Source organism: Chamaea fasciata, unplaced genomic scaffold, assembly GCF_029207755.1.
Source record: "Chamaea fasciata isolate MVZ Bird 193981 ecotype frontalis unplaced genomic scaffold, bChaFas1.0.hap1 SCAF_5, whole genome shotgun sequence".
Taxonomy (NCBI): Eukaryota; Metazoa; Chordata; class Aves; order Passeriformes; family Sylviidae; genus Chamaea; species Chamaea fasciata.
The window spans coordinates 36,489,039-36,633,217 of NW_027094090.1; positions in this window are offsets into that span (position 1 = coordinate 36,489,039).

Genomic DNA, 144,179 nt, shown 5'->3' on the forward strand with positions numbered 1-144,179 from the left:
GAACTGGTTTCCATTTGAACAAAAAATCAGTCTTTCTGAAAAGGAAAAAATCTAAACACTCCACCTGTTCTAAAACCCAAACCAACAACAATGCCTCCCTTAGTCTATACAAAGCAAATTTTGGAAGTTGTGATATGATGCAGACTACAAGTTCTCATTTATTTCCTTGATGAAATTGAGTTACATTTTATTATTGCTCCATGTGCTACTAGTATGAATTCAATATACGATACATTTTTTAATTAGCAGGAAATGAAATACGGTGGCATTAGCAAACAAAACTCTAAAATCAGCTCTAAAAATCTGTAGCATATTTTTGTTCTCAGAAGAAAGTTGGATCAAGCATGTTTTCTTTTTTACAAGCCTACTGCTTTATTTGGTGACTCTTTCTAAGAAAAAAAGCCTTCTCCTGCAGTTTATGCACTTATTTCTCATATATTTTACCCTGTTTTAAAACTATTGTACTTTAATCACTGATTTAGGCCTCTGAGCTGCAGAATTACATCTCTCAATCTCCTTACCTTTTATTTCAATTCAGGAAAGCAAATATGATCTATTAGAAATATCTTTAAAAACCACAAACAAACAAACAAACAAACAAACCCCTCAGGTTTTAAAACCACTATTATTCTTGAAAATAGTGGTTGTGAAAGAAAAGCAGAAAGAAAGGAGATATTTAATAAAGGAGAAACAGTTTAGACTGAAAGAATGGACACAAAAAGCCTTCTACATTGCATTTGTACAGTGTCTGTTTCAAGGAAAGAAGGAAGGTTATCAGGACTGTTCTTGCAGTCTGTAGTGTAATAGTTACTGTCTTAAGAAACCCAGACCGAGACCATCAGCTGTGTTAAATCGTAGTAAGTAATCACAGTGCTAACAAAACCCACAAACAGCATGTGTCTCTCTTTTGGCTGTATTCATGGCTCTTATTTCACAGATTCAGCAGTGCTAGGAAAAATAAAAAGATACTGGGTATTAATTGTTAGAATTCCAGAGAAAATATCACAAAACATTAGGCAAAGAGATTTCCACAGGCCAAGAAAATGCCATTCACTGTTCTCTGCCAGATCCAAGACCCCTGTGGATGTTACCCAACCAAATGCAAATGTGTGATTTGTGCACAGCCTGTTAAGATCCTCTCTACGTTTTTTTCAAGTTCATGCAATTGAATATGAGGTCAATTTTAGTTTAGTTTTTACAAATTTGGAATTTGAGGTCTCATCTTGCATGGAGAGAGCCTCAGGAAAGGCCTGTGTCTCTCTGGCAGCCTTGAGTAAGAGCTGCTCCCCTGGACCTGCTTCCTCCTGTGCATTCCAAATGGTGCAACACTGGAGGATCCACCAGATGAGGATGCCCTAAAACAAGCATGTTCTTCAAATGTCCTATGAGCAGATGCACATCCATGTAGCACCAATACACATCTAGTTTTGGGGATAGTTTGTGAGAGTAACAGGAAATAAGTGATAACCCAAGGCCCCTCTGTGGTCCTCTTCATCGGGAGGATCAATCTGTACCATCCCAGAAAAGGAAGCCAGCAACAAAATCAGTTGGCCAGAGAAGAGGCAGTAGGGTAATTTTATGATGTAAAGTAATGAGTAAAATAAAGATTTTAAAAATACTTCTCTCTCTTTTTTCTCACTATTTAATATATTTCCTTTTTTCACTTATTTCAATTATCCTCTTTTCTCTATTATTAAAATTAATTCAGCCATGCATATATAAAAAAACTCCCATTGACCTGGAGTGTACTACTTCAAATCTCACCTGATTAAAGGTTTTGTCTTAACCTGCTCTTTGTCTTTACATGCTATGTATTTCTCATGAAAACCTACCCATTTCTCCTGAAGCATTGCAATATTTAAATTCTTTTGTTTGCTTGTTTTTTTGTTCGGACATAAAGAGAAGAAGAAAGAAGAGATGTAATTGTCCTCCATATTTCACAGATAATTATTGTACTTAGGAAATCTAAAGTTTTGATATGGAAATTTAGCCTTACACTTCCAAATAAAACCATGGCAGGAGATTAATCTCTACAATTTAAGCAATATGATTAACTAATCCACTATTTCTGTCTATGTTGGGTATTTTAGCCTAACCATTTGTAATGTACTCTATAATGATAATCACTAAAATGGGTGTAGTTTGCATAACACTTTAATAAGTGTGTTTGTGCACAAAATAAAACTTTAATTGCTGGTTTGAGAAGGTCAATTTTAGCAGTCCTCTGTCAGCCTTATTTTGATGAATCAAAGTAATTTATACATGTAGCATACTTTTATATCTGAATTTATCTTGCGTATTCACTGGCTTTCATTGAAGGAAATCACAAGACAGTTTTCTAAGGCTGGAGTACGTGGTAGGCAGCAGGTGGTAAACAGCCACAACCTTCTTCCGCGTGGGAATGGGGCAGAGGGGGATGTGGCTGCAGATGGTAAGCACAGAGCCCAGATTTTGTGTGGTGGGTCAGAACATTAAAAAAATTACTCTCCAGGAGTGTTTTCTTGAGAATTTCAGCGGCAGGGGGAAGTGTGTTGTGCCTTTTTGAGAACAACAATGAAAACACCATTTCATTCCCCTATGTAGGAATCTTACTTTTGTGATCAGGACTTTTCTAGGCAAGGAGAGGTGGGTTGAACTTTTCTTCTTTGCTTTAGAGAATCCAAAGCCATGACCATAAATGTGGGTCCAATCTGGCAAGCTCTGATACATTCCTGTATACTCCTCCACAGGAAAAGTTGTTCCTGGAATGGTCCCACTAAAGCTACTTGGGACTACTCTGTGAGTAAGCATATGTATAATTTATCTGTGGCATGTCTGTGATGGCTGGTGAAGCACAATATAGAACCGAGAACTGATTAAAAATGTAAGTTTTCTTTGTTAATGAATAATTCTCGAGAAAAAAGAGAGGGATCACTTAGTACACATATCTGTACCTTTTTTCAGGATTTGTTCTGCATTCTGTTATCTCCAAGAGTAATTTTCCTCTTTACTGCCTAAAACCAGAACAATTAATTAATAGTGATTTTAATAACCATTTCCCATGATGACTAGATTTAAAACACAGTATCAGGTCAGTATATACACTAGATAAATGGGTATTTTCTTTGAGTCTCCATTGTATTCAGACAGCTGCAGGTTCATAAGGGAAATTTGAAAGGAAAAGACCCCACAAACAGAAAACAAAATGGTAAAATGAAACTATACAATATTTATCTTGTTTTTGGGTGATAGCTACTCTTAATTTTCTAGTCTACTAAGCCTTTCAATTCTGTTGCAGTGCAATTCCATTGTATTTTGTAAGATTTAACAATAACTGTGAAATACTGTAGGATAAAATCACTAGGAGAGACTGGAGCTATATAACCTGTAGCAGTTTCTCCAATATGTAGACATCAGGTCAGAGAGCCAAAATGTAGGTCTCAGCTGCAGCTGCTTACCTCAAGTTATAATGCTATTCTGAGGAGATGATAAGGATCTTCTTGAAATAAAATCAATTGAATAATTCCCTGACTTTATTATGTCTCCCCAAAGACATAAAAAGCCCTGAAAGAAAGACCTCTTGCAGAGATATTCACAGTTCTCACACTGAGGAAATAGATGGCTTTCTGGTGACAGATCAGGCATAGCTTATAGTGAGGAGAAAGCATAGAGAGCCTGCTTGGCTGTGGAGCATCCAGACCTACGCAGAAACTTTGAAGAACTTTGGGGAATGAAAGCACCACGAAAATCTCTGGGAGAGAGAGCACCATTCATTTTGGGAAGGCAATGAGATGATCTCAGTTTCATCATGTCCCAGTGGACAAGTCCAGTGTGTGGATGTGAACACAGTGACCCAATAGGACCCTTCAGAGGAAAGGCACAGGGGAATTATAAACGTCTTTCATTTTGGTCTTTTCATACAGCCTCAGGCCTGGGCTGTATATGGCTACAAACATACAGGCACTGTGAGGTCCTTACAATTACGAGCTTCATTAGCTGAAATCCAAGGAGCTAAGATCCATAGGTGCACCACCATGAACAGCAGGAACTCTACTTATGGCTGTATAAATATAGAATTAAGTTATTATGGCAGAGCTGATCCTAAAATTGATAATAATTTTACAAAGGCTTCAATATAGCGAAGTCAAACATGACTATTATTTTTTATTTGCAAGGATGCCTTTGGCATTAAGGCGCTAAAACTCGGTGGAATTTAAAAAGTAATGAGTTTAAAGCAGGGTCCTTTTGAAAAATGATTAAAATCATTCTGTAGCAAACCTTGCAGTTTCCCTTCTCTTTTTTTGTAATGGAAAAACCACTATCCATCCTTAACATCCCCATAATTTACCAAGTTTCATAACATGGGCGTAGACATTGGCTCTGAGGCTGAATTTATGCCAGATAACTTCTGAGCCTGGAAACAATTTGGGCTTTGGCATGTGAAATAGAGATACCCCAGGGACTTTACTCTTACTCTGAAAAAGCTTTTTTAAGTTTCCTGAAATGTCATGTAGGAAACTCATGTATTTAGGGACCAGATTATGACCCAATTATCACCTGTGCAAATCCAGAGTGATTACACTGAGTTCAGTGGAGATGCTCAGAATTTGAAATTACATCAGCTAGGATCAGAATTTAGCTTGTTGTCTCCTGTGCTAACTTCAGATCTAAATATTCCACCAGAAGCATTGAAAGTTTAATTATATGGCCTTTTTTTCCCTCTTAAACTCAGGCATTAGGAAAGTAAATCTTCCTTTTTTATGTATTGCTATTTCATAGTGGGTTTTTTTCCTAACAGAAGTGATAGTGTGGAATATAATTTTCTGTTGGCAATTTGTTTTTAATAAGCTCTTTAACATTCCAGCTATTCAAAGCTCCATGAAGCAAAGCTACTGCTGGTTGCACTTTATTCTAAAAGGTAATGATGATTATCAGCTAGGCAGAGTGCTGTAAGATAATTCAGGTAAACTGAAATGGCTAATGTAGATTACAATGAATTAATTATTTGGAGATGTTCGGCAAAGGATTGTTAAAACTGTACTGTAAGCCCTCTGGGCCAAGAGCCAGCTTTTATTCTGTGTTCATATCCCAGGACAACTGGACCCGTGACTGTGACACCTAGGCACACAGAGTGCCAATTATGAAAACATAACATCCCCAAGCAAATCAATAATGGGTGAATCTGATCTCAGAGTGGTGAAATTGTGTTGTCTTAACAGCGGCATACCCTATTTACTGCAGTGTTCCTGTGCCCCACTATAGGTATTCCCCTACCCAGCACTTCAGTTTTATTACAGCAATAATGAGTATAGAACAGGACATTTTCAGTGGGTCTTTATTCTACTCTGTCACAGTTTCAGGGCTGCTGTGGGAGATGCAGTAGCATTTCTTTCAAGTATCAGATCCAACTCTCTTTTTTCTGGCACAGAGGGAAGCATCTGATAATGTGTCCTACCTTTGGACACATCATGCTAAGCAGCATTCAAGGGGTTAAATGAGCAAGTGTGTTTAACAGCCTCTGGTTTCACCTCAGGCCATCAGTTTCGTTCCAGCTGGCCATTAATCCTCAGGAAATGCCCTACAGACAGAGGGCTATTACTTACATACACAGTTAGGGATTTACAGTATGCTGCTGTCTGCTGGAAAGTAACAGGGAAGGAGGTAAGAGTTAAAATGTAAGTTAGCTGTAGCAGTGTCTTGGGCTCCCGTGTGCAAAAGGATACAACTCCCTGACCAGTGCTATGTTAACATGGGCAGGAGCCTCCCACAAGCTCCCTTCACTTTCTGCCTTTCGTGCCCCTTTGCTGCACAGATAAATTTCCCATCACTTTCCAGATGTCATTTGCCATTCTCCCCAGTACTCAGCCATTGTCTGTGCTCTGGACAAGACATACCCACAAGTTGTCCATGGCTGATACTGGCCCAGACTCATGGTGCAGCTGCTGGTGGAGCTGCATTTCCACCACCTCCACACAACTTTCAGTCTTTGGTGCTAGGATGTCTCTTTCACAGAGTTTTTTTCTTTACATGGGAATAGTAATTTCCCTCCGCAAAAGCTTTGGCCCCATGTTTTTCCATCTGCAAATTGCAAATGAAGATTTCTAATCCAGATTGTCTTTGTCTTTTGAGACACCAGATTGCATGGAAATTTGCTCTAATGCCACAGGACAAAGTGATATGAGCAAGTGATAAAGGACAGAAGGGAGCTATGGGCGTAGCAAGTTCTAACAGTGTGATGGGGATTGGCATAGTAGGGGCAGCTTCTGACTGTTCTCACTCAAACTCCATAATATTTTCTGCTAAACAAAGCTTGGGGTTTGGGTTCTCACAGTGGGGCTTTTGATCACCTGGTGAAAAGAAGATGCTGACTCCCAAGGCTGCAGGCAGCCACAGTGTGCCTGGAAGCATGTCTGTTTTCGGGGATGTGCATGGCCCCATAAGAGCCTAGGACCCTCCCAGATGTGAATGATGCTTTGCTGGCAAGTTTTTGCCTGGCACAGGAAGCAGGGCAAAATGTATTATATTATTCACATGGACCCAAACTTCAGGATTGGTAATGCCATTGGTAATATTTCAGACTTGCTGCCAATTGCATGGGAAGTGTAAGGTTTGAACATCCTGGGAAAATTTTTCAGCAGGTATTTCTTTGTTTGATTCCTCAGACCAAAGAAGATTCCAGATATCCTCTCTCCTGTCTGCTGTACACAGGAGGGAATTCTGTCCCAGGCCAGAAAATTTACAGAACACCACACACACAAAAATTCAGGGCTTCTCAGGTAAGTTTATTTTGTGCGATTACCATTCTGTTCATCCTTGAAGTTGATTTGGCCCCTTCTAAGGGCTATTCACATGGAAGCACATCAAGAAACAACATTCCTGGACTTCATGTCATTTGCTACTGTTTTTTTACTCTCTTTAAAGTGCTGTGAATATTTAAGGTGCCATAACAGATGTTTAAATAATACTGCTTTGGCATTTGACCAAAACTGAGTTGTATTTACTGGGAAGATCAAAAACATCTCAGATTTCTCACATTTAATGAAAGACGAAAGAGATAAGATTTTTTTTTCAGTTAAATGTACTTAAAAGTCAGAAGGGAAGAACACCTAAATTACTGCCACATACTGCAGGACCTACCAATCTCAAATGAGTGAATACAAATAAGTTGTGGCTTAAATTCTCAATGAAAAGACTGAATATGGACAGAATAAGTTATAACACTTGACTGTAATGTATATTTTTTTCTCTTAAAGCAAGGACACACAGATGTTCTTGAACAAGTATTTAGAAAATTTAAATACCTCTAAAACTGCAATCCAGTCTTCTGCTTGAATGTTGCTTTATGAAGACATTTGGGTGCTTTAGTTTTTGACATGAAAGTACCAATGGACTTTTACTTGTATCTGGCAGGACTAAGTCTTCTGTGTAGATCACACAGAAGACTTAGTTTATGTATGCTTTCCACAAATGGTCCAGTGATTTAGATTTAGATTTTTTTAGATGAAGTGCATCTTTCAAAACAAGGCCTTTTTATACAGAACAATTGTGTTTTTGCAATATTAAATGCTTTTCTTATCATCAAGGAGAGAAGAGATAGGGTCAGTCCTTCTCCTCCTAATGGGTCATAGCCTTCTCCAGGGAGGGGCTAACCAGTATCTTGGATGCTATTAACTGTTTAGAGATGCCCACTTCTTTTCTAGTCTGTTCACTTTTCAGGAGGTAGGGGTTATCTAGGTCACTGAAACAGAAGATGAAGCTTCTGAAGTACCCGAAGGAATGGGGCTTTTATATAGGAGCTGGGAGACCTAACCTCAGTCCCTAGCCCAAGAACAGTATACACAGTTTAAAACAAATAATCCTTAGATAAAGTTGTTAGAGGCTCAAGTCCTCCCAAAGGATGCTGCTTAACAGATCAGAAACAGTGAATCTCTGAGGTCAGCACAAGGTGCAAGTGCTGCTGGGGAATTCAAATGAGCAGGAAGCACTGGAATGGTGTTGGCACAATATTTAAGATGTTCTCCTCAGAGATTTTTAAATTCTTCAGGCAGTAAAGTGAACAACCAAGCACAAGGCTACTATGTTCTGAGTGAGGGCACTGACAATTGCTTAACGCAAAGCAAGATTTGCTTCCTTCTGCACTGTGCTTTTCACACTCTTCATGTTTTGAAAGGAAGAGCTTTATCCTTCAGTCTCAAGTGGTCAGAAGAATGTGAATTAGTTCCCTAAGTTGCCCCGGGGTGTACCTGAGAAAAGTACATGTATTTAATGGACTGGAGGAATGTTTTGTGTTTTAGGGATTTGGTACCTCTCAAAATGCTGTTTAGCCTGCTATCTTCATGGACACATTTCTCAGGTGACTCTGCACATTCATGAAGCTGGACGTAAGAGATCTTATTCATTCAGAGTCTGAAATGTGGATCAGATGCGCAAAAATTAAGGAATAGCCATATTCACAGTGATTGCACCCATTTGAAGATGTGAGACAGAAAAATATGGTCTATTCCTCTGGTATCAAGCTTCTTTGGATGAACAGTTTTGCATGTTGGTAAATAGATTGGTGTTGTGCTAACAAAAGTATTAGCAATAGTTAACACTTATGTTTCTTTAGAGAGGGAAAATGTCCAAAACCTGAACAAAACAAATTTTCCGATAAAATAAGATTGCAAAAATCTTTGGCTTTACACAATATGTTTCAGAAATGTTTAAACAGTTTAATTCAGAAACTAAATCATGAAGTACGTCTGTATTTTTAATGTTCTTTTACATAAAACCAGCTTGATTTCCCAAGAGTAATTTTGAAGCAAAAGGTGACAAACTACATTTAACAAAGGTAGACATTATTAAAAGGTTTTACTAAGGTTTTACTTTGATTTTTTTTTTTTAACAAAAAGGTTTTCAGAGTTGATATTTTATTAAAATGTGAATTTCAGGAAAGGTGGTGTAGATTTTTCCCACTGAAAATCTGTATTGACATGGGAGTTCAAATAGAACTTAATGTTCAGAATTTTATATGACAATCTGGGTCTTTTTGAAAGTGGAATTGAATTTGAATGCATAAGAAATAAATTGTAAGAAACTCTTTTCCATGTTTCTGCTGAAATTTCATGACTCCAGTAACAGTCACACAAAGAAAATTTGGACCAAATAAATCTTGAAAGCAGAAACAAAGAGAACAGAAAGAAAAAGAAGTAACATTGCCAATCTGTAGAATAACAGTTATTTCCTTAGAACACTTTTCAGAGAAGTCTCATTTTTTAAATCTTCTGCATCAAAACTCAGCGAGTGAATGGCTTTGCAGCTACTGTCCCAGCTGAGACAGCTGTAGGGTTAGACAAGCAATGCAGTGCACACAGTAGAGTCCACATGGGGCCCAAAAGGGGTAAGCCCTACCTAAACCTCCCTGTGGGTGAACATGGCCTGAGGTCTTAACCCACATACCTAGATAACTGCCACATCATTTTCTAGTGTTATTAGACTCATAGTGTGTGATTTTCTGTGATCATGTCTGAGTGCCCTGAACTGCACCAAACACTTGTATGTGACAGGGCATTAAATCGTCAAGAGACCACAAATCTTGAGTAGGCAGGAGTTGTCCTATACTTGGGATTTCTGCTGAAATATTGAAATACCACACCTAAATGAGAGTCTCTCAGTGTGCACTCAAGGCAGTTCTGACAGTAGTGGCTGACATCTCCAGAGGTCAACAGTGATGTATTTAGTTGTCAAGAATTAATATTTTAAAGGTTTCCTAAGAATAATTCAAATATACAAAGTGCAGACGTATAGGTCAATAGATATGTTTGAAGCAGTTCATAAGCATGCGAGATCTATTAGAGTTTAAAAGATCAATAATTCTCTTCAGAGCCCATACATATGCATTGACAAGACAGGGAGGACTGTTATTATAGTCTCTCAAATCAATAGTCCACACTTAAGAACTGCATTAAAGGTAGTTTTAAAATATCAGTTCAGGTTGTTAGAGATCCAGGTATCAAGAAGTGGGTTGTAGCCAACTCCAAGGTGAGAAAAATCCAGAAAAGGATCTTATGGGCTCCTCTAAACATTTTGGGACCAAATTTTAGATTATATGACCAGCTTTATTGCAGCAGCACTGATGACATTTTTCTGACAGTCCCAAGTGGGTTTTGAGCGCTACCATGTCCTCATTCACATCAACACTATGTGTTTTCTTAGCTCTGAAATACCAGGAAATTAATATGCAATTAATAAATTAGTTTATAGTTGTCAACATTTTCTTGTCAACAAGGTATATCTTATCTTTGAAAAAAACAGACAATGCAAAGCAAAACAACCTTCCACCAAAGCTCCAGATAAATTAAATATTATTTGCACCACATTGCTCTAGCTGAGAAACCTGCTGAATTATCCTGATTCCAATGGATTTCAGCTACAGAACTGTGAATGTCAGATAGAGGTCCAGCCCTGCTATATTTAATTATAAATATTTTCCCCTGAGAAATCGGATTATTCTAGGCAATGCTCCCCAAGAAAGTTATTATCTTGATTTGATCTATTTAAGAAAGGATTTAATCTGTTCAAGAATGAGGTTATGATGAGGCAAGTAGAGGAGGGTATTGCTCCTTTTGTTGAAGCCTGATGTGTTGCTAATTAATTTGCAGAATACCAGATACTGTGGACATGCACATAATGATACAATTACTGGAAATTCAATCATAATGGTGCCAACTGACACTCCCACCAGGGCTCCTCTCTGGAGACTGAGTCCAGGGAAAAGAAGACTCCATGTTCCTCCTGTTCAGTTTAACATTAACAGGACACATGATTACAGGGGTTGAAATGGCTTCACAATGGCTTAAAATGTGTGTTAAGCGTGTAGGAGACTGAAGAATGTATGTTGTCCAAGGAGAAGACATCTGGGAAGCAGGAAAAAGAGCAGGAAAAGGTGGAGAGAAATCTGTGGCTTGGTAATGAATGACCCACAGAAATAATCCTGGTCCAGTTCCTGCTTTCCAGGCAGTTACAGACATTAGTTCACATCTTCCCAAGGTGATGGTGTCTAACTTATGTCCAGAGGTGACAGACATGTGCTCTTGTATTTAAAATATTTCATGGCAGTACATCATGTCCTCAGAAAGATAGTCAATGTATAAGCTGTACTACTTGTATTGGCAAATCCAGCCTGGCCAACAGTAAACCTGCTTGACTTTGGAATCTGTCATGTAGAATGAAAGCCATGAACTCCGTTCTGGTGAAGAGGATGTTCCACTTTCATGAAGAAACTGCTCAGTTTTTTACTGTACTGATAAATATTTAAACTATAAACATTCAGGTCCATCCTCATTACAGCAAAGAAGCTCGAAGTTTGTGGATATCTATCTTGTAATGCCAGAATTGCTCATGAATGCTGACTGACTTCTTTTGCATAGGAAGATCTTCAGTGTAAGTATGACCAGAGTCAAATTTTTGATTACTCATTACTGGGAGTTAGCCGTCAACTCTAAAATGCAAGGAAAATCAGAGCACAACCTGATTTTCGAAGATACTGGTACATCCCAGAATGAGACAAAAATACTAAAATAAAACAAGCTAAAAGGAAATTTCTCATCTTAAAATTCAAGCATGCTTCAGGTGATAAAAATGAATAGGTTAAGTATGAAGCAATAAGATTTTTCTAAAATCTTTTCTTCTCTTTCTGAGTCTCCTTCTATTTCATTTAGAACTTATATTTACGCAGTATATTCTGACATATTGAAATAACAGTGGAAAAAATGTCATTCAACATTTCAATCTCACATGGAATTTTATTTACCTGGAATAAATAGCAATCTTCATTTCTCAATGGCAATTCACCAGAAAGAGTATGTAAAACCTTGCCACTGATAAGGTGAACAGATCAGAAAAATAATCTTAGCATCATAAAACTTTAAAAAGCATAAATGAGGGGATAATACAAGGGGTAGGATTTGCTAGTTGAAAGGTAGGGGCAGAACATAATAAGAGTGGTCTACTTTCATTCTTATTAAGTTACTGGTAAAAATGCAAAGATAATAATTTTAATAAAGAAGATGTTGGCTGCAGTCAACCTTTTTTGTCTCAGAGGTGAAATATTAAACAAATGAGCATGAGAATAATATGGCCCCTATTAAAGTGATTTTAAATTTAAGCATAATTTTTGCTAATACCACTGAGCAATGGGAATAATTAGAATGGTTTCAGTAATGCTGAGGATTTTAATAATTAAAGATGCAAGATTAATTTGAGAAGAGGCATCATTAACCTAAATCAAATATTAGATTTGTTGTAAAGGAGAGGGGGTTTAGCCGTAACCACATTTTTCAGATGGGGAATCTCATTAAATACCATGGTTTGCCTTTTACTCTGCACCCACAGGATTTACTTGCATGAATATTAAGTCTCTGTGTATTGAATATAAGCATTAAAATCCCATGATATGGACCAACATTTTTTGTACTATATAAAGTATTAATTGAATAATCTTGTTTTTACTTTGGATGACAATAGCCAGTTACCTGAAGGTTATGGCTTTTTTTTTTTTATAGAAAAAAAGAGTAAAAAGTTCAAGCCTAATCTGGTCAAAACCTTTTTTCTGCCTGAAAATATATCTCTCTAGGCTCCCTTTAATAATGTCACAATTTCTTTTTTTAGGATAAACTAAAAAGTATTTTCATGAAAACCAAAGCAAATAGGGAGTACAGGACAGAATGTATACGTGATGCACTGGAAACTGCAGTTATCTAACAAGGAAGTGAATTCCTGAGAGAAATAATGAGTAAAGTTCTTTTGTTACTTGGTTGTTAACAAACATTGTGCATTTGTATTGATTAAAATGAAGAAGTTGATAATTAAACAGAGAACACACAATAATAAACAAAGTTTTTCTCCATTTATAGGAAAACAGTCCTTCATAAATATTGATTTGGGGTTTTTTCCACAATGCGGTGGTTTTCTATAAATATCAGTATCTGATAATGAGCACTTCCACCACTCATTATTTCTCTACTTGCAGAATTTAATGAATAGAAATGCGTTCATTATATGGAAACCTATCTACCTGTTATGCCTTTGAAGAAGCCAGCCTCTGAGTTGAAATTTTGTGCACCATTAATGATATGCAAAGAACTCTGTCTTATCTTTAATGATACGCCTGCAGAATTTATCAATGGAATTTATTAGATGTTAATTCATCTTCCATGCATTACTTAGGCAGTGGCATCTCACTTCTCTATCACTTTTTGGAATATTGTTCCTCTGATGTTTTTGTTCCTTTGCCCTTCCCAAAAATGATGGAAACGTAACCTGTTTCTAAAACAGGTGTGAGTTCATTGACTCATAAGAACATGTTCCTTGTCTTGAAAGCTCCTGGGAAATATTGGCTGATTGTGATGAATTTCCCAAGCATGTAGGAGAGCCAGCTCTAATTTTGACTCAATCAAAATTTTTGATTGAATTTGTTTATTCATTGTTGCATTAGAAAATCAGCTTCTTCCACGTTCACTGCCACAAAGTCAAAGCTTACATTGAACCAGGCTGGCCTGCACAAGTGGTCACTCTGTACTGAGGCAGCACATAGTGCCACATGCCAAGTTGGGCACTTTTGATCCCTAAGCACCTCTGTCTTCACTGGGGTTGTTTTAGTGGCTGCAGTTCTTCCACCACTGTACTCTCTGTAGTCTGAACACTGATTGCTCAGTGAAGCTGGAGGTTTGTGTCACTGCTGATTGACTTGTGGTAAACAAAATGCCTAGAGTGCTTTTGCCTGACTGCAAACTAGTCTTTGCAGTTCTCTACAGTCCTGTTGGACTTGCTAAATGGCCCTGCTCCTCTAATACCTGGAGTATTGAGGGATACTTAATGGAGGATGAGCCCTCAAGAGGTCCAGGTAGAAAGAGCACAAGATGATTGTCTGCTTATATACTATAGACACTTAGATACTATACACATTCTATCTGATTATGTATTCCTTGTGCTTTCTTTCTGCTTTTCTCAAGTATGGCTGTTCTGCCTGAACTGCCTTGACTGCCATGTCACTAGCATGTCAAGCCATGTCAGAAGAGAAGCTTATTACAAGCATGAAAAGGACTACTCTGAAGAAGAACAAAAGAATCCATTTAATTTAAATTTGGTACAAAAAGTTTCCTGTTCATGTGTAGCTGGATAAAAAATACTTTCCTTAGATTGTAGCTAGGATATTCAGATTAGATATTAATAATGGCCTGATCTGCTCCAAGAGTAGTGAAGTATCGAAATGTGCAGGTAAATAAAATCTCCATCTACAAGATTTTTTTAAAGGATGTAAATTCCTGTTGGAAATTGATTCTGCCTTAGCAAATGAGCCCCTAGCTTGTTTTCTGTTGAGCAGAAGGGCAAATGAACATTAAATTAGGGTGTTGCATTGTTAGCTGCCTTATTCCTTGATAAGGCAGCTAACATCTAGCACCTCTCATCTGGAAATGCCTCTTCAGATTTGGTCCTTTTCCATATTGTCTGCCTGCATGGGTACCTCCATCTGTAGACTCACACTGGGAGAACACAGTGCCTTTTCCTTCTCTCCTAAGAAAGTGAAAGTTCTATCTTCCAAAAAAAGGGAAATTGGTATATGGACCTACCCTGCACATACAATCTGGCTGGCAAGTCTCTGCCCCTGCAGCACATTTCTGTACTTTAGCTGGTGAGGAACTGTGTCCAAAGCTGTGTCTCCACCTTTCCTCCCTCTTTCCCCAACCCATATTTTCGCTTCTATCAGGATCCCGGCCCCTGAAGCAAATACATGCTTTACACCCAAAACAAAGGTTAAACTGTTTTTGACAGACTCTGACTGGATATTTTGCCTCACCCTGTGCAGCTCTCAATCTCATTCACTTCCAGTGTGAGTGTTTGGGTCAATTAGCACTGATGTTAGCTTCCCCGGAGCGACAGGCAAAGCAAATACTTAGCATGTTCCCCTCGGCATTCTTATTTTTAGCCCCTCCTCAGTCACCTTCACTGTTACCAGCAACCACAAGTCAGGCATCTGAAATAGCCTCAGCAGCACCTTTTTGGAAGAGACTGCATGAAATAAGGCTAGAAAGCATCTTCCCTCCTGCTGTGTTTTGTCCCTGTCTATGACTGAAGAGCAGGCTGATCAAGTGCTGCAGCACTTTTTTTTCTGAAGTTTTTTGTTTCGTTTTTTTTTTTTTTTTTTTTTTTTTTTTTTTTTTTTTAAACATGTGGAAGTTGACACAGTTTCAGAGATTGTTTCTTCCAAAATTATTCAGGACAGCTCTCAGCTTTAAATCAGATCTGTCAAGTGAAGCCCTCTGTTAAGTTCCCTATATGTATGCTAGATTTGGTTTGCTTGACTGACATGCACATGGCTTGGCTTGTTCCTCATGCAACTATAAGTTTTGTGAAAAATCATAGAATCACAGAATCATTACGGTTGGAAGAGACCTTTAAGATCATCAAATCCAACCATAAATTTAAAACTGCCAAGTCCAAAACTAGGCCATGTTGCTAATGACATTGCAACGAGTTTTGAAAAGGTTAAATTTCTAGAATCAGAAGTAAGTTACTATGAATCAGGATTGCACCACTGAAGTGAAAACTGAAGGAAGATATGGGCTAAGTATTTGGCTTAAAGGACTCACTTTCCCAAAGACTTCATAATTGCTCCAAATTTGTGGGGAGATGGTTTTATTTAAGCCCTACTGTTTCTTCTCCAAGGATCCAGTAGATACATTTTCCCAGGAATAAGATCCCATAATTTTCCAGTTAGCTCCTCAGGTTGCCAATCCTTTAGGGTATCTACATAAATTATAGTGGCCTGGTCCTGGACTGTGAAGACTCCAGATGCAAATCAGAGCAGAGCTTCAGTACTGCTTTTATAGGTCTCACTTGCACATATGCCTGTAAAAGTTCACCATGGAATGAAGGGTGTTCTGTGGACATTCCAGCTGGCAGGTCAGTGATGACTGAACTCGTGGCAGTGAGCCTTAGGGCAGCTGCTCTGGCTCTGTCAGCTGGCTACAATCAACATGGGTTCATGCCCAGTGTCCCTGCAGATGCCACTGTCTACCCCATGCCAGCTGGGAGAACTCCACACCATGCTATGACTGGGGCTGGATGTCTCCTACAGCCTCGCCTGCAAGCTCAAGAAGCCAGGAAACTCTAGAGAGTGGAAAATCTAGAGCAGAAACTCTCCATCAACATCTTTTACTCAAGATCTCAGTTTTACTACCACCTGTGAGATCAGCTGCAAGCAGGGAAATTGTGATGATGTGAATTGCTTACAAATTTGCTTTCTCATGAAAACTCAACCAGTTTTTCCAGCCCAAGGAATGTAGAAGACATTTCAGAAATCACAAAGGTTTCTGCTGTGGAATGAAGTATGTTTCAGGGATTGGTGTCACCAGCCCTCTTACAGAGCTGTCTGATTAGGCTCTCAGATATACATGTCAGGGTCCAGCTCCTAAATGTGTATTGGGATCCAAACAGGTAAGTGCATGTAGTGTCTGCTCTTCCCTACTCTGTTAACTAGATGCTTCAGGAAGAATTTTCAAAAGTATGTTGATGAATGGCTTAGGAGATAAGGTCTAGCACTACAAGTTATTTAGACTTCTAGCCCCTATCAGGCTTAAATTAGGCTTGTAATTATCTCTGTGGGCCTAAGAGCGCATCTTTTGAGTATTATATTTGAGCACTTCATTAAATTCTGTGGCACCTTTATATCTGTTTATGCCTTTACACACAATTCCATTAGGATTTATGTGTAGTACAATTGGAAAGATGATATAATATTTCACTTTATCAAAGAGGCAGACAACCTCTAAAACTATGACTCTACTAGTGGACTAAACATTGCACTGTGACTATATATTTTCTGTGCCCAGCCTGATTTTGGCCCATGTTTGGTAACTAATTCTCAAACACTTCCTGAGGGTTCCTGAAGCCATTTCTGACTGTGTGACTATTACATGTTGGCACCTTGATCTAAATCTGAGGAAACCTGCAGGTACAGACACAGCTTATTCTGTGTGGGTGGGCCTCAAAGGCAGGGAAAATTTTATTTTCCAGTGGAAAACTATTGCCCTATTTCCCAGTGGTTACCATTTCAGAAAAGCCTGACACCAACATGTTGTACATACGTGTCACAAACTTCTGGCAGTATTAAGGTATAAACGGTATGCATTTTCCCCTAACATCTAATAAAAATGCCAGAAAATTTCACAATCCCATAGAGGCTTAGTTTTCATGTCCAGTAAAACTTAATACTATTAAACATGATGAAACCATCAGATTTCCTTGTCCTCTGTTTTTCTGGGTCAGTAATACAGTAAAGTAAGTACCTTCATACATTAAGAGCATGCTTTGCACAGAATGACAGCTCATTTTTCAGTAAGTTCAGATGGCAGGATATGTTTGCCACCAAATCAAAACTACTGAGATCAGTTCAAAGGAACTGCACCTTCAGTATGCTTTTATTTCCCCTCCCAACACAGTGCAATAGGCAAACTTGGCAGTCAGTTCAAAGGGTTTAAGAACACCCAAACAATAATTATATCTAACCACAACAAGAATAATAATATTTTTTATATTACTTCAAATAATTGTCTGAGAAAGGCATGTGTCTTAACTGCAAAAGTACTGCTGGTGCAGAAGTGAAAAAAATCCCCATCTCATACTAAATAGCACTTTGGAGATGACATTTCCTCTTTTCCAATCTATTTTACAGCATTTTGGTGACTTTGTTGCTATTTTGTTTGCTCATCTTCCCATTTGCCAGATGCTAAAGGCAAATTAGCTGAAAGCTGTGTCTGTATCTCTATTAGTAAGTAATATCGACCCACAGACTGGATCTTTATGGAAAAGCAGTTTGATACTGAGGACATGACACCTATATTATGCATATTTTGAAGACGTAGGAAGGAAGGAGTGGGATAACTTTGGACTAGCTGTACTCTGGTCCCATGAAGTGGAAGGCTATTAAGTGCCAGAACCTCCTGAAATGTTTCTTCCAGTTCTGCAGCAGCCAAGCTGCATGCTCTGAGGCTGTTCAGCCATATGAACTTGGCAGAGAAACGGGAGATGCTCAGGAATTTTTCTGTACAAATCTTTTCCTCTTCTCGATAGAAGTACTATGGTAGATGCACCCTGTTGTCTTGCTGCTGTAAAATTAACACAAAATGAGCACTTCCCAAAAATTATTGTGTCGATAAAAAAATGTAAGAAAACATTCTATGTACAAATGAGTTAAGAGCACAGGTACCTTTTCAGTGGACAGATCATTATGCACAATTAGATGCTAGGTGCTGTCTGGAGATGTGCACAGCACTAGTGTGCCCAGATGGCTTATTAGACCAGGTTAGCTGGTGTAATAGCAAAAACCACTTGGGGTTACAAGCAGTTTATCTAGTGCTGGGATTTTGTCTCAGTGTCAGTAAATCTGCCCAACAGCTGAACTTTCCCTTATGTAGGTTGGTAGACTGTGGGCTTTACAGGTGTCATGGCTGTAAGCTCAGTGATATCTCTGCCTCCTGTGTTTTCTGGCAAATCAGTACTACTGAAAAAGAGGAAACAGAGTAAGTTTCTGAAAGAAAAAAAAAAAAGTCTGGTTTGACCCAAGTCAACCCCTGAAAAATTAGTTCTTCCATTTAATATTTTTTTAAACCATCACAGAATCAAAGAATCATTGAAATTGGAAAATATGTCTAAGGTCATTGAGTCCAACCAGTGACCAAACCCCCAAGGTTTCTAATCATTCTTCCCAAGATCTGTAGAGTTGCATGGGGGTGTCATGACCCAGGTGCAGCCAGCCCTTCTCTCTGTGCTTTGCTGACTACGTGCTTTGCCCATACAACTGGCCTCAGCCCATCTATCCTGCTGACCCCCCTCTTTACTTCTCCAAGAGTCAAACCTGCTGCCACCTGGTGACCTGCAACCATTTCATCACCCACAACCTTCTCATCACCCACCAGCGCTTCTCTGTGTGCAGAAGCAGGTCCATCTGGAAGGAAGCCTGAGCCTTCCCTGGCTGGCTCACTCCATCCTTCAGGTAGATCAAGGACACCCACCTTGGTGTCATCTGCAGACTGGTGAAAGGTGCACTTGACCCCCTTGCCCAGATTGTTGATAAAGATGTTAAGCAGAAGTGTTCTCAATACTGAGCCCTGGAGACCATCACTTGTGACTGGCCACCTGTGTAACTCTGTTCACCTGTGTGCTGAAAGATGGGCTGTGAGAGAGATGACTGGCCTAGCTGAACAAATGTCTGGTAAGTCTCATGAGTGGAAGTTCTGAGAAAACTGTTTTTTGGAAACACTTAAACAATTGTTTCTGGCATGAAATAGCTCCCCAGTATCTGAAGCTGTCCAGTGAAATTGATCCTTGTCAGATTGGAGACTACTAATAGACAACTTTTCTCTATAGTCAATCCTCCTGAAGCAGAAATTAGGTCCTCAGGGAAGATTTGTATTAGAAATATGAGCTCCTGCAGACCTTTAGGAACCTCTAGAAAACAGCAACATGAAGGTTCTCAGATAAAAAATTTTACAGTAGGTGCTCAAATCAAATTGACACCTCACTAACACCTGTCTCCTGGTGAAGAAAAGACAGCATAAGAGATTTTTATTTTTAATGAAGAAAATATTCCTGATCTTTGTGAACAAAAAATCTTACATCCAGACACTGAAAGATTTGGAACATATATATCATTACCTGGATTGGAGCCAAATCTTGTTCCTTCCATAAAATTCTAGTTAAAATCACAATCTGGACTACTACACATAAAGAAAACAGTAAGTCATGGTAAAACCTAGTATTTCAAAAAGACAAAGAGCAAAAATATTTGCAGACTTGAGATCTAACAGGTTTTGTGTCTGACACTGCATAGTCTGGTTGTCAAATGAAATAGAGACATAGGTGTTTTCTCAGTGCTGCTGTTTCTGATTTAAGGTTTGACATAGAGAGATGAAGTGGGTGACAAAGTGCTGTCAAAGCCAGAGCTTCAGATGGTGTGAACTGGCATCATTTTTTTGCCAGCTGCACAGGTGCTACCTCAGATGAGTGCAGAGAATCTTTTCCAATCTGTAAAAAAATCAGAGATCATCCCTGGTTTAATGGCTTCCAATGCCCATGCTGGGGACAGCTCTGAACAATTATTTGAGTAATCTTTGGCTGCCTGTATAAACCTGAGAATGTAGCCTGAACTGAAAAATGACACAGCATGAATTTTCTATCAGCTGTAAGTGGTGTCACTTTGATTCATGTTTTGAGGGCAATTTTGGCCAGGGAGACATAAAAGGGAACTTGTTGGACACGTAGCAAAGCAGAGCAATCTCTGCTCACTCAAAAGACCTGCTCAGCAAGGGACATGGGATCAGAAGATTTAAGTATCTTCAGCCTCCAATTCAGAGGAGGATGAGATGTAAGGTGTGAAAAATCTTTCAAAGTACAGCAAAGGTTTGCCTATTCTGCTTAGAATATTTTACAAATAAACTTCTTTTTTTCCCCCATTGGGTGATGAACATTTTTAGGATAAACAGTTTATAGTTTTTCTCACAGAGTAAACCTGACTGTGCTGCATGTTTTTATTATCTCTGATTTAAAGATAATTTTCCAGTATACATACATTTGCACTGATTCATAACACACCATTTAAAGAATCCTACCAGTGTCTGATGCACCTACTGCTCTAATTTAACAAACTTACTCTTACTAAATTGCATTTCTTTATAGAGGAGGTGAATGGAGTGTATAGTAATTTAAAAAAGATTCTTGCTATGAAGTCAGGGACTGTTGCCTTGGTGAAATCACGTATTTTAAAACCTGAAACATTGGAAAATTTCTTTAGCAAGAAAGGTAATTGACTCAGCTGGTAGTGAATACAGCTGGAACTTCATGGTACTACAAGTATACTTCAAATAAAATACTGAAGGCAAGGTAAGATTGACTAAAAGATTTCTGATGTTCTTTAAAATAACTGTTCCTTGCTTTCATCCTGATGGCAATGTTATTGACATTTTATATATTTTATCAAATCTGATATATTTTCAAACTGAAAAATTCTTGTATTTCCCAAACCAATACTCTTGCCGTGAAATTATTCATGACTCAAACAATTTGCAAAGTGATGGGAGGAAACTGCTGCAGGCAGTGGGTGCCAAAGGATGGGACGAAGATTCAACACTGAAAAGAAAGTAAAAGGATCTTCACAAAATGGTGATTTCTTACCTCCAAAACATTCTTTTCATGTCTACTAACTCATGCATTTTCAAAAATCTAATTTTCTTTCTCCAAAGGTAAACTTAAAAAAAAAAAAATTGAACAAGCAAACAAAAAATAGAGTCAAACAAATGAAACGACCAAACCTGTCCTCAAAAATACCCCAACAAAACAAAGAATTTAAAAGAACCAAGTGGTGTTCCACAACTGGGAGGCGCTTTCAGGACCTTAATGTTTTCAGCAGCATCCAAGTCATGTTTAGGTGGATCTTAGTAGTGAGCTGGAGCTGTGAGAACTCTTTTTGGGCTGGCTGCACTCCATCACCATTGAAACAGGTGGGACTCCTGCCACCTGCTTCCTTTTGCCCTCACACTGGAGAGGACATAGTTTGTATGGTTTTCTCCACCTCTCTTTTATAAAAAACGGCCAAACATTTTTCTTCTTTTCAGAGCAAAGAGAGCAGCAAACAATGGGAAGGAATAACTATTAAAAAGTAAACAATAACCAGAGGATATCTGGTAGGTTGTTAAATATAACTGCCATGACTTCCACTTTTGGCAGGAGAATTTTGATGTCTGCATCTCTCATACTGTGGGTCAGCAGGTTAAACTTTGTTGTCTGTTTTCAAAATTTTGTAGTCCTACGTTCTTCTGGTCATGCAGAACCCATTTAAAGATAAGCTCACTTGATACCGCTGGTTAATTCCTGTCAGTATTTTCAGGCCTGTAAAAGCAAAAATTGTATGTAAACATCTGCATGCACTTTCATATCTACAGTACTGCAATAAATTTCCATCCTATGAGATCACAGGAAAAGTGTCAAAAAACCCAAAGTGTTTGGGTGTTTGGGAGATTGAATGGGGGTGAGGGGGTTACTACCATTATCCTTGTAGAAATTTTGCTGTAATGTTCGAGAAGGCTGCCAGACTAAAATAACTGCCAGTGCATATTATCATAAAGTCTGTAAAACTTACTTATTTACTTCTTGACACGTGAATAATAATGCCTGAAGAAATGCCAGTCAGTCAAATGCCATTTGAAGATAAGTACATCTCTGTTGGTTCTTTTTTTTTTTTTTTTTGCTTGAAAACTAGTGATATTTGCATCCTACAAGGTAGGCAGTTTTTTCTGACTGTTTTTTGTCCGTCCTTTAAAATATTCATCCTAAAAGGCAATCACTTTTGATAAGTTGTTCAATTAGGGAAGCTGATACACCAGTGTCATTGTTCGAGAAATTTAACAATCAAGAGAAGTAACAACACTCATCAAGTAATAATATTGTGACAGCGTGTGTAGATGGGAAGTACAAGTTACATCAGCTTTTCAGTCAATACCAGAGTTTATAATCTTCTGAAGTACATAGCCCCCGTGGTATTGAGGTAATTTATTCTGTCAAGTCTTTTAGGTGAATAAAGTTTTTTCATTTTTACAAATAATCAAATAATCTGTTTTCATATACATTACTATCTTAGTATAAGAATTTAGACTAATTTTTTCTTATATAATTCTGCATATTTCCAAAATGACAACCTCATTTTTATTTTTTAAAGTATTTAAAAGAGTGGACCCTAAGTAATATCAACATTTATTTGAACATGTACTGGGGAAGAAAAATTGTTGTAACACAACAGGGGTTGTAGGAATATCTAGAATGTATTTCACAGCTCTTAATGAGAGTAACTCCATTTTGCATACTTATGCACATGTTGAAATAGTGTCATTCGTGTGTTGGTAGGTTTTTTTTTTATTTTTTTTTAATGTCTTTGCTTCCCCATGGAAAAATCCCTCATTGCTCTGATATAAGGATTCATTAGAGCCTTGGTTTTTTTTTTTTTTTTTTTTTTTTTTTTTTTTTTTTAAATAGTAAAAGGAAGAGGAAAGCAGAAAATCAAAAGGTAGAATTAACTGTGTTTCTTAAACCGTTGTATTTTATTCCAGATAACCTGATGATTAAGATCCCATGTTATCATAATTCTCAAATTCAAAACCATAATGGAATAGGAAATGGAGGGAAAAGGAGTTGCTGCAGATGGGGAGGAAATACTTAGGGAAGATTGCGTATAGAATTCTCTTAAACTAGTCAAAAATCATTTACTCTAGTCCAGCTGTTCATTTCCTTATTTTTCTTTTAAATCTGGCATGAAAATGAGTTTATTATTTTTGCAGAGGGTTTTTCTTTTTTCTCTTTTGTTGCAGTTGAGATGAGAATTATCAGATGCAGCTGGGGGATTGCTGTGCTTGGGAAGCTGAGAACAGCAAACTTGGGAAAGAAGAAAACAGGATATAGGATGCCAAGAAAAATACATTTCTGTGGCACTAATATGTAGATTTTCAACACATTTTGTTTAGAAAAGAAAGAAAAGCAAATCAAAATGCTAATCAAAGACAGATGAGAAATTCTGTATCAGAAAACTATATTTTACTTACTTCAAATTGCCTCTGACAATTTCATCTGAGTATGAAGTTATGCACCTCCAACCATGAACTGTCAGATAATGGCACCATATATGGCTGGAATACTGTCCTGTCCATTTCAGAAGTGGTTTATTTCCAATGAAATGCAAAATGCTCTTCGTGGTTGGGTCTTTTCACTGCTTAACTGTTAAGGCCAGGGTGCAGTAAACCATTCCTCTCCAGGAAAACCTGCACATACTTATGGCCAAACATTTGCAGACAGTAAGCTACAGGAGACATAACGCAGTAGTTGTGCATCTCTTGCAAAAATTTTCACTTTGAACATAATAAATGATTTAAAATTGTTGAAGCTAAGATATGAAAGATTTTTTTTTTGGTACTGAAGAAAATCAGGATTCAAACAAATATGTCCTCATCTCACTCCTCTTTATATACCTACAAATCAGACCCTAAAGTCTGAACTACAATTCTTGTCTCTCCTTATGATAACTGAAATAAAATCGACTGAGGTGATCTGTCTGGTTTAGATATCCACCTTAGGATTAGATGAGCCTTGCTAGGCTGAAAGCAAAGAGTGGGTGTGATATATGTCCAAAATTATGAGTAAATAAAGATGACAACCCACATCTTGGTGTATAAAATAAAGATAACAGCTGTGGAAATTATAAATAGAAAAGCTTTTTGACAAATATGTTATGAACCTCCTTAACATTTCACAATTCTGGTGAAGTACAAGGCAGGACTAAATTGCTTGTATTACAGAACAGCTGTCTGGTGACAGTTCCTTCTAGATTATTGCAGCTGGCAGGATTTGGTTTCATTTCTCCCCAGTTTGTGTCTTTCTTCAAATCTTTGCCTTTTCCTGAACTCCTCTACCCATCTGAATAGCTCAATTGCAAGGAATGATGCAAGCATTCTTCTAATACTTGCAAGAGAAGTCATCAATATGGTATTTTGCACATAAGTTTTATACTTTTATTAACTGTAAGCTTAAATCTCTCTTAGATAGACATCTAGACAAGTGGTCAACAGCCACCTCTTGGCCACTCTCCTCTTCATGGGACATGATAACTACATGAGAACACGCTAAACAGATAACCACAAATTTTCTGTATCCATACATGTTCAGAAGCCAAGCTGTGCTTTAGATTCAGATATATTCCCTGCATGGATTCATTTGAACAAATGTAAACATCTGCAGTGCAGACAGCAACACCAAAGCTAACAGCTTTTCCAAGGGTTTCCCTCTAAAGCAAACCAACCAAGGCTACAAAGAAACATTCCCATCCAAGTGGATCACCTTCATCTCTGTTTGTCCTCTGCTGTACAAGATCCAGAGAGAGTGAGCTGGGTGTAAACACCTCTTGGAAATCTGTGCTGGCACTGAGAGTGTTGGAGCAAAACCAAAAATATAAAGAAGTTGTGTTAATTTCAAGATTCATTAGGCACAGAGGACATGCTCCTGTTCGCGGAGAAGTTAAGCTCTCATTGATTGTAAAATTTTCATTGGTTGCAGAGCTTCAGGATGAGTCAATGGAGAAAGAATAACCAATGCTGTATGAAAAAACGACATTATGGAGGCAGATTTTTTTTTGCAATTTTTAAAAGGACTATTTTCTAAATTCTCGCTGTGGCAGATATGAAGCTTCAACAGGAAATTAACCTGAATATAGTTGCCATGTAAGTACAAGTTTACCAGGTTTGAGGCCTGAAGCTGTCCAATATTTTAATGTGGATGTCTGTAAAATAGCGTGGAGTCTTCCATCAAGTGTCTAGTCTAATGCACATGCTTTCATGATAATGGCCTAAGGCAAGTATGAAAAATTAGAATTACATTAGGAAAATCTGACTAAACAAAGCCTTGACAATATTTCAGCCAGGAGCTCTTGATTCCTCACACATGTTGTACATTTATTGAAGAGTTCATGTGCAGCATAAAAGCAGTAAAATATTGGCCTGTCAATACCTTTCTACTTATTTGACATTTAAAGACTCTCCTGTTCCATTATCTCTGCTTCACTTTGTGACATTTTTATCAACTTCAACATTAACATGGCAGATTTTACAACTAATACACTTAAAAGGTACAAAGATGTCAGGAACATCAATAATAAAAAAAAAAAAAATTACTGCTCCTGTTGTATCTCAGAGGTAATTAAATGAGCTGTAATTATTAGCCTAGATTAATAAGATTAATTTTCTCATTACCCCCTCAGTTTGGATTATTGTAATTCTTGGTACGTCTGTCTGCCAAGACAGTGCATTTGGAGCCTTGAATACAGGCAGAAAGGTAGAGGAAAGAGGACCATTAAAAAGCAAATTTTTAGGCACTTTGTAATTCACTGCAAATGAGATCACTATTATCTTTTCATGATAACATTGCCATAATTCCTTGGTGTTTTGTGAATAAGGACCATTATGCTTCCAGGTTGTTGTCACTTCTGGAGTTGTTGGTTAACCAGTGCTGCCACTGTGGAGTGGCTTGGTGTGACAGACCTGATTCGTGCAGTCACAGGCCAACCATGCTCATGGACGGTATCAGAGGCATGCTTGCATTTTGGCTGCATTCATTTTGCTTGTCCTATGCCCATATTAGTTGGAGATTAGAACTAGAGATGATTTGAATTTAGTAATAGAAGAAGTAAATCAGGGGGTTAAGGGCATGGAAAGTAAGAATATTCCATGCAGACGGTAAGGAAAGGATGCCCAAGAAGCAAAACCCTGTGATAATTAGACCACAGATACGGGACTAGCAGTGTGTTAGATGATATTTAAGTGAATAAAATGTAGTTTCTTAGGCATCATCTAACATGCTTTTATCTAAATTTCTGTGTTCCACCAAGTTTCTTGATTACAGCACTATTGCATCCCTACCTTTAGGGCCACAGCTTTTGCAGAATTCCTCAGGCTGAAAGATTATTTGACCTTAAAAAATCGCATGTAAGACTTATCTATTGGAGGGGGTTTTTTTGGCTGAGAATCAAATGCCGATCTATTATTAAAATTCCTCAGGCAGTGCCTATGGTTAGATAAGCATTGGCTGGGAAATAAAATGTGAGGTCAAAGAGAACTTTATGGGCTCATCCCCATTGTAATCAGTTACCTGTACTTTAGATTTTAGCAGTTAAAGAACAATGTTAGTAGAACAGGGAAATTACAATAGTGTTGATGCAGAGTTTCAAGGCATTCCCCCTGGACAACAACAAAGCTGTTAAATTTTTGGAAAAGAAGCCTCATTAGATGTCAATTAAAAAAAAGGAAAACAAACTCTCAACAAATTAATGTTTTGTTATTATGAACATATCTTTGTATTCTATATGTACTTTGGAATCTTATCAGAGATGGAGCCAGACCTGATTTTCTCTGAGAGACAGAGTGATATTGTCATGAATTGCACTTGTAGCAAGAGCAATCCAAAGGAGATGAAATTAAAATGTTGTCTCAAATATTGTCTGTCCTAGGGCTGTCAGTAAAATGCAAACATTATCTCTGTTCTGTTAAGAACTGAGAGAAGAACCAGAAATCCAATTCCTTTGAATCTCCAGAGAAAGCAAAATCATTCTTTCTGATGCTACTGCATGTGAAAAGCTTCTAAAACAAAATAAAAATCCCAAATCCAGGACATAAAAATTAGAAAATCTAATAGAGAGATACAGTGGAGCAGCCCACAGCAATGTCTTTGGAACAGATATGGTCACCTTTACACTCATGGTGTAAAGGTGAGGGAATAATTACTCAGAGAGTAATCTCATCAAAATGTATGAGAGTGCTGCCACAGTATCCCTCCACCTGATTGTCTGCAAGCTGAAACTGGCCATTATATCAAGAGAAAACAGAGCGCTGCTCATGGGAACTCAGAAGGGTACCCAGGGGGGTCAGACTCTGACAGTACCTCACACTGCGTAGCTGTAAGTGTCAGTCACTCTGTATGGTTATGTCCAAAGCAAGGCAAATAATATAAGAATGCAGCAAGGCAATGGCTGAGGCAAAATTAAATTGCATTTGTTTATCAACCAAACATGAGACTTAGTAAAGTCAGATCTAATTTGATCTTAGTCTAGCTTCTAGACAAGAGTGACTTCATAGCCACTGTGCAGCATTCTTGTTTCCAGGGTGGTATCCTTTGAAACAAAGGAAATTTTCCCACTAAATTCAGTGGGCTTTTGTTCAAGGTCAAAATGAAAAAAATCCTCAGATGTTAAGGGCAGAAAGGACCACAGTGGTCACACAGCCTGACTTCTCATAGTGCAAGACATAATTCCACCAATCCAATAGATTCAACAAGATGGCAACTTCTGATCAAGACACTTCACATCTTTGAGAAATACAATTTTAGTGTAAAGAATTCGAATGATAGAGAACATATAATATATCCAATAGTTAGTTGATTAACACTTGGTAAAAACTGGGCATTTTATTTCTAGCTTGATTTTGTCAACTATTACTCAATCTCATGATATTTCATAATGTATAATTTTTCAAAAGGATAGCCAGTGCCATAATCATGGTTCTTGCATACTGCATTCCTACCCAGTGATGGAGCTGGCAGTAAGAATATCAGGAATAGTCTGAAAAGAGTAAAATATTTCACTTCCCAAAGATATTTTACTGGTGCATTTTGTGTAATGCAATCAGTCCAGTAGTTTGAAGAAGATGACTCTTCAAGGGCACAAGTAAAGAGTTCTGTGAATAAAATGCAAATGAAAAATTGATGCAGAAGACAAGTAATGCATAGAAACTCTGCCCTGCATTAATGAGAATGCTGCGAGGTAGCCATAAAGTCACTCTTGTCTAGAAGCTGGACTAAGATCAAATCAGACTTTACTAAGTCTCACATTTGGTTGAGAAGAAAATGCAGTCAAATTTTGCCTCAGCCATTGCCTGTCTGCATGCTTATATTATTGTTCTTTGGACATAACCATATAGAGTGATCGATACTTATAACTATGCAGTGTGAACTACTGTCAGAGTCTGACCCAATTTCATTGAAATTGACGAGATTTTCCACTGGAATATAACTGGATTGTGAGGACCAATTCCTTGATGGCATTCAGCTGTCTAGCAGAGTATTGGCCAAGTGGAAGGTAAATTCTATGTGATTAAGGCCATGGGTTCAGCTCTGCTGACTTCCAGTGTCACTGCTGTAAGTGACTGCACTTCACTCTAGAGAAAACTTCTACATCCAATGTAGGAATCATACTATAATCTTGACTGAGTTTTTTGATTATTTTATCTATTTGCTGTAATCAGAATCTGTATGCCCACTTCAGCTATCAATACTTGCATTGGAGACACGTGACGTTAGATGCCTTGAATCCTACCCTAAGTACCCAGGTTGATTTTGTCAGTCTCTAGACACTGGCAGACAGACCAAGGTGCCCCCTTTAAATTTATTGTGACAGAAGGTACGGGCTTTAATGCCTGTTAGGTTAAGGGCTTAAATTGTTAAATATCTGTATAAACCCACAATGCAAGTTTGTCACCTGCAGAGGGTGACTTAGATTGCCAAAGGCATGAATCTTTCATGAGTTTCTTCTCTCTCTCCATTTACATTGTAGAGTGGTAACAGTGACTGTCTGAAGCTGGGGACATGAATACTGGCTATAACACTTGATCTTTTGTGTTCATGTATGTATCGTCACAGCAGTGCCTACTGTGTACTTTAAATAGAACACTTGCATCATTTAACTCTGTCCTATAAAGATACCAACTAAGCAATATACATTGTTTTATGCAGTGGTGAATGAAAAACCCCAATAGATATTAACCAATGAAATGTGCTAAATTCAGCTTAAGTGCTTTCTGGTTTCTAATATTTAATACATGTAGCTAGTCATCACTAATTCTCTCTCCTTTAATGTAAAAACTGAAATACTATAACTGTATTAATTGTTATTGGAACTTTGAACAACATATTCTACAGAGGTTTTTAAATAAAACTGAATAAAAGCAAACATATAATAGAGAATAAAAGTTTGTTTTATCACCAATTTGGATTTGCCTAGCAGTTAAAGGAAAATATTCCTGCCACTGTAATATTGCACTCTGTAAAGGGATTGCTAAAAATAAAAGATTTCATTCTGCTCTGCAGCCTTGTTGTAGTGAGGAGGTTTCACAGTCCCCTGACTTCTGCGGTGCTGATGGAAATATATTTGTAGTCTAAATATGCCAGGAAAGTGTTCCAGTAGAGATTATAGGGTAGCTGGTGTGCCACTGTGATTTGCTTAATTCAAAGTGGTGCTTGAAAGAGACATTTAATCTGCAGTGGACAGAAGCTGCAATCCTGATACTGAAAATGACATTTAGCAACAATTTCTGATGGCTTTTTCTGAAAGTGGCTTGGGAAAAGCATCTCACTGATACTAGTGGTGGAGTTAAGCTTCTGAATTTTACATATGAAGATGGTGGAGGGAGAGCTATATTTAGATGAAAGGGATTCACTTCTTTCTAATACCATGCAACCAGGAAATCTGAGGTTCTTCATTTCAACCCTGACTCAAAATAGTTGATGCTAATTTTTTCATTACTTTCACTGACCTCTCTGGAGACCAGTAAAAAGGCTGCCTAAAGATCAAAAGTCTAGAATTAAATGGTATTTACATGTGTAACAGCCAGTCACTTCATGGAGTGATTTTGCTGATTTTAATTGAAAATTTAGATGGTAATTACTTTTAAGGATCTCAGTTTAAGTGATTTAAAAAACCCCAAGCAACTATAAAAAGTTCTGTGTGAGGTCTGCATGCTTTCTTTTTTCTTAAACATTTGAGTCAATGGTCATATTATTCCTGCATTAAGACAAATATATTTTCCATCACAGGTGTGCATTAAGGGCGAAGTTGGAAGTTTCTAGAAGTAAAAAAAGTTAAATTTTCACTAGCTTGAAATCCAATCAAAGGTGTTGAAGTACTGGCTTCGGATCCTACCTCTATTTCCACCTTCTGCACCCTGTTTGTCATGAAATCTAACTCATCAGTCATGATGCAAAATGTATCTGCTGGTTAACTTCCTCTGCTCTGAAATTCCAGCAGGTTATGAGTGCAAATTCAATTGTAGATAGTGATAGAGTAGGAGGAAAGGATTTATATAGAAGAGGCAGTTAAAAATTCATCAGTAGCTTTAGTGTAAAAGAGATTTTATTGAATTCCTGAATAGGAAAGTAAACCTGAAGAACTGTTGTTAGTAATCCCCTTTGAAGATAGGCGTGAGATGGTAGGTATGGCATAGAGATTATTAAGATATCCAGAAAACCCCAAGGGGAAAAAAAATGCAAGCTGGAAACAAATCAGAGCTTGAAACTTTATAGAAACTTATGGTCGTGAGAAAATATTTTCAGAAGGGTTTCAATTTATCTGAGAATATTTCTGACTACAACAGGAAGCAGTCCATTAAAAAAAGAAAGGCTAAAAAACTATTTCAGACAAGTATTTTTGAAAGGTTTTCATTATTTGATAGCTTGTACTTTGGAGGTTGAAGCCGTTAATGTGGTCCACAGAACACCTTGCTGAATAACCTGAAACTGAAAAGGTGAAAATCACACACTGGTGATATTTCCTACAGGGGGGACATGAAATTCTAGGGTAAAAAGAGAAAGGAAAAGTGGCTCAAAGTCACTGTGACAGAGGATGTGTGTTTGGTTTGCTTTTCAATGAGGCTTGCTGATAGAAAGGAAAGATTTCTACATGCACAAAAAGGAGGAAGGGTAGGGGATAGGAATAAATTCGAGTGAGTTAGATTTTCAAGAACCAAAGCAATTTCTGTCCAGGCAAAAGAGACAGAAATGAAGATTGATAATGCAGCAATAGAAGCAAGAGCACAGTGCAGAAAGATAGTTATGGATGGTTAAAAGTTTCTAACTAGTTACAGATGTCAGTTGCTTGGAAAGCTTATTTTAGGCCCTTAAGCACGTGCTTGATTTAATGAGATTTATGCTCAGGCTAAGTGGTAGGCATGGTTCAAGGACTTTGTTGAACCAGGATCAAAGAGAGAAAACTGTCATTTGATTTAAGTATGGTGATTTTTTCATATTCCTTTGAACATAGGAGAAGAAATTCCAAAATTTTTCAGCAGTAACAGTTTAGTAGGAAGATAAAAACCACATTGACTACAGCCTTTGTGGTCTGGTTTTCTACATGTGGGTATGAGATCAGAATAGCAGCTAGCTACTAAAGTTTGAAAACGAAGAAGTAGGAAAGTAAACACTGTCACAAATTGGATGAGAACTCTGAAGAAAGGGGTTTGAAATGATGCTGGTAAAGGAGGTACAGAAACAGTGTAAGAAGAGATTTTTAATGCATAAGAATATTAAAAATGAACATTGTAAACACTCCAGACAAAAAGCCAAAAATAAAATCCAGGAAAGATTCTAAGAAGAGATACAGATTAAGTCTTACCAACAGTGGGGGGAAGAAAGCAGTTAGTTATGGACTACTGGGATGTGTATTGGACTTGCATGACAAGGTTTTGGTAGTGGGCAGACTTCCGGGGTAGCATCTATGAAAAGTTGCCAGAATCTTCCCCAATGACTGACAGAACCAATTCCAGCCAGATCCAAGATGGATTTACCACTGGCCAAGGCCAAGAGCATCAGTGGTGATGGTTGTGCCCCTGGGATAACAGCTTTAAGAAGGGAGATGAAAAAGTTGTCACACAGTAGTCAGAGAGGAGTGAGAATATGTGAGAGAAAAATCTCTGCAGACACCAAGGTCAGCAAAGGAGTAGTGGCAGGATGTGCTCTGGCAGCTGAAGGAGATTCCCCTGCAGCCAGCGCTGCAGACCATGAGGGACAGGCCTTGACCATACAGCTCATGAGGACAGCGTGGGTGCAAAGATCCCCCTGCAGCCATGCAGGAGCCTGTGCTAGAGCAGGTGGATGCCCAAAGCAGGCTGCAAACTTGTGGGAAAGCCTGTGCTGAGCAGTTTTGCTGGCAGGACTTGTGAGCATGTGGGGGACCCGCACTGGAGCACTGTGATCTTGATAGGCTCCACCCCAGGAGAGGGATCAACATTGGATCATCTTGTGAAGAGCTGCTGCCCTTGGGAAGAACTCACACTGGAGAAATTCCTGGAAGACTCTCCCGTGGCCAGACCCCATGCTGGAGCAGGCGAAGAGTGCAAAGGAGTCCTCCCCCATAAAGGGAAGGGAGGGGCAGAGAAAATGTATCAACCAAACTCAGCCCTCATTCTCCATCTTCCTGTGTACCTTGGGGGAAGGAGACAAAGAATTAGAGAGTAAATCTGAGCTTAGGAAGAAAGGATTGGTGACTGTTTTAAGATTTACTTTTTATTTCTCATCTTACTCTGATTTAATTAGTAATTGTAGAGGCCTACAGTAATGAATTAAATCAATTTTTTTCCCCAAGTCAAATCTGTTTTGCCTGTGATAGCAATGGGGGACTGATTTCTCCCAGTCCTTATCTTGGCAAACAATACTCTTATTACATTTTCTCTCCTCTGTACAGCTGAGAGGGAGGAGGGATAGAGGGTGTTTGATGGGTGTATGGCATCCAGTCAGGGTCAAATCACAAAAGGTTGACACACTTCACAGTGTTAACAACATCCAGGGAGACATTTGTCTCCTGCTGTTGCTCACCAATCAGAACTTCAGCCAAGTGCTCCCCTTGCTTCTTCCTTCAGGTGTCTGCTCCTCATGCTCCCTCTCTTCCCTTCTCATTACCCCTCTCACTCCCCTAGTATTTTCCTACTAAGATATATACAAGAGTATTAATAATTCATACTCATATTTTTCCACCCCTCTTACCACAGGCTATAGATAACTTGGCATGAAAAGGAAAAATGGAAGGCAAATAGGAGAGCAAGACCAACACATTCCAACTGGACTCTGTCCTACATAGATAGATAGATAGATAGATAGATAGATAGATAGATAACTCTGTTGAAATGAGGCAACACCATATAGCCAACATGAAACACCTCTGTCCAACATAATCCCCCATCTCCCTTTGGCTGCAGGGTTCTTCTTGCAGTAGATAGTGTATTTTAGCATGTTTATGCAGCAGCCAGGAGGGATTTCATATCATTATGATGACTTCAAATGCTGCCAGAACAAGGATAATATTTAAAATACTGATAAACAAAGCTGTATGTCAACATTTATTTTATTTGTCTAAATAGAAGAATGCAGAAAAGAAGCAAAGATGTATGTCAGGTTTTATTTAATCTATCCAAATAAAATAATAAATAAAAGGGAACTTCCTACCTTCCAGTATGCCAGATACATAAACAAACACAGTATTTAATGTATCCCCTTGTTACTAGGCAAAACAGTGAGGCCAGCAGCTATCATACATTTTGAAATCCCAACCAATTAAGAGTAAATAAAAGAATAGTTAGGAATAATCTAAAATTGGTGCTGCCTGAATAATAAAAAACAAGTTTGACCTGGTTTTCCATGCATATGAACAGACACAATGTTCCTAAATTTAGTTAAGCTGCAGGTATTTCTACCAGCTACAGTGCTGTATTACTCTACTAAGAGCAGAGACAGTTTATTGCAAAACAGCACTTCAACTATAAACCAAAGTGAAATATCTGTATAAAATGTTGTATGGTTACCAGCATTTGTGCAGTAAATACATCATAGCACCTATGAAAAATAAACACAAAATGTAATTACACAGACTGTTTGTCAAGATAAGTTTGTGTCTTGAGTTCTTACAAATTCTAATATTACTCATTCTGCAGAGATGCCCAGGTCAGAAATGTCTTACAGGTCTTGAATAAATGCACTGAGCTAGACCTCACAGTGTTCCAATTATTGCTGGCACAAGTGGTAACATTTTAAGGCTAATGAACCTTATTCCAGTTTTCTCTGGAAGGTGAAGGAGGAGAGGGCTTGTAGAGAACCTCCCAGGTGATTTATGGAAGGAGGGTTGGCTGACCTGCAGTGGCCTGGAGTCCTTACATGTACTTAGAGCCATCAAGGTCAGTGAAGGCTCATCTCAGGCAGGGCTGCTGGGGCAACTGGGCAAAGGGCTTTGCTGGGAAGTTTGATTACAAGGCAAAATAGATGATCTTACTCTGACTCACTCTACAGAGCTTCCTCCTCTTTAAATTTATTTTTTGTAGACTGTTCTGAGTGTAGGCACAATAGGCAAGTAATTTAGGTAATCGGAGTCATCTTGATTGGACCAGGCAAGGGCATTTGAAGTATTGATTGTAGCATCTGTGTGATACAATTTAAGCCAGTAGGCAGAATTCATCCATAAATCCTGGGTGAACTAGAACCATTCTTCTGCTCTTGCTTGAGGATAAACACAGCTTATAACGTACCAAAAGTATCTTACTATGGCATTTTGCTGTCAATAGATAATTAGCTGTTAGAGTTGTCCATGTAAGAGCTTTCCTCTAAAGAAAATATTCTGCTACTGAAATTGAGATAACCAAAACCCCTATCTAGTAATACCCACCTTTCTGTGGGTCTACTTTAAGGTCAGTCTTGTGATGAAATATGCATTTCATTACACTTGATATTTGCCTTAATTTCTGAGCTAGCAGTGGACAATATGTGATGGCATCTATTAATTTCCTTGCTTTTAAGTTTTTTTGCTTTTTTTAGTAGGGAAATAGTTAACTAAATTGGGTTTTGAATTTGAGTTTTAAAAATATTGCAAATTAATGATTTAATATATTCCCACTTGACCCTGAAAGACTGGGAAGACAAAAGATGTGCCTAGATTGTTTTCTGAGTCACAGCACTGGCACAATGCAAATCCAGACAGAAAGCTGAGGGGTTCAGGGAAATTCTATGGAGAAAAAAATACACTTTTCTTTAGAGACTTCAGTGTAAAGCCTGTACTTGTCATGTGGGCTCACTTTGTTGGAACTGTGAGGCAGACTAGGCACTCCAGGGTGTAATGCATCCTACTTACTTCAGACAATAAGCAAGGCAGTGGGTCTGGGCAAGAGTGAGTGAGGCTCAGCTGGGCCAAAGCCTGCATGTTTGCTGCGCCCAGCAGGATCAATCAATGCTTCCTACAGCCACTCAATTGTCTGCAACCTGTGCATAAAAAGTGTGTTTCTCTTTGCTAGGAGGCTAAAAGAGTTCTATCGAGAGCAAGTTGGCATTCACATTGCTTTCTGCTAGGCTCATAACCTTCTTGTATTTTCATTTCATAAACCCATGAATGGCAAGAATTTAGCCATTTTAATATGATTTATTATAATTTAGTTTTCTTTCTGTGTCCTGTCCCCAGTAAAGTCATGAACACTGCATAAATGCTCTAGCCTGGATCCAAAAAGATGGATTTTGGAAAGAGGAAAAAATAGAAGACGGAAGTAAAAAATATTTTTTGCTTTTGTGATCATCGTACCATATTGTAAATGTGCACGGTAATCTGGCAGGACTGTTGATGCTCATGTGCATCTCCCTGAATTAACATCAGAGCTGTAGTACTGAGGGTACTTAGTTTCTTGTAGGACACTTAATCTTACACTGAAATATATATATGGACAGTCCACATCTAAATGCCTTTGGGGATGTTGCCATAGAAGACAGATGATGAAAAAGTATTGTCTGCCTCTCTGGAATCTATGAGGAATGCAGGAAGAGTGGAAGGAAGGGTCTCCTTTCAAGGCTATGCAGAAACTTTGTGTGGGCAGACAGGGAAATTAAACCTGGGCCCAGACCTAAGTATGTGAAAGGACGTGGCCACACATATCAAATGCAGATATACCCTCTGCATTTGAGCCTGCTGCCCACAAGTATAGGTGTTGTACCATATAAGGTGTAGTAACATCCTGCTCAACCCTCAGCTGAGGCTCCTCTTGTAAGCCCTGTGTTATGTTTGCCATTTCTGTGTGGACGTCCTCAGGCATCTTGGGTGGCACTACAGGTTTCTGGGCAAGCAACAGAATCAAGTTCAAACTGTTTAAGTACTAAGCCTAAAATTATTAAGTGGCAGAAATGAGCCAGAGAATTAAATATTTGATTGGATTACTTGAAAAAAATTGAAGAGTGTAGTAATCTAAGCAAAGGGCAACAAAACAGAATTATCCCTGATTCATAGACTAAGGTGTTTTACAGACAGGGTGTTTTTTTGTAGAGAAATGTGGAAGAGGGTTTTGTATAAAGTAGACAAATAGGCTTAGATAAATAACATTTTTCAAATGGAGGGACAAATTATGGAAACCAATTTATGATACATAATCTTTAAAACCTTTTAGAATCCTTCAGAATCCTCTAAGGTACATTTTCTGACAGCATGAAGAAATTTACTTTACCATTAGTTTTTTTCTAGAAGCTGTGATCTATAAGTTGGATAGCCTTTCCATGATGCTGCTGTTTTTTGCTCAATTAGGAAATTCCTCTGAAATCTTTTTGCATGCAGTAACTAAACTTGACAAAAGGAAGCCAACTCAGATTACTTTTTGACGGTATAATATTCTGAACCATTTTCCAAGAAAAAATTCCTTCTTAACTAGGATTATAGCAAGATAGATACTTTGTTATGCAAATGTGCATTTCTGTGCAGATGTTTTAATCCATGTTGGATGTTTACTTGAACTCTAAAGACACTGTATTTTGGATTCACAGAGATATATCTGAAAAACAAAATAAGCTCTGAGATAGAATTTTTGAGACTGTATAGAGAGAATTAAGTGGATGCCAAAAGTCAGCGATGTCAATGCTCCTAGTATCATTTTGTTTTGCCTGAGAATAAATCCCTCTCAAAGGTACTGGATTATTTTTTTCTTCTGGATGAGTACAAAATTAAGTGTATGTGAAATTAATTTCCTCCTCTGTATAAAAATTTCCTTTTTTCATAGAAAGTTTTATGAATCCTGTTTACAAAATCCAGTTTGAAGAAGTAATATTAATGCCTTCACTATCCAGAATATCAGTGTTATGATGTGATCATTGCACACAATCTGCAGCATCTTTTATCATGCAGCTGACCACAAGTTAAATGATCATGCTGTATTTTTTCTGACCTCCAAGTATTGGTGGCTTGTTTTGGAGCTTTGACTGACGTAGGACGCATATGAGAGTTCTCTTCAACAGTTTATTTCCTTCATAGACTATTTTAAGGATGCCAATATGTATTTTGTCTATACTTCCACAGGCCCTTCCCCTGGAGATCTACAGAAACCCATCTGTTCCAGGCACCTGCCAAATACTTTTGTGAGTGTGCATGTGTGTGACTCTGTATAAACAAAAAATACAGGAGTAAGAAAGCCTGAGACTTTTCTGTGGTTGTGATATCACCTGCACAGTTAGAATGCAGTGTTTTACATATTTCTGTGTCTCAAGAAGAGCTATTGCCCTTTCTTTCTCAGCTGAGGTAGTATGTTGAATGTCAGCTATATCTCTTTGCCTCCTTGTAAATATGCAGAGATTTTTTTTTATTGGTTTATTGCAGGCAGTACTTGATTCTATATTAGGGATGGATAGAGGCTGTGATTGATGTTATGATTGTTATAGGGGGGTAGTGGAGTAATGAAATTGCTCTGGGCAGCTTGACTGCTCAGAGTTTTTCTGGATCTGTCAGCTCTGATCTTCAGGTGACTGAGCGAGCTGGTTTACAGGGTGATGTTTCTCTGTCAGAAGCATCCTGCTAACAGTACAGCTAACTTCAGGTTAATCTGGTGTGACATGGACTGTACTGGTCTTTCCTGAACAGAAAGGCAGTTCAGAGTCTTTTAATGATGTCCAACATAGTGTTCTGCTTGTTCAACTGGATACAAGTGGATGGCCTCCATGTTTCAATTTCTTTAACATCTTCCTGTTACTTTAGAGATGCCATTCAATGTAGAGATAGCTTTCCAAAAAGACCTAAACAAGTTGGCACTAACCTCCTTCACACAGTAGTCACAGAGTAGATTTTGTTTATCTTCAGTATTAGAGAGCATGTAACAGGAGATTACTAACACAGACATCTATAAGGAACTAATTATTTAATTTTGGAGAGGCTACAGCATAAATTATTATACAAAAAGAATCCTGTCACATAGCAATATGATACAACATCTTTTTCTGCAAGTGTGCTTTATGTTATTCAATAATTTTGTCTCTGTTGAAAGTATTCAGAGTTTTGAAAGTGTTTTGACAATACCAAGTTGTTATACAAACCTGCTCCAAAAAAAAAAAAAACTATTTCAAAAATGAGATTTTTGGCTTAATTCTGAAATCAGTTTCAACTGATTTCTCCAAAATGAAACACTGTTTCCTGAACTAGAACACATCTCAAACCACAGACACAAGTTAGTGAGCTTGTAGAATCAGTCTGTCTTGTCAAGGATAATATGTGTGGTTAAAATAAGTCAAAACTAACAACATTTCCTTTAGTATAGTCGTTTACTTCTCACAATTTATGGCACTTGTTTTCTCATTGGCTTTCATTTTGGTTCTGAAATGATGTTATACATGCTTCCCATACACAATGCTTTTCCACTCTTTTGAAGAAGCAGGAGACAATACATATTTATTTTCTGCTGTTTTGTTGTTTTTTTTTTTTTTTTTTTTTTTAAATAAATACTTCTTGGCAGTTCCCAGGAATTCTACATAATTAAAGTACTGCATTAATAGTAACTATTGAATCCTTGAACATCCCCACTAAGGAAAACAGCTGGATATTGCTACCCTCATTTCACAAATAAAAATGTGAGCTAAAAAGATTAAACTGTGTTGTCCTGATGTAAACATCAGAAACATTTGATTTCAGGGATGTGATTATTTCAGGATCAAACAGCTATGGTCAAACAACCATATTAGTTGTTTCTCCTTTATTGAACTACTGACATTTAAGAAGAGAGACGGGTTTTTTTTCATTGCATTGAGGTACACTAGCTATTTCAATTAACCTTTTTCTTTTTCCAACAGCCAAATCTGCAAAGAAAACTTCCAGTAAGCCAGAAGCTAAAATATGCAGATATGTGGTTTTCTATCTTCCGCCTCAGTACCTAAAGGATAAAACCAATCAGGGATTAAGTTTTCAGAGAGTAACTTACCCTCGTTAGACATACGTTCTTGAGATCTGTGCACTCATTTGTGATGAGCCAAATGAACTCTAGCAATATTGCTGTTTAGGAGTAACCCAAGCAAGTGCTGATATGCACAATTTCATTGTTTTTCAGGACACTAATTGGAGATAGTGACTCGACCCTGGACAGCCTAGTCCAATCCTTGACAGCCCTTTCCATGAACAACTTTTTAATAATACCCAATCCAAACCTCCCTTGGTGTAACTTGTGGCCATTTTGTCTTGTCCTGTCACTCCTTACTTTCAAGTAGTGGTAGAGAGCTATAAGGTCTCCCCTGAGCCTCATTTTCTCCAGGCTAAAGAATCACAGCTCCCTCAACCACTCCTCATAGGTCTTGTGCTCCAGGCCCTTCCCCAGCTCCACTGTCCTTCTCTGGACATGTTGTAGCACCTCAATGTCCTGCTTGTAGTGAGGGACCTAAAAGTGAACTCAGGACATGAAGTGTGGCCTCACAAGTGCTGATTTCAGAGGGACAATCACTGCTCTCATCCTGCTGCCCACACTCTTGCTGATACAGGTCAGGATGCTGTTGGCCTTCTTGGCCACCTGGGCACATTCACCTTTTGTAGGTCAGCACCCTCAGGTCCTTTTCTGCTGGGCAGCTTCCCAGATGCTCCATCTCAAGCCTGTAGGATTAAATGAGGTTATTGTGATCTAGATTCAGGACCCATCACTTTGCCTTTTTGAACCTCATCGTGTTGGCCTTGGCACACCTCATTAAGGCTGTTCAGATTCCTCTGTAGATCCTTCCTAACTAACCTCCATTAGATCAACACTCCAACCCAGTCTGATGTCACCAGCAAACTGGCCAAGGTTGCACTAGAGCCTGCTATCTGGGGCTTCAATGAAGATACTGAACAGGACTGGCCTCAGTATACAGAGTCCTGGGAAACACCACTTGTGACTGGCCACCAGCAGGGTGTATCTCCATTCACCACCAGTGAATGTCCTGTCCATCCTGTGGGTTTTTTTTTTCCAGTGAACAATACACCTGTCTATGTAAAGTCCACGTAAACAACATCCACAGCCTTTCATAAATCCATTCATCAGGTCACCTTGTCATAGTAAGAGAACAAGTTGGTCAAGCAGGACCTGCCTTTCATACACCCATGCTGTCTGAGCCTGGTCCCCTCATTGTCCTCTATGTGATATGTGATGGCACTCAGGATGATCTGCTCCATGACTTTCCCTGGCACTTTTACCCTGGCCTTTTGGCTAACAGGCTAGTGGTTCACTGGATCCTCCTTCCAACCCTTTTTGTAGATAAGTGGCACATGTGTGAACCTCCAGTCCGCTGGGACCTCCTTGGTTAATCAGGACCTCTAGTAACTGAAGGAAAGTGCCTCTGAGAGCACTTCTGTCACCTCCTTCAGTACTCCTGGATGGGCCCCATAGACTTGAGTCTGTTTAAATGGTCTAGTGGATCACTTAAAATTCCCCCTTGGACTGTGTCCCCCTTGGACTGTCGGGGCTTCATTCTTCTCCCTGTCCCTGTCTTCCACCTCAGAGGGCTGCGTACTCCCAACACAAATGATCCTGCTACTAAAGACTAAGGCAAAAAAGGCATGAAGTACCTCAACATTTTTCTCATCCTTTGTTTCTATGTTTCTCCCCATATTCAGTAACGGATGGAAGTTCATGTTAGTCAATTTTTTCTAGCCATGTATTTATAGATTTTCTTAAAATTGTGTTTTGCAACAGTGGCCAGAACAACTATAGAGAGAACAAAAGAGCAGAACAATGAAAAATGAAGATCTGGGGATTTAGCAAGCTGGGGTTCAACCTGAGACTCTTCCATTTTAAGAACTCATAAGTAGAGTTCTACTTATGAGTAGAAACTATAAAAAGTTCTAAAAAACATTTAAATAAGTTTTTTATAATTCATAAATATACTTTATATTTTATAAATATAGTTTATTGATAAAATAAGTTATAAAAACTCTACTTATAAAAAGAGTAGTGTGGTCTCCTACAGGTTCCCTGTCATAAGCTAGTCTGTCGAAGTGCTTCATATGGGGCTCGAGATAAATTTAAAATGTCAATATTTAGGAACATGTATTTAGATGTCTGTTTCTGAGTGTCACAGTTTAACCCTGGCTGGCAACCAAGCCCCATGCAGCTGCTGGCTCCCTCTTGCACCTAGCAGGACCAGGGAGGAAATTGGATGGGTATAAGCTGGAAAACCCATGAGTTGAGTTAAAGACAGTTTAATAGGGAAAGCAAAGGTCCTGCACACTTAAGCAAATTAAAACAAGGAATTTATTTCTTGCTTCCTGTGTACAGGCAGGTGTTCAGGCATCTCCTGGAGTGCTCCATCCAGTGGAATGGTTATTCGGCATGACAAATATCATCACTCTGGACATCAACCCCTTCTTCCTTCTTACTGCTACTTTATACAGTAAGCATGATGTTGTATGGTCTGGAATATCTCTTTGGTCAATTAGGATCACGTATCCTGGCTGTGTCTTCTCCCAGCCTCTTTCCATGCTCGTGTGGCAGTTGAAAAGATGAAAAGGCCTGGTCTCTGTGTAAGGTCTGCTAAGCAATAACAAAGCCTTCTCAATATTATCAATACTGTGTTCAGCACAAATCCAAAACACAGCCCCACACCAGCCACGGTGAAGACAATTAATTTTACCCCACCTTAAAGCAGCACACAGGGAAAACTGGTTCATATTCTGAGACCCTCATTCAAGGAGTTGATGTGCCCATAGAGACACAGTGGTGACTAGAATGATTCATCTCACCCTGAAGTGAAATCAGGCACATAATGATTAGTGTTATTTCAGATATCCCAAGGTAGCTTGTGTGGGGCTGCCTACGTGACAAGCAAATTTAATTTTGAAAGCCTTAACCTGAACCCTGTTTCTTCAGGATGACTGGACACATACAAGCATATATGAATCTATGATTTTGTTGACAGACTTTGCCATTCTTAAATACTTCTGGTTAGAATTACACCAGAAAAGATGAAATAATAAATGCTGAGGAAAATAAAAAATTTAAACATAGATTCATTGATGAAGAAACACAGCAGCAGCAAAACATTTGATGAAAAGTAGGCATGTACAATTAAGGCTATTCTAATAGTCCTGAATATGATATTCCATAATAATCTTATGTTTCTTAAGGATTATGGATATGAATATTTCTTTTAAAAGCTTTTGCAAGCTTTATAATTATAGCATGGTGAGTCTGATCTATTTGCAACAACAGCTATAGTGTGTTTGACTCAGGAAAATTTAATGCATTTGAGTTTGGTGCTGCTTTCATCAGATGAAGTGGCAAATTCAGAACTCCAAAAGTGTGAATGTGTCTTCATACTTGTCAACCTCATCATTACTGCACAATGAACTCAGGTATTTTTATAGACATGCAGAATTATCAATATCTGAGATATCAACCTAAGACGGGCAAATATGTGCCACTGTTATTCAGGATACTTCACGATTTCTTTCACTGAAATCCTCTATGATTTCATTGCAAACTTTCAGTGACAGAATCTGAAAACAAAATTATATTACTTTATGCTTTAAGTTACGAATATATTCTAGAGGCTGGCTGAGAACTAAAATCTGAAGACTAATCATGTATTCCCTTAAATACTGTTCATTTCCATACTGTGAATTTTTCACTTTATAAGGAATCTTTGTCATTGCTCACAGACATTGCTAGGTATATCTCTTACAGATTTCATTTGTTACCCTATAATGTGTCAGTTAGTCTAATAAATATATTGGCAATGTAATTTTTTATGGTTTTGGGGACTTTTTGAGTTTTTTTTTTTTGCTTTTATTTTATTTTTTTTTTAATAGAATAATGATCAGATACCATTGTTTTACATCAATAGGATTTGCAGAAGCATGTATGTAGTGACCTGATTTCCCAACACACCTTCTCTTTTATTTATTTCATTAATTTTAAAGGGACATCACTCCAGGACTGTCATTAGGATGAATCCTTAGTAAACCCATTGTAAAATGTGTCCACTTTTTTTTCTTTTTTTTTTTTTTAATCTGGAAAATCACATCTAATTTGAATTTATAAAATTAGAAAAGGCATTATATGTGCTCTTGAACCTGATAACATTCTGTCTACCTCCATTTCTTTTTACAAACTTCACAGAATTTGGTTGGCAATTGTGAAAAGTATCAACCCATTTTCAAAGCTGCACCTGCCAGTGAATCAGTCTCCTGCTATGAATTTCATCCACCTCAGATGAGGATAAGAATCAAGATAGATCCATCCTAACTCTGTGAACTGACATATTGGTCTCAGAGTAGTTGACCCATGGTTTACTGGTTTACTTACTCACCAAGTAAGAGGTAAAAGATTAAGTGAAAACAAAATAACTTTCATGCAGAGATTTTATGTCATTCTGATCTGTGAGGTGAACTCTGATCCAGGCCTGGATCCTGTATTCAGGCCATTTAATGTTTGACATGCAACTGAAATGCTTACATTTGTAGCTACTTGCCTTGGGCAACCTTTATTTACAATGGAGATAGGCACTTCCAAGGAGTGATTCAGATCTTAGGTGGTGAGATAATGGGAGCACAACATTAAAATACTGTATCACTAACCCCTTAAGATAATCAATTTCATGTATTAATTTACAATTAAAATCTCTGCTTTGAACTTGTTATCTCTTGTTATCTTCCAAGTATTCATACATCAGGGAATTTAGCTGAAAAATTATTTATGAAAAATCAACAATGCAGGATATCCAGGCACAATATTAAGGAAATGCAAATAAATCCCAAGTGGGCATCAAACGAAATAAACACCAAAATACCAGGAAAATATAATGCCAGCTCAAGAAGCATAATTCCACATGAGCTGCAGCTGAAGATGAGGATTCACAAGGAAGGAATACTTGATTTGTCCAAAGTCACATGGTTACGGGCACACATAATCGTCTGCCCAAATGTGGGCAGCAGCTCTAAATGGTAATACTTTGAAGGAGAGGCTGCAGACAACAATGTATTGAGAGAGAGGCTGGTCTACTTTCTTTGCTAGTTTTTGTTGTTTTGTTGGGTTTTTTTCTGACTATCAGCTACTGTTCCAAGTGTTAAATAGAACATCTCCCTTTGTTCATGTTCTTTGATTTACAGTTAGCTATTTATTCACACACACATTTAGTAACATAAATTATTTCCTATCATAGACTGCTTGCTTAATTTATATATGTGCTAGCTTTTACAGGTTTATAGATAGAAGGGGATTATAGATAGAAATAGATGGTTAATGAAACTTTTGGTTTAATTCAGGCTAGAGCGCCACCAGAAAATGTCATCTCCTTGGAGATCTTCTTCAGGAAAAAAAGAGTTCTGCTTGCTCTATGCTTTTTAGTATCTTGTTATCATTGATCTCATTCACTGTCAGGTAACTATGAGCTAACTAATGACCAAGTGGCAGAGTGAACTCAAAGTGAGACAAGTTTGTTTGTTCTGCCAAAGGCTGACTGAGAACTAGGACTCCCACCTAAAAGAAAAGTTCTGCATCTTTACTGGAGGTGTCTCAAGCTTCTGTCTCACTGTGCTTGCTAGAATAGAAGCTTGCAACATCCAGACAGACCAGATGTATACCTTTATGATAAGTTCGTCCTGGTGGGACACTGCCTACAAGACTTTGCAAGATATTCTCGTAATTCTGACAATCAGGATGCCTCTGAAATACTCAGCGATGGCACCAGTGTGTTGAATGCTTGTGCAACCCAAATGCTTAAGACTAAATATATTATTTCCCTTAAATTAATAATTTGCCATTGTGTACAAGTAGCAGCAAGTGAGGAAATGAGTTCTATTTGTTGGGAGAGGTAATTTTCCACCTTTCTTGAAATCAAATTTGGTTTACAAGTGATGCTGCAGAAGAAGTAGAAAGGAAGAATTGAAAAAAATGCACTGGAACAGAACAGTTCTTCATACAAACAATTATTCAGGGGGAAACACATTTGTTTTATAATGAACAAATCATAAATAACAGCAAAAATGAACTTAATTTATTACTCAGCTGTTCTTCCTCTGCCTCTTCTCTGATCCCATCATTATTCCACTGGGCCTTTGGTCCTAGCTTCTCCTGCTCCAACTCAAAATTACTTGAATTTCCATCTATGCATGAACTCTATTTTTTGCTCAGAAATAACTACATCAAGTTAAGTTTAGCCAGAGTGAAGCCTTAAGCAATATGGTATATAAATTATGAACAGCATAAAAGGGCCATTTTAAGTGCAGAAGAGCAGGGGAGATTGGTGAAGAGACTCCCTGCCTCTGCATGATTCAGTCAGAGTAACAAGATTCCTGTTCAGAGATTCCTGACATGTTTAGCCTTTAGCTTAACTAAAGCAGTATTTAGCTTGTCCTAGAAATTAAACGTGTCTATTCTCAAGTAAGAATGAATGTGTAGATAGAAAACAGTGTGAAGCTCTGTACCACTATCTCTACTTTGCAAATCTGAATATCAAATAATGTCACCTAGAACTTATCTTTCCACTTTTTAAAACTAATTTCTGTGTATTTAAGATTATGTAATAACTTTAGAACATAAGGTAACTGTTTTGTGTTTTCAACATTTATAAAACACAGACTGGATCAAATAGTTCCTTAAGGAAATGCTCAGGATCTAGAATATTTTGCAAAAAGACTTATGTTTTCATATAAATGTATTTTGAATTCTAGAATTATCAGAATTAAAATATTTGCCCAAATTCCAAAATACTTGGTAAGAAAGAGGTCAGAAAGAAAGGAGTCGTGTCAGAAGTTTGAGAGACTTTGCAATGCTGGTATGCTGCAGTCACAGCTGTAAGCAAAGCATTTTTTCTACTAAGGATGATTTTCACTCACTTCTGTTATCCTTAGAACTTGAAGTTTTTGATAATGGAAAAGTTTAGGGAATTTCACCTGATTAAAATATGAACTATTTGAAAATAATGTTTAACCTCAAGCAAAATTATATTAAGCCTCTTTGAAAAATATTTTGTATAAAGCTATTAACTTCACACAAGTAGTAAAACAGCCTACTGGAACCTACTTGTGAATGTTGGAGAAGACCTTCTTTATTTGGCATGTCCGTGGCTTACTCTGTTGCGCAGACTTCTGTTTTTTTGTTTTTCTTTGTGGGCACTGTTACTTTTAATCCTGAATGTTTAGGTAGAGATTAATATGCATATGCTCTTGCCTCATGCTTTTTAGTCTATAGAAGTTGTACAAGGTTAGTAAGTTTAGAGCTCAGTACAGTAACAGAGAGGTGAGTGCTACTCCTTTCATCAGCAGAAGAAAAGTAGTAGACATGGGCCCAGAAATAAAATCAAGTGTGTCTAAATAAGTGTTTATAATTGCAAAGCTTTCAAAAGACTGAAAGTTTGGCTAGATACTACATGTGTCTAGTTTGGCTAAGACACATGTATTCAAAATTTGCTGAGAAATAGAGTCTATTATGTTAATTTACATTAAAAAAGCAAATTCATGTGATGGTAGTAATTAATAGACCTTGTTTTAGTTGATTTGCAAATATTCACCTAAAGGGATGTGCAAATACTACTGGATTTTTAAAATGAGTCTGCTTAGACACACACACACACACACACACACACACACACATCTAGATTTGAGCACTCAGTACCAGGAGCATCCAGACATCCTAAAATAAATGTCATTGGAAAGGCACAGGAGAAAAATTCCAGAAGTCACATTTTACATTCAAAGTAGGGGAATAGAACTCTCATTTACATGTAAAGGGGAATGCTAGACACCTAGTTCTTTCCACCACCTATGCTTCACATATGTCTACCTTTGAGGAACAATGCAGACCTTTTGACCTTTAGAAAAAAAAGGACAAAAATCTAAACCTTGTGGCAGCATCTTGCTTTCATCCTTTTTAAAAACACCCTTGAAAGGCTCCCAGAAAGTCCTGGGAGCAGACCCCAGAAGAGAGGGACATAACTCTAATCATTATAGTGGATTTAAGTTGCTTATTGCTGGTTCTGTTTGGTCCCGTGAACTTCACTTTCTTGGCAGCAGAGTGACTTGATGTTAGCAGAAAATGTCAAATGTTCTCATTCTGAATTATGGTGATGCAGAGCTTTGGACAAGCAATTTGGCTTGAAGCATTCCTAGGATGGCCATGCCGAGAATACAGGTACACCATTTCCTTTGGATATGCTCTGATTACAAGTGAGAGAGGCAACCTCCATCATTACAGACACTGATTGTGCTCGGCATCTTTGGTACCTCTGAGGACTCATGCAGAGCCTTGGCTGTTGTCCACCGACATTAAAATCACAACAGAACTCTAAATCAGAATAATATATCCAAGCAGACAGCCCAGAACAGACATTTTTGCCATGAATAGTGGCTCAGAAAATTGTAATGGAAGCTGGAAGTAAGAATATTTCTCTCAGGAGGCAAGGTAGATCTCTACATATGCAGCTTTGGGTATCAAAATGGACAGTCCTGATTTTTAAAAAGTTTTTTTTATTTGTCTCCAACTGTTACAGCAGTTAAGTCCTAAATATTCTATTTGAGTCAATTCTCTACTTTATATGGGCTGCATCCACAAAGCAAAGTAGTTTTACCCAAGAATATGCAACAATTTCTATAGTTTAAGTATTATTTTGTTGTTAGTTGGAATGGGAATACTCCTGGGTAGATTTCAGTTTGCTGTTATTACTGTAACACCAGCAATCAGCAAGACCTTCATTCTCCACAGTTATACTCTGACTGTATTCCCACTTTTCTGCATATCAGCTGGTGCAGTCATACAATTCAACACATCAGAGATAAAGAGGAAACAAATTAAGCAGAATAATTGATCATTTTTGCTTATGTTTAAGTACAGGAAGGATTATATTTTAGAACAAAACCATTCTTCACATTCTTTTTAAAATTAATTTGGTCTTGCATTACCTTTTGTGACTTCATATGTAAGCACAGTCAGTTGAAACCCTATTTGATAACAATAATAGGGTTCAGAAATCATCATAATTTTGGTGTTTCTTGATATGTATATAAACAAAACATTGATTTAAATCAGTTTTCTTAATTTTTCTATTTAGATTTCCTCCAGGTAATCTTCTGACTACATTATATGTCAAAAGGAACAATCAACTGGGTCTTTGGGAGGAAGAAGGATGTCATGAGAGTTGTTACAATTGTTGTAACAATGGCAACTGGAAGTCTCCCTCTCACAAAAAAAAAGTCAGTTGTAATCTGCTACACAAAATATTTCCAGATTCCAAACCCAAGTCAAGGAAAATCCTATACAGTAAAATGACTGTAGAAAAACAGTGTAAATTTCCATTGTTGAATCCACTGATCAGCTGACAATGAAGGAAAACATTTCAAAATACTGCATATATAGAGAAGAGTGCTTTTCAGAAGAAAACAAGAGAGTGTAATGATTTATTTAGATCTACTCAAACTAAAAAGTGAAATAGCTAAAAAAGGTCTTTTGTACAATGGATCCATTTGCAGACACAAGTTACACTCCATAAAGAAATTAGGAAATAATTATATTTAGAATGGTTTAATTTTTATTTTAGGTTTTCTAATCATCAACATAGTTGGATGAATATAAAAGGAGTATTTTAAACACAGAAAATAGCTCACAAAATTACCCACAATTAAGGGATGACTGCATATCAATCAATAGATCAAAAAATGAAGAGAAAGTTTTCTTCAAAAACAAATGTTAATTTCCACTGCAATTCCCCACTGAATATTAAATAATAGTATTTTAAAGTAATTAGAGCTTTGTCACAGTACTATTAGGTCACCACAAATAAAATTATGTGAATTCATTGTGGGTTTTTGTGAGTAATGAGAGCAGCCAGGAAACAGAACAATCCATTGATTTAGATCTCATTATGCTGTAATGTGGTTTTTATGTTGAAACTCCAGGCCTTGATGGACAGTCATTAACAAGCATTTCTTTCCCTCTGCAGTGTTCGAGCTTTTTAGCACTTTATTTGTGTCTTTTTCAAAGCGCAAAGAGGGAAAAATGCCTTTCCAACAGATGGCACCTGACATATGTATTAAATGTAACAGGTGTACAAAAGCCCTGCTCATCAGATTGAGCTTTTGTGTCCATTTAAGCATGGGCTGCATATGCATGTGTTTGTTTATCCCTCATGGAGGACAAGAAAGCCATCAAGATGTCAATTGCCTGTTGTTAGATTCATACAGGGACGTGTATGTTCTGAACACAGGACATTATCACAGTTGGACACAAAAGCCTGTTGTCAGTGATGCGGGAAAGAGAAACAAAGAAAATATGTTTATTTCATCGAAAAGATGAAAGTTTCCATGTGGCTAATGTGTGTTCTGTGTATTGCCAAACAAACTCAGAAAGCACAACAAAGCTGTAATAAAAATGAAATATTTGGTGAAAACAGGTCAAAGATTATGATCTTTATTGAATTTTCTTTTCAATTTAGACTCTGTATCAAAAGATCTCCAGAGTAGAGTCATGTGAGTGCTTTTCCATTTGCAATTTTTTTAATTATACACTCAGTCTGGTTGTAATTTATATTATAGAAGACTAATAACTCCTCTGCTATATAAGAAAACTGAACTCAGCATATCTTTATTTTCCATAAATTTTCTGCTGCCCTTTTCTAAAGGAAGAACTTTGAAGGTAGACTGCTATAAAAATTGTTAAATTAATCTAAAAGCAAGATTTAATATAGGCAGCTGAGAAAATAAGAGGTTTGCACAATGGATCACCTCTGGGGTTATTTTTGCCTGACTCCTAAGGGACATAAAACTTTGTGAGTGTGCTGTGCACTTTTATGGCACTTCCTGCCCAATTTTTTTGTCACTGTCTTCACTGGTTCCAAATACACTTGATAGTGAAAAGCAGAGCAAATTTCAAAAAGTTTCTGAAAATCGTTTTTTGAAGAGGGAGGAACAAAGATCAAACTAATGACCTCCAAGAATAAAAGTCTTTGGTGTGAGCCAGATGCCAGCAAAAGCCCTGGTTGAACATAATGCTTATGGAACCAGTTGTTTTTTATCAAGTGCTTTTTGCTTTTTTAACCGGGTAATGATTTGAGGGTGATTTTTTTTTGTTGTTGTTATTGTTGTTACTATTGTTTGGGTTTTTTTTTTCTAGAATATATAAAAAGAAAAAACACATGGAAGCAATATATTTAGTCCTGTGTTGATTACGAAAATGCACATTATAAATACATGATATTTGTCAAGATATCCAATACTTTGTTTTAAAGCATTATCAATTTAAGGTGAAAGTTCAGAAGGATTGGAAACTGTTTTGGTTTAAAACTCCCCATGTCTAAGAGATATTATACCAAAAAAATGGTTATCCATGTATTGCTTGTATTCAATAGATACCTCACCTCTTCCTCTGAAAATTTCCTTGTAGCTAATATTAGACAATGATTTCTAAATTGCCGGTTCAGGAGAATGACCCAACATCTCCCACTGAAGCCCATCTCTGAGGAAGGGTGATTCAGGATAGTGCAGCCTCCCAGGATTCACAAAGAAGATTTTTGCTGGTGCTTGCTACCTTTGTATAGTGACCAGGCAGGTGGGATATTCCTATAGAAAGAAACGGACCTACAACTAGATTACACAAAAGGCAGAAGGGGCAGACAGTTGTCACAGCTCCAGAGTTTGCCAGGGGTTGATAAACCCTCCCCCTTTGAGCAGCCTGGATGCAGTGGGGCACTCACAACCAAGGATGGCAGTGAGGGAGCCTGCCTGTCTTGCCAGATTAACTCTGACCTAATGGCTTTAACACTTAATCAGGAAGAAGAGCCACTGAGCTTTCATATCCATCTCCCTCCAAGCATACATTTAGCATACATTTCTAACACAAACATTCTGTTAAAGTCCTGAAAGAAAATTGCAGAACCTTGTTGTTGCTTCTCATTTTTTTCCCCACAAGAAATACCTGTTTGAAATGTAAACGCAGCAGACTTGCTTAATGCTACCCATTTGGTCCATTCTAATGAGCAGCAAATGGTGACTCTGCTGGACTTCTTGGCATGGCTTGCCCAGTTTCAACAGGATCACAAATGATTTGCTGTGCAACTACAGCCAGAAAGATGAAGGCATGCATACATGAAGTTAAATTCAGTCACAAGCACATTTTCAGTCTATGCAGTGATGGGGTAACGAATCGTGTTTTTGCTGTCTCTATTCTCACATATTTTGTCTTTAACATGCATTCAAAACCCATAAAAATGTATTTTCATTTGTATCCATTTGTTAATGGAATACTATGATTCACTGGTACATGTGGGGTTTGTTTTATGGCTTTTTTTTTTTTTTTAATCTCAGCACTGTATTTTGTGTCACAGTTCTGGAGTGAATCTAAAATACATGCTGTTATTCTAACTGTTGGTTCACTCTGGATATGTGATTAAATTTCTTTGTAAAATATTTAAAATATGAAATACAGCAAATCTATGTGTTATCAACATATGCAGGTAATTCCCTTCCCACTGCATTTTCTCAAGTTTTAACTCTGTTATAGACTTAAATAACATAAGAGGTGCAATGATTTCTATTATCACAGACAACAGAAGGGTACTGGCAGGATATCTTGCTACAAAATGACTTACTATATTAGAAAGCTGTCATGTTTTTATATTCAAATTCAGTTACTACCTGAGACTTTGCACTTTTTCACTTTTTTCCAACTTTTCTTCAAAATAGATACCGTACAATGCAAATTGTGACTTGTATTTCAATTTCAGCATTTGTATCTTGTAGGTAATTTTGTGAACTCCACAGTGTGATAATTTCAAAGATGACTATGGAATGAGATGAAACAAAATTTTAAGATTGTTTTGAAAGAATGGTTGTCCGCAGGAAAAAATAGTAATTTGGAAATACTTGTCTCTGAAACATGTGTTATAGTCCAGTTGCTAAAGACAGCAATAATGAATACATAATCTGATTCAAATAGATAAACTTTTTGAAAATTAACAATACTATTGCTTTCAACTTGAAGCTAAAATTTATAGAGCTTTCATATACTCTAACTGGAAGATTCTAACTCTCCTCTGCTGTCATATAACTACATGAGATAGCCTAGGCTTCAACAGGTAAAATGTTAAAATAAGTACCAGCTAGTGTGATAAATTCAAAAATATATGCAAACTAGATAGTCAATATTGTCTTTCATTTTCCCTTAGAGATGTGAGAATATTTAATATGAACATTTAACCATATTCATGTCATATATTCAAATCATTGTCTTTAAATCCGTGGTGCGGGGAATCCAAGGAAAAGCCATGAACACTTGCCTAGAGAAACCTGCTCCTGCAACAAACTCTGGGAAGTCTTTTATGCTATGTTTCATCCAATGTTGAGTGTGGTGTAAATAATATTACCAAAGGAACTTGTAGCAACTATCCAAATCTGGATTTGTGTATGAAAGCAAAATTATTCAGCTCTTGTTTCTTTGGGAGATGCCATGATGGGAAAGAAAGTGATGTGGTAGGATTCAGGAAGAAGTGGTTACCTCTAGGGTGTCTCTGAAGGAGTGGTGTAATGATGACCCTTCAGACCAGACTTCTGACGCTTCTGTTTTCCAGACTTCTGAATTTGGTGACAGGACCTGCCAGAGCAGCCCTTGCGCAGGGTCTTGCGGGCCCAGGACGCCGTGGTGGATGAGGGCACTGGTGTCAGCTGTGTGCTCAGGGCTGTCCAGGAGGCAGTCATCGTGACAGAAGGGGAGCGAACCGTAGCGTGTGCCCTGCTTACAGCAGCTGTATAAACTGAGCAAGTGCAGCCCCAGAACTGAATCTTTAACCCCATGTTGTGTGAGAGAAGTTTTTCTTCCTCCCACTCTGCACTGTCTTCCCTATTGTCAGTCACTGGGAGAGAATAAGGACCCCCAAGGGCATATTATGCACAGGCCTCGATGCCCCTTGAAGGTGATTGTCAACCCAGGGAGCTGTGCCCTCACACTCAGGCTGTAAGCTTCCAGGCAAGGGCCTCTCCATCCCTGTCTGCAGCCTGGCATCTTTAAGAAGGCTTCAACCCTTTCTCTTGTTGTCTACTACTCATTTCTGTCCTTTCTCAAGAGGTTATGAAGACAGACATGGTATTGTCTTTTATTTCTCTGTGCTGGGATCGGTTGTGCTGAGCCATCTCCTCTTTAAAACAATACTTTTCTCCCTATACAAAGGGTGAAAAAGCGGTGGTCCATAGCTAGCAATCGCTTTTAAAAATTTTAGAGTGTTTATTGTTTCTAGTACTGCATGGAATATGTTTTTAAAATAAAAGTCAATGGATGCAATGAAGTGCATTAGATACTTATGAAATCTGCCTGAAATAATAACCCTTTTCTTTCATATTCCTCTATGAAGATTCACAGGTTTATTGCATGGTTTCATCCAGAAGTAATATTCATCCTAATATTAAGAAGGATTTTCCCCTTTTGCTTTTTTTCGGTAGTTCAGTAGCTCTAGAAGTAGAAAAACTGACATATAAATGGCATTTATCCTAGCTTTAATTTGCGTCAAGTAAGTAAAGGAAGCCTGAAATATATTAAGCTCTTCATTCTGTGGGTGACTTCACTTATATTCTCATAAAACTGAAACAAAATACCTTTGGATTTTAGTAAATAAAAAAATCACATTATAAGTCTGCTTCTTACACAAATGCACAACTATTATTTCAAGCTATTGATGAATATCTGAGCAGTTGTTAAAGATAACTGTGATGAACTGTCAGTAGTTTAATCTGCGTCTAATTCAATACATCATTTTTTTCTGACACAATGGGAAATATGTTATGCAATCATAGCTGCTGTGTTTGTTGTCTAGGGTTTTATCTCTGTTGTTTTTTAATAGTCTTCATTTTTGCCCACTTGTGGTGATTTTAGTGTTCACTGAATTTTGTTTGCCAACTGGGAGATAGGATTTTGGGAGAAAAAGGTGAAACAGGCTCAACGTAAAAGTAAAACAATTTTTATTAACATACACTAAGAAAAGAAAGGAAAAGGAGGAAAAAAAGAAAAGAAAAACAAAAGAGACATTCAAACACCTTCCCTGCCCCCCCAAACTGTTCAATTTCCCACTCAACACAGAGAGAAAACTGTGATTTTCAGTCAGTTGCCACCATTTAAACACAATCCTGCATCACTATGGGAGAGGAACCTCTCTAGAGTTTATAGAGAACACGCCACAAGAAAAGGTCTGGTGGCTCTCATTGTCACAAATCTGCAACCGCCTGGAATTTTGCAGATTCTGTGCAGTCCCACCCATACAACAGTTTCCCAAGCTGCTTATGGGCCTCCGCATGTTTAGGGTTAGCATTAAGATAAAAGCATTTTAAGAATGCTTTTCTAGTATAAAACAAGAATTCTCTTCTTCTATCTCTAAAATCGTCTCTATCTTGAAAGAAATAGAGACCTCCTTTATGCCCGGGAGTCGGGGCCTAATCACTTCCTCTCCAGAATCATCTTCATCTCAAAGACTGAGACCTCCTTATTTTTTCTCAGGAGCCAGGGATATACTCTATTCAATTAAATCTCATTTATATCAGTACACTCAGCCCTTTGACTAGAACTTGCACTCCCCCAAACAGCATTATGATATTACAAGGAATAGTCCATTTCTCCATAATTCACATCCAGAGAAGTCCGGTCAGAAATGTTCACTTTCTCCATCCCTTCTTCCAATAGTCTTTCTCAGTTTTTTCACTGACTTTGTCTCAATGCTGTCTCTTTACATTTCAAATCACTCTGTCTTCCATGGAGGAGAGAAAAGGGTTAATGTCTTTGCCCAGAGTCTTTTTTCTCCTCTCCAGCTGACTCCTGGAACTTCAAGGCCGCAGGTGATGGTGGGGGAGGAAAGGAGGAGAGAGAGCATACTCAGGAACGCTGATGGATGACCCTTTTCCAGCCCTAGTCAAATCTAAAGCAACTCAAACTTGGATCAGCTCCCTGGAGCTCCGAAGAAAGATTCTCAAGATTTTCTCCTCCTTTGGACCAGAGTCTCCAGCAGCCAAGTCAAGAGCACGGCCGCCGCGGCCCTGGGGCAGGGCCAGCCCTGCTGGTCTGCAATCCTCCTCCTCTCCCCATGGGAGGAGCCGGGGGAGAGAGCGGACATTGCCGGCCTGGCCGCTCTCCCACAGGGAGCGCCCCCCAAGGCCTGGCCGGGCCTCGCCTGGGGAGGCCTAGCCCGAACCTCTGACTTACGAGGCGATGTTAACTCCTTGCCAGCCAGAAGAAGAAAAAGGGGAGAGTCACCTGGGCCTTTTGATTTAAGTCTGGACGCTCCAGAGGCATGGACAACACTCCTATTTGTCAGCCAAGCTGTCAATCCATGCTATTACTTCCTTAGGAAAAAAACCCCTTCACATTCAAGCTAAACCACCACACCACTCTTTCAATAAGAACAGTACTTATAAAAGAGAACATATTATAAAACAGCAAAGCAACAAGAGAAACAACTCAATCTTGTTTGTAATCAAAGTCTTTCGTGTACACCTAATAATATCAATATATGAGAGTAGAGAGTTCTTTCCTTTGGTGTTGAGTGTTACCACAGTCAGAGGAATGGCATTCATAAAATGTCCTTCCTCACTTTGCTGTTTTTATTTACAGAATCACAGAATCACAGAATGGGTAAGGCTGGAAGGGACCACACTGGGTCATCTGGCCCAAACTCCCCTTCTTGAGCAGCAAGCCAAGATAAAGTGAGCCCAGGAGCTGCCATGGGCAGAGAGGGCTGTTGGTGCAGGATTATGACAGTGAGGGTGGCTTAATGGAAGGATATGCTCAGTTTCTGCTATACAGACTCCATTGGTGCTTCATCACTTTCTTGACATGTTTTGACAAATTTGACTTCTAAATGTAGTTCCAGTCTGGAAAAGCAATTCTGTAGAAATAGCATCATAATGTTCTGCATTTATTGTCTTTGAATTGATTCCAAATTGAAAGTGCTTGTTTTAAGTGGAAGAAAAACAAGATTTTTTTTTCAGCTTTGAGTCTTCAAACTCAATCTGAACTCGTAAGTCAAGGTATTCCCATTAAAAACCACACAAAAAAGATTCTATCTTTTGTTGCGACCATTCCTTCATCTTAAAAAATTAAACCCTTGGTCTCTCAGTGAGAATTGGGCAAATAATTTGTGACTCCCGAGGTTACAACCAGTCACATCAGCTGTTTCATAGGGGCTAATTTTTTGGGGCTGGTAGGAATTAAAGGTGTTAGATGCTTGTTTTCTTAACTGAAGTGAGCAGAAGTAACATGGTTATGCATATAGGGGAAAGGAAACTGTTTTCTACAGTTTCTGAACTGAACTGCTGTTTAAAATGGATGCTGGGTAAAAACAGCTTTTGACAAATCCTGTGGTTATTTTTCACATGGAGTAGGATTTTTTTGATGGGAGTTTTGAGTCCTGAGCAGCTGCAATTAGAATTAATCAGGGTTCATAATGCTCACAATTTGATTTCAAGTTGAAGTTTATTAGAGATCTTGCTGCTGAAAGAAGAAAAAAGAAGCCATAGAGTTATGACTGTTAAAAAAAATAAATGCACGGGACTCAGCAACTAACAGAAAAATGTGAAGATGTAGCGCATGTACACTCCATGGCTCTACTAACTGGATCTAGAAAATGAGATGTATTTTTACTTTTAAACTGCATGATTCCTGAACTATGCTGTTAACCTGGGGACTAACCTCATGACTTTTAACGTTTAAGACTGGCACTATTCTTCCTGAGAACAGGAGAGAGGGCCAGGTTTTCATGAGGCAATGAGGGTCTCCAGGAAAGCCAACCTGAGACTGAGACATCTTTTGGCACAGAGCCCTGGGCTGGAACTGTTGCAAAATATTAAATAGGTAAAATTTTCTTAAGAAGATTTTTTTTTTAATGTTTGATCTTTGTATAATCTTGAGACTAATCAAGAAGAAGGGAGATCTAATCCATGAAACATATAGCAGTTAGCAAGCTCTGAATGATGCTCATATATAAGAAAAATAAACTACATACTGGTAGAAATGCCATGTTAATATTTAGGGCTGGACTGGTTTCAATGCTCTCAGATCTAGGGGGAGGTTAACAAAGCTGTGAAAAAGATAGTGGACACAAAAAGTGCAGAATTTATGGGCCATAAGTACATTTGGCAGAACGCCCAAGATATGGAGGAAACTAACAAAGCCAACTCAGCAACAGTGTTGAAATCAGCTCCAATGGGGTAAAGGTAATTCTGGCAGGGGGAGTCAGTACTGCTGACTCACAGACCGCTGAGCCAAGATACCCACGGACCCAAAAGAAGAGAAAGACAGAACATGTGAACTAATTATCATGAGAGGAAAGAGAATCATCAACCAACAGAAGACAGAATACTAATTAATAAGAGAGCTACGTGATGTGCAACCACTAATTCCTTTGTTTGCTAAAATGTATAAATAGTGGAAGGTTTTGATAGTTGTGCCCTTTATTTGTGGAATACCACCAAGCACCCAGGCTTGTGCAACTCTGAAATAAATAACCAATGTCTCTATTGAGTGTGTAATTTTTGGCTTGTTAAACACTAGATAATGAATCTGATTTTTGTGAACAACAGAGCCATTTCTATTTTATTGATGTGACTTGTCAGAAGCCACCAAAAAGGCTTCTAACACTCTAAATTTCTAGAATACAATTAATAAGAAAAACTAATGCTATGAACACAGAAAAATCAGATCTGTTAGATGCCACACTTAAAAAAGGACATAAATACTTCTTCACAGAAAATATGTTCTCTGTGTGCTGGTTTTTTCCTCATGCTTTCCGAACTGAAATGTACTGGTAGCTTTCTGGACTGAAGTCAATCTTCACTGCTCTTTGCAGGCTCCAGAAAACTCTTCTCTTCCTTGCCTTGGTTGGTTTTTGCTCCTCATGCCAGACATCTGCCACACTTGCTGGGGCAATTTCTCTGTGCTCAAGATCCTTATTTCTGTCCAGGAGGTTTTGCATTACTAGAACCATGTAAACAGTTGTACTGCCTCCCAGCCACTGGCCATACTCCCTTTAATGGTATTTTTCTTTCTTTGTAGGCCATTAATAGTTTAAATGTATCTTGTAATACATGGAAGCAATGGGGACGTTTGAGATGTGGGTTTTTTTTTTTCCCCATGATAAAAAGTTAAAATATCTCCTGAAGGAATGTTCTCTTTTCGAGATGAATTTTTTGAATTCTAACATCAGAAGCAGTCCCAAGCTAACACTGGCTACATTTGAACACCTCTACAACTGTCCTTTCTTTTCTATACCTCATGATGTGGTATATCTAATCAAGTAGTAAGTATGAAGGGATATGTATCAATACTTAATGCTTCAAATTATCACTGAAACAAAAAATACATGTATTTATGCCTTTTGACATCAATTATTCTAATGTGAATTATCATACCATAATTATGTAAATTATATATGATTTGGAATAATTTTTATGAAAATGAAAGGTAGGAGCACATTAGCATCCTATTAGTAATGTGTTAGATGACAATGAATATTTATCCTGAGATCTATGAATTCTTTGCATTAAAAAGTATAAAGAAAAAATTCAAAACTAGAACCTTTAGAAATATCTGAATTTTATTTGTTTTCACCATTGTTGCCTGCGTGAACATACTTTCAAAAAAATTTCATTATAAGAGGTCAATGAGAATACATTCTATCTACTGCATAATAGCCTATACTTTTTATGCAGTGGCTGTCAATATGTGATGAGACTTATCTGTGAAATTCAAATCTTCAGCTGTTTCCAAACTTTTTCAAACTTTAAATTCAGGTTTTTGTTGAGGGAACTGACAATGGTGTTTCAAACTGAGAGACTTTTCTTTCCTCTAACATTCAAAGATTTCAAATCTAGTATTTCAAACTCCAACTTTGCAAGCTAAAATTAAATGTGGTAAGTTATTAGTGACATTTTTTGTTTGTGGCAGACATATTTGCAAAAGCTATAAAAAAAGTCTGTCATTTTGCAATAAAGTATTTGTGCTCAAACCAAGAATGCAAAATACAGCCCAACTTGAAAACTATCATATTCATTACTCAATTATTATCTTTATATTCTTATTGTTATTGTTATTATAGTTAGATAATTTTAACTTGCACTAAAAATAGGCATTAAAGGGAAAGAAGATATCTTTCAAGGTTCTGTTTAAAAAGCACATAAGTTAATAGGTCTTTTAGATTTATTTTTTTGATGTAAAGTAAAGATGACGTTATCTCCAATTGTTGGCTAAAAACCATTTTGTTTGTGGAGAGAATGGTATTGTAAATGTGGTTTAGAATTAAATACTTTTTAAGTAATTGCATTTTGGATGTATTTCTGTAGACAGAACATATCCTAATTGCTATTGCACTGCCCCTTCCCACATTAATCTATGTTATTTCCTTTGGCTCTTTAAAAAAAAAAAAAAAAGATAATTTATTCAGGGATACTAATAGAGATACAATCGAGTCAGTTCCCTGTAGGAGATGAGCTGTACTTGAATCATCCAGATTGAGCAGTATGCTGAGGCCTCTAGGCCGTGGCACTGAGGCCTGTCTAGGTTGTGGCACAGATAGAAATTAGCGCCAAGTGTGTGTTGCGTTTAGAAATTTCCATTTAAGGTGTTAGCAAGGGTCAAAGGGTTTCATAGTAGTTAACAAGTAGAGTAATTAGTGTGGACATAGTAGCTACCTTAAACAGTTTATTAAACAATGAGTGTTTGCATTCTTCCCTGTGCCTTATACCAATGAGAATGTATCTGTATAGACTATATAGAGTGTATAAAACCTGCCATCTTACACAGAATAAAGGAGAAACATAGCAGTAATCATATTGATTGGACCTGCGTTTGCTCTGCCGACTTCCTTTCATTGTTTCGGGGCTCCCCTGTGACTTCGGTTCCCTCAACAGAATTGCTACTCATGTTCGTTATCCAATCTGTCAGTTGTCCTATCATCACTCCTTGATTTTGATTTTGCCCTGCTTTTGTCAGACTCAAGTCTGGTTAACATCTCAGCATTTTTCTTCAGTACAAATAATACTTAGATTCTGTTTGGCTGGACTATGGCCTTAGCCATACACTATGTATTCAAAATTTATGGAATTGCAATAAAATACAAGGAGAAATGTGAAACAAATTAATGCTTAGAATAAAACATAAGAGATTTTTCCTAGTTATCTGTATTTGTGTTATACTGGATAGACATCTGTCTAATATCAGCACTCAAAAACTTCCAGCAATGGAAATTTCACAGGATTTGCTTCTTGGTTAATCAATCTCCTGAGTTGGAAATCTTTCTAAAAACTAATCTAAATCTCTCTTGTCACCAATTACTTCTTGTCCTTGTCTCACTGATATGGAGACCATACTATTCCTTAGTGTCCAAAGCTTCTAACAGATTTGTTGAATGTTCTTCTACAGCCCCTCACTTTTACTTTGCAGAATAAGTAGAAAAAAATACTCAGATTTTCCTTAGAAATTGCATTTTTAGACTACCACTTGTTCCTCTTGATCTGCCGTGGACCTCCACTCACATTAATGCATGTTTAGCTGGAAGAGTGGTGCCAAAAGTGGACACAGAATTTCAGCTGCAGCCTTACCAAAGCTAAATGAAAGAGACGTTTATATTCTGCATCCTTTATATAAAATATATGGCATCCTTTATATGAAATATACTCCGGTTTGTAAGCCCTAGTTTGACTTTTACCCTTGCAATAACACAGCGCTGCTGACACTAATTTTCATGGGGTAACCTGATATGTTTCTGTAGAAGAGAGACTTATTTTGCCAAGTCTTGCATTCACAGGGCTGATTGTTCCTTCCAAGCATAGAACTTGGCATATGTCCTGATTCTTGGTTTCCATATCCTTTCTTTAGACCATTTGCACACCTAATCCTGTTGTACATCAGCTCTCTGACAAGTTAATAGAGTGTGTATGGTAGGTTAGCAAAGTCTTGCACAGAAAGCTAGCCAATCCCCTCATTCCTTCGGTGAACAGAACATTCCTCTTCCAAACACCAGGTGTGGCATTCTGAGAAACATAGTCAAGAATAGTGCTGGTAGAAGGTGAAGAATTCTGTTCCATTAAATACTATGTGTCCATTGACATAGTAAGTCAGAAACAGCAATAAAAATTGTCTTCCCCTGAGCAGGTTCTCTTATTCAAAAGGAGTACTCCTTTGTAGAGGAGAAAAAGGAGAAATTAATTAATTCAGGAAGATTTCAACAGTCTGTTTTCCTTCAAATGACACCAAAAGTGAAGTTAGGAATCATGTGCAAACAATTCCACCTCAGGTCTCAGACACTCTATCTGAAAAAAAATGCTCTTTCAATTAATTTCCAGATTACAGAAAGTCAGATGAGCAGATAGGAATAGGGTGATTCTGGCAGGACATTTAGTTTTTATTCCATTCCCATTAATTCAGGAGGTGAAATCCTAGAGTACTGGAAGGCAAGGGAGATCTGCAATAGATTTCTGCAGAACCAAATAGCCTGAGCTCTAGTTGCAATCAGTCAGTCAGTCCTGTGCTGATCTCCTGAAATGACCCCTTCCCTGCCCCTTCTGTTCATTACAAAAGACAAAATCAGTTCCATTTGACAAGCTCAACAGGAAGGGTTGTTTGTTTTGGGGCATTTTTAATCTTCTGCATCTCAAATACATGACTAACACTTAATGTAACTAGTTACATGTTTTAATGATATCATACCTATACACAGGTATTTCTTATTTTGGATGGTTACTAGCAATGCTCAGATGGAAGCATAAATGAAACTCCTGCCTCAGACTGTGTAAACTTAAAGCCTCAGGCCTGTGAAGATCAAAAATATATTTCCCTTTCTGGATCAGAGAGCCACTGAGGTGATTGATGCTGCTGACAAGGCTTAGCACTCAACACAGCTTTGGAAAGTTTTGCAGGAGTGAGGCATGAAACAAAAGTGAGGGGGTTAAAATGGCCAGGAGTAAAGACCTGGTAATAAAGACTTTATAAAGCTTTATGGGTAACAGGTTATGTACATATCCTAAACTACAATGATCTGTTTCCAGCTCTTAAGAACAGCAGGTTGCATTGTTCCCCTTCCCCTGAATATCAGCAGTGCCATTTACTTACCCGCCGACACAGAGATGTCTGCTGTCTGTGTCCAGGCAGAGGGGAAGGGAAGGCTCTGCTTTCATTTGTTGTTCTTTGTACACCTCCTCACCAAGGGCTGTCTCACTGTGTAATGATGACATTACTGTGTCTACATGCCCTGTGTGTTTCTTTTGGTCTTTCAGTGAATACTGAAGACGACAGCTATGGTGGTCCTTTCTCAAAACTGTGGGGGGAAAAAGTGACACATTTTGAGCTGAAAAACTTCCTCCAATGTGATTTTGAACATTCTCAGAAGGTAGCCGAAACTTTAAAAATTTATAGAAAATAAACCTTGAATGTAGGCTTCAGTAAGAAAAATCCTTCAGACACAAACACAATTTGAAAGCAATTCAAGTGTTAAAATACATTTATATAAAGACTGAAACATTCTGAGTTCTTAGCAGTAATTTACGGACAAAATTCTTCAAATAGATTGCAGAACATGGTACTTTTTTAGTATAAACTTGGTGTAGAAAAAAAATATGCAAGAGTGCTGGCATTTTTCAATAGCAATAACTGCTGTACTAAAATGTTTATTTTCCCAGTACTTAATTGTTAGCTAAATGGCTAAGAAAAAATAGAGGTTAATGTGGATTTATTTTTTAATGTATGTAAACACATACATTTTTGGTATTCTACCTTAATAATCTCAGGAAAAAAATATGTGCACAAAATTCACATCTGTTTGGAAGGTAAATGTATTTGAAATTCATTTTCTTATAATTTATTTTACACAGTTTGATGGCTTAATGTCAAATTAAGCCTATGGAAGTCTCTAATGCTGTGCAACATCTCAAAAGTAATGAACTGTATCACAATTCCTAATGTGGTCCTGGCTGATTAAGAATGTTGACTCCTTCTTGGCAATTTTGAAATGTCTGTTTAGTGAAAGATTCATGGTGTTGTGATATTTATCCTCACAGAAACATGATTTAGTTTAATACAATTTATTGCATATAGCTTTTATTGGTTAGATTTCAGAGTAATTGCTTCAGCTTATGTGTGATTTAAAATCTAGTGTTAGTGGACTTGCTAGTCAGCGGGATAGGGTGATGGTATTAAGAGAATAACACATGACATTTAGTACACATTTTAATTTTGCTAGTCTTATGTTCTGTCACAGCAAGTGTAGAAAGCCGCCTTTATGATGATCTTGCCCTGTGTCAACTGAACTTTGATTTCTGAATTATTCAAAATAGAACTGTCTGTTAATTTTTCAATGCAGAGAAAATTAATTGGTTTATTACCACTTTTCAACACACACTTCTAGTTAGCGATGATACAGTAAAATAACACTTAAGTTACTATTAAAATTGAGTTTAACAATGATGAGAATTTGTCCAATACTAACATGAAAATAAGCAGCATACCTTATATTTCCAGAAAGAAATAATTTTGCTTAAAGGCCATGTACTGAATAAAACTGAATATGCAGTTAAACTCTGTGTGTGTTAAGAAACTACTTTTAAAATCTGAGCATTTCTACTCAAAATATAATTACTTCCAAGCTCCCCAAACTGGGATTTCATCTATAGTGTGTTGCAAGAGCGACTTCACTGTGATTTCTCTTTGCTTCTCACTAGGTTTTCCTTTTCAATTCACAACTCTCCCACCACCTCTTTTCTGAAATCCCCGCCAGATTGCTTTGAGATTTGTACATTATTTCAGTGAACAGTGTGCCACTTGGACTGCTCTGGGACTGTAGTGCATGCCTCCTGGAGCACGGACAAATTGTGCACTTTCCAGAAGTACTTTGTTTCAGGTTTTATTGCGTTTACAAGCCCATTCAGCAAAGTGCTGGACTTTATCATCATGCAGGGCTGTTTTTTTTCCTGCCTGTCTGTGCTCAGAGTCTTGCAAGCTCTCTAGTGAGACATGCCAGAACAAAATGATAAATTAAGTTGAAAGTTCTGAAGACTGAATGCTTTGCAGGGTTTTGGAAATACCCAAAAACAGAATAAATGTGGATCCAATAAGGAAAATGTTTAAAAAGCTCATTAAAATCAGCTACCATCCCGCGGGACTAGAAAGTGGTAAAAGTGTCTGCATTTTGAAACCATGTGGATTTCATCCAAGGGAGAACAGATCACTGAACCATATTTTGAAATCAGTTAAAATGGCTGAAATAAATAATAGGACTAATTATCACCTACCTGCTGGAAAAACCATGGTATAATTTTTACAGGTGGAACAAATATTAGTCAGTGCATTTCCCTGAATCCTAGAATTAGAGCATTTTCATACAAGAACTGGATAATGTGAGGTTCATTTTTATGAGATTGTCAAAATAGTTATTGGAAATTAACTGTATGTTTAAAATCTATCGACAAATTAGGTTTATTAAGAAAAGAGTAGGTAATTTAACCTGTAACAGGGCAGTGTCAGACTGGTGCACACAGCCATAAAGCTCTTTCCAGAATTTGTGCTTTACCATCAGTTTTTTGCACTCAATTATTTTTCATTAATATTACAACAAAGAAAATATAAACTTTATAGAATTATAATTAAAAATATTCTAGTTATAATACAATATCATAGGACAACTTGGCAGTAGAAATCAAAAAATCTGCATCTTACCCACACCTGAAGAGAAGTAAAGTAGTTGAAACCTCTATCATCTCTAAATGTCAAACAATTTTTCATACTGTGGCAAATACGGTAAAGTAGAAAAGAACCAGAAGCATTCACACTTCAGCATACAATGAAACCCCTTCAATGAAAGAACTTGTGGAAAAATAGGTGTCTGGGAAACAGTTTACAGGATAATAGAATCTTCATATTTTGGAAACATCCATGATTAACTGCAAATGAAGACAGGATACTGAGCTGAATAGATCACTGAGCTGACCAAGCATGAACATTTATGTATTACTAGATTCCACTGTATTTTGTGATAATTGCTACTGGTGCTCAAGAAAGAAATCTAATAGAGTGACAGTGATAATATGAGCTTTCTGTTGTACTTCTAGTATCAAATAATATTCTTATATATGGGCTATATAGGCATACTCTTAAGCCTAGTATTAGTCTGATTTTAAAATTTAAACTAAATTAGGGCTCTCATTTCCTCATTTGGATGCTTACAGCAAAAGAGGACAGTAACTGCGAAAGATGAATGCCTCAGGCAATGCATGTGCCAAATGTAATAGAAAGAATAACTTATTTTGATGCTTCTGTTTGCTGGACAATCCAAGCATTGTGGGACATTCTCCTGATACTGGTGCAATCTTTCCTATTTATGGTAGGCAGTCTGAAACAGAAAGTGTACCTGTGTGTGATCTCCATAAGGCATAATATTGTGATATTGCAGTGAGTACTGCTGGAATGGAAAATAAAAAACTGAATTCAGAAGTCCCTTGACATTATTTTTCATTAGCTCTATTTCTACATAAAATCATTAAAATGGTTAATCACTGGGAAATGGGCACTCTTTTTCTGAAACAGAATATTGCAATATTAAAAGGCATATCAATTGTGTCAGAAGTTAACAGCCAATTTGCCAGATGTCTGCAATGATAACACTTCATGAACAGGGAGTTCATATCAGTGCTGTGATACCAGTATTAGTATGAATATCAGGTTTAAAATGATGGGTAATTTGTATCTATTAGTAAAAAAGAAGATGTATATTCTCTGAATTATTATTATCAGGCACAACTTCTAAATTATATAGTTGGATTTAAAACTCTAGAGAACTGTTAGGGAACATAATTGAGCAGATATTTAGTCTGACATATAGGAAGCTTCTATACCATTGAAACATAAAGGTTTCACTCAGTTGTTATTAATACTTCCACAGCCGGCTCCAGAAGGACAAAGAGGCATGACAAAACCAGGTTGCCACAGGAGTATACCAACAGCCTATCCAGTGCAACATCAGGGATACTATCTGCAAAACACAGAACTGAATCCAAAAATGTTAAAATAAATATTTCCTATAACATTTCCTAAACAACCCTCATGCTAGATCGTAACAAATATACTATTATAAGAGAGAAAAATACAAGATAGGACAAAGGGGAATGATTTTAAAATAAAAGAGGAGAGATTTAGTTTAGGTGTTTGGTAGAAGTTCCTTACTCAGATGATGAAACAGATTCCCCAGAGAAGTTCTGGATGCCTTGTCCCTGGAAGTGTTCAAGGCTGAGTTGGATGGGGCCCTGAGCAATATGATCTAGTAGGTGTCATCCATGTCCATGGTGGGGGAAAGTGTTAGAATTTTTAAGGCCCTTTCCAGCCCAAACCATTCTGTGATTCTATGATATGCATAAAGACTATAATAGAGAGAGTGGTTATTCAATATGACAAGTACTGGATGTGTTTTGGAAACAGTTCAAGGCATCAGTGAAAAATAAAGCAAATTCTCAGTGACATGGTGGAGGTAGCTAATGGTGCAAGAATGGGATTTGGGGATAGCCCAAGTCAAAGTAGCTGGGACGTTGTACATTCCAGAAGTCTGGAAATCTGTACCCTAAAATATGCTACAGCATCTCAGAGGAAGAACATTTTTTTTTCATTAGAAAGCAGATAGGGAATAGAAATGAAAAAGTCTTATGATTCCAAAGTGATCCTTTTAATGGAAACACTACTGAGCTGCATCATTGGTCATTTAATTATGTAATCTTCAGTGAAAAGAGACATAGAGAAAATAGACTTTTGAAAGGTAATGGTCAGAATTCATGAAAACAATTAGGAACCTCTTAACAGAAATATTACCTGTAACCATCCTCTTCTCAAAACAGGTTCCCATGCATCAGTCTGTGGGGGAGTGATTTCACTGCAAAGCATACTTTTCATGATTCCTCTTCAAGTTGCAACCAGTTTGCTCAGTATCAAGATCTCATTGGCTCTCCCACTGTAGGTACAGTCATCCTTTGATGTTAGTATGAGACAAGAAAGGCCAGTAAAACAAGTAAAATGTGATTATGCACCTTGTATTTTTTAACATGTATCTGAGAACAACCAAGGAATGTGAAAAGAAATTGAAAATTCCTGTTCTGTTTGATGGATGACAGAATAAATTGGTAATAGCTCCTTTCTGTGCTGAAAGTGCCAGAGCAATGTGCCAAAGCAGACCACAAGCCATAGGTGATGCTCTTTTTATCCCATTTAATGCAGGATAGAATATATATGGTTCACCCTGTAAGAAACATGGCCTGTGTTGCATTATAAACAAATCATATTAGAAAACACTGCTAAACAATGCTTGCAGACTTTTCACCAGAGAGATCACAATGGTTAACATCTGAAGAGGAAGACTTGGAAGCATATCTGACGCTGGTCACAGAATTGCTGAACGCTAGTCAAGGTTTCTGCAACAGACTGTAGAAAATTGTCTGTCTGTAGAAAATTGTATGCCTGACTGTCTGTCAGTATGGCACCATCACTAGCTATATGATTGTAATCCAGGACAAATATATATTCATAGCAGTTCTTCCAGTGATTTTCATCCTTCTTCTTGCATTTCCATTGACATTCTCAGAGTGTCTCCCTTCCTATATAGTATTTAACACAGAACTACTGAGGCTTGAATCTATCTACCTCTCTGCTCTTCCAGACTGAAAGAGCCCGAAGCTTTCCTTCCCCCCAAGGGGATCATGAAGGCCTAAAGTATTGCTGTGGATGTCTACTTATTGCACAGGCCATTGCCTTTTCCATCCAGGTAGCCTAAAGGAAACCTGCATGCACCTTGACAACCTGCAAATAAAGAAAGAGTGTTCACACTCTTCAGCCATTACAGGAAATCACTTTAGTAAGCACAATGGGGTAAAGAAGAAAGAGCATGTGAATGGGGGAAAAAAAAACCCCACAAAGAAAACCCTCACCAGAAATGAAAATGGGTTTTGTTTGTAGAGTCAGAAAAAGGAAATATTCTCCTATGGAATTCTTCTGACTTTAATCCTTATTTCTGGGGTTGCTTGGGTTTGGTTTTTTCCTTTCTCTCCCATGCCAAACAGATTCAGTCTATTAGTTGCAGATTAAATTGCCTGTATGTTTCTTGCCCTACCAAGCTGCCACTGCTGTTATAATGGCCTACAGGTGAATAAGCTTTATTCCAATTTGTTTGCTAGATGCAGCGTCCTCTGAGGAAACAATTCTGAGATTGCATGCACTTTGTAAAGCCAGTGGATTGACTTCTGATGACAGCTTCTCAGTGAACTGATTTCCTACAAGTGAGATGAGCAAAAGGGTCTAGCTCTCTACCCTGTGGCTCCTTTCTAAGTATTTCTCTGCTGATATTGAAGAGTTAGAAGCAACAACCTGTCACTTAGGAAAAAGCACATGCCCTTGATTCATGGGAGGTAACACTCATAAACTGAATCTCCAACAAAGAGTACAGTTTTGAAGATCAGCAGGGAAAAAAAGTCAGTATGAAAAGAAACAGGGCTTTGTTTGCAGGTTTTACTTTTGTTGGGAGATATTCACACAGCTGACTGTATTGGAGACAAAACATGGTTCATTTTCATGGAACAATGCAATGGATGAGATTGGATGGGAGCTCTGGAGATCAACCCCTCTATTGAAAGATGAACCATTTAGAGCAGGGTGCTTAGAACAGGGTCTGGTCAATGTTTGGGTATCTCCAAGGCTGGAGATTCCACAACCTCTGTAGGAAATCTGTGCCAGTGTTCCACCACCATATGAGAGAAAGAATTTCTTGTTATGTTTGAATGGAATTCCCCATATTTCAGTTTTTGACCATTGCCTCCTGTCTCTGGGCACCACTGGGAAGAGTCTGGCTGTGTATGATTTACTCACACCCATCAGGATTTATGCACATTGATATGATCCCTCTGAGTCTTCTCTTCTCCAGGCTAAACAGTCCCAGTTCTCTCTGCATTTCCTCACAGGAGAGATGCTCCCATCCTTTAATCATCCTGAAGGCTCTTGACTAGTGTGTCTGCAGTAGGTCCATATTTCTCACGTACTGAGGAGATCAGGTCTGAACTCAGTATTCCAGATGCTGATCATGGCTGACAAGAGTAGAGTGATCACCTCCCTCAATCTGCCAGCAATGTTCCCCTTAAAGGGGTCCAGGAGGCTGTTTGCCTTCTTTGACACTTACATGCACTGCTGGCTCATGGTCAGCTTGGTGTTCACAGGAAATCCCAGGGGTTTTGTTTAAAGTTGCTTTCAAGCCTTCCACTTCCCAGCCTGTTCTGGTATGTGGAGATTTTCCTGTTCAGGTGCAGGGCTTTGTACTTCTCCTTGATGAATTTCATAAGGTTTCTGTCAGCCCATTTCCTTAGCCTTTTGAAGTCATTCTGGATGACAGCACAACCCTTTGGTGTATCAGTCATTCTTCCCAGTTTTGAATCACGTACAAACTTGTTGGAGGTGCACTCTGTCCCATCCTCCAAGTGCTTAATGAAAATGCTGAAAGGGATTTCCCCTACCATGGCCTCCTGGGGTACTTTTGTGTGAAGGAAATCAACTTAAAATTTGTAAAATCTTCAGTTAAGCAGGTTTAAATATAGACACTTGTCTCATAAAATACTGTACCGTTATAAAAATAATTGTTGTTCTCTTCAATATCAAAATTTTCATGTTCAATACTCTGCCTTTTACTGGAATTAAATAATTCACCCAAAAATTCTGGCTAGATCTATTCTTAAGTAGAATGTTTGAAATTTTTCTTGCAGACAGGGTGGAGGTGGAGGATGGGAAAAAAATAGCAATATGAGGTTTTGCAACCACACAGTTATTCTGAAAAGGATTTCATCTTAAGATTTCGTGAAATTGTTTGTTTCAGTTCAAAGTGGTGAGCTATAGACAATTAATAAAGAACTAAAGAATTGTCAAGAACTAAATCAAGGAGACACTCGGGATAACTCAATTTTTTTCTAAAAATTTTTGCAGAATTGATTTTTATTAGAGTCAGGAAGGAAAACAGATGACAAAAACCTCAACAGTTATGAAATAGAAGTTTCATTCCATTCAGGTCAGTTCTATATGGAGAAAAGAAATTTTGAAAAAGTTCCTGGATTACAAATCACCCATAAGTGATGGTGAGTATTGCTTTACTCAAAGGAGGTCCCTTTATGAAGGCTAGCAATAAAGTACTGAGATTTAGAGTGAAAAGTAGTGATGCAAACAAAACTGTCTTTATCTCAAGAGTCACAGTCTATTGAAAGGGTCATTTTGATATCAGGTTACTCCTATTTCATGAGAAACACCATGTCTTTAATCAAAATTGAACACTGCAGCAAGTCAAGTTTCATTTTTATTGCTCCATGTAAATACATTGAAAAATTGTCAGTATAAACAATTGTAAGACAGAACCACCCATATAAACCCTGTTTTGTTTCTGCTCTGAAGACAGACTACCATTAAGTCACAATTTGTAGTAATCATCTTTTACATTTAGTGCCGATTTTTGAAAGATACTTGAAATAACTTGTGGAAGCCACTGCTCAGCAGTTTCCACAGGAAATCATTCTAACATAAATCACAAGGTTAAAATAAATTTTCAGAAGCAGGGGGGTGATTAGAGTGGCACTATTTTTAAACTGGTGATAGCTAAGAATTGTATCTAACCCATGTAGATAGCTCCAGATATTTTGGATATACCAAGTACACATACACAAGTACACAATGGAGTACACTACACCAGTACATTACATCCAATTGTGGTGTTATAAGATGAGGCATGAAGCAACGGCCAAAAGTATGATCTCACCTTGGGGCTACTTTTGACTGATACATTTAAAAACTAAGGACTAAGTTTTTCACCATCCAATGAAATTTCCAGGAAACATTTCAAACTGTGAGCTATGGACTTTTTTTTTTATTTAGCCATACAATAGTAGAGTTGCCAAACAGAAGAGTTTTATTCTCATTGCACTGAAGTAGACTTTTTCAGAGTTTTAGCAAACAATTTATATGTTTGTCAGTTCTGACCTTTAGGAACCTTGGTGGTAGAATACTGCAATACTGTTGGATATATAAGTCTTTAAACCTAGTTTTGCAACAACTTTATGGTGCATATTTTGCACAAATCTAAGACTAAAACTTCCAATTTTAGTACAGATTTGTGACACTGAGCTTGTAGCTTTTTTTTTTGAGAAGCATTATTTTAGTTCACTTCTACATTTGTCAAAGGCATCATATTCCAAAACATATTTGCAGAGATAAGAGTCAATATTTTCCTCCTCGTGGCATCTATTCCATCCATGTGAAGAAATAGAGTGTAACATTTCACAGCTGAAAGAGAAGCAATACACCTAATAGAAAATAAGCAACTTAATGTGCTGTGCAGTAAAATTTTCATTGTTAAGTGTGAAACATTGCATGATCTAAGAGAATGGAGGGAAGCATGAGTAATGTCAAAATGAATGGGACCCAAGACTTTTAAAGACAAATGCGTCTGTCTGAATCACTATATGACAAATGAAATATTCAAATCTAAGTCACTCTATGGGCATCATGAACTTTTTCTTTCTTTTTCTTTCTAAGGAAATTTAAAGCTTTTCTTTTTAAATTTTTTGAAGCCTTCTCGGGATCACTGCACACTTTGGATGGAAAAAAAAAGCAGGAATGATGAGAAAACTCTCAAACCTCTAATAAATGGAGGTAGTTAGCTGTGAACACATCTACAAAAATGTTTTGTTGCTTCTAATGACGGGACACATTCAGAACATATCTTTATATCCTATTTTCTGCTATATCTGGCTCATGAAAACAATAATCTATATAGTACTACATATATAGTACTCTATATATAGTTATATATATATATATATATATATATATATATATATATATATATATATATATATAGTAATATATATATATTTATGTAGTACTAACAGATGAAAAAGATAGATTGAAAAAAAAAGTATCTATGCCTCAGCTAATGAAGGATGTTCAGGATCAATGATTTTTATTGTGTGGATAGCTGTCTTTTAGGATGAGATACAGATTTCTTTCATATTAATTCCTACAAAACCTTTGGATGCTGAAGACTTTGGGCTACTCCTGACCTAAGAGGAGACAGTACACTTTGCAGAAAGACATATCACTCCAGGCACACTGTCTTGACATAAGATAATTTGTTGTCCCAAACACAAAAGAATGTTAGAGGTGGAAATAGGATGAAAATGTGACTTCTCATGACACTCATCAGAAGCCCTCTGTAACTTTGAAAATCAGCAGACACAAAGGTAGCTATGTCTAAGGTACCTTAAAGGAGATGTTCACAATTTACCCCCACATGTTTATCTGTAATTTTTCACAGCTCAACACCTCCAGTTGTGCAAATAAGCTGTACACGAATAAATCATATGGCTATAGACCTGGAGAGAGGAATAGAGAATGGCAAGTAGGATTTCACGGCCAGCATTCACGGGTGGCAAAACTGATTCTCGTTTTTTATAAAGCCTCTGTGCTGATGAAACTCAGTGATGGTAATTAGATAGTTGTTATTTGTCAATGCAGGCTGAACAGTTATAATTGTTTTGTTGCTGTTTTCTCAATTTTTTTCCTATATAATAATTTTGGAAACTGTGTGGGGAAATGCTTTTGTGCAGACTTGAAAACACCATTACAGATGAAAGTATCTTGAATTTATTCTAGTGGTGACAGCAAGAAAAAAGATGGCTTGCTTCCAAACAATTTGCCACACATAAGAGGTTTCATTTGTCCCATCTTATTCTTTTCCTCCTCTTCTTTTTGTAATCACAGCACTTCATCCCTGAAGACTCCTCTACCTAATGCTGTTGGATGATTTTTGTCAGGAATGCTTTATAAGATAAGATTCTGTGAGCCTGACGTTTGCTCAATAGCTCAGGCATGCTTTTCTAAAAATACTGTTCTACTTTTTAGATGTCTTACATTTATTGTTGAATTGTTCTTGGACTTATCCTCAGGAATTCATGGTTCCTCAAACAGTGATGAACAATTTTCATCTTTCTCTCAGAAAAATTGTGCTCGGTGGCACAGATTTGCTGTGTAAATTTAGACATATGTGAGGTTATGTAAAGTGAGGCATGGGCATATGTTTGCAGGACTGGAGCTCTGGTTTGTGCTAGAGGCATGATATGACTAAGATTCAAAATCTGGACAGTTATAATTACACAAAAAACAGGGCTTACTAGGGTAAAGAACGTAGTTTTCTACTAGTCATGTATGTGAAACATACTTTAAATATAGTAAAATTAGCACTGGAAAAAGCCATGATTGTTCCTTTTTTTATCCTAACCTGAAGCAAACTTTAGATTACACTCATTAAGAGCAGAAAATGACATGCCTGTGCATATCAATATAAAACCACCATCTAACATGGGCATCAACTAAAAATTATTTTTCTTTCCTTCAAAATAAAATTATAATACCTCGAGTGATTTTTGATTAATACATATTTTATTGCATAAATAATCAAGATCATAATTAAATAAAGTATTTCTTAAATTTTCCCCATACACTTCTTTCTACTATTTCCATGATGATGGGCAGCAGTATTTTTGATTTGTATATTGATCCATTTTTCCCTTTTATTTACCTTCCTCACTTCATCATAGCTGCAGGTTTTGGGGGAGGGTTATTTTATATAGAGTTGAGGTTGTTCCTCCACCAATAAGCTGTGCACAGCACAGACAGCACAGCGAGGCCATGGTAAGTCACGACTCACAGGGCTGTCTCTCCTAACACTTTTACCAGGGAAAAGCATGTTTTTTCAGGTTCAAAACTACCGTTGATCTTTGGAAAATCTAAGATCTCTAGATCAAGACCTTGTTAGTGTCATCAACATAAAGTGATTAGAGGCATATTTCTGTCCTTAATAAAAAAAATTCTATTGGTAAAAATACTAGCAGTGGGACTGGATTGAAGGCTGTAGCCAAAGTACTTGTAATTGAAAATCTGCACTTAGTGCCCTTTGGGTTTAAAGAGGGGAAGAGTTCAGCATGGTATTATTTTGATTTACAATCTACTTGGGAAAACTGCAAAGACAGGAAAGAAACAGTAATTTAAAACTAAGGTGATACCAACTAGAGAGAGAGAAAAGAAAGAAAAATATAGAAACAGTTCTGTGAAAAGATTAAAAATGAGAATGGAGTACTTTAAAATGTGTATATCACAAAAAAATTTCTTTGTTGTTTGCAGTTTTCCTTTTATCTTTTTGAAGATTCCTTTTTCTCCCATTCAACTCTTGGCAGTATGCAGCAAAACCTACTGCAGAAACCTCTCATGGCTAATATGGCTTGATTAACAAATGGATTGCGAGCTCATACCAAGATCCATCTGTATGTCAAAGCATCAGGCATAAGATATTTGATATGACTTGTGGTGGACTGTGATGGGACACTAACATTTCTCCTGCAATGTACCTTCCCAGTAGCATGAGTTTGCAGATGTTAATGACTAATATGTTGTGTCTCACCGAATCAAGATAAATTGGAATTCAAGATAGAGCAATCACAATTTTACATTATGCAGATGCAATGTAGATAAAATTGCTACCAGTTTACACTTAAGCATGAAGTGTAGACATGCCAAGTTGGGTCATACTGTGAGGACAGGATAGACATTCATCAGCTTCAAAGATTTGAGATTTTAATGCCTTGTCTAATTCTTGTCCTGAGAATAAAACTAAAAGTTATTATACTTAATTTCTAAGCTTCTTGAATTTTATGGAATCAAAAGATGGTCTGTGTTACTAATTCTTCCAAAAACATCTTCCAGTTCTGTTCTGTCAACTCAGATTACAAGTGCATCAGAAATCCTAGGTACAAAAATAATAGTTCAAATACATCTCCCAAAGCCAGAAAACAGCTAAATTTTTTTGACCATTAGGTTGCTCCTCTGTTGATTAATCAGTACTGCTTGACTAAAACTGGCATAGGGACTCTGATTTCCCTGACATACATAAGCAGGGTCCTTGCTATTATTTGCTGATGTTTAAGTAATTTTAGGCATGCCTTTTTTATTCTTAGAATTCATTCCCTGTAAAGGTTTTATTTGGATTGACTTCTTACTGACTGCAGCTGTTTTTAGAAATCCCTGTATTATATGATGGATGCAAAAAAGTCCTTACTATGGACTCTTCTACCTTCTGTATCTTCTCCTCTTGTTCTGCTGCAATGCATATTTACTTGAGATGGAAAACCACAGTGGAATATGTAACTGAATTTAACTGGATCATCATAAAAATCATGAGCCTCAGTCACGAGCCAAATAATTGAGTTTATTGTCTTATTGCCTTCTTCATATATTTTGTTTAGCATTTCTGTCATCTGTACCTGTGCCCATCTGTTTGTTGCCATTGGGCTAAAATCATAATGAAAATCAGTGTTCCAAATATTTTTTTTAACTTTAACAGGTCAGCATGTCACTTCTGTCTTTAGAGTGAAATATCTGCAAACACCTTTAATTTATGAGTTATAAGTAATCCCATTGAGTTCAAAAGAATCAAACTGTGTTATCAGTCATTTAATTTTAAAGTAAAGACTAGATATAACCAAGACTTTTTTCAGTGAGGGTGGTAACACTGGAACATTTTGCCCAGACATGGTAGATGTACCATCCCTGGAAACATTCAAGGTCAGGCTGGATGGAGCTCTGAGCAACTAATCCAGGTGAAGATGTCCCTGGAAATTGCAGGGGATTAGACTAGAGGGACTTTAAAAGTACCTTCTAAAACATTTTTTGATTTCATGATTCTACGGTCTTAATTTCTCCTCATGCATGAACTTCTTCAGATAGTATGCCAGACACTGTATGTTATTTCTAAACATGGATAAAATTCCTGTAGTGTTAAGACTATGCACTAGTTCAGTAATAATAGCCATCACAACACATAGAGATTTAAAGAGTACAGAGTGGAAAAAAATGGGCTGGATAGTTGATAAAAGATTCTTCCATTTCTGTGCAAATGCAGTTCACCTACAGCATTTGAAAAAGTGCTTGTGAATCTGCTTATACCATAAAGTATCTTCTGCACAGAAACTCACCTGATGAAGACACATCAAAAATGTCAAAAGCTTATGAATGTCACTGAACCTTCAATGCCATGTTTGCACATTTCTGTTTCCCTATCCTCTACTAAGCACCTGAGCCATAAAGAAACATTGAAGCTAAAGGGAAAAACAAACCAACAAAAAGGGAACCTCATGCTCCAGAGGGCAAAACCATATGCAGTATTCACTCTGAAATTTGGGCAACTGAGAAATGTATGTATGATGAAAGATTGTCACAGGGCAGATTTACCTCCTTACTACCCATTCTGTCACTGCTCTGAAATACTTTTGCAGTGATGCTAGAAAAACTGCAGCCATGTAGCAGGCAGCATCTGAACTACTGTGCCTCTGGGTTAGGGGCATACCAATCAACAACCTGGTTACTGTTTTTCAATGTTTTAAACAAACCAAAGGGGAATTCTAACATGCTCATTTCAATAAAAGGTCATATCCTCAGTCGATGTATAAATTTGATGGAGTTGTTCAGGCATAGTTTATCTGAGGCTTTTGATCATTATTTCTAAAATATCAGAGCAGAGCCTGAGCAAGTGTAAATCAGTGCAACTCCACTGGCTTCAGCAGAATCACTCCAGTTTTTGTTGGCTGAGAATATTGGTCTTAATGTAAATACAGAGTACTTGATTGATTTCTATATTGCACTGGTTTTCCATGTGGAATTAAATGATTTCAAACTAAAGCTGCTCTGTTACAAAAGTGGAACAGCAGGGAGTGATGAATTAGACTCCAGCCACCCAAGGGGAATCTGATCAGCTCGTCAGAGAAAGTCTCTTTTTATATGAGTGCTCATAATGGTAGTCTCCCTATGGCTATGCTGGAAGTGAAGTGTTCTGTGACATCAGCACACACTTATCATGAAATGCCTTGATCAGCTCCTGTGCAGCTGGGATTGAACATGGGTACCATGCTGCCCCTTGTTCCCTAAGGTCTCCCTTGGGGAAGCACCTGGTCTAGAAATTCCCACCAGCACCTGCATTGCTGGCTGCTGTCTTGCTTATGGAAAACTTTAGTTATGCTTGCTTCCAGGAGTGCTCTGAAGAATGACGCTGATCCACAAACCGAATATTACTTGTATTTCCTCCTCTTTTTCTGTCCCATGTGCAACCCTTGCATATATATGGCACAGAACTCCATAAAAAAGTATGTGCCGGCATTCTCTGTTTCTCCTCTAACTTTATTCCAAAGCTTGGTCAAGGTGAAAGTCCCAGCTGCTTCAGCTCCCCATCAGACACAGTCTGGGATGAGATTTTCTCTGAAATTCCCAGGGCTTGAATCGAGGGTCGGGGCACTGAACCTGCACCTACACTTCTGTAGGCTGCAGCCATATGGATGCACATCACTTGCTTGCCTGGTGGGATTGTGGGTTTATTCCAGCTCACATATCAGCTATTTCCAAGTGAAAGACTACTTTGATTGTACTGTCAGGAGCTTCCATTGTTCTGGCAGTGACACCTGACCTTGATCCGGAAGTCGGTACTGCTGTCTCCCAGCAGCCTGGAAAAATGTTTTCTACAAATCATTGCACAGTAGGCTGAAATTCACAAGGAAATGATTGCTGTAATTGGAGGGTTTGTGCAGCTGAACAACATTTTACAACCTGATATATATCCTTGGGAAATACTGTAGAGATGTAATGTACCCAGGAGGCATGTTTTCTGGTCCACTATAAACATGGTAAATCTATGTGTGAGAGGCAATATTCCCCATTAGTCTCAATGTTTTATTAACAAAATAAAATAAATAGCAACAGCCTGCTGTTTGCAAATTTGACATCTTTCTATTTGTAGAAAATGAGCTGTACATCACTGATCACCCAGAGGTGGGATCTCCATTCCCATTGGTGGAATGGGGATTTCCAGCTGGATGACTACAAGTTGCTATAAATTGTATCTTTCAATACATGCAAGCAATATTTTCTTAAGCTGGGAGACTACAGAAAACTGGTCAGCCCAGAGGACCTTTGATTAGGTGTGATGAGTTTGGAAATGACCCTTATAGCTCTGGAGGATCCATGAGTCACTGGGAAAGGACATGCTCCATGGCATCATGGGGTATGAGTTGCCTGAGCCCATCTATCCTAAGCAAGGTTGTTGCTGTTGCTGGTCATTTATATTAGTAAAGGTATTTTGTCAGTGAGAGCATTTCTGCTGCTTCCCCACTGGACGCACTCAGGACACCCAGGAGGATGATTAAAAGGAAAGACAGTGTTGTTTAGACACCATTTGGCACCAGGGATATTTTCAGAGGCACTGTGACAACAAAGTATGGATAAAACCAATCTTTCCTCTGTGTACGGTCCCTTCCTGCATCATTCCCCTCCTTGTCCATTGCTGTCATTGCAAGACAGGCTGAAAGGCAACAGATACATCTTCCACCAGCCTTGCTGATCCAGAGCTGCCAATTGAAGCTGTGCTGTCACTGACAACCAGAATCACAGCAGCTTTCAGGAGACTTAAATTGATAATGATCAGAATCCAGCTCATGATAAGGAGTTACAAGGTAAGGTTTGTGTCACTCCTGCGACCCATCTGTGTTTGTACAATGTGAGCTGAACTGCAGTTCAGTTCAGCCAAGTGAAAGACATGACTTAGATAGTAATGCTGCTGGTGCTTATTTAGAAAAGGCTGTTTTATTTATTTTAATTGATTTTTAGGTGCATTTAATACTTGGAAAAAATGTCTTCTGCAGAGTATTAAATATTGTTTACCTTATGACGTATGATGTTTGTGCTTTAATCTGTATTCAAAGATACTCCTCTCTATCGATTAAGGGCCCCATCTGTCAGTCACTCTGCTCTGAAAATCCCATTGATTTCAAAGGGATTTGGTGAAGCAGAATTATAGTTCTATAAACCAATTTTCAGGGGTTGGTGAAAGTTAGATAAAGTTGAACGTTGTGTGATTTCCAGTAGAAATTATGTGATTCTTATGGTTCCGACTGAATAAAATAAAGTATGAAATTAAATTGACAATGAAAATAAGGGGAATAGTATCTATCTGTGACCCAGCAACTAAATCAGAGAGTCCTTTATTTTCACTTGTTAGGGTATATGTACTTGGTCTAGGAATCGGTCCCATGCATAGGAGCCTTAGGCTGAATATTTGATTCCCTGACTCAGGGTGACAGTACAGGGAACCTGTAAGTGTGCAAAAATCTCAGAGTTCAATGATCCTTGCAGTTGCTTAGTTTTTCCTCTCTGTTGTAAGATTAAGAGATTTATTGCTAGGGCATTTTATTTACAATGATATATGTATATATACACTATATAATATATAATACAATATTGACCTGTCTTTTCAGTCAGTCTTTGGAATGTTACCTTATATCTTTGAGACCCCTGAGGTGCTGCATATATTGCAGGTTGTACAGAGCTGTTCTCAGTTCCTGCATTACTCTGTTTAGAACTTTCCTTTGGTAAAACTTGCTCCTCAAGCTCCTGTTCTGCCTGAACTACTTCTTCTTGGCTCTGTTCTTCACGTTTTACTCTTATATCAGTCACTATTGTTATATCAGTCACCTTTTTAACAAAAAGGGACATCTTCATGGGGAAAAGGTCCACTTTTTAGATGTTTAAGTTTGTACTTTTAGAGGTCTATTTCATTTCAGATTTAACTTATTGGTCTTCCCTGTTTGCTCTTTTCATTATGCTTAAAAGAAATTGACAGTACTCCTACTTTTAGTAGCTTTTATCTAAATCTTTTCTCCCATTTTATAAATAACATAAGGCCATTAAGAATTTAGATTCAAGAGGTAATGTCCTATAAATTACCAGGTGTCTGTCTTGGACCTGGAAAAGTATATCAAAAATAATAAATCTTGGCAATTTTTAAAAACTTGTTTCTTATATGTCGTTTCTGTGGCTCATGTCATATCTTGCAAATATTGATTTGTACATGAAATCAAATTTGTAATGGCTGTGGTTTTTTAATTCTTTATTCTTCAGCTAAGTGGGAATCATAATCCAAAATCAATATGTATTTTGAAGCACATAGAAAAATGTCTGTTTGAACTGGGGATGATTTATAAAGTTTCCTTGTTCTTAAATGCAATATGTATAACATTTTTGAGTCTCATTCTGATGTGAATGCCATATTTTGAAAGTGTCACTATTATACTAGCATTTTATTTATATAACTTCCCAGTTTGTCAAGAATATTTTTTTTCCTTTTTGTAATGCATCAAAGCCAACCTGAAAGCATGAATCCCTCAAGTGAGACCTCAAGCAATCAGCTCTTATGTAGTATTAGGTGATTATGGCATGTTCTGGGAAAATACAAACAATTTTATAGGGGAGCCTTATTTGGAAGTAAGAACTACATCTGCCCACTTTTAACGTAGTAGGTGTGCATGGGGAAGAAACCAAAAAACACGAGTTGTTTGAACTTAAGAACTCTGGATCTGCAATACCTTTAGGGTGGCATGTCAGATGGTAAGAGAAAATCATGTAGAAACAGCTAGCTGGGTTTATATACAGAGAAATTCAAAGGTGTTCATGCTGGGGTGACAGGTTGGCAAGGCTTTGGAAAGTTAGCCTGATCATCTAAGTTAGAAAGCAATAAAGAGGTAAAGCTCCTTGATAGGAAGACCTTGACAGGACCCCACACTGCAGAGAGCTGAGTCCCAGGTGAAACCACTGTGTGAAATCCAGGACACCAGCCAGGGCTCAGGCACTTTGTCCATCTGTGAGGAGTCCTGCTGCCCTGAGAGCACCATGATGCTCCAGCTGGTGGGGCTGTATTTGTACAGCATGTGTGTGATGTGGGGTGTTGTTGAACAGGAGCTGCTACCCACCACTACAGTCATCCTGGTTTGTAAATAAATTTTGAATTAAGTAGGATAGGGTGCTCTGGCTTTGCTGTTGTGGCTACTCCACCCCTAAACTCTGTTGTAACACCTTTACCATTCTGCAGTTCCACTTAGTCCTACTTTGTCATTTCTACTTTTCATCTCATCAGCCTTCTGCCTCTGCACTATAACCCCTCTCAGTGAGATCTAAGGTCTGACACACTTCCAGCCCTACAATGTGTGTTCCATCTCTGCAACAATTCAAACTCTGTCTTTTCAAGATTTTGTTTTGCCTGTATTTTCCCTCAATAGAGAGCATTCATCGTTTGACTTATCTGGATGTTTCTTGTCCACACCTGTAAATAAGACTGTTTTAACTTTCATATATTTTCTGCATTTTTAGATGTGACATTAACTTGTGTATAACAGAAGCCTATGGAATGAGTTATCTGATTTTCAGACTAACCAAAAGGTGTTGAAACATGCACTATTCTCACAAATTCTTCTTTTTTTTTAAAGGTGCCTTTGTTTTCCTTAGGAAGTTTCAGATTTTATATGTCAAATTTTAATTTTCCTTGAATATAATGTTCTTCTGAAGGCTGTACTTTATTTCATTATGATTCTTGTTCTCTTGTCTTGATTAGGTTTTGTGTTAACATCTTTTTAGGTTTTTGATTTGCTCTGGTCATTTCTATGGTCTGAGACATACTGGCAAGAAATTTCCCCTGCCCCCACCCCAATATTATAAGCTTATCTTTTTCTCATGCAGCCTGGCATCATCATATTTTTTTTCTAAATCTAATCCAAGATGTAAATCCAGTGCTCTTCTTTTTCTTAGTTGTGCACTTGTACAGGTTTTGACAGGCATCTGATATCTGTCATATTCTAATCTGAGGTTAAGGATCTGTTGAAGATTTCAGAAGAATCTATTTGTCTTAACAGTCTCGAATACGTACTACATGAATCCTCTTCTTGAGTTACAGTGCTTGCTAAATTTCAGTAAAATAATATGTTAACTAGCTTGCCCTTTCTCATTCAAATGTTGCTTTTTAAATTAATCTCATATTCTGCAATGTTAAAATGACAAAATCTGCCTTATCCCATTTTTCTTTTCAGTGTTTCCTCTTGGATTCCTAGAGACAAAAGTATCTTTCTTGAACCTTTTCAGTCATCTGCTATACTCCTGGTAAGTTTCAGGCTCTTTAGATTGTAAAAATTCATGCTCCGCATTGTCCAATTATTCCTTCTCTATTGCAATTTTTCTCAAGTCACTCTTTTCTAATTTAACCTTTACTCCTGATACTATACTGTAATTATTGACAGTGACTGGAGAGAACTCTGTCTTAAAAATTATATACTTTGAGTATATATATAAGTATAATTGGTGAAATATGTGTCCCAAAATTACCAAGGATTTCTCAAGCATCTAGATCTGATTTAATAACTTGGGTTAATTTTTAGAATATTGTCACAACCTTTTAAAGATATCTACACTGTTTACTAGTCAAAACCAATAAACGTCTAATGCAGTTACAGTTAATTGGTTGGAAATGATAACATGGACTCATTGTTTTCTTTTAATGTTATATCTGCAGGTGGTGGTACAGCTGCCTCTCTTTAATCCTACTCTGTTAAACTGACTGAAAAAAGCCACAAAGCTCCAGAGAGACTGTATTTCAATCCCCTCCCTGTTTGAGGAATTTCAGACCTTTGTCTTCTGAAGATGAGGAGAAGGCTGGTAAGATCAGCCCCAATATCTTGACCCCAGCAACATGTTAAGAGAGAAATCTGGAGTTCAGTTAGGATGAAATTAAATGAAAGAAAAATCATATCCACCTTTCTCTACAGAAGCACACTTTACTGGCTAATATCAAGATAGCCTCATGATGTATGAAATACTTTTACATATATTTATATTAGTACCAACAGATAAAGGAATGAATAGAAAGCAAAAAGTACGAGTAAGTGTAATTTTGCAGCCTATATGGTAAGGTTCTGTTGCCTAAATTGATTCCAATGAAATTGTTTGACAAATATTTGTTGTTCATTCGAATTTATTTAGTTTGAAGATAATAACTTTAATGAGCACTTTTATCCTAACTGCTTTGGAGGTAGGATTTTTCTTAACTACATGTTTAAAACCAACCTAATTTGCATTCCCATTTTAGATGTTGGGAGTAGTTAAAAAAAAACCAAAACAGATGACCGGTGTGTCTTAAATTGTTAGCACAGAATCACAGAATGGGTCAGTCTGGAAGGGACCACAGTGGTCCAACCTCCCTGCTCAAGCAGGGTCATTCCAGAACACATGTTACAGGATTGAATTCAGACAGCTTTTCTGGGCAATCAGTTCCAATGCTTGGCCACTCACACAGTAAAGAAGTTCTCCCTCATATTCAGGTGGAACTTCCTGTGTATCAGTTTCTGCCCCTTGCCTCTTGTCCTATTGCTGGGTACCACTGGGAAGAGCCTGGCTCCATCCTTTTGACACATTGACTCCTTCCTTACACACATTCATAAAGTTTGCTGCCAGTTGCTTCTTCGTGAAGTTTTCATCTTTTTAAATTCAAAATTCCCAAACAAAGATGATTCACATAAAGTCAGATTCATAGTGCTGAAAGTACCAAAACATTCTTCCATTACATCTTCCATGCAAGAAATTGTAACAATTATGCTATAATTGCTAGATTACTAAACGTTTATGTGAATACAATTATATTTTAATTTTTAGCTACAGATGTATACAGAATGCAGAGTGATATTATATGCAATTATATAATTTATTCTACAGTTATCTCATAGATTTATACAGTCTGTGAACTGCCAGCATAGAAATTACTAAATCATATGAATGTTTAAAAAAATAGCAAATTTTGTACCAGTGAAGAATAGAAAAGCAGTCTTTGAAAATAGAAGTTGAATTTTATCTTAGCAAATTGTTTTTTGCTCAAGAATTTGTTTTCTGAGAGTTTTGAAATACAGGTAGAGAGAATAGTAATATAACAAGAGAGTCCATATAAAGAAACAACTAAATATACACATATTGAGTTGTCAATATAGAAAGGAGAATATGAGAACTGAATAGAGTGAGATCTATTATGCTGTGCAATATTTCCCCAATGAGAACATAGTACATTTAAAACTAAATATATTTGAGGAAGTAGAAGCTTACCAGTAGGCAAAAATTTTAAGTGTTGCATGGAAGAAGCAGACAAATAAATATATTTTTTCCTATCTTCAAATGAAGTATATTAATTTTATCCCTCATACAGCCCCATATCAGTGAGCACAATAAGACTGTGATTTTGTGAACTTCAAATTCTTGACTGCATTTTTAAAATTATATCCTCCTGGAAAAAGAAAATCCATCCAAGGAGAAGATTTGCAATATTACATACTTTACTGGGGGGATGGGGAGCCACTAATGGTAATATTAGTTGTTCTTTCCCTTCTTTTGAGAAGAAATGGGAGGTGTCTGTACACAAACTTTGCAGTCTTGTAATCATCACCTTAACCAACTAGTCATCCTCTGCAGGGAAGTGGTAATTCTCTGCTGTAGTATTTTCGTTGTAGTTTCTTTGATTTCCTCTTGCTTGCTTGGTTTGCACCCCGACCAAGTGTTGATGAAACCTAGGGGACTGAGCATAGCAAAAGTGTTCTAGCATTCCAGACTTAATTTCCTTCTAAGGAAAATAAAGAATTAGGTTTCTCTGCTGTTTTGCTTTTTTACACAGTTTTCACACTGTTTTGTTTTCTCTCTTGCTGCTGGCATCATCCTTATTGGGGTTTTCAAGGATCTTTTTCTTCTTGATGAAAGCGCAGAGGAAAAAGACTCTCTTCTCAAAGTGGCAAAAAAAGGGACAAAATTCTTGCAAGTTAGTCTCCAGAAAGGAAAGAATTCATACCTACTTGACTCTTCAACTCAGAATACAGTGTAAACTGGGACTTTTCCTTTGGGAAAAGTCACAGTTGATTGAAAACAAGAGCGTAATTTAAAATGCCAAAGTAAAGGCTTCTGCTTTCATTTTTAAATACATTTTTGAGGAAAGTGAATTTGATTTAGAAAAACTTTTTTAAAAACCTATTACTATTTTTATGTTTGCAGCAAGTTAAGTTTGCATGGACAAAATGCATTGAAATGTCTTCCCCAAGCTTTATAAATTCAGTTGGAATGATAAAAAAATAATGTGCTCTACACTTAAAAACATCTTATATGAAGCAGTTTCAAATAAAAGTGCAAAAAACCACCAAGGATAAACTACGTTTGTTTCTAACTCTGACAGCTTGAAAATAAAGCCCAGCCAAGGTAAAATATTTCTAAGACATAAATAAGAGAAAACAGACCTCTGAGCTGGTTAAAAGTAAGGAACTAAAATTCCTTAGCTAAACTTCAATTTCAGACTTTTCTATACATTGTCCTTCCATTAGTGTCCATGTTCTTCAAGTTCACTTTGATTTGTGAGAAATTTTAATTGGTAATATACTGTTTGTACCAGACAAGATTGTGAGCAGTGTCGTCACTTCAAAAAATGATGGATGAAGGGACAGAGGGTAGGAACTGGGAGATACTAAATGGATAAACAGACAGATTCTTCTCTTCTTAGCAGTATTTATACCTAAAACAAGGGGGGTTTTGTGATAGTGGTAGCTGAGGTGAGGGGTTTCTCCACAGCAATACCCTAAATGCATTTTTTAAGTCTCTTTTAGCTGGAAGAGTTCAGAGCTTTCTCTCTACTGTTTTCTTTTATCATCAAATGTAGAATAATGACCCTTGATTTAAATAGATAGCAGTTCTGGACTTAAAGAGTTGATAATCTGATAAAAGGCAAAATTTTGAAGTATAATTAGGCAATACCAGTCAAGAAAATCCTCCTTAGGAACAAGATATAAGTTAGAAGTAACTGATGACCTAAGATACTTTAGTGATAGCTGTTATTTTCTTCTAGAAATCAATTTATGATTGGATTAGTGTCACAGTCATGCAGAGACAATTCTATTATCACTCTTATTAATGAGTCACATTCTTTATATTTTAATATACTGTTTTAATTATTTTAAGAAAATGAAGACTGTGAATTGGCCAGTTAGATTACTTATCTTATCTCTCATCAGTCTCTTCATCTCAGAAGATAAGGATAGAATAATGTAGTTACAGTGATTATTTCTGAGTCAGAGGGAGGGTGCAGTAAAAAAATAAACATCTTCATAACTAGAAAAGTTAAGATGAGTATAATAATTTCTCTTGTTTTTCCCGTACTCAAAGGCTCAGCCTGGCTTTAAAACTGTTTGTATTAAGAATGAAATGGTTCACACTTGGATTTCAAGCAAAAGATAAAGTTGACTGTACATGGGAGGAAGGTATGCACTGGTACCTTGGGAAATCCCTACTGACAGACCAGTCCTCAATTTCCAAAAAATCAGAACTCTGCATTAAATCTTTAAAGTGAATCTTTCAGACTAGGGGCCACTGGGATTCTCCTCTTATCTCCCCAAATTCAGATTTAGCTCTGATAAAAGATTCAGTGACAAAGATAGAAGATAGAATTTTCATGCCATACAAATGTAGAAGCAGCTTGCTGAAGGTATAAGGTGTTCTGAGGGTGGCAGTACAGTCACAGGCAGCCTCTTGACTATTTCTGATGGATCACTGAAAGTCATGCTATAACAAATACTACCATTTGGAGAGGGGTTGCATTTGGATTGTTGCAAGGGAAGCCAGGCATATTCCAAAAGCAATATATTTTTCTCCTGCTGCTTCCTGTGCCCCTTCATAGCCAGTACGCTGGCCATTGTACAAGTTTTCCCTTTGCCTCTTGGCTTTCTATTGTGGACTTAGGACTCAGTCTCAGTCCTTTATCCTCAAAATAACAAGACTAAGGAGGTCTCAAGAGTCTCTAAGATTACGTTTGAAAATCACGTGAATACAAAGATTAATCCTCTGGGGATAAAATCTAAGATTTCTTTTTGTCTACAGAGATAGTTCAAATGCTCAAAAAAGATACCCAGACGCAGCAAGGACATGAGTAATTTTTGAAACATCATATTTTTATGTTAAAATCAGAGAAGAATTCAACCTGCAATAAGGAGCCCCAGGTTTTTATGTGGAATTTAGAAACTTCTCTGCTGTTTTGGTGGCTGAATTTTTATACAATTCACAATCAGCAGACAGTGTGAGTGGTGAGCCATGACATTTGACCATAAAGACATAGACTGGATAGAGACCAATGAGAGCATTTCATTAGAAAATAAATTCCATTAATATAGTTTGTGTAATAGATGTACTGTATAAAATTCACGTATTAAATTTTGTATGTGGAAAATTATACATTGGTATTAAAAAACCTGGATTCTTGGAGACAGTCAGAGGGTGTCTCCAGAATTCCAAAGTCTTTTTTCAGTTCAGAGGTGCCGCCATGTCATTTGCAACATAAACAGAAGAGATAACGTGAAAATGGCTCATTAATCAGGGGTGGGCCACATCTTCGAAGCTACTCAAGGATCTGATATCGATTGCAATGGAAAATCTAGCAGAAAACTTCATCAAGTGCCCCAAAAGAAGATTCAATGACTCTTCTTGGACTTCTTTTCAATTCCTCAGGAAATCCTTTCAATACATCCCTCGAGGAATGAAGGACATTGAAGCAGCAGTGCTTTTTGCCTCAGGGCAGAAAAACCATATAAAGTTCCTACCCTGGGACTCCAAATTTGTGGCCATACCTGAGAGCCCCATTGTTGCTGCTGGGTTGTCCACCCAGCATTCGATTGATGTTGTCCGGATTTATCATGGCGTTTCGAAATTGGTTTTTGAAATTGCAAAAAAAATCTTTGGATTTTAAATTGGCTCTTGATCATTTATAACAGTTTAAAATCATATTTGTTTAAGTTTTTATACCAGCTTGAACTGACTGGGCTGTGTAGCTGCCCAGAGCTTGCTGACAAAATAGTTTAGCTTCAAACTGGAAAGGAACATTTCTGGGTAAAAAGAAAAAGCATTATATTATATACTTCTGAACTGTTGCAGCCAGACTGAATGTTGATTAATTGCGCAAAATATTTGTTTTTCTGTCTCTCCAATAAAGCACATTACAGTTGGCAGAGACATGGAGGACCAGCCTGCCGGATGGACTGAATGTAGACATTGACAGGTTCACATTTCTTCACTGGCATGACAGAATCAATATGCTATTTCCCATTCTTAAATATGACCCAGAAAAAGCAATGTATTATCAAGAAACTTCTAGATGCAGAGGGAAGTAAATAAAACAATCCTACCATATTTCACTATCCATAACCTTTAAAGGCATTTCAGGGAGTATCTGCACTGTACCAAGGCAGTGCAAGGCAGAGAGATGGCTCTGCTGCCTTTAAAAACCTTGTCAAGTATTGGCCACAGTGTACTATGGGTTTTTGCAGCACTGTCTTGTCCCACAGCTGTCTGTGTGCTGCTCGGGATGCCCAAGCTACCTTGTTCAGACACCCTCTGAAACCCCTCCAGGCATCAAAGGCAGTATTATCAGAGCTAATTACTTATGCTCCATCATTATCCTCCTTCAAGTCCCTCACTAAAATTCTCTTTTGCCAGGATACCTACAAAATGCCTACCAAAAGCCTTTCAACAGTTAATCTCTGTGTGTTCTGAAATAGCTGCTAGTCATGCTCTGATGTCCCACTGGCTCCACACATTTCCTCTGAGTTCCTTTCTTGGCCTTTGTTAAGACTCAAGACCCGTGGGACTGAGGATCACCTTTAATTCACTGAATCAAGCCTCCACAGGAAAATACTTCTTTTGGATTTCCTGAAAAGTTGGGTATTTATAGGATAGTGTCAGAAAGGGTGTTTTAGAGGACTCACTCTTGCTTGGTTAACCAAGAAATTGACTGAGACACAACATAACTAGTGTAAATAAGGTTCTGTCAGGGAAAGAATATACAAAGGGCTCTTTACTGTAGAAGAGAAAGACAGAAACAAGAAATAATGTCTAGCAGTTAAAAAGCAAATTCATACTAGAAATAAACTACCCATTTTTAACAGTCATGGTGGTCAGCCAGTGGAACTAAGTGGTAAGGAGAGAAAAGCTGCTGTCTCATGATACCAGGAGAAGAATGCTGCTCAGAGTTGTCTGTATTACCCTGCCCAGGTCATGCATTGCTAGAACTCGATGGAATACGACAGCTACTGACACACAGGAAGTCAGTCGAGATGATCTTCTTTAGTCCCGTCTAGTTTTACGAGTCTGAAAAAAGTGGTTAGCAGCAATATGAGGACTTTAAAGATGCTAGATTCACCTAAATGGTTTGTCGCATTCACAAGTGGAAGGACCCATGGTATGTCCATGTGAAGTTTTGCTTACCTATTTAGAATTGCTGACTTTGCTTGCTTTCAGATTTCAAGTGAAATATTGACTGCATAATATAACCACCATATCTGGAATGAGGTAAAAAACCAGAATTATTATTTTCCAAGGGGAAAACACAGAAGTCTGTGAAACCAGTGTTGCTCTAAATTATTTATAGCATCTATTAGTAGAGCAGACGAAGCTTTGTAAAGTGCAAATGAGCCAATTGCTATGACTTCTATATGCAAAATAAAATACCTAAAAGAGTAGTCAAATTCTAAATTTAAGCAGTTTATAGTCAGGTTACTAAAACAGTTTGCACCAGCTCCCCTAAGCAGATTTTCAAAATCTTTATACTTAAAGAAAACTTGGACTAAAATTCTTCCAGAAACCTTCTTTTTATCTATTATGCATGTTGCTTACAGATAATGCCAGATTATTGCTTTAAATAGCCATAAGCATTTTAAATGCCCAATTTTTGTGCAGAGGACATCTTACCACGTTCTTCACACAGTTAGCCCTGGATTGTGTGAGAGCTTAGATTGTATCACTGAACTATTTAATAAAGCAGTGACCTTACTGGTGGCATGCATTTACACTAAAAGTTCAGAATTAAAGGATCTACAAAGGTAATGAGAAAATGGTTACTCCAGCCTACACACTGCAGTCTCCAGGGAATTCTACGTGGAGCAGTAATATTGCAAATGGATGATTCCCTCATTTCTTCTTTGGAGTTTCTAATAAAACCAAGGTTGAAAAACAGTGCTCCAAGAGAGGAAAATATTTGTGAAATTTATTTGTTTTTATTAAAGAGTCCTATCCTTTAGATACTTTAAAGAAGCTTGTTCAGATAAAGGCAAATTGTAGCAAAATAAAATAGTGTGTCAACTGTACTTGAAGAAAAAGGCTGGTGTAATACCATATTTCAGTCATTCTGAATACATCTTCTCACTCATCCTTTACTGTGAAAGAAGAAAGAAAACATCTCCAGATCAACAGTACTCATTTTTTTTTTTTGGTGGATGAGTGTTGCCTTCCCAAAAGAACCACAGACATGAACAAGAATTTAAGAACAAAGCCATGGGATGGAGACTAGCAGAAACTGACAAAATGAAGTCAGCCCTGACATTAGTTACTAGATTTAAAATGTCAAGATCATTTCCTCTATCAGGCTTGAATTTCACTTAACTTGGTGAAGCTCTCCTCACCTATGATTCCAATCAGATTAATCTATAGTAATTGCTAGTGTTAGTTTGATTATCCACTAGAATATATATAACTTCAATCAGGCCCTAGTATACCTGTAAATAAATGATAAAAATACTGGGCACATTTAGGGAAATTAATTGTACCAAAGCAATGGATTATAGACTGCTAAACAAAATAGGACTCCCAGCATGTGAAGTTTTTGTTTTTAATGTTTAATTTATTACTTCTTGCTGTTCAAGCAGAAGGCATGTAATTTCCCTATAAACATGCTGATCAATATTTAGATAAAGCAGTGAATACAGTTTTATAAAACTTTATAGGGCTATAAAATGGGTTTGAGTAAAAAGTTGAGAAATGAAAATAGTAAACAAGAACTGTCACAATAATTACTTGCAGGCTGAGAACCGCTTCCTTCCATCCCCCCCAAACTAATAAAAGACACTTTTGCCCAGAATACAGAGTAGGGTTTGTATTGATTCATCTACTGCTACTTTCATTTGTCACTACAATTAAGCCTTTTTGATAAGCCAGCTCTGCTTTAAATAACATGAAATGGTGATAGGCCCCAAAAGATTGATTTCCTGGAATCGGTTTACCTAAGCCTTTGCCTGATTGATCTGCTCACAGATATACCCATGGCTCTCTGCTTTTCCTCCAGACCAGACCTCTTCTTGTAGATGAGAGGAGAGTTACTCAATATCTGTGTCCCTTCAAATTCTGCTTATAATGCTTTTTTTCAGAAAGGAGGGAGTCTGGGAAGAAGCTGTAAAACAGAGGCACCCTGTAGCTAGTGAAATAACTTATTTTCTGAATCCTCCCAAACCAATGCAGGTTTTAAGGCAAACTGTAACTCTGGAAAATCAGAACTCCTGGGTTTCTGCAGGGACTGGGAATTGACTGCAAAAGACATGCCAAGAAGTAAACTGTGCAGGCATTTAATTTCTAGATTTTACTGCTATAGGCTTTACCACTGAAAACAATCTTTGCACCTCCTTGAAGGAGTTCTGCCACTGTATTACATATAAGCCAAACATTTAAAGGAATAGCACCTATCTCAAAACTTGTCCAGTGCTGCCTGCCCCTTTATGGACTTTATTTTCTTGTCATGCAACGTTTGTAACTGAACTATCTCCCCTTATGTTGACAGCCTCGTTCTAGTTCTCTGATAAATTTTTCCCTTGTCCAAAATGTTCTTATGAAGAACTTTTGTCTTTCCAAGTGATTCTTCTGTAAAAGAAGGGAATAATATTTGTCACAGCTGACATCAAGGAACTTTATTTGATATTTAGACAGTGATTCAGAAAATGATAATTAACCTTTGGAAGTTTTTTAACCTTTGATATTTGAAAAGTCAGATTTTACTGGCCTAAAAAGCAATTCAATTCTTAAGGACAGATAGGTAATACAAAGCAAGTCATACACCTAGGGTAAGACTGATAAAGGAGAAAGCATAAGTTAAAAAGCAGGCATCATGGTGTTGATAAAACTGTTCCTGAATTATCAATTTGTCACTAGCAGTTACTTTAAAATCGAATCTTTTAAGAAAGATGGGGTCAAATTCTAATCCTTCCTCTCTCAAATCTGAGCAATTCCCATTGAAATCACCTCTCCCTCTATCTGGCAGAATTTGACACTTTCTTTTCAAGTGAAGCTGGGAATCCTACTTCACTGAAGGCAGGGATTCCTATTTAGAAAATAGGAATCTTTATCTTCCTTTCAACCAGTAATAGCTCTAGGTAGCTCTCCCTGGTGTACCAGAGCACAGCAGGAAATCCATTACATGTGTTAATATTGCCTTTTTTAAGCCTACTGGCATTTCAGCAGCAAAGTCTAAACCATCCAGATTTAGGAGGCATTTTTATCATAGTTATTTTATGCAAAAATATAAACATATTATTGTAATTCAAGAATATTGCCCTCTTTCTCTTAAATTAGATATGTATATGTATACACACACACACACATGCAAATATATATATGTATGAAATGAGCTTAAATTGAATAAACACTCAAAGGGTATTATTTAATATTTTCCAACTTATCTTTCATCACTGAAGTAATTTCAAAAATTGCTACTGTTGACTCAAGTTTGTCTTCCTTTCTTTGGGTATCATCTGCTTCATTTATGTTCTTCATCAGTTTAAATGACTCACATCTATCTATGACCTCACTCTAGTGCTTGACTGGCACAGGTTGTACCTCTGATGTTATCTGCACAAAGAATATTAAGCACGAGGAAACAAAGGAAACATCAACTACATGAATTGGAGAAAATATATCCACAAAAAGATAGCATCATAAAGTGAGTTAAAAGGAATCATAACTTCACAACAAATGCAAAATTAATAGGAGCCATTTTAAAATGGACATGAGAGTGAAAACCACGTAAGCATCAGCCTGTCTGCAAAGGGAATTTAAGCACTGCATATATGTAGAGTATTTTGAACAGAAATTACAGAGTCAAATTATAGAAGTGTGCCAGACATGCTTGATGTGAGACAAGACAAACAATGGCTGTTTGTGGTGCATGATTTCAAACGCAGACATCTGCTCCTGGGACTGCAGTCAGAAATATGTTGCCATGATCACCTGCTAAGCTGTGTTTGTCATGGAAATCCTCACCCCATCATTCCAGTATGCAACTGAGTGTAGATTTAAAGGTGAGAAGAGAAAATAAATCCGGTCTTTCCTGTCCGTGTAATGCCATCTGTATGCGTTTTGAGCTGAAAACTGGCCCTGCTGTGTCATGGTTCTGCATGGACTCATTGCTCAGCTTCATCCTTGCTGCATCTCAGGTGATACGCAAACACTAAATTAAATTGAAAATAATGAGAAAAAAATGAGTCAAGGAGATTACATTGAAGATTCACAGCACAGAAATGCCTGAAGAAATGGGCAGTTTTTATAGTAAAATATACTAAGTATTTCAAGTTCTTGAGCACTGCCAGTGTACTCAATAACTAATATCCCAACCAATACTGGCAAAAATGATTGTTAATGGTTCTCTTCCAGGTGCAACAAAAAACACCTAAAAAAGACGTCGCCTTACCAAAAAGAGGATTTTGGTTATTTTGGTTGCCTTTTTTTTTTTGTTTGTTTGTTTTGTTTTTGTTTTTGTTTTTGGATTTTTGTTTTTGTTATTTTTTTAGTCTTGTAGCTGATTCATATAACACTTACACTAGGAATTTTTTGATTTACTATATCTGCAGCTAAAGGACAGCTGAATCAACAAACAGATCTTCATAGTTATTGTTCCTTCTCATTACTTCACGGTTTTCACACTTGTAATTTCAAGAAATACAAGATGAAGGAAATTGCAGTCACACAATGAATGTTTGAGCTGGACATTAGTCAGTGGTGATACTAGTCAGGATTATGTTAGTACATCTTTAACAACTCCCAGTGTTACTGCAATCATGGAAACAAACATTACTTTTTCTCACAGTGATAAGCTGATCATGGTTTCTTAAGATAATAATAAAAACACCAAGCAATGGGTAAATTACTAACATTTTCCAAAAAAAAAGAATGTAATTGAGAAAACCTGATTCCATATAACACTGACTTTTTATAATGAATAGCTCTAGTCAACGTATTTTAATGTGGTTCTATTACCCTCAAAATGTCCAGACATTCCTACATTATTTTTATTTTTACATTGCTTGATGTATACTATGGATTCAGTGTATGGTTTGCTGGAAATTCAGTTTCTGCAAAACAAGTCCCTCTGGAACTCAGCTTACAAGGTTTATTGTAATTGCTTTGATTCATGTCATTCCTCTTGTTAATGATACTGTACATACCAAGACTTTGCAATCACTGGATAACATTCCTAGGTGGGAAATCATGCCATCAGTCCAGTGGGGAATTCCCTTGGGAATGAAAGCAGTTGCTGAAACGGTAACATCCAGAACTAAAACACAGACACAACTGAGTAGCTTTCTTGAGACCAGGATAAAGGTAGGGCTGGGAAAATGAGGAGCTTCTTGGGTTTTATAGGTTTTGTTTGGTTTGTTTCTAGGTTGTTTCTGGAGGTCCACTAGAAAACCTGTTCTTTTTCTTTTTTTGGTTTCAGTTCAAGTTGGACTCCTAAACTGTTTTTTTTTTTTGTTTTTGTTTGTTTGTTTGTTTTCATTTTTTTCCCAAGGGAGGAACTAGCAAAACAAAAACTGAGCAAAATTACTTTGCACATGAATGGAAGAGAAAATAAATTAAATACCTACAGGTTGTTGTTGTTGGTTTTTTTTTTTTTTCCTGTGGCTTTTTTTTTTTTTTTTTTTTGGCCAACACTTAAAAAAAATCCAAGCAACACAACACCATTCTTGAACTGGAAGAAGACCACTGAAAGCACATTTGTCTCTGTGACAATCCCTCCAGAGAAGAGTTTGGATTTGCTCCAAAAAGAGCATTTTTATTTTTATCTGAACATTACAGCCTTGAAAGAATACTGGAAAAAGAAGGGAATGACTATAAATCTCTTCCAGATTAGATCCAGATATGGATACTAGGATTAGAAGTATAAACCTAAATCTATTCTGCTGAGGTCAATAAAATTTTTTGGGGGTCAAGGCTCTGGACAGGGAATGTCATTTAACCTTAAGAGCTGTGGTAATTTTTTGTATACTTTACATGAACTTTCAGAGTTCTAAGTCTGTGGCTGTAGCTGAGGATTCCTTACTAATAACACCAGGAGATCAAACTTGCCCATGTTCGAGCAACTCTTTAAGATCTTTGGAGCATCAGATTTCCTTAGCAAGATGTAAAATGTTTTGACAGAAAAGCTTATCTTTGGATTAACAGAACTGAAAAGTTTTATGTTTCTCTTCCTCATCTTTCTGTAGCTCTTTTTCTGTGTCTTTGCCTCTCTCAAAGCTTCTGAATTTTTGTCTTTCTTAAACTATGGTTCCCTGTCTTCCTACCTCTTTCCTAGCTTTCTTTCATGCATGCCTTTACATTACTTCCACATCACTACATTTTTTTCACAGAAGGGAGTATAAAAACCACCCTCTCATTATTTCAGTCAGTTCTTAGCTTTAAGGTTTTGGCTGGCACTGAGCAGTGATGACAACCTGAAATCAAGAGAGAGGCAGGTTGTCTTGGCTTCCATTGCTGCAGCCCAGGGGAAGAGCCAGTTTCAGGTGCAGAAGGTAGCATGGCACAGTTGGGATGTGGCCACTCTCTGCTGCAATGGTCCTGGGGCAGTGTCTGAGAAGAAGGACTTTTTTCTCAGTTCCATAAGACTTCCATAAGTAAACCTCAAGTTTCTTTCCCTGGAAACTGGGGTATGAGCTCCTCAAGGAAATTACATTGATTTTCTTTTTTTTTTTATTATTGTTAAGATTTAGATGATATTGAAAATTAAGATCATACAGAGTCCCTTGTGAAACAAGAAGGATTCTGCCAGAAGCAGCAAAACTCCAATGTGTGAGTGTAGTGTGTCAGGAAGGCAGTCTCATACAGGTGGGACACCATAAGATGGATTTATCTACAGGAAGGGAACCAGGCCAGTAGATCAGAATTCCAGTCTCTAGCTGGAACAGCACAGATATGTCAAGAATACATGAAGATGATTATGGTCTAAAATTCTTCAACAGTTCCCTTGCATTCCTACCAGTGAAATCAAAGTATAAATGCATGAAAAGCATCTGCCTCACTGTCTGACCTGCTAGAATTGATGTAATGAACAGAGAGCTGGTTTAATTTTACATTCACCTGGATGAAAACCAGAATAGAATGATTAAAGGGAAGAGCAGTCTTCAATTTTATTTCCCTGTTTCTGGGTTGACTTTGGGGAAACAAAGAAACTGAATGGTCTCCAACTACAAGAAGTGTCATTGAGATTTTAAATTTTAGTGTCAAAGAGGGCATTGAAAGGAAAGAAGCTGAACTACCAAAATGATAAATAGCTTTCAAAATAGTCAGGGGTAATATAAAAGAAGAGTTGTGGGTGTGGAAGTATTTTTAAAAATAATCATTTAATAAAAACATTCCCTGTAGCTTGCTTGTTACAGTTCCACCTTCCATTCTATTTGTACAACTAAAACTCCTCAAAAAGCTGAAGGGGAAAGAAGCATTTTAGTGTATGTCTCCAAATGATTAATGTTGCAGTCATGTTTCCTCTCATCAGTTCAAGACCACCTGCACATCTATAGAAATTGGGCATGAGGTGTGCTGAAGTATATTAAAATCTCTTCTTCTACTACTTTTGTACTGAATAATTTCTCCCGCTCCTACTTTTGTACCACTTAAATGAGAAAGAAGGCAATTTAGCTGCTATCGCACACAGCCTGAGGCAAAAATGTCGTATAAGCTTCATTCAGAAAGATCTTTTAAGATAATTATTTATTTTCCTTTAGAACAGCCTAAGGATACCTTTTTAGGAAAATGCATAGTTTTCCATATTTTTTGCTTGTCTATCCTTGACTATTCTCTGTCTAAAATGAGTAATCCATTACCTACCCAAGAATCAAAGTGCTGGAGAGGAAAAGTTCCTGTTAGATCATATAGCTTATCTCTCTCTAAAATCAGGATTATTTCTTGCAGCACCTGTTTTTGAGTTGTTGCACAAAGATAAGGTTGCCTTTTTTGCCCCTTTTAGTTTCACCCAGATTCTCAACCCTTCTGCAGTACTTGTCACTAGAAGAACACCATTGACTTCCTAGTAACTTCAACCAGCTTCACTTCAATTATGTTATGTTGTCTTTGAAAAATGAACATCTGGGAATTCTTTATTTTGCAAGTTGTAGGGAGGATATTACTGTCTTTCACTCTAAGGTTTCACCCATGTTTCCAGAGTCCAGCTGTGCCTGAGATAAAAGACAGTCAGCAAAGGTGGGATCTAATGAAACTAAATAGTTTTTCTTGACCTACATAGTGAATCTCTCCAACGACCTCAATGACCTAATGCCTGAGCAGGGGAGCGACACTCTCACAGAATCACACAACAGCTGAGACCAGAGATCATCCAGTCTGATGCTCTGCTCAAAGCAGGATCATCTAGATCAGGTTGCTCAGGATTGTTTCCTGCCTGTGTTTGAATTTCTTCAAGAACAGAGACTTCACAACCTCCTTGAGAAACTGGTTCAATTTCTTAACCACCCTCAGAGTGAAAAAATGTCTCCTAACCTTTAAATTAAATTTCCTGCATTCCAGTTTTTGGCTACTGCCTCTTGTCCTGTCACTGGACACCCCTGAACTACACCTGGGGCCAGCTTCTTTATTCCCTGCCCCCGCTCTGGACACAGGTCACCAGCTCCATTTAGCAACAAGCCCATGTTTTGCCTCTTTCTCCTTTTTCTACTGATTGATTTGTAGAAGCCCTTCATATCCCTTGTCGCTCAACTTCAAAATTTTCAGCTCCTGTTTAAGCAAATGCAAGTTGTCTGGTGGGATAGCAAGCTGTGCAGATTCTGAATAAACATGAACAGAGCTGTGTCCTTAAAACTCAGTATGCTTCCCAAAAGGAAACAAAACCAACAATGGTTTTAACTATCATATATTCTAGGCAGGAGTCTAGGTTGAACTTTAATTCAAATTGGAACTTTTGTCATCATGGTCCTATCAGAAACAGATCTACATTGTGTATTGCCCAAATTGTGATTCATCGAAGAAGTATGTATAAAATAAGATAGATCAGAAGATAAAATGGTAGAAGAGATAAAAAGAATGCGTTTCCTACTGAGGTTTCTTTTTTGGCATTTCTCAAAAAATAAAAGCAAAAAAAAAAGATTTCTGCAGTGAGGCTATTTAAGGGTTGTATTACTACATTAAATTGAGTTCTAGTTCCAGAGTCACTACCTCTTTTGAAAGTTACACCTGTTAAATAGTAAATTCTTAGCAAGGAATGGTATTTCTTATTTTCATTAGTTTATATCTGTTAATAATTCCTTGAAAAGCAGCAATGAGTTATCCTAATTCTGTATAATTTTCCTGTTTCCAATAATTGCTCTCTTTAGGAAGGATATTTTAGGAAGGATATTTTCCCTTAATGCCTTGAGAAAAGAAAAAAAAGAAGTTAATTTCAACAGAGTAAGAGAACAAATGTATGTACAAATAGAAGATGCATTATAGTATATATATACTCTTTCTTCTCCCCCCTTTTCCCCCTGAATTTGCTATATAGATAACCTAACTGGATCACCCAGTTCAGAACTAGAATTTTCAGTTTTAATTCTTCTTTCAGTTTTATGTAACAGTGATTTTTTAATGCCTTTTTTATATTTTACCTGCTAGAAATGGATAATTTGGATAAGTCTGACAATAATCACCAAAGCCATTTTACAGCTGTTTGCACCAGCAGAAATTCTGGCCCTCACACTGCAAAATCTTTGATCAAATACAAAGGCTGACTCTCAGCAATTCTTAGTTCTGATTAAATATAGTGATTGAATATATGTTCAAGATGCACTTGAAAAGTGAGTAACAAAAGCAGCCTTCTGGCAAAACTTTATGGACCACGTGTTTGGATTTCTATTGGTGCTTCCACAACACTATGGCTTTGTGATATTAATTTCAAATAAGTCCTTAGAGTAGATAATAAGATAAATTGAAACATCTTTTGATGCAGAATATTCAAACATAAACTCAACCTCATTAAAAATGTAGCTGCACAGTGATGCGTTGTAAAGCAAATGGATCTGAACAGAATGTCATGAAAACTGCAAAGTAGTGTTTGTGAGTACATCTATCACTTCAGTTTTCATGTTCTATTACTATTCCCTTTCCAAAAATATTTAGATGTGTAGAGTTTTGTGTTTGCTGAATGTTTCTGGGATGTTGGACTTTTTTGGAATTCCTCTAACTTGTGCTAAAAAGTTAGACCATACATGTAAAGAGTTATCAATTTTTTGCCATTCATTAGTCACCTGATTAGAGAAAAGTCAGTCATTGCAGCTGGCAGTAACCGAGCCTATAGAATGTGGGTCAAGGACCAACTGGACATTGTGAACAAGGAGTAAATAAAATGAAGAACTGATAAGCTATCAGTCTGTAGTTTAAATACCTCCATTCAACCTCAGTTTTCCCAGTCTTTCTCATTTGGGCTTGTACCTTTGCTTGTCTGTACAATCTTTACAAACCAAAAACCATTATTTTGCTTTGCAAATATGCCCAACGGGAAGAGGTCCTTTTGCAGACAAATAATATTTGTAAGGTAATTTGATTGTGTTTTTCTTCTATATGTGGGTTTAACTTTTTATATGAGTCATGTATAAACCATAAGAATTAACTTAGGCATGGAGATTCATTCACAAACTAGTAAATGGTTGTGAGAGAAACAGCCTATGGATACAGAGCATGAAAAATTGAAAAAGAAATGAGGAATTAAACTCTATTATTTCTCTTATTCCTTGGGAGCATGAGTTGCAGCTATGCTAATGGTTAGATCAGCAGCATTTAGAGAAGCAAAATTATAATGGATCCACATGGCTGCTATGATAACACTCAGCATACTGAATAATTACAGAGACATTGGTAGCATGTTGAGCTTCCCAGTGAATATAATTAATATGGTCAGGGCCTCATTTACTCACTGAAGCACACCAAAGCTTAAATCTGGAACAAGAGATCCTGTTTCTGCAAGGTTCTACAGTGAAAATCGTGGTGATTGCACAGCCACTCCAGAACAGAAGAACAAAATGAGAGCAAAGGAATTAGGATGCAAAATCAGTGTTTAGCCAAAACACTTTCAAAACCCTTGTTCCATGAAATTGTGGTCTTAATGCTTGTAATCAAGGCTTAAGCTTCCTTTCCAGCAAAGCTGCACCAATTTATCTTAGACATAGTTTGCAGCAGCCCTGAGAAGTAGCAGCAGCAGTGTGTGAATCATTATAGCATTTAACATGTGATAAATAGCCAAAGCCAGTGAGAACATTGAACATTTCGTGGTTTTGTTTTTTTTATTTTTTTTATTTTATTTTAGTGTGGTGTTAAAGGTGTGTTTCCTTCTATTTGTGTTTTGCACTGAATCTGCTTACAGATGGGGCAAAATTCAGTCCTGACCATGAAATGAATTCATCTGAGTTCTGAATTATTCAGTCCATCAGTTTATGGACAAAGAACTCCACACCTCCGGGTCTTTTTTTCCTCCCTGATTTTTGTGATTTTTTGTTCCCCCACAGCCCAATCCAGCCTTGCCTCAGCACCCACCAGCCTCTCCTTCAGTGCCAAAATCTCTGCTCTCTCCCAGAAATCTCATGCCAATGGATGTTCTTTATTAAACTGACACCAATTTCAATTAGATTAAATAAAACAAGGTTTATTAGACACAAGCAAGGGAAAACAGAGAGAAAATCGAAGTAACTGAATGTAAGCAAAATAAATCATAACCAGCATCTAGACAGCCTAGCCAGTTAGACTAAAACTCATAATTGTAAGATATTGATTGAGTGGGACTAAAAATCTTATATATCCTTGATATTTATTTGGCTAGTTTCAATAGCCATTTGAGTTTGACAGCTCAAAAGTCCTCTCAACAGAACTAAGGTGTTTTTTTCTTCCTATGACGGTTATTTCTTCGGGGTTTTCCACCCTCTTTCAATACTCCTGGGACAGTAACTTTACTTTCTTATCTGATAATGCTCACTTAAAACATCACAGACAGTAGATTAAAACTGATATGTTACAATATATAATATTAATATATTAGTTAATATTTTAGTATATATCAATATATTAATGTGACTATATATATAATATACTGTTAATATTTTAGTAATATTTTTATCAGTGCCAGGGCTCATCCACAGCTCGCAGCAGTACAAAGGTAACTCATAACGCAAGGGGACATTTCCCATCCCAGGGCTCAAGAAAATGCACATGCTGCTCTTATGGTAGAACAGCGTCAGCACATCTGAGAACAAAGCACTGGGAAAACCTCCTGAGGACAAATTTTTTATGTCTTATGTTATATTCTTGGATAGTCTGACATGCCCTGTCTTACTCTAGTAATATTAGACACTTTGGAGGTTAATACACGTGGATTCAGTTCCTCTTCTGCCAATGGTCTTCTGCCTTGTCTAAGGGTGAAGGTGTCATTGTGAGGCCTGACCTGTGGAGCACATCAGAGTACATGCAGAACTCAAAAAAACCCCCCCAAAAAACCCCAAAAAACAAAACCTGCCAATTTAAAAACCTTTCATGAGAGGTGAAATAGGAAAATGACTATTCTAAGTAAACAACACAAAAAGTTTAGTTCATCAGTTATGTTTTGGGAGCTAATGAGAAGATTTAGGTAAATAGGCATGAGACACCCTCTCCCAGTGAGAGAAAAATTAAAGATTTTACATGATAGGAATGTATAAAAAGTTTGTTTATTATCAACCAATTCAAGGAGAGCAGACCGCAATTAAATTTATATTTTCCCTACACCACTTATCTTCCATCCAGTTGTTGATTATTTAGATCAGTTAATCTTGGTGTACCATTTCGTTGGAATAAGCTTCATAGACTTTTTTCAATTAAGAAAAATAATCGCTTCTGGTCCTTAATCTTAAATGCTATCTCTCAACAAATATATAATTTATCTTACTCAAAACTAATATGTCACACGGTTTTGGATTCATAGAAATCAATTCTTAGCCTGCTACCATTTCCTGTTTGAATGCATAGTTCAGAGAAATGACAGTAAATACTGCACTTGCATTTAAGTATGTTGGAGTTGTATTTCAATTTCTGTTCTCATAAAAGTCTTTTTTTGTGGTTCCTTATCCTGGCCAAAATTTTAACATCACTTGCTGCTAATCAGTTCCAGGTCTATCAAATAATCTGATCTGGAATAAGTTAGATAAAAATAACACATAAGGATGCTATTTTGAAAAATATCTTAAATTTTGTTCTTATGTAATATTAATATTAAAGTTTTGACAGTGTTTTTGACAAAATTTTTGACCTGTGCAAAGAAGGGATAATTTTTCATAAGAGAAGAGGCAAACTGGCCTGTATCATAAGTGATAATGATGGGAAAGGAGTTCTGGAGACAGATTTAAAGTTTTAGGGTTGAGCATCCCCACAGTATTTTCTGAGGTCACAATGCCCTTCATTCCTGTTTATGTTAGTGGCAGATAACAGACACAAACCAGAAGCTGTATGTGGAATCACAGTTAGCCTCTTGAGCCCACACCTACGAAGGTGTGATGATATTTGGTGCACCTTCATGTCTAACCCTTGAGCCTGTCTCTGAGGCTCTCTGTGTCTGTCAGCCCTGTTATCCCTTTCTGTGGTCATCTTCAGTGCTCCTGTCCCAGGCAGAGCCTCATTGCCCCCTCATAAGGATAATACTATGAACCCCCGCTCCTGGGTCTCACTGCCTGGCATAACCTGGGGTACAGGCATCCATCCATGAGGAATGATTCCTGGCTTATTTTCAGGTTGAAACTTCACCATTGCGAAGCTAAAAATGCAAAATGGCCAGCTCAAAACTGCTTATTGGTTTCTTAATAGAGGAATATTGTCTTCAAGTGTGACAACATTTACTTTTAGTTAGTGCCCCTGTGGGTTGTTTAAACCAGGATGATATCCTATTAACACAGTATTTCCAAGTTATTAATGACTCAGTGCAGTTAAAGGCTGGTGGCAAAGCTGGAGGTGATCATTCAAGGAGGTCATTAGCACCTTGACACAAAGGCTGACAAAACTCTTTATCATTGTCAATTTTTTTACAAGATAGAGATTACATTTATAAAATATATCCTTGCAATATTCTATGCCTTTCTCCAGTTTTAAAATGCTTTATGTTATTAATAGAATTAATTGACCAACTGAATTTTAAAAAAAATACCTAGTATATTGCATTGAATCTTTTTTTCTTTTTTTAAACCAGCACAAAAAATGACTCTTTATCACGTATGAGAACCATCAGTATGACTTTTATTGTTTTTAATGAATAATAGAGTGAATCCTGGTCTTAGAATGCTGTAAGTAAGAGGTAACTTCACTGAATTCAGTGTCTACATTGGTATAATATGTCAAAGAAAAGTATGACTTCAGGACTCTTGGTGTTCTGACCAGAAGCATTTCAGGTTTTGACCCTGTATTTAATTGAGCACATTAACTCAAGCAATAAGTAAAAGAAAAATATCAGCCAACACATTAACTCAAGCAACAAGTAAAAGAAAAATATCAATCAACAAGTAGAACAGTAACTGACCTCAATTCACAGAGTCCTCCAAAGAACTCTAAAACCAGAGAAAGTTTGAGTGTCACTTATTGCAGCAGTATAGTGTAGAAATACCCCAGCTTCTAAATGAGAGAGCTGGAAGGAAATGCATCACAATGGTACGTTTTGGCTCTGTGGAATGTGTGGAGCAGCCAACTCTGCCAACTGCTGTAGATGTGGATCTCAGGCAACTGGCAGAAAAGTAAGATCCACCAAGATTTGGAGGTGAAGTAGCAAAAATCTGATGCTCATATTTCTTCTGAGCTTGCTCCACATCATTAAAACAGTACAAATGAGGAAGCTGAGAACTAAAAGAGCTTTAAACAGCTTGGAAATCAGAGAATATTTGGCCACATTCAGACTTAGATGTTAACATAAGTGATTTTTAGTGAACCATAAAAGCTATTTTTATTTAAATCTTTTATTATATGTAGTGAATTTCCTTTGTGGATTCATGATAGGGGAGGAGAGGCAGAGGGCTATCTTTTATTGATTGAAGTGACATGTTTGCTCCTCATGCTGAGTAGAAGCCCATCAGAAATTGGTCAGAAAAGAGCACTGTGATTGCTTCCTCTGTCTGCATGTAACACACTATCTTCTCAATAATGTTGAAATAGGAACATGCTTCAATTTCGATCTGACTTCATAGAGCTTTAAGTTTTGTCTAGAGGAGTTTAGTGTTTCTTTGTCCACTTCATGGAATTTTCCTGTTTCAGTTTGTGTCCATTGTCTCTTGCCAGTGGGTATCACTGAGAGGAATCCAACTCCGTCCTGTTAATCCCCCTCCCATCAGTTACTTACACACTTGAACAAGATTCCCCTGATCCTTCCCCACTTCAGGCTGAACAGACCCACATCTCTCAGTCCTTTCTCATAGGAGAGATGCTCCAGTCCCTTAAACATCTTACTGGCCTTTAGCTGGACTATTTTCATGTCTTTCTTACAGCAAGGAGACCAGAACTGAACACAGCACTTCACATGTGGCCTCACCAGTGCCATAAAAAGGGGAAGGATCCTCTCCCTCAGCTTGCGGGGAGCCCTCTTCCCAGTGCGGCCCAGGGGCTGTTGCCTTCTTCACCACAAGGTTGCTGGCTCATGCTCAGCTTGTCCACCAGGACAACCAGATCCTTTTCTGGAAAGCTGCTTTACAGCTTGTTACCTCCCAGCTTGGTCTGATGCCTGGGATTATTCCTACCCAAGTGCTGGGCTTTGCTATTCTGGTTGATGAACTTGAGTAATTTCTCTCAGTCCATTTCTCCAGCCCAATGTGGTCCCTCTAAATGGTGGCACAGCCATGGGTACCTACTGATAGCTCAAGTTCTTTCCAATCAATCCAGTTTAAAGTGATTTTGCCTTTATAAGGCAAAATTATATATATATACACATATATATATATATATATACACATATATATATATATATATATATATACACATATATATACATATATATATATATATACACACATATATATACATATATATAAATACCTTTATTATATATAATATATTATTATTATAATATATATATATAAAATTATATTAATAAATTATACAATATATTATTATATAACCCCTCAGGCCTTGCTATTTAGGAGTTGTGCTAAGAGGATCCCATATATGTTCATTTGTTTTGTAGTTCACTGGTAAAAATACTGAGCAACACACAGAAAACTTTCAGGAAATATGGCAAATTGTTAAAGATGTATGAAAAGTCATACGGACAGGTGTTTCACTTTTTTATCCTTTCCTCTCAAACTGAGTTTGCTAGAGAGGGTAGTTTTCACTTCTGGAAGGACAGAGATTCAAAAAAGAAAAAGAAATAACAATCTTTTCAAAGATCTGATGGTTCAGTTGTGGAAAACCGTGTAGCATGAACATAATGGGAGGACAATTGGAAACTGTGGTCATATTATATTGCTACTGTTTTTAAATAGATAGAATTATTTTAGTTACAAGCTAATCTGGATAGTTTCATAACTCAAATAATTTCATTTTTCTTTATGACTTTTGTCAACTTCTTTCCTCATTAGCTCAAGTTATTTTATGCTTCATTTTCCTCCCTAAGGCAATTCTCCTGCATCTCCAGAGAGCATATGGGAATGGGGAGAAAGGATTTACACATGGTACAGGACTGTTTCCACTTTAAATTATGTGTTTTTTTTTTTTTCCAGGGTGTATTTGGTAAGGATGCCAAATTGTACTGTTGTCATAACACTTAGGAAGCTTTCCTTGGGTACTATAGCACTACAGTCAGTAATGTCCCCTTATATTTTGGATCAAAGCACAGTATGTAAAGTCTAGAAAGGGTCATCAAGGTTATTTCCCTTGACAAGTGAGTTGTTCTTATATTTTTTTTGTCTGCAGAGCTAAAACATACAGTTTAAAAGAGGCAAATCTTCCTACAGTCTGCCTAAATCCTTCTTTAATAAAAGTTCTTTTAAAACAGGGATATTGCCATGCAGAGAACTCTTGTCTATACTTCTCTTATCTGTACATGTGGCTAGTTTTCTATTTACTTTCAAAAGGCATGTTTTACATTCGCACATTTCTCTCTGTGAACACTTCTTATATGTGTATGTGTTTATGTATATGTATTTGTATGTATGTATGTACATATGCAAACGTAACCTAACTGACCTCTCAGACTTCTCATTTTAGTATTTAAAGTGGATTTCATTTGTATGGATGACTATGGAATAGATGCTGAGAATTAATATTTCTAGACCCTAAGAGGCTTTGTACATCCAAGAAGCTCTTGTTTCAATTTTTACAATTGCCGTTTTTTGGTGCAGTTTTAAACTTAAAATCCAGCTACTTATTTTGTCAGCTTCGTGTGTTTCTTTACTACACTTTAAATCACTGTCAACCAAGATCCTGGACCAAGACCTAATAAAGGCCCCTAAAATTTAAGACCTGAGAATCATCTCTTCCATCTCCATGTCATGGCCCTTACCACTACTCATCACTAGTACATAATATCCCTTTTCTCAGCAACCTAGAGATTTTTGAGTTCCTTCCCACACAGTGATCCAATTCCAAATACGGTGGTAAAAAATTCTGCCCCAAATCTGGTTTAAAGCTTTGAGGTTAAGATACTCCTCAGAAAGATTTGCTTCATCCTTTGCTGGTTAAGGTGGAAGTATGATGTGTGAAACAAGTTGGGATATAGGAGGGATAGGGCTAACAGCATGCCCAGCATCCACATTTTAAAGGAAAAGAGCAAGTACTCCCCTGACAACTTTTAAGAAGATCAGATTAGTTTACTTATTGAAAAAGCATGCAAAAAGGACTCTTCTTTCAGCCCAGAATAAGGTACCTCAAAGGCAGAATTTTTTATGCGTTCAAGTGCACATTCTATTGAGTCACTAGCTACACAGGCTAAATATCTTGGATCTGATTTCTGGATACTTTATTTTTTATTGGAAATCCAGATGGTCAACAGATGTCTTAGAATGCATTGAAGATTTCACCTTCTAAATGCCCACAGATTTTAGCAAGAAAATCTTACAATCTTTTTATAAAGTTTTCAAGGGAAATTATTACAACTTTTATCAAATAGTATCTTGTCATGGTTAGTTTGAACCTAACACAACTATTTCTCTGCTTTTAAAGAGAATCAGACACTGTTTTAAACAACTTCTTTTCAGTAAAATAATTATAAACGAGTATTTTGCTCGAGAATGTAGAAATCAAATAAACAAATATACTAGCAATTCAAATACATGTGAGAAAATACTTCTGGTTTTAAAATTAGAGAATGAAAAGACTATCTAAATCCAACACAAAGTAATATAAGTTGCATTGGATGTTCTCATTTTTCTTCTGGATTTGATTTTATATTTTACCTCTGAATACACTATAAATCATTCTACTTGTGGTATTCATAGCTTTGACATAAATGGGCAATGTTTTGAAAGACAGAAAATTCCCCCTTTGATTAATTCACTGCTCTGTTTACTTATTCAAAGGCAAACTTATTACATTCAAACAATTTCATGCCCTTACCATGAAATAATTTGTCTCAGTGTCTGCACTGATTCTAAATGCAGCTTTTTATTTTTTATATACATATTTTTTTATCCATACCTTTGTACTTAACTGGTAGGCAGATGACCTATACAACTTTTATAATGTGTCCTTGGAAGGGATGAGCATTCTGGGTCCTACACAGCACAAATGACAGTGGAAATATGACTTGCAGATTTTCAACATCTGAAGTCACTGAGAGAGCCCCTGATTCAGCTTTGCTGTCAGCTTCAGAGTGATCGTGGCACCACTGCCAAAGGGCGATTCAAAGGCAGTACAAGCTGGAGGCCTCCATGCCTTACTTGTTGAGGTATTTGGTTTTGACTCGGGAAGTCAGTCAGATCTGCAGACTCGCTGCTACTCAGATGGATTTCTGGTGGCAGTGTGTTGTTTTCACATTTTGTGATGTGAGTATAAGCACTGTGAAATCACCTGCTGAGATGACCTCCAGTTGCAGTCTGTGAGTCTGAGGGGTCCTGTGATAGCTTTTCCACATCCTTCACTGAAGCTACAAGAAGAACCATACAAGCTGTTGTATGAGGCACTGCTCACGCAGAATTGTTATTCTGTGTTCACTGCTGAGCAGTATGATCTGCCTAAGTTAGAGAAGGCTGAATCCCAATGATGTGCACAGTGTGTTGCTTTAAAAACATGTTGTGTTGAGTGTTTAGTAATGTAAACATATGGTACTGCAGTTAATGCTGTGCCATATGGGGATGTGTGGAGCTCTCTTAGCTGATAGTGCCAGGAACACATCTGTATGAACTCTTCATCAGTGGGCATTGTCAGCTCTGTTTCTTCACACCTTTTTGAGCACCACTAGTTTCTGCACTTACTTTTCAGTTTAGATTGAGTAGGAGAAATTCACTGGAGATTTTCCAATTTCTAATTACTTAAGATAATTGGAAGAAATTTAGATTTGTCTTAGGTGGCATTTTCTTGCCATGGATAATAGCTTTGCTTTCTCTATCAAAGTTTAAAAAAATCTAGTTCAACACACAAACAAGTCTCTGAGCTGTGACTACCTCCTGTTTGTAATTATCAACAAAATAGAGAAAATCACAGATTCTCTATTTCCTGCAGTGTTATTAAAGGAACATCATAATCTTTTAAAGAACATAGATATTTCTGAAAATAAAAGAAAAATTATAGATAAAACACCAAAATTAGGCATATTCATGATAGATTTTTTACTCAAAGATTATTTTAAATTATACACTCTGTATTGTTGTGGTGAGATTTTTCAAAACTGAACAATGATTAGAACATTTTCCCAAAGCTGTTCTAAAGTGGCTGCAAAGGTCTGTGGCAACTTCTTTAGTAATTTCTGTCTGAGGAGCAAAAAAAATGAAAAAAAATTTACACATCCTCTGCTTTTACTGGTTTTCAAAAGTCTTTATATTCTTATTTTACTACATGTTTACTGTATGTCGAACATTCCTGATACATTTGTTGCTTTGCACTTCTTTTCCTCTTTATAATTAAACTAATTGGAGAATTAATCAATGCCTTCTCTAACCCTGAATGACAAGTGACAATAATGAAGGAGGTTGTTCATAGTCGAAGCTTGGCAGGGTAAGAAAGGAAGTCTATATTCTGCAGATGGAAAGCAAATTAAAACTGTGAAGTTGGGGTGGTACAGATTGGAATAGAAATGAGCTTTGTGAAAAATATGAATTCCTGGATGTCTTTTGAAAGGTAAAACACCACCTGCAGCCTACAAATCATGGGAAAAATCATCCCTTTTGTTGTTGCTTCACATCCCATTGTAATTAGATGGCTAAATTCCTCAACCCTTTCCTAAATTTTAGAGAAATAATCTTTCTGGTAAAAATATTAACAGTAAAGTAAACAGGAAAGATTAAATGATTGTGGATCTCTATTTCAATAGTTCCACCACTGTGAAGCATTCTGTTTTTGGCAATGAACATTATCAAGTTGTAGTAACTGTTACTCTAGCTAATAAAACCTACGTAAATCATATATAGCATATAAAGGGCAAACTGCAGGGACCAATTTACCTCTGTTGGTGAAAATTACATCTCCTATGCCAGTAGGATGCCATCCCTTAGGAGCAGGGGTTGAAGAATTCATTACCAGGGAATGGAGAACACCAACTGCTTTCATCTGTTGCCTCAGTAAGGATTTACAGGGTAGCAGCAAAATATGTGAGTTGAGACATTCACCCCATTCCAGATCCGCTTGTTTTTCAACGCACTATTTCTTTTGTCTCTCTGTACATGGCTTCTATACTTTTTATCAGATATATATACATAGATAGATATATATAGCCTGACTCAAATGACTCACACATCCCCAGCTGTGTCCTTGCTTTACAATCAAGGACCTGATTTCATCTTATTTACTTGTTATCCATGTTACTTGTCCTCAACCTGTCCTGTTGAGTGCCGTAACATTAAAATAAATAAAAAGAGAGATCTTGTACCTATTAAGTTCTTCACAGAAGCCTCCCTGTCTGTCCAAGGAAAGTGTTAAGCCACTGTCTCTGCAGAAAATAGATGAGAGCCTTCAGCACCCATAGGTGAAGAATCTATGTAAACTGAAATACTACAGTATTTGTGACATTTTATTTGCCATTTGTACCAGATTGTGCAGAAAGGTTCTGTGTAACCCACATTTGAGCCTAGACTTGGAGTTTATAGATTTTTTTTCTAGCATCTGAAGTATCATTTCAGAGTGGTTTTCTTCGAGCTGTGTGCTCAATACAAAAAGAAAAGGATGCAGTTAAAATGATTTCCTTAGTAAAAAAAGTAAATTTAAATTAAGAAGGATTAGCAAAATACATGAGATTAGGCCAGAGAGTGAAAATTAAGTGGGATATCTCAGTTCAACACTGAGTCGAGCTTCCCAGTTATGGAAGAAGCATTCTTTTTCTTTCTGGAAATTCTTGTAGTAAAAAGCACTGAGCCATTTGGCACAAAATTCATATTTACCTTGCCCTGTATACTTATTTGTAATGGAAGGACTAGAGAAAAGAAAGCTGCTTCTTCTGCAGTTAAAAACAGACAGTTTCCTCCTGGCTTCAGACTATTTTTGTTGGTTTACATTTCCTGACAGTCCAGCTACTAAAATTTCCTATGAGCAAGAGTCAAGAACTCTTGAAAAGTAAAGGATTCATGTTAATTTTCTGCTAAATTAGGAGGAAAAATACCCCAGCTAGTCCTGAAACAAGAAGTTCAAATTAGAGGGTGAAGGGAGTTAGAGGTATATGTGTAAGGATGCTTAGCATTGTAGTCTTTGCCTGTATGACAAGCATCTCATGGCTTCTAGGGACAAACTTTCAGCCTAGGAGCCTCCTGAGTGTTTCCCGGGAAAAACCTGAAATGTTTTTGCTTACAGGCATGTTGGGGCAAGAACAAAAGCAAATCCTGAAAGTCCAGTTGGATTTTGCCAGCTGGGAAGGTAATAGCAGGTACAGCCTGATAGATTTGACATAAACTCCTTGCCAAAACACCTTTGTGCCCCATCAGCAGGTTTCAATAAAATCTGTGATCTGGAGTCAGGTACCTCTGCATCCCTCTACTTACATATCAGGATCTGGGTATCTCAGACTAGCAGCAAAAATGTGTCAAAAGCATTGACCTGGGAAATAAGTACTGAGTGTTTGGAGGAGACACTGCAAGGGTTAAGCTTTATAGCTCTGGAGCTTTGCTTAAAATTCACAAATTTGATCTATTTTCTCGAGGTAAGCATTCCTGCTTACTCACACAAAGGAGAAATACAAGGAATTAAAGAAAAAGAAGTGGAAAAAGCGTTGCAGTCTCATTCTGAGTAGGAGTTTAAATGCAGATGTCTGACCTTGCCAGAGACTACACGAAGGATTCCTTTATAGAGGGCTTCAGAAAGTTGGAGGAAGTACAGCTGAATCTATTTCTCCTTGGTTCTGCAACTCTAAATATTAAAAGAGACAAGTGGGTGGTGATAGTGAGCATGGTGATTAGGGTACTGAACACTCTCTTTGTGGGCTATCCTCCTGCAATATATATGTAAGCATCTGGTACAAAGTGCTATCCTGCGACAGCCTTTCAATGGCTGTGAAAAAGTCCATTAAGAGCTTTGATGTTATAATTTGGGATTAGATGCCTAAATAGAAGGTAGATGCCCTAGGCTGTTTTTTTTACCTAGTGTTGGCTACAACTTTTGACCTGTACCATAGGTAAAAAATAAGAGCACTTGCACCTTTTATTTACAAAATATTAGAAAGAAATGAGATAAAAATGGGAAAAAATATATTTGAAAGAAAAAAGCATGAAAGAAAAAGTAAACTGATGCTCTCACTGACAGCCAAGTTTCATTCCATCTTGTACTGTGTATCACAAAGAACAGTTAATGTCCTTGGCCCAATTCTTTGCCTTGAGGGGATGCCAGAAAGCTATTTGTACTGGCAGAATAGTTCACACAGTCACTCCAAAGTGTGTTCATTTCCATTCTACATGGGTTTTGATAAATTCTGAGCTTGGCATTCTGATGCCCACTAGGCAAAACAAATTGCTTCCTAGGTCTGGGAAGCACATTATTACCAGTTATTGTAAAGCAGCTCATATTATATGCATTCTCAACAGCCCTCTGACTATTCCAGAGGAATTCTTTGTGTAGTACTTGCAGTACTATTCAGATCCAGAAGCAAGAACCTAAATCTAGTGCTAGTCCTTTGCCAAAGTTGTCATGTATTGTACTTTCAGCATCACAAAAAAAATAGCCAAGGGGGAAGAACGTATATGAAAATGTGAATAAATATAGAAAATGACTGATCTAAGTCTTTTTCAAGATTAAAATTGGAGAGTTCTTTTACCTTGATTCACATATTTATACTACAATAACTTCTACACTCTTGTTACATTATAGATCTCTTATAAGAGACAGAGTGCTACAGACAGTTTACAAAACAAACTTCATCTCTGACACTAGGCCTCTGCCCAAGCAGAGACAACTGAACAATAATGGAGTTTTGTCCTGAGATGGATCTGCGGGATCAAGTTTAGAGTCAAGACCATGCTTAACAAGGAAATTACTAGTAAGCATAGAAAGTAGCAAAGAACATCAGAGAAGGGGACAGATGGCAGCTACCTAGTTATAGTCAAATTTTTTAGGTCTGACAAATGTAAATATATAAAAACTCTTAGAAATTAGTTATAGTATGCATGATATTTCTTACAGCACCTGAGAAATTGCCTGTGCTATGTGCAATTAACACTTTCCTATGAGAGTCTTCATTTATTTTCTATTTAATACTGTTGAAATACTACAAAGTTACACCAGTCCCAAATGACAAGATATGTAGAGCAATCAATTTTTGGAAACGTATTGCAGCATTTAATACTATTGCTATCTATGTCGATGATTTGTTTAGAGTTTTTTAGCTGAATGTACTTTGATTACCATAATTCAAAGCACAAGAGTTAGGGCCCAGATAATTACAATTGAAGAGCAGGAGATAAAATATAAAAAATTGCATTCTCTCTGACAAGCAAATATTAGCTAAAAGTCAAGTAGAGTTTGTATTTTGAAATTTAATTTTGTTACAGAAGGAAAAGTAAAAGAAATCTAATGAACCAAGTCACCCTCACTATCTTTAATTAGGGCTCTTAGAATGTATAGATTTTACAGCTAGGTTAAGAAAACACTCCAGTCTAAATCTATTCTATGTTGAAACAGAAACCTGGTCTGGATTGCTGTGTTGTGAATGAATTACTTCAAAAGGAAAATTTAGCATAAAAAAGAAAATTTAAAACAAAGAAAGAGTTGCTTTCTTTACCTCTTCAGGGATATTGTTGAATATATTGTTTTCCTTCTCTGTCTCAGATGGTTGGGTTGACATTGACAGGGATCAAAGATACCATATACAAAAGGAGGAAAGATCAGTGAGGTATTTAGCCTAGAAAACTCCATTTGTCCTAATTCCCAGGGTATTTTTTTGATCAAAAATTTGCAGAAATCAATCTGCTATGACCCTTACAGGGTCTTAAAAATAATATTTTTAAATCCTCTGTGGTTTGTAGGAAAACAGTAATACAAAAATAATGTCCTTTGTTAACAAAATCCTCCAAACACTGGGCAGCCATCCAGCAGTGCATACTGATTTATGTCTGTAGTAACTATTCTACTAATCACATAATGCTGTTATTAGCCCACTTGTGCTCCTATGAGTTACTGAAAAATACTCCTCATTTTTTTCCTTTTCCTCCAAGTGGGTTACAATGACCCAAAAGTCTTCCTAATGCCAGGTCATGTTTTCACTACTTTTATTCAGTATGTATATTAGGTATCTGTCAAATATTAAGGGACTATTTAGGCTGCAGTCCTGTTAAATACTTTATGTCTCCAGTTCCTGGACTAAATCTTTTTTTGAAATAACCTGCTTGCAGTGTGGATAGGGCAGAACTACCAACACACATGCAGAAATATTTGGAGGATTAATTGTAATAATTTTTATTTTTCTAAATAAAGCACATTAAATCATTGTCAAGAAAAATTTTAGTCATGTTCTTTTTGCACTTTGACCTGCTTCTGAGATCTCTGTTGAAGGTAGTAATTGGATGTATGTTTCCCATTTGAATCTGATCAAAAGCAACCTGTGGTTTGTCTGTCTCTTAAGGTGAAAACTTAATATTAATATATCTGCTGGGAATACTGCAATGTAAGATTGCCACTTTTTGAAAGACATTAATGCTGTAAACAATACAGAGCAAGTAACATTTTGCTTCTCTTGTGTCACTTCTGATTTTGGGAGCAATTGAAAGTAAATACTTAAAACTCCAAAAATACATAATAATTTATTTTTCATTTTAATAAGTACTAGCTACACAGCTAGAGTTTCATTGTCTAAAGAGAGGGTCAGAGTATGTCTAGATCAGCAGGTAGGGCACAGTGGTGCTGCATCAGAAAATGGCTGTTGGCTGAGAACCTGATATTTACACAGAATCAGTCTCAGTCTTTTGCCTCAGGCTAGCTTTAGTCCATGCCCATGGCCTGAGTGTCCATCAGCAGTTGGAGCATATTTCACGTGCCACGGAAGAGAGTCTTTCTGGCTTTGTTTTGGTCAAAGGTGGTTCCTTCTGCATGCTCTGCACTTGTCCATGATGTGAGCCCAAGGGTGAGAAGTGGCATTGACTCATCCACTCCAGTGAGCAGTCTTGCACCCAAAAAGAGACCAGCACCCTAAGCAGGAGTATGACTTCATGTCATGCTTCCAGTTTCTCCAGAGTTTATGCTAAAATGGGATTTGAGTTAAAAATCTCTTCACTGGCACTGCCTGGTAAATGGTTTTTAAATTGTATGCACATTTTCTTGTTACTTTCAGATGTTTATTCTCTGGGTTTTTTGGTTTTTTTTTTTTGTTTGTTTGATTTTGTTTGGGGTTTTTTTTTGTTGTTATTTTATGGTTTTGTACAAAATGTAGTGTCAGCATAAAATGCATTATATTTTTTCTCAGAGAAATTCCCACAATTTTTGTGTTGCAAGCTTAATATCTCAGAGCCCCTTAGCTAGGAAATGAAACTAAAAAAGGATTAGGAAGGATTAGTCAGATGTGTATAGTGAACTGGTATCAATACTGAGCTTTTCTTCTTGTTGCGTGCCATGACTAGGTGATGAAATTCACAACTTTTTCATACTGTTTTCTCTGCATGCTGAAGAAAACTGCAATCAATATTTTCCTATATGTCATTATAAGGAGACAAGTCATATAAAGAGTGCAATTAGCCTGTAATTATCAGGTGATAATGAACACCACATCCAATACCATGCCTCCTTTGAAAGTTACAGTTATGCTGTGAAAGAAAATGAGACAAGAAACAGCATTTAGTGCTGTGCTGTCAAAATGGATGACTAAGATTCTAAATACTCTATGAAGTAGTTTTTGACAGCTAAAAATAATTGACAAGTATTGCATTATCAATTCATTGCAAGGTCTTCTAAGCAGATGAATGAAGACTATTAGTGATTACTTAATTACAAATCCAAAAAGAAAATGAGATGAAGGGACCAGTTAGTTAAAGGGATTAATAAGGAACGAGAATACAAATTTAGGTGGTGAGAGAATATACTGGATCCTTAGAAATGAGAAAATTCAAGGAAGGCTCTGTCCTTTTGAAATCAGTCTTTTGCATATAAAGCATGTATTCATGCAGTGCAAATTATGGCCAGAGGAAGTAACTGAGGCCAGGAATTAATAGGATTTGAATGCAATTTGACAGGTCTGTTGATATGACGAATATCCCATTATCCTTGTTAAAGCTAATTAAATTATGCGGAAGTGTTATTAAACCTCACCCTTGAAGCCCACCTTTAATTATTTTTGATCAGGAGGAGACTTGTGCAGCAGCAAATTAACCTTAAATTGGCTTACTTAGAGGTCTTTGAACTCTTCTTTACAACATCTTCTTGCAGTGCCCTTTTAGAGTAGCATTTGAATTCTGAGCCAGAGGGTGGTTCTGGTGATTCTTGTTCTTTCTACTGGTTCTTCTTCATAGGTTTAGGATGAAGTCCTTGAGAAACCATGTGTGCTAGGATGGATTTTTAAGACTAGCATTAGGTAAAATATGCCCTGGTGCTCTCAAAAAATGGAGCATGTTAATTACCTGCTATGTGAATGGAGTGCTTCACATTTTAACAGGTGTTGCCTCAGGTCTAAACTATTCATCAAAGTGCCTAATAAGGAGATAGAAAGTGTTGTGATCCTATTACGCCAGGCACTATGAGCTTTAGAATTAATGTCACTAAAGAGGTTATTACTATTGCTACACAGCAGCCAATAGAAACCGAAACTAAAATTGTTTTACAAGCTGGGGAAGGGCCTTCCTCCTAGCATCTGGTTTCCTGCATTCCTTTGTTCTAAAATAAACACCAGTCTTGGTTTACCTAAATTTTCTGTGCTTAGTCGTATCCTTTTGAAAGCTGAGACATTTAGGCAAGGACTATTAAGTTGTCTAGGAAGAAAACAAATGTTTGTGTTTGGGAAAACACAATAAAAGTTCACTGTTAAATTGGCTATTCCCTGCAATCTGTAGTTTTTCAAGCTCTCTGTGGAGAGGACAACAACTCTGATTTTAATTTTATCATCACATTCTTATGCAATTGTTTTTTCTTACTCAATTTTTAATGAAATCTTCTGATTTTTATCATTTATTAACTAGTTTGAAAACAAGATGATGAAATGCACACATGAGCATAATTTAAATTATAATTTCCACATGCACATAGGATCTATTCCTGATATTTTGGCTGTATGTCACAATGCTGGTGATGTCAGTTAGTATTTAAACAGCAATATGGAAAATGTTTGAATTGGAATGACTTTGTCCAGAGCCAGAAATGACAGAAGCATTCTCCTTCTTGCTGTACCATGTATTCTACTCTATCCTGTATCATAAAGTAGAATCACAGGATAGTTTAGGTCAGAAAAGACCTTTAAGATTTTTAAGTCCAACTGTTTACATGGCACTGTCATGTTCACTGCTGAACTATGTCCCCAAGTGCCACATTTAGATTTTTTTTAACATTTCCAGCAATGGTGATTTGAACACTTTCCTGGACAGCCTGTTCAAATGCTTGACAAATTTTAATGAAGAAATTTTTCTCAGTATTTCATCTAAACCTCCTCTGGCCTGGTGCCATTTCCATTTGTCCTATTGCTTGCTACCTGGGATAAGAGACTAACACGCACCAGGCTACGACCTAATTTCAGGGAGTTTTAAAGAATGATAAAGGTTCCTTGACTGTACTGGTGTGTTTTTCAGGTTTGTTTGTTTAATGTATGTTTAAATGGTTTGTTCCGTGTACCCGTAAGTTCCTCCCTGTTTGGTTGATCCTAAGTTCGGTTATGTGCCAATCTTTTGTTCCCCTACTCCCAGGATCTGCCAGTTTCCTCAGGGCCTCTCCCTGCATCTGGAAAGCTCCAGGGAGAGTGTCGAGTGATTGGCCAGGTTCCGAGGGGTTCCCTTCTTCCCCTCCAGGATTGGTCCCTGGAGAAGTCCCTCACCTGCAGAGCCACTCCCAGACCTATCCCTATTGGATCCTTCCCTTACCCTTCCCGTTTCTCCTACCCCCAATAAAACCTGTTGTCACAGGACAGTCTGTGCTCTGCTGAGGAAGACTCCCTGGTGGAGAGCTTACTCCTTGCAGGGCACCAATAAACTTCAGTGGAAGACCCCTCATCAGAGTCCTCTCTTTATTTCCTTGGCTTCATTGTGCTATACCAACGCTGGGACCCACCAGATCGGCTCGGTTGGCCAGCCTACTTAGCTGTACCAGACTTGTTGCTGGTGCCAGGGCTAGCCAGGGCAGGCTTGGGAGAACATCCCCAGGGAAGGCAATATGACACTTGACGCTCCTTTTTCTCCAGACTAAACAACTCCAGCTCCTTCAGATGCTCCTCATCAGATTTTTGCTGCAGACTATTCACCAGCTTTATTGCTTTTCTCTAGATACAGTCCAGCACCTCAGTGTCTTCTTGTGGGAGATCCAGAACTGAACAAGGAACTCAAGGACCAGCAGTGCCAAGTACAGGGGAACAATCACTGCTGTGGTCTACTGGCCACACCATTGCTGACACTGACCCAGATGCCATTGGCCTTCTTGGCAACCTGGGCACACTGCTGGATTAGGTTCAGGTGCTGTTGATCAGCACCCCAGGTCTTTTTTTGCTAGGCAACTTCTCAGTCACTCTGCCCCCAGCCTGTAGGGCTGCCTGGGGTTTTTGTGACACAAGTGCAGGATCTGGCGCTTTGCCTTCTTAAACCTCACGCTGTTGTCCTTAGCCCACTGATCCAGCCTGTCCAGATTCCTCTCCTAACCCTCTATCAGATCAAAACTTCCACCCAGTTTACTGTCGTCTGTGAAATTACTGAAGGTGTGCTTGATCGCCCCTGATCATCAGTAAAGATGGTAAACATGGTTGATCCCAATACTGAGCTCTGGGAAACACCTCTAGTGATGGGTCACTAGCTGGGTGTATTTCCATTCACCACCACTCTCTAGGCCCAGCTGGGCAGCAATTCAGCCGGTATTTTACCCAGTAAGCAGAGCACCTGTCCAAATCATGAGTAGCCAGTTTTTCAGGAGAATGCCATGGGAAAATGTGCAGTTCAGACTCTCATCCACAGCATTTTCCTCATCCATTCTGTGAGTCTCCTTGTCATGGGCAGAGATCAGGTAGGTCAAGCAGGATGCCCATGCTGTTGTCAGGGCACGACCCCCTGGTTGTCTTGTATGTTACACGTGATGGCACTCAAGATGATCTGCTCCATGACATTCTCTGGCACTGAGGGCAGGCTGACACACCTGTAGCTCTGTGAGTCCTTCTTACAGTTCTTTTAGCAGATCATTATCACATTTGTGAACCTCCAGGCATCTTTGAACTCCCTGTTTTTCCAGGACTGTTGTTCAGTGATTGAGTGGCTTGATGAGCACCTCTGCCAGCTCCCTTGTTTCCCAAGGGGTACCTTTGGTTATCCCTTTTTACCAAATCAGATGGAGCTGTAGAGACCTTTAGGACGTGCTGCTCTCCTGAAAGAGAAGCAGAAATAATTAGTCTCTCTCTACTCCATGTGAAACCACAGGTAGTCTTCAATGGCTGATGTAGTGTGGCTTGACTTCATCCCCAGTGTACAGAGGGACCTAATAGACCCAAATGAACTAAAAATGATAGTGGTACACAGCAACTGTTGCTCCCTTTATCAGACTAATTACCCCTATGTATGAAAACCCAAATTAGGAACCAGACCCTGAATGTCAGTTCAACTGTGCAAGATTCAGCACAGAAGTAGTAAAAAATGGCTTCAAGTCATGTGTATTTTCTCTGTGTTCAGGGTCATTGTATTCTTGTTCGGCATCACAATTTGAGTTGTGTTCGATGTTATTTAGAAACGCAGCTTGATTTTTTGACAATTAATCATTTCAGCAAGCTTTTCAGATATAATCTATGGACTAAATAATAACTCTGTGTATATAACAGCTTTTTTTTGGTGAATATTCCATTTCTAAAAACAAGTCCAAGCTTGCCTATGGATAGGAACAAGTATAATAGAATGAACTTTCATTAACTGATCACTGTGAATATGTCTTCTATCTTAGTTGTGTTAGATGTATTTTCTCATAAGGCAACATGTTTTAGATATACCCATAGGTATAATGTATATATCTCTGAAAATCATTTGTGGATGCTGTCTGGAAATGTCTGTGATTAAAACTTTCATGCTATATGAAAGCAATTAGAAACCCATATTGGAAATTTACCCAGATCCCTTTGTGATGCTTGTAATATCATATACCCATCTTAAGACTAATCATAGAATCATAGAATGGTTTTTGGGTTATAAGGGTCCTTAATGATCACCTAGTTCCAATCCCCCATGCTGTAGACAGCGAGATGTTTCATTAGACCAGATTGCTTAGAGTCCCATCCAATCTGGCCTTGAACACTTCCAGGAATGGGGCGGCCACAGTTGCTTTGGACAATATATTCTAGTGGCTCACCAATCTCACAATTAAAAATTTCTCACTGATGTCTAGACAACCTATTGTCTTTAAGTTTGAAACCATTCCCCCTTGTTCTGTCTCTGCATGCTCTTGTAAATAGTCTCTCTCCATCTTCCTTCTAGGCTCCTTCCAGGTGTTTGAAGGCCACAATTAGGTGACCACAAAGGCTTCTCTTTTCCAGGCTGAACAATCCCAATTCTATAAGCCTTTTCTGAAAGGAGATGTGTTCTATACCTCTAATCATCTTTCCGGCCCTCCTTCCTCCAGACTGGCTCCAACAGTTGCTCCACAGGTCCTTCCTTTGCTGGGGACCCCAGATCAGGATGCAGCACTCCATGAGGGGTCTCACCAGAACAGAGCAGAGGGGCAGAATCCCCTCCTTTTTCCTGCTGTTTGTGCTGCTTTGGATGTAGCCCAGGACATGTTTGGCTTTCTGGGTTGTGAGTGCACACTGCAGGACCATGTCCAGCCTAGTATCCACCAGCACCCCCCAGTTGTTCTTAGCATGGCTGTTCTCCATCTATTCATCCCCCATCTTGTACTGATACTGAAGGTTGCCCCAGCACAGGTTCAGCACCTTGCATTTGGTCTTACAAGGTTCCTGTGTGGCCACTTGTTGAGCTTATCCAGGTGCCTCTGAGAGGCATCCAATCCTTCAGGTGTGTACAGGGGCACTGCACCGTTTAGCTACGGGCACTGGTCCCAATACACACCTTAATGCTTTGCTTACTTCTTCTAATAGATTTCTGCTAAAGGAAGTTTTGGTCTTCTTCTGGACTCCTGTAAAGTCTTTGAATGGGTTCCCCCCAACATCCTTCTGTCTAAATTGGAGAAAGATGGAGTTAATTGGTGGACTAAGGCGGATGAGGAATTCGTTGAATGGGCACATCCAGAGTGTAATGCTCAAAGTCTCTGAGTCCTGACAAGTAGTGTCCTTCAGGGATCAATATTGCTACCAGTGCTATTTAATATCTCCATTAATTACATGAAGGGATTAAGTACACCCTTGGCAAATTTGCAGATGGCACCAAGCTGAGTGACATGGTATTTCATCACAGAATCATGGAGTGGTTGGGGTAGGAAGGGGCCTCTGGAGATCATTTGATCCAACCTCCCCAGTAAAGCAGGTTTACCTACAGCAGGTTGTGCAGGATTGAGTCCAGGCAGTTTTGAATATCTCCGGAGAGGGAGACTCCATAACATCTCTGGACAGCCTGTTCCAGAAGCTTTTCCTTGTATTCAGATGGAGCTTCCTGTGTTTCAGTTTGTGCTTTTTTCCCCCTTGTTCTTTTGCTGGGTACCACCAAAAATATTATTGCCCCACTCTCTTGACACTTACCCTTATTATAGTTTGTTTATCCCTTCGCATAAAATGCTCCATTTTGTAATCTCTTTCCAGTATTCCCACAAGCCTTCAAATTTTAACTGTAACAAAAATACCAGAAAGGACTGTTAACTAACTAGGAAACAGTGGATACCCTGTGTAGTGCTCAAGACACAACCATTCACATAGATTGTCCTACGGCACAGGGCTTTTATACTGAGTATAATTGCCTCTCATGAGACAAGATTTCTTTAGTCTTGTATTATTGGGATGCTAAACAGTAGGAGGAAAATGAAAAGAGTATTTGCTTTTGGAAAAGGAGCAGTAGCCATACCTGTACCTACTACACAATTGAGGAGCAAATACACGGCAGCCCAGTGGCCCCTGAGCCTTTTGAATAGGGGCAATTGGGGTTGCCAGCACAGTGTGCACAAAGAGGGGAGACTCCTCCCTACATGCAGGCTAGACCTACATGGTGAACTCATTTGAATTTAAATCTACTGACAAATATGTGATATTGACCTATATTTCTCTTACATTCTTTCTTTTGTGGTATTTCTTGCAACACAGACTGTGTGAAAATTAGTATGAGAAGGGAGTCCTCGGTTTCCTTCAGGCCAAATGAAAATCTAAAGGGTCACATCTATATATGAGAAAATCCCATAAAGTAATACAACAAAAGTGAACATCATTACCTCTCTGTTGTTCTTCCGATAAATATTTAAAGGAAAGTTTTGAACAAAACCCTCCCATGTATATATATATTCTTTACTTTAAAATTTATTTTTGAATTTCAAGATTGAAATAGCTTTCCAATTCAGAAACAACAAGAAGTTTAAAAAAGAAATCAGCAATAGTTGGAAGACCTAAAGGTAGTCTTAGATAACTAATTTAAGATTGTCTTCCAATGTCACACCATGTCTAAGAGGAAGTATTCCTTATTTATTTTGTAGAGCCCATTAGACTCACAGATTTTTTTTTAAAAAAAAAGGATAGGAAAAATATTTGGCTGTAGAAGTATGTGACTATCTAGCAGGGAGAGTCGGCCTCTTTTACAGTAATATGTGCCTGATTTTTAAAAAGAACAGTGAGATAAAGATGACCTTCCATGAAGGTCTGAGAAATGCATAATGCAATGAATATTTCAATAATCTCGGTCTACTATGTCATTGCTTCCAGAGAAGACTAATAGGTGACTTGATCACTGTTCAGAGATATTTATCTTGGCAACAATATTCCTACAGTTACCTTCTGTAATGCAGCAAAGGCTTGTTTGAAGTCTGAGGCTAGTTACATTATGACTACGGTAATTGACGTATTTATCTTTTTAAGAGAAGGTAATCATTACATGAATACTTTCCTGGTTATTCTGTTGTATTGCTTTTTGGGTTTGTGCCTTTTTTTTTTTTTTAATTGAAAGTTCTTGTATAGAGCTTCCTACCAGTTTTTCCATTCAGGGCACAGCACTTAAGAATAAGGTGTAGAGTTCATCTCATGCTCTCTTCTGTGCAATGCAAATAAACCATCAAGGTCATTCACAAAAAGACTTAAATCTTGACAGTGTTTCACTTGAAAGACTGAAAAGATAAGAATTATTCAGTTATAAAATCTTGTAGGAACCAAATTACTTGGGGCCTCTTAGTTTGTGGTATTTACTATGTCTTATCACCAAAATTGGCTATCAAATAATGAAACTATTTTTGTCATCTTTCAGTGCTGAGGAGGCAGTCTCAGAAATATCAGGAGACCTGATATTTGAGTGACATCTGGATTGTGGAAGTTTGGAATGTAAAACTTGGCCATGATGTCCACAAAAGAAATGGCTAAACAGAAATTTCACTTATGATTAGAAAAGTTGACACAGGTGCATCATCTAACACTGGAAATGGAGTGCCAGCCTCCTAGAAGTGCAGGGCCATGGTATTTTCTGAGCAGGTTGTTGGGAGATAAATATCAATTCAATTTTCTTCATGCCTTGATTTGTATTTTAACCAATTTTTATGTTGAACAGACATGAAGACAATATTTGTCTCAAAGAGCATGGATGTATGCAACACAACAAAGTCTTTATGTGTTGTGGACTTGTAAAATTAACCATCAGAAATACTAATTATTGATGTTACAATGTTTACTAAAGTGAATGTGTCCCTCTGCTTTAAGAGTTTATTTTATCCACGGTTCCCAGATAGAATATTCTCCATGACAGCAAAGACTCATTTATTTTTCAAAATGACTCCTATTATTTATTTGTATTATAGCATTGCCCAGATCATCCATCCTCAACAGTTCTAGAAAGCCAAGAGGAAAGCACAGCTATTAGAAAATCTAGTGAAAATTTGTTTGGAAGGGAATGAGCTCTGTTCTTACACAGTTGTGGTGAAAAATGATTCAGATAGTAGATCTGGCTGAAATAATATTTTTCATAAAATCCAGTTACAAAATGAACATATGTGATGTCTGGACTATCTAAAACTTCGATCATGTTTCATAACTGGTAGATAAAAATATTCACATTATGACAAATAAGGATATAAAGCAGTAACACATTATAAAAGGTCCTTCCTTTGGTGTTTTGGAATTTCTTTTACTGCTTAGATGAAATGCACTAAAATTCCTAATACCATCTTATAAGCATTTTGCTTTTGAGACTTATGTTACTGTAATGACACTTTGGAAGATCCTTCAATATAACAAAGTACAGATAAGCTTATTCCTTTGCAAGTTTAGAGATTTTTTTTTTCTGTGTATATGTTTTCTCACTGTGAGACAAAGCAGTTACAAATTTTCTTATGCAAATGCATGAGAATTCACGCTTACCACTGATTGCAGAAAAGTATGTTTTTCATTTATAAAACTCTGTAAATTCTGCTAAGAAACACATCAGTGATAGAACAAGACTTTCATCCTTTTAATCTGTAATGGTGTGTAAAATTATTCATTTACTCTTTTAGTGTTATTTTCTTTATATAATAAAAATTGAGAAGGAAAACTGGTATTCTTTAAAAAGGATGGAACTAAATATTTTCATATGGCGTAACAAGGTGTAAATTGCTTTTACTCAGTCTTACAGATGAAAACCTATAATCTTTAATACTTTAATAAGAAAATTGACACGATATGTAACAATTTAATATATTGCATATGAAACACTTTCCACTCAACTTATAGTTGGGTCTTTTGTCTTATGTGCAATATCATTTTAAGGAACATGCTCCACCCAAGGTGAAAACTTTTAACAGGAGTTTTTAAGAACTTCAAATTGCCCGTGGAAGAACTTAGAGTTTGCTGAAACTCTTGTTTGACAACAATTCCCGTTAAGGCAGAGAGCACAATGCATCTCTCTTGAAATTAAAGAATTTAGAAATGTGCAAGTATAAAAGTCCAAAGGAACTGAATTGTTTTTTCTTCTGTCTGACTTCAATTACATGTCGTTATCTTTATTTTCCTCCCGAATCATCTATGCCCTTATATTTGACAGTGAAAATGAAGAGACAACTTGGATCAGAGAATCCCCTTGCAGAAGAGAACTGACGAAGGGTATCAATGTTCTCTTCCCTTCTCCTAACAGGAAAAATGAGGCTGCCAATGTGGAGAATATATTTATAACTTTTCTATTATCTGTTACAGAGTGTTGGTAAAGGCAAATATGCAAAAATGTTATAATGTATTTCTATTTATAGGTTAATTGTTCAAAGTGGAATATTGGAAGGTACTTCCAAGACAAAGAGCTAATTGACATCAAATACAGAAGAGTCTGCAGAAAGTACATGGTATGTGCCTTCATAGTTTCCTAAGTTTTTGCACAGATAACATAAAAAGTAGCACAGTGTCAGGAAAAGAGGTTGCAGTCTACCTGACAGTAGGATCAAATATATTGGAGGCAGATATCCCGAAATTCCTACCCACAGCTTAAATATTTACACCAAGTGTGATTGCAGTTTAATTGGGGATCAAACTGTATCCATAATAGAGGAGAATAATTATAGGTATTAAAGGAGAATAAAAATAGGTATAGGTATAATCTGGCCCTGTAGGCAAACAGAAATCAAGTACAATGGTGTTGTAGGACAATAGTTTTGTTCAGGACAATCATTTTGTTCTGCTGACTCTAGCCAGCCACTTCATTCAGAATGGACTAAGACAGAACTTCTGGAAGATGAATATTTGTAACAACTTTATGGGAAAGATTCTTTCAGCAAAACCATGATCGGTCAATTTTCTTTAAAAAAACTGTTTTCCTAAGAATCTTTAATAGATACAAATGTTTTCTCCAGCTATCTTCTTGGCTTCAGTTTTCCCAAGAGCCACAATTAAACGACTCTTAAAATATTTGGACTCAGTATTCCTCTGGCATTTTGATTCTTGTTTCAATCTGGAAGAGACATGGACAGGGTTTTATGAGCAATGAATAAAACCAGAGGTGGGGTGAAATTCCATGCTGAAGTATCTAAGCCTAGATGTCTAGATGTAGCTAGGTGTCCAGGCTTTCCTCATAGGCATTGAAGACTCATGTCTTTATCCAGGTGGTGATGTATAGGCATCTAATGTTATTTGTAAAGTTCTGAAGTACATGAAATGTCTGTGTATGGCTGACAGGTATGACACAGGAGCCACAGTAACCCAATGCCCCTGTAGACTTGCAGCCTGAGGCCAGCTCATACAGACCAGGGAAAACAAATGCACTGGGGCTTGCTTGTGGAAATCTGAATGCAGCCAATGTCAGCTGATAAAATCAAAAGCCTCTGTAAAGAAGTTTTCAAACCTTTATGTAGACCTACATCTGATTAAGTTGGGTAGAATCTCTGGGTCCACACAGACACTTTTGAGTGGATTAATACAAAGAATATTGTTCACAAACAAATTAATTAACTACTTGGTTTTCCTACAAAAAGCAGCACCAAATTCTGTGGTTTGATTCTTTTGGTAAGTGAATTTAGGAGCTGGCAGATAGAATAGGAATAAATTTGCCTTACCTTAGGTGTTTGTGCACCAGCAGAGAGTGTTGTCTTCAGTACATTTCATAGAAAGAGCTAGGATTGCAGCACAGGAATTGTTTACCTCAGTATCAGACCCTGCTGCCACATGGGACCAGGCAAGGTGTCTAAAGGTCTAAAGGGCCTCCAAGACACTTGTGTCCTTTTAGACTGACTGGTGAGTCTGGGTGGAAAGTCCTAATCAATCTAATACAGTGCTGTGTGCTTATTTGTGGGCAATTTAATTATCCTCCTAGTTGATCCATGAAGTGTTTGCCCTGAGATGGGTTATTTTTAGATAGACACATACTTCTGGTAAAATGTAGTCTTAGAGCTGTTTTATTTTGCTGTAAAAAGCATGACTGTGCACTGAAATACCAGTTTTGCACATTGTCCCTCTTCGAATTCTTGGCTTTTGATTTTGACTTTGGTGACACTATGCTTTAAACAGGATGAACAAGAAAATCATGAAGATTAAAGCTGTTTGCGAGCTCCACTAGAGCTCTAAAATAATCAATAAATTTTGGCATGCCATATCTGTGCAATACTCACAGTTCGGTGAGTGTTGTTCCTTTTTGCACTGAGTAGGTCATTAGACATGTTTAATTATGCTCTTGTTTATACTCAATCAACTATAGTTGGGGACCCAACTTTGCTTCTAGAGGCAAACAGTGGCATTGTTTTCCCTAAGGTGTTTTAAATCCAAATACACAGGACAGACAAAAGAGGGCAGAGAAGGAGCATATGCGACATGGCTATCCTTCTTCAAGGCATAGATGTGAAAGTCTGTTTCATCTGGTCTCTGCTTCAAGAGACAGGTTCATTGCAAGACCAACCACTCCTCAGTCTGCCCGTGGTGTATTACAGAAGCTGCAGCAGGGAAAAGTTCCCCAAATCCTCCTGTAATATAGTTCTGCTTGCTAGGAAGTTTACAACTGCTAAGGATTACACCACATGGTTGATGTCCAATCCTAGTGGAAAAAAACAAACAAAAATGTTAATCCTAATAGAAAACTTCACATTGTACCTTAAAAGAGATGGTGTAAATCTCAATGCTTGCTTTGCTGCTAGAGCTCAAAGGATAACTTTGTTTATGCAGCTGTAACAAGAACTCTGCTGAGTAGCAGAGATGAGAGTAAATAATGCTGCCTACTCTGAAATAATAAAACAATCATGTACCCAGAGCCACCATGCAATATTTATGGAAAAAATCCATTAAATTTCTTGGAAGTATGATAAATGAACATTTATTTTTAATGCTTATTATTTTTTAAAATATTATTTTTCCTCATATCATTAAATAAATAAATAGAAATAAATGAAAAGAGTAACAAACAACTAGCTAAAATATTTTCATTATGCAATCACTAAATCCTGGTAAATATTTGTATTAACTTAATAAACGTATAAGATAAAATGGAAGACAAATGCTTGTTTCATGCCATCATCATTTCCTAAAGTGCCCCTTTATGCTGGGTTTAAGTGTAGGATGAACTATCTTGAATCCAAAAGATGGAATTTCTAGAATATTCAACTGTTTAGTGCACCTTACTGATCCTGTTATATTTTGTCAACATTTCTGTGATAGTCTCCATTTTCCAGGGGTTTACTACACAGATACGAAGATTATTCTGTGTTGGAAACATATTTTATCATTTCGTACAGACAGGCATTTTATGTCCTTAAAGGTTACCATATGTTTTATGCTATATGAAAAATGCAGTATAAATTCAATATAAAACAAGATATTTATTTCTAAGTGCAGGTTTTAAAATTTTTTATTAGCATCAAAGAGTGCAGACTTACACACACAAAACATTTGTAATAAATACTTAAACCAGATGTATAAACTGGATATTTGAACCATAGTCAAAATCTTCCATTTTTGAGGCAATTTTGCCTTGCAGTTTATGCATTGTGAACTAGTAACTCTAACTGAATTTGGGCTAGTCTGAGAGTAGGTGTGGCTGTGTGTGTGTGGGGGGGGGTGGGTGTGGTGGTGAGTGAAGATAAGAAACAAGAAAAAGGAGTGTAAATTGCATCGTGTTCTGTGTTGTTTACTCTCATTGCAAGTCACGAGGCTGTCCTTGGGAGTAGGCTTAGGTTTCCAAGATTTGGCCAAGAATTTTTTATGCCAATAAGAGAAATATAGCAATTACCAAATAGGAACTGGATTTTGTATTCTCTTCAAGCACAGAGTCAACATTATATATTTGCTTTAATTGTGCAAAGAATGCAAGATCTCTGTCCTAAAAGCAGACATTAAATTTAGCATAGGAAGCACTATATTCCAGCATCATAGTAAGCAGGGAGAACTTGGTGTATGGAAGAGATTTTCAGAAGAAAATTCAGATGAGCTAATTATCAGGAAAGAACAGAAGAACTGATTTGATTCACCAAGATGACTTCCTATTGTAAGAATCAAAAGAGGAGAAAAAATGACCTATCTAAATTGATGAGATAGTCAATTTTAGTTCTTTGCATATAGACACCATTATCAAAAAAGAGGAGGTGGGCATGAAGGGAGAGCCACAGTAGGTTTCACAAGAGGATTCTTCTGTGTGTATCTTCAATAGAGACTCAATTCAGCCAGTCAACTACATTATCGTAAGTGCCAGTTCCTTCCATAATGTAATTAAAAATACTTCTCATTGACATTGAGGATTGTAAGAGAAGGGGAAAGACAGTAATATGAAAGGGAGATCAGCTCTCCAATAACAATAGTCAAGGGGAAATAAAATATAATCCTCACATTTATTATTTCAAGAAAAAAAAAGTCCAAAATTAAACATTCCAAGTGAGATATCCCATTAAGTTTTCCTTTCTGATTCTTTGGCAGCTGCGAAGTTCAGCTTTACACTAGTAAATTTCACTAGATTAATTATCAGGAAGAAAAGAAAGGTACAAATCCCCTAGTTGTTACTCTTCATGTTCATTTGCAGTGGGTGGTAACCTGATTCTGTTACTGGGAGTACAACACCAAGAAGTTCTGTAATGTAAAATAAAAAACTTCCAATAGAGTGTAATATTGAGTTTGTTGCTCACATTCTTCAACCAAGAGATGCATAGAAGAATCCTAAAAAACAGCTGGATGAGAAACTGCTATAATGTTTATTCTTGTGTGTATGTTCCCTTAGAATTTTGTTTCCACTTTTGCAAAGACTGTTACCATTTGATTAAGTAAAATACTAAAGATAATCTGTTAAAAAGAATACTGTTGGGTTTTTATAGTATTTAAGAATTTCAGTGCATCCAGTGCAGGATTTTCTTTGCCCTGTTTGGAAGAATTCAATTAAAGGTGGATTATAAATGGAGTCTAGAATTCTTGCAAAAGGAGATAAATTTGGAAATCCTAACACTGAGCTGTTTTTATTCTAGCAAGATACATATGTCCACATACAGTATTCTAGCACAAGACTTGTCGGTGGAGAGACAGACCACAAAATCATTAATAATATCGTATTGACAAAGTTTTATTCTGTCCCAGTGTTGCAGGAGGGCCAACCCTGTTGTGGGTGCATCAGGCACAGCATTGCCAGCCAGGCAAGGGAGGGGATTGTCCCACTCTGCTCTGCACTGGGACAGCCTCACTTCAAGTGCTGGGGGCAGGTTTATGTGTCACAATGTAAGAAAGATATTAAAATATTGGAGAGTGTCCTGTCCTGGTTTAGGGCAAATTTGGGAGAAAACCCCCAGATAAGGTTCCTCTGGGGAGAAAACCCAAACAGCCCCTCCCCCCAGTCAGTCCGGGAAAAGAACTTCCTTGGAGAAAAGTGGAAACCACTATTTATTTAACAAACTAAGCACTTACAAGCATAAAGAATGAATAATATGAAACAATAAAACCTCTCATCCTTGGAGTGAGATGGCAAATTGAGAAAGTCCTTGCCGTGGATGTAGCTTGGCTCGGTCAGTCTGTCCGGAGGTCCAGGCCCCGGTGGGCCGCAGGTGCGAGCTCCCCGGTGCTCCTCCGGGTTCTCAGTCCAGAGCAGGTTTAAACAGTCCCAAAACAGTCCAGGAGGCCTCTCTGCCTCAGCTAGCTAAACTAACTAAAAGCAAAAAAAGATTTCTGTCCTGCTGCTATCTGTGGCTCAGCCGAACAACACCGTCCTGAGAAAAAAATGCAGAGGAGTGACGGCTGTTTTTCAAAACAAACTGCGCTCTTTTTCTTTCTCTGCTTCACTTTCAGAACCCGTCTTAAAGGCACAGAACTCAACATCCAGCACACACAGAACAGACAAGTGGGGATACAAGCATCATAAAGCCACCTTAGGACAGCCCAAAGGAGGGGAACTAAGAGGGTGAAGGCCTTGAGGGGAAGCCTCATGAGGAGCAGCTGAGGTCACTTTGTCTGTTCAACCTGGAGGAGACTGAGGGGAGACCTCTTGGCAGCTACAACTTGCTCATGAGACGAGGAGGAGGGGCAGACACTGGTCTCTTCTCTGTTTTGACCAGTGACGGGACCCGAGGGAATGGCCTGAAGTTGTGTCAGGGGAGGTTTAGGCTGGATATCAGGGAAAGATTCTTTACCCAGAGGGTGTTTGGGCACCGGAGCAGGGTCCCTAGGGCAGTGGACAGCACCAAGCCCGACAGAGCTCAAGAAGCATTTGGACATGGACCACAGGCACATGGTCTTGGGAGTAGTGCTCTGCAGGGTTGGTGGAGTTGATGATCCTGATGGGTCACTTCCAAGTCAGCTTATTCTGTGATTCACAGGGAAGTGCTCTGCTGACTGTACAATCCCTTTCCTAACTCCCTGGGATAAGGAACTACTTTCAAACTAGTTTGTTTTGGCAAAATGCAAAATAAATGCCTATCAAAATAGTGTTGTTTAGGAGGCTATTTTGTTGAAGTTTTCATTGTAGGTCAGACCTGCATCAGGATGGTGACAAAAAACAGATCACTGAGTATTTTACAAGAAGAAGAAAGGTGGAGAGAAATTATTTCTTACTGATGGAAGAGAAACAGCAGTTTTGCAACCTGTATTTTGACAATATGAGTGAAATGTACTCATTTGGCTTTGAGCAAGAGGTAGTGCCAGTGTAATTTTCAAACTGTCACTTCTATTCTATTCTGATTGGCGTTTTTTGAGCTTCTGTCATGTAAGCTTTCCTACTGACAGTTTGTCACAGGAAAAATAGTGGAGAAAAATAGACTTCTGCTATGTCTGAATGTGTCTGATCTAGAAATTGAACACATCTGTGCATTATATGAGAAAAAGACTTGGATGGTCCAGGAATGTTACCTCTGTCATTCCAATATGTATCTTTTTAGATGTTATATATTTCTGATAATGTGAAAATTCAGTGTATTATAAATTTAGTTTGCCAAGCTTATTTTTTTAATTCTGCAAGTCATTTCTATAAAACAGGAGCAGTAGGACCTCAGTCAGATCCTTGGATGCTGAAAATTGACAAAGATGTGTTGAATTCAGTGGTGGTAAACTGATTTACCTCATCAGAAGTGCTGGACACTGTTTACAACAGTAAAAGCTGGAAGACCATGCTGCCTTGGGATTTCATTGGGAAAGATGTATTGTTTAAGCAACTGTTATTTACTGAAACCAATGCTACAGACTGTATTTTTGACATGTGCGAACTGTGAGGTCACAGGAATGGTGGAACACGCAAGCAGTGCCAAACAGGAAAGTTTCCTTTTTCCATAATACTTGGTAGTGTAGGTCTCACCTCTCATTTGTTCTGCATTCTGTACTAGGATGACATCCACACCGTTTTTAACAGTTTGTGAGAAACGTATGAAATAACAACTGACTGTAATATCTGTAGAATTCTGAGAAGGTGCACCATAGGTACAGAAGATGCAGCTGTGAAACCATTGTTTAAATCTTCTCAAAGTATAGCCTCCTTAGCTCATCCTGGAATTTTGCAGTTTATCAGAACCAGCCTTTTGCTTGAATAGTACCTCAAAAGATTATTTAGTACAATCCTCCTATGAAAGTAATGTCAACTACAGCAGGCTGCTTAGAGCTGGTTCCAGTTGGGTTTTGAGTATTTCTAATCATAGACATGTCACAAACTCTCAGTATTCTCAAATTCTCGTTGTCAGAATGAAAAAATATTATTCTTATCTTTAAATGGAATTTTGCGTATTTCTGTCCATTGCTTCTTGTGCTGATACTGGGTGCCACTGAGAAGAGTCTGATTCTGCCCTGTTTTCTTCCCCCCATCAGTTACTTACACACATCAAAGAGGTCACTCTCTTTCTTCTTTTCAGGTTGAACAGTTCCTAATATCTCATAGGACAGATGCTCCTTTAACAGCTTAGTGGTCTTTTTTTTTTTTACTCATTCCATGTCTCTCTTGCAGCAAGGAGACCAGAACTGGGCACAGTACTTCACATGTGGCCACACCAGTGCCAAAAAAAGGGGAAGAATCCCCTCTCTCAGCTTACTGGGAATCCTCTTCCCAGTGCGGCCCAGGAGGCTGTTTGCCTTCTTCACCACAAGTACACGTTGCTGGTTCATGGTCAGCTTGTCCACCAGGACAACAAGACCCTTTTCTGGAAAGATGCTTTCCAGCTGGTTGTACGTCCACTTGGGCTTCTGCCTGTGGTTTTTCCTCCCAAGGTACTGGGCTTTTCTTTTCCCGTCAATGAGCTTCATGATGTTCCTATTGACCCATTTCTTTGTTCCTTGTCCTATTATGGCAGCACAACTGTCTAATGCATCAGCCACTGCTACCAGTTTTGTCTAGGTTTCAAGTTTACACTGTCCTTTTCACTAATGAAGGCGTTGTTTTTAAACTACTGGACCCAGGGTTGATATTGGATTACACTATTGGCATGTGGCTGCCAGCTGGTTTTCCTACCACTGGTCAGCTTTCTGAGCCCAGCAGTTCAGCTAATTTTCTGTCCATCTCACTGGCCACTGTGCTTCATCAGATTCAAGAAGATGATATAGGAATCATCTGCCATTCCAGGAAAGGAGAACTCCAGTTTTGAAAGTTGTCAAATACATATAACAGCATGATTATCTGTCAGTCACTACAATAGTATTTCTATGAAAATGAGAATGTTAAGCTTACTTACTTTTCTATCCAATCTTCGTTTTTGATATTCAATTAGTGAAAGAAAACTTATCCACTCACATACTTAAAGGAAACATTTTAAAACCTATGCAGAACTTGGGAGGCCAGAAATAGCACTGTAAATCTTTAACATAATTTCCCAGTTCAGAATCACTGCTTGGCAAATGACAAATGTATTCATACCCTGGTATTAAAGAACTCCACTTGCAATAGTGGCAAAAGAATGAAACCAATTCAATTTTTCTTTTCCATGATTTTTAATTATGGTGTGATAACATAGTTATTTCAAACCAATCTTATGCACACCTTCTCTAAAAAAATCAGTCTCAGAAGAGGTCACTTTGTGTTCCTAATAGAAGCCTGAGAAAAAAATGAGAGCAAGTGCAGAATTCCGTAAAGGAAGTCATTGCATCATTAAGTATGGAGCAATACCTCAGAATGTCAAGGGTGTTTGTAAGACCTCTTATAATTAGTTATCTAAGCAGCTCTGGATTGCACTCTTATAATGTAATTGTATTATTCTGCTCATTAAAAAAGGAGCTTATGTAATGCCATAACCATGATCGACCACTGTCCTAATAGGACAATTATTTCAGTCAGAATTGCAAAGTATCATAACCTTGCTGCTAGCTTCTGTAGGAATACACACACGTTTTTATATTACACTGTAAATTATAACATCTCACCCATTCCCATAGAAATACATATTATCCCCATTTGGCTACTGTGAAAGTTGACGATTCATTTGTCAAGTTTCATTGCTTCCATGACTCCAAAATACTAGTTTTATGATAGAATTTTCAAGGTTTGGAGAAACTTTTAAAAGCATCAAACTTTGCTACTTCTGTGCAGGGATGTTATACGTGTTGGTACTAGAAGTAAAATCTGTCTACAATTAACTTCTAAGTTACTCAAGCTGCACTTCCAAGCATTCAGCCATCCTTACAAGTGCCCTAAATTCCCTGATTGACATTGCTCAATATTGCACAGGGGGCAAAAAAAAATGTAAAAGGCAAAAAGCCAATTGAAATAGTGTTTTTTATCATGGAAACATATTCTTTTAACATGAAGTGCTTTCAAATCTGTTTAAAATGAAAGTAATCCTAAAACAGTAACACAACAAAAGAAAGAAGCGCTTTGCAAAATAAATCCTTACATTACAAATGGCAAGCCGAAAAAAATGAGTGACAGCCACAAGAGAATGTCACTAATTCCAGTTCTTGAGAAGAAATTCTGAGTATGAAATTGAAATTACGCATTCACCCATGAGAAAACTGGTATAAAAGGGGAAAAAAAACGGAATGTAAATTTGTTTTTAAATGTTATATTTAGGCTTATATATTTTGCTGTGATATAAATAGGACTTCAGAGAAGAATTTCTGTCTAAGTGATTAGTGTGGCAAGCTTTCAGTCTTCAACTAATTTAATTTAAATTTATTAAACATAAGTTAATTTCATGAGTCTTTGCTGTGAGAAATGAAAAAAGGAGATAGAATAGAATAGAATAGAATAGAGTAGAATAGAATAGAATAGAATAGAATAGAATAGAATAGAATAGAATAGAATAGAATAGAATAGAATGCTATAGATGTCTGTTAGTCCACTGAGGGAGTGGACTAAAAGACAGAACAAGTTAAACCGCAGGTGAGATGAATTCTTACATATCATATGCTTTCCCTGTACTGTTCAGTAGGCTTTCTGCAGATATTTTCTTGGTTTCTTTTATTCTTTTTGGTTTTCTGTTGGTCAATCTGTTTGTCAGACAGAAGTCATCCTCATTCACTGAGAACCCCAATGAGAAACTGTCTCTTTGAAGTTAGCTAAAGTGAAAGGTAATCTTCTCTCAACACAACAGAAATCTCTGCATCACAAAAATGCACTAACAAGAATTAAATTATTGAATTAATCTAAAACTTTTCAGTAAATTCAAAATAATTATATATTATGTGTTCAAGATTACTTATGAGGGATACCTATATACAATCTGACGGTGTTGTTTCAATCAGTTCTTGCAATTGAGGTGCAAAGCAAATCAAGTAATTATATTCTCATTAAAATTATAAATTTAATATATAAGTTCTTCCTTACGGAATCTCATTTGTTTGCTTGTTTGTTTTTTGTGGACCAGGGTGAAAAGCACCTGCTAATCATCTAGAATTGAGTAAATAATCCATTCAGGCACTCAGAGAAAAGATCAGTATTATATTAGCATAATCATCTGATATGTTATTGATGCTGCCCAAACACATATATTTGTATGTATATTCATCTCACTGTTTCAGGATGATTTTGACTGGTCTTCTCTTAATAGATATTGTAATTTCTGACTCTGGGTGTCCATTTTCTGATATTGTCCAATGTTCCTCTTTATGATCCTTGGACAAATTTTATGCTCATGATTCTTCTGAAATTTCCAGAAATTTATTCAATTGAATTGACAGCTTCTGATCTAAGTTATTTTCTCTGAAAATTGATACCTGCCCTTTATTGCTAGCTTGTTATGTTCATAATTAATGAACAACAAAAAATACAGGCATCATTTATTTAAAATTTGTTCCTACTTCCGTTTGAAAATCTCATTTTTAAAAGTCAAAGGTGGAATATTTCTGTAGTCTTTCAATCCTCTTGAGGGTCCTTTGTTGTCTCTATAGTACATTGACAATGGAACTCTATGCCAAGTAAATGTAATTTTCTCTCCTCAAATGTTTTTCTAAATGATTATAATATTCCTTTCACATCCTTTTACGTGATTTAGCTCCAAAAAGATTGGTTGAATGCTATGTGGGGCTCCATTGCATTATTAGTTTCTTCCTTAAGAAAGTAAGCTGTGCATTCATTCTGTTTGTGCTTTTTCAGGCTTTTTTTCTGCCTATCCTTCTAGCAGACTATTTTCCTTACTAATCTATAGCGTTTTGTTTGTGATGATGCTATCAGCACATCACTGCAGAGAAAAAAATCATTTGAAAGCTCCTGACATAACCTTGTAGTAAGAAACCTACACAGTAGGAAGAAATGCAGCTTTTCATTACATAACATCATTCAGATTATTGTTCTCATGTCCATTATTCTTATATCCAGAAAAAGGACTATGTCATTAAAAAAGAAAAAAAAAAAGACACTTTTCATTATGAACAATGTGCATTTGAAGCTGGTGGCAAGCCAGCTTCAGAATAAGATAAAGCCAAAAGGAAAGAGATGGATGAAAATGACATTATGTGGTTAGCATACACTATCTTTGCTAGAGATAATCTATCAGAGCCAGAAGGACCAGAGTAGAGGGGAGGATTGTGGCAATTGTTGTTGAACAGTATTCATGAGAATTGTCTTCTTGATTTCTTAATTTCTAAGAGTTCATTTTTATCACAAGCCACAGATTCTGTGAATTTTAGCAGCAGACTCCGGACATCCATGACAACATTCGTGCTTTCTTATCAGAGAAAACATACCTATTTCTTATTAGTCTGAAAGCAAGAAAAAACTGCCTGTCAATGTGATTTCATCTCCAGCTCCCCCAGTTCAAGTTAACATTGGCTTCTCTCCAGGTGGTGCCACAGCTCAGGAAGTTTTTTCAGTGCTAAAGTTAGCTGAAACCCCATTGTTCCCAGAAGAAAAAAAATTCTAAATTCAGTCCCTGTATTTGCTAGAAATATCCAGCCAAGGTAAAATTGACTAGTTTCAGCAGCAGATTCATGAAACAAATTTAGCTTTGGTGAAGATGGCAGCTGTTTCCCTGAGCAGCTGTGTTTGACTTATAGGATTCCAAATGTGGGACAATTCAGCCTGCACCTCTTCCCTAGGGCTGGTCTCTCATGATGGCTCCCAGTTGGCAGTCTCTGTGTGGACCTGCCAGAAACCCAATCATCAAACTAGATAATCTGCTTTAGACCTGTCTAAATCTTATTTAATTAAACTCTTCAGGCCTAACCAGCCAGCATTAAAAAAAAAGCAAAAACAACCAAAAAACCTGCAAAACCAAACAATGAACAAAGAAACAAAACGAACTTTACCAGTGCTTTCCACAGAATCTCAGAGAGGAATTACGGAAAAAAAAGCATCGCTTATTTGTTGGTTTTGACACTGGTGTACAAAAATTTCAGAAAGGACTCTAATCTTTACTAAGAAGAAAATGTCTAACATGTCTAACATATTACAAAACATACAAAGATATGGTTCAAGGATAGAACCTCTACTCTCACAACAATGTCAGGATTAAAAAAATGAGAGATTTTAATATGAATGGAAGGAGTCAGCCTGAGGAAGTCATGGATATCCAAATATAAAGGTAAATTTATAAGACAACTATGAAATTTCAAAAAGGTCATAGATTGCAAGGTCCCCAAACTTGTGTTTTTTTGTCATCCAGCTCTCTTGAATTTTTTACTTCTTAAATGTACCAGATACACTTTTAGTATTTAATAATAATGTAGTTATAACTACAGTCCAGTAGTGAGGATAATTTTTTTCTGTATTCTCTTTCTTTAGAAAAATACAGTTTAATTAAAAACCCCCTGAAATACAGAATTTTTTTAATTAATTTTATGCAACTAAAATTCAAAATTTTTTGTTTAGAATAACCTCTGACATATAGAAAAAGAAACTTGATTTTCACTTGTCTTTTATGTCCTTTCTACAAATATTGTGGTAGAACAACGTGACACCAGACAATTCATAGATATTTTGTAATTCTGTAAGCAAATTAAATATAGGAAGTTTATAGAACCAAAATCCTTTTTAAAAACAAATCCAAATAAATAAAACTAGTTGAAATGTTTCTCACAGAGTAATAAATCAGGTGAATAAAGGACAACCTGTAGCTTGGTGGCTGTGATTTTCTGGAAGAAAGAACTTCTGTTTCCCTCCTATTGTAGTGATAGCTGAGATTGACAGTCAACTGTCTTAGTGCACTGCAGACCCAAAATGCTGTTGAACTAATAAAGGTACTAAAATTGCTGTATAACTCATAACTACTAAAGACTGTCCAAAGTAGACTTCAGAAAATTATTTAGGGGCAAAAAAAGAAAAAAGGCCCAGAAGTACTATGACTAATCATTAAGGTTAAGGTAAAGGACATTGTAACAGAAGTAAGGGGTACTTTGAAGGCACAAGCCTTATACTGCCATAGAATTAAAGTATAGAATCATAGAGTGGCCTGAGTGGACCCACAAGTTCAACTACTGAAGTTCAACTACTGAAGTTCAACTCCTGGCTCTGCATAAGATCACCCCAAAAATCAGACCATGTGTCTGAGAATTGTCCAAGCTCTTCTTGACCTCTGGCAGACTTGTTGCCATGATGAATTCCCTGGGGATACTGGGAAAAAATCTTCCAACCTACAAAAGAGATTTAGCCGTATCTAAAATTAGAATTAAAAATGGAGAAAAAAAGGCAGCTCAAGCTGATAACACAGATTTATAAAACAGAATGAAGGCACCCTAATTACATGGATGAAGGTGGAGTGTTGTGTCCAGTCCTGGGCAGAGAGACATGGAGATCCTGGAACGGGTCCAGTGAAGGGTGACAAAGATGATTAGGGGACTGGAGCATCTCTCTTAACAGGAGAGACTGAGGGAACTGGGCTTGCTCAGCCTCAGAAGGAAATGGCTGAGAGGGAACCTCATCAGTGGCTATCAGTATCTGAAGGCAGGGTGTCAAGAGGAGGGAGCCAGGCTCTTCTCTTTCTGGCAGTGCCAATAAACAGGACAAGAGGCAAGGGGCAGAAACTGATGCACCGGATATTCCACCTGAATATGAAGAAGAACTTCTTTACTGTGTGAGTGACTGAGCACTGGAACAGATTGCCCAGAGAGGTTGTGGAGTCTCCCTCACTGGAAGTATTCAGGAACTGGATGCAATCCTGTGCCATGTGCTTTAGTTTGACCCGGCTTGAGCAGGGAGGTTGGACCAGATGACCTACTGTTGTCCCTTCAAATCTGATCCATTCTGTGTGTTGGGGGTTGGGTTTGTTCCTTCTTTCTCTGGGGAATTTTTTCCCCACGAGTTGCCAAGAGGACCGGGTGTTGGATACTTGAGAGTGCTTGGCTGAAACAAAGAGATAGACAAAAGGTGGAAGGGGGAGATAACGCAGGTAAAAGACACAGCTTGAGGCAGCTGCGTGCTTTTCTGCTTCCGGCGTTCGGGAGACGCGTGTCTGCCGCTCCTCGAGGATCTCAGCCGCCGCAAAGCACGCCGAGCAGAAGCTGGGCCGTTTTTTTTTTCTGCCTCGCCTTCGACTTCTTCGACGCTGCTCCTCTTGCTGCAGCGTGACCCTGCACCCCCTGCGCTGCCGAGACATCCTGCCCCTGCCTGCCGGGACACCCTGCCATCCCAGCTACCAGCCCAGGACTTTTCCACTGTTCCAGCTTGGTGCTCTGAGGATCCTGCAGGGACACCGAAACCAAACTGCCCTGGGTTTTGTGAAACAAAGCCCTCAAAGTTCTTAGTACTGTTGTCGTTTGTCATTAATGCTGTAGTTGTTTGGTGGGGGAGAGAGTTTTTTTTGTGTTTGTTTGCTTTGTATTACATACTAGTAAAGAACTGCTATTCCTATCTCCCAAATCTTTGCCAAAGAGCCTCTGATTGTAATTTTACCTAGCAGATACCTGTCTTCCTAAACCAAGACACTGTGATTCTGTGTGTTTAGAAAAACAGGCATAAAACAATGCCTAGTGTGGCCAGACTCTTACTGTTACATACCTTAAGTAGATCCGCTTTGATTTTATGAAAAGAAAAATATCCATACTTGAAATTTATTTACTGTGAGTAGTTTGTTTGAATTGAACATGGCTACCCACTACAGCACATAGTCCAGGGCTGAGGACATCCTGGTGTCTTGGCAGGTCTGAGGCTTTCTAATGTAAACAGCTACTTGGTTTTCGGTAAAGCTAAACTTGAAATAAAAATCTATTGAGTAAAAGCAGAAAAAAAAAATCTCTAAATATGGAATTCACCCCTTAGGATAGATATTTTGTTTTACTATGTGAGTACAAAATGTAAGATAATGTGTGTCAAAAGATTGTTCAGCCTTATGGTGCTGCAGATGGAATACCTCTTAAGTTCTCCTATCTGTGGAGCAGAACCTGCATATTCTCTGGGACATCTCTTCTGTGACTCAGTGGGGCTTGGAACAACATTTGCTTCCTGCAGAATGGCTCTGTGTGATGGAAATGGTGCAGACAGGAGTAGGCCACATTTCTGAGAAGCTAACACAATGGTTAAGAAGTTCTGTTACTCTCCAGACTCTTGAGGGTAAAGGCAGTAGCCTTTATGAAATGCTTGTGCTGAAATGCAATGTTTTCCTCGAGCATCCATATGCAGGATGACAATCTAAATAGTTTCAGCAGTCTGGTGGTGTCAGACCACACCTGCTTTTTCCTTTGTTAACTATTTCCTCTGATATCGATGAGTTTGCATGTTACATCTCATAGCTAAAAGTCTAGACTTTCAGCCAGTAATAAGCAAAGAATTCAGCAAATGCACGAGGGAGCTGAGGCTTGTTCCTAGATGTCCTTTATTCCGAACAGCTCCAGTGAGGACTCTGCCAGGAATTGTGGAGGAACAACAAAGCTGTTTCTTTTTCATAGACATTAATAGGGGGTGGCTAAGAGTGTGATGCTTTTTATGCTTTGTACTTTAATGAATCATTCAGTAATGGCTCACACATATCTAAAAATTCAAGTTGATGGCTTTCTAATTCAGAAAAGTAATTTTAAATCTCATTTGGAGCTTTTCACAGTGTCTGTCATTGGTGAATTGCAATAATTCTATGCCTTCTGCAGCCTGTGCCCAGTATTGGAAATTAGTATTTTCTTTCAACTGTCTTCTAATAGAGGCACAATCAAGGTTCCTGATACATAATACATGCTTGGTCTTTTCTCTGAGGTAATCTGAGCTACTCTTCTTCTACCAGATAATTTACACTAAATAACATGAGTTGAAGCATAAATCAATTGATTTTCAAATGCATGAACTTAAAGTGATTTTTTTTTTTCAAACACATCTTAGAGTTCCTGATCTTTTGAAGAAGACTAAAGGTATATTGTATCCCAGTATTGCTGTGAGGAAAAAGAGTTTCTAGCTTTTGTTTCTAGCAAAATAAATACTTGAATGCAACTGGGACTTTGTAGCATTATTAGTGAAATAGGTTAGGGCATCTGAAGCCTGAGAATTCTAAATAGGAGGAAAGGAAGAAAAGTAGCCCAAGCCCTAGAGGTACTATTGACTAAAACTTAATATTATGTATGTTTATTCCGTCTGATCCATTACTTCTGCAATGCAAATCCAAGACTACTGTAAGGATTTGGAGTCCTTCATTCATTATTTGTTTTAGCCAGCTGGTACTTTTAATAATACTTCTGACCACATCTACTGAGTTCTGTGTAGGGAAGAAGATGCATCTTGACAGAGTGTGAACTCAGGACCAGACTTTGGAAAAAAGAAACCTCTTTTTTGGATTTGGGGCTTAATAATCAACTTGGCTCTCAGTTTAACAACCAATTTTCTCTAGTACTTGCTTGTCTAAAATCCCTTTCCCAGCCTTTTGAAAGTCAGAAATGTGCATTATCCTAACTAGCTCGACATTTTCCATGTGTAATTAAACACTCCTCTGATACATGTAGAGAAAATGTCATAACTATACTTAGGATTATAGGTTAACAGCCTGTACAATTTAATTTAAAAAAATGAAGGTATATTGCTTTGTCTAAAAAATTGGTCCCAGGTTGGATCTTTATATATACCAACTTTCATGCCAGAGTGATTTTTTTTTTAAAGAGACAAAATAACAGCCCCTCAGAAACATTGTTTAAAACGGAACTCCTTTCACAGCTTTGAAATTCTGGCTGACTTGCAAATATAGCTGTAGTAAAGAGTGTCTGTTGTTCGCTCCATTAAATCTATTACAGCTGCTTGTATGTTCAAATGTACGCACATATCAGGACTTTTATGTAAATCCTTCCCCCTCCCAGGACATTTTTCTCCAGGAAATAAACGTCTAAACTAACATTGCTACATTATATGGTTATTAAATTGAAAAAAATAAAACCTTCCTCCAAACCTTCTATTCAGCTTGCATTTTGAAGTAAAATTGTACTTTAGACATTTTATTCTGCTTCAGTTTTTTTAGTCCAAATTTTCTAAAGCTTGAAAATTAAACAATGAGTACATGGAAAATACAGATATGGGTCAATGAAGAGCTAAATCCAGAGCATGTTCCATTGTCCTGCCTTATTTGTGCAGCTAAAGAAACACAGCAACCTAAGCAAACCCCAAAAGGTCATGGTGAGTGGCATACAGAACCATGAAACTACCTGAGATTAGAAGGAATTTTATGTGTTTGAACTGCTTTAACACAGGGTCTTGGATGTATGAACAGAAGATTCATTAGCTATTTTGTTCTGAGCTAAGTGCTAAAGCCCATCTGTCTTAGCATGTTTTGTGTTTCTCAGCCTTTCTAACTCCCTGCCATTGGCACCTAGCTGGAAAATAAAAACTGAGGAGTTGCAATCTCTAAAAAAGGCTCTCATTCATCTCCCTCACACTTTTGTGCAAGGTAATTCAGAAATGACGACGAATTAAAACCAGGATAGTGGTTTATCCCAAACATCTGAAACCTAGAACAGTTTTCCTTTCTTTTCTCACATCACAGTAATCCATGGTGACCTGTGTGTTTTCAGTGCATATGAGGAACAAGATAAGCAAGAAAATAGAATTTCTTTAAGAAAGTCCCATTTTTTTTAAAAAAAATAATATTTCCAAATAATGACTTAGCCAAAGGCCATGTTGCAAAACATGCAAATAATTTGTGAAAACTGACAGGCCAGTTTTATATGGAATCACTGGGAAATTAATTACTGTGATGGACAGTGATTCCTTTGCCGTACGCAGGAGTCCTCTCTACCCTGCTCCCTGCTAATATTTGATACTCAGGAAACACAGTTAAAAACAACTGCTACTCTAATTGACAGATACTGCTTGATTGGGAAGTCTTGTTACTAACAGGTTTGCATTTGTTTAACACACAGCTGGATCGTGTCAAAAAGCAACCCATCAACTGACAAGTATTGTCTTGTTGCAAAGCATTCTGTGCTTTGTAATTATTTAACAGAACAGGAAGTAATTTGATGATGATAATATATTGTACTGCATAATGGCATGACAGCTCACTTAATAG